Here is a 139,827-nt window from a genome sequence, read left to right on the forward strand (position 1 = left end):
GCAGACCTTTGTTCTGCTCCTGGCATTTCTCCTGGAGTTGTCAGATTGTCAGGTAACATATTGACCATTTCTGGACCCTTTCAGAAGCCACACTTCGAGGTGCCAAAAGAGGATAAACTTCAACTATTACTTCTGTGCTGATGATTCTCAGATCTGTACCTTTAGTCCTAATTCCTCTTCTAAATTCCAGCAGAATATATAATCTTCACCAGGATGTCCTACTTCTTTTTAAACTCATATTCAACATTCCTAAAAACTAAGCCATCTTTTCCTTTTAATGTTTCCCCTAGCCTCTGGGGCTGCTTTCTAAACTCCTCTTGGAATTTAAAGAATAGGTTTCTAAAGAGAGTGCTATAGGGAAATTTAAGGATTGTATTTCTTATACTAGTGTGGATGAGACCCATGTTCATCATAATGATAATCAGTCAGATGTAATTAGTTGTGAGTTTGGATTTACTTTTTGTAAAGAATAGTTTAATTAGTAAGGTAGTTTAATAAAAACATTTGGTACATAAAAACCTGTGCTATACTCTTACAAGCACACAGAATCCAGAGGAAGAGTAGACTGGTTGTAAGGGAAATAGATAAGATATATATGGGGCAAAGGTGTAAATTCACACCACCTGGCTATTGGGTTACATAGCCACCATTATTTTTTGATACAAGGGGTCTAGTTCCCTTTAGTTGCTTCCTTCCTTGAGTGGTTATCTTTCTGTACCTATGTCCATTTTTATTCTTAGCCTGTTTCTTTCTGTTCTTGGCTAGATGCCTTGTCTCTTCTCTCCAGTGACATGATCAATGGGGATGGGAGCGGGGGGGGGGGGGGGGGGGGCGGTGGTGAGTAGGAGGGGAAAGGAAGAAATTCTCTCCTTATTCAAGAGAGTTATTCCCTCTGAACCTGGAATGACTCCTTGAGAGATGGCTAGCCTTGGTCTACCACTGGAAATCCTTTATTATATAAATTCTCCAAGGATGTAGTTAAGCTTGTTTGATTACCCTGTTGGCTGTTTCCTTCTTGATCCAATTTGCACTTTGTAGAGAAATCACAATACTAAACTATCTTGTTCAGACATTTATCACTGTGACCCTTACACTGAACATCTTGTAATTAACTGGAATAATTGGAGTAGAGATGCAACGATAGCCCTACATTCTTCTGACTTTTCTGATTTATGGCACAACTATTCATTCACTGTCCCCTGTTCAAAACCCTGATATTATCTTTGACCGTACTCTTACTTCACCTTCCATATATAGTTGCCAATTTTGCCAATTTTATTTCTGCATTTATTTCCAGATCCTGTCTTTTCTATTTGGTTCTCTTCTAGTGCAGGTCCTTATATCTTACTTACCGTTATTGAAATAAGCATCTAAACAGACTTTTCACATCCAGTTCAACCTCTCCCTTTCTCTAATCCTTCACATTACTTTCAGACTAATCTTTATGCATATAAAAGAGTGGTTGTGAATTGATTTAGTCAATCAAATCATTTCTACCTAAATTAAAATATGCTATGGTCTGTCCAAAAATTATTAATAATGCATTCTTATGTTTTAAATATAACCCTATCAGAAATGTAACATTGTTTTCCTCTTCCTTTTGATGTTGATTATAATGCTAGTAATAATATAAGACTTGGATATGTAAAGTGAATCCCTTTGTTCCCTGAACTGCCTCAAGAGATACAACTTCTCAATTCCAATCCTAAATTCCCTAAACCTCAAACCAAAGTCATTACTCATCTGAGTATTTTCATCAGCAAATATAGGAGTAAAACCTAGAAAATAGGTGTGGGAGGGGAAAGGGATGAAAGAAGGAGGGAAAATTACTAACTCTTCACTCCACTAAGTGGACTTCCAAGAGTAAAGACATTGAGAGTAAACATTTAGACACATAGGTGTCCATGGATAAATTGCAACTTCACCAGTCCCAGGTGTGCAAATTGAACCACAATGATGGAAGTGAATTAATCCTAACTTTCACTTCAACCCCATTATGATATATGATCCAGAATTCCAATCCTAATTCTAATCCACATCCTAGACAAGTAGATCCAGTGGCTAAAGATTTAGTAAATTTGAGAAGAGAACCCAGACTTACTCAATTTACATTAAAGTAAAGAGGATATTTTTATCTATTAAGTCATTGAGTAAAGTAAAATCAGGAAACTTGTTGGGGTAATGGGAACAATTTAGGGTCAATTTCAGGGGGAGATGATTTTTGCTGTGACAGCCATTATCCAGATTGGGTCAACACCTCTAACCTTACTTCCTTCCCTACAGGTTTTGTTTAACTTCACAGAGCTTCAAGGATTTGTTCTATCTGTTCCTATCTGTCATGTTGGGTCTTGGACACTATCTTGAGAATCCATTCAAATTCCTTTCTTTGATGCTCTTAAGTGCCAAAAGCTAATCCCAGTCGGAGCTCTCACCTTCCTTTCTACTAACCCACAACACATCCTCCGAAGAGCCAGCCGCCCTAGATAGGGAGGATAACAAGACTCCAGTCCCCCTTTGCCCAGGCCCTTTCCCCGCCCAAAGAGGCCCCTTTCCCTCCCCTTCTCTCGAGTTAGACTGGGCTGACATCAGAGGGTGTTCCCCTGGAAAAGAAATTCTGAGTTACCCGGCCCAAGGCCCAGCTCCAGGCAGCCCCTAGCTAGCTCCCGGTCCCTGTTCCCCACCCCAGTCTGCTCAAGTTCCCAGATCTATATATTAGTTTGCTGAGACTAGCGGCCTTAGCCTGAGCCCCCCAAACTCCGGGCTCAACTAAACCAAATTCCCTGTTCTCAGACCCACTAAGGCAGCTCCAGATCCCCCACTTTCAAAGAGGAAACGGGGTGACGAGGGACAGAGGAACGAGGAGTCCGGGAACCTGCGAGGCAACGGATAGATAGTACAAGGGTCCAGGGCCGCTGAGACTGGGAAACTGATTACAATTTCCAGGCTTCCAGGGGGAGCTGTCCAGCGAGTCGGGGTGCCTCGCCTTGAAGGGGGTCAAAGTTTTGGCGGGGCAGGAAGAGAAGAAGAGGCCACGGGGTGGGGAGGGGAAGCTGACTCCCTCTCTAGCCGTCCGGTCCAGGGCGTCCCCCGCCCCCCACGTGTCCGCAGCTGCCCCAGCCCCTCGGAGGAAACGGCGCCGCTTCCTGCGGCTCGGGCCGGGGATATAGGCGTCCAGCTCCCCCCGCCCTGGTCCCGGCTCTGGGTCCGCCAGCTGCCTCCCTGCTTCGGCTGCACCATGGCCTCAATCAGGACCGGCCGCTCTGCTTCTCATCTCCCTGCGACCCCAGCCAAACTTCGAAGCCCCTTCTGGCTCCTCCTCCTGCTCTATTGTGAGTGAGATGCTTCTCGGGACCAGGGGAAAGGGAGCCAGAAAGAAAGGCTAGGGAGAGAGGCAGGGGGAAGGACGGGTGTGAGGGACCGGGATGGGGGAGATAGCACAACTGAGGGAGAAATGACTCTGGGTTTGGAGAACCATGTGTCTTGAATCCCTCCATCCAAGCCCCTCTCGAGCAAAGTCCAAGCACGGTACTGAAAAGTATAAGCAAGATGTGAGGGCTGGGATGCCTAGCAAAGGATGAATTTTGTGGGGGAGAAGTGGAGGTTCAAGGAAGCCACTGTGGCCTGACTTTTCGATAGGGGCCTGTCCCAACCGATTCTTTCCTGGAGCTTGGAGAAACCATGAAAAAATCAGTACTCTCCCCTACCCTAGTAAACTAGTCCCAAGCCAGATTAACGTAGTCTTTCCAGAAGCTAAATAATGATAGCTTACATTTCTATAACAGTTTGCAGAGTACTTGCTTTGAAGCAGCCCTTTTCAGGAAGGTAGTTTAATATTGCCCCCATTTTCTGGAGAAAAAAAAAGGGGGGGGTGTAAATGGAGGCTTTGAGAGTTTCAGTAACTTGGCCATTGCCAATTAAGTGTTTGACCTAAGTATCCATATTCTCCTTACTGTGGAACTTCAACTTCTGAAGTCAAGTCTACATCATATCACCTTTACTAACCATGCAACCTTGTCATCCTTTCTCCTTTCCCTTCACTCATTAATCCTTGTCCCCACCCTTTCTGCAGTCTCCTTGCGGGACTTAACTGAGGTTGCTCCCCATGGTTTGCTCTCTCACTTCAGTTCATAGCTTCCTCTTCCCCCAGCTACTCTAAATACCCAAGGCTCTGATGCTCAGACAGTTCCTGATGTCAACAACATGGAAACCTCTAACTGGCAGAACGGTGAGTTGTCCAATGACTAAAGAAAAGTAGCATTACAGTAAAGAGATCAATCCCAATCTATGCTTTCTGGGGGTATTCCTTTTAGACTCTAAATTGTTCTCTCTTTCTAACTGCCCCCTGTTCCCTTCCCCAGTAAACATAATTATTGCTCTTCTACTTCATTTCCCTTTTTCTCTGTGCTTTTTGTTATTTTAAGCTTTCTATCTTCCCAGCCAGAATTGACTTAAGGAGTTCCTAAATTGACTTAAGGATTTTGAAAGTATCCTGGGCTTCCATAGCATTTTAGTGTTTGAAAAGAAGGAGAAGAGATAACCTTGGTGGGGAAAATGTTCATGCTTGCAAGAAAGGAAAGGCACAAGGGTACACAGGTGTAAGGGACCTTTTGCATTTGTGCTTATAGAGGTGACCTCAGAGCAGTCATATGCAGTAACAGCCAGACAGTGCTGGGTTTTCTATGAGGAATACATGGGAAACATCAGCAGAGAGGACTGGTGTGAATGGGACATGATCAGCAGGTAGGAGGCGGAGGCTGGGCTGGGAACTAGGCCATGGGCCTGGGTTAATGGACCAGAACCTAAGGGGTGGGACCTACTCCTAAGGGCTGAAAATTATTGTCTTAAGGAATATAAATGAGGGCAGGGCCCTGGGTTTGGGGTGGGACTGTGGCACAGGAGATGGCCTTTCCCCAACCCTTCCTCTTTCTGATTCTTTTTTTATTAACCCATTTCCCACCCCTACAGGCCATACAGCAACTTACAACACTGCCTGGAGAAATTGGCAGAAATTTTCAAACAGGGTTTCCCCAATCCCTGGGCTGAGCAGATCATCTTCCAGAGCCACCAGATGTACTTTGCCAACTGCTCATTAGAGCGCCGGCCCCTCTTCTTTGACCCCCCAGAAGAGGTGCTGCTTGCACTGATCATTGCTCCCATCTGTCTCATCCCTTTCCTTGTCACTCTGGTGGTATGGCGGAGTAAGGACAGTGAGGTCCAAACATAAAATATCCCCATTCCTCATCAAAATATCTCTTCCAATTGACAGTTCCTTCCCTTCCCTGGGACTCTATTCCATCACCCCCACTCCACCCTGCCCTCAACCACCCCCTGGGGAAGCTCAATCTGAACTTCTGGTGGGAATGGGAGCAGAAAGGGAAAGACAAGTGGGGAAATGGGCTCTAGAATTACCATAATAAATAAATCAATTGTTGGGGGGGTTTCCCTCTCGAAGTTCTCCATAAAGCTACGTGTCTTCTCTCTCAGAGTCTCGCTGGCATGGTCCCTGGGCTTGGGGTAGCAAGGATGAAAGGAACTAGACGACATCCACAGCTTTCTCATAAAGGTTTTCCTGATTCTCTCCTCCATTCCTGCTCCTTCCTCTGAGGGTAGGGCCTTTCCTGACACTGCTCCTAACCCAGCTCCAGGAAACATTCAGGAAACAACTCCCATCCGCCCTGGATTGGGAGATATGGTGGGGAGGGGGAAGGGAGAGTATAACATCCTTGCTTTCCTGGTCTTAGTTTCCTTTTTAGGACCTAAAGAGCCAGCCATCCTGAGATGACTCCAAGGAGATTCATCCGAAGAGGTCTCAGGACAGAGGGAAGCATGTAACCGAGGCTCTCTCCCAGTTACACTGAACTCCCTCCTGGTCCCTGTTCTCCTGTCCCCCTCTAAGCTAGAGGTGTTGTCTACAATTCTGCACACCAAACTGCAGCCTGGCAACATGCTGCCCTCTGGTGTCCACATAAATCAAGGACACACAAAGGTGGAAGGGACCAATGAAATGGCCCAAAGATGGTAGATCAGACTCTCCTGTGCCTCGCTTGGTAGTTTTCTCAGAATGGAATTACTGACTTTTTATGACCTGGCATCCGTCCCACGAAGACACCTGCCCACTTCTTTGGACATGGGGCCTCCTTCAGGTATACATCTGACCTTGGACACTCCTATTTGACACCCTGGGAGTCATCCAGTCCCTTCAAAATACACACTTTTCCTCTTTATGAGCAATATCTGTGTGCCCCAGGTATATTCCCTGGGACACACCTATTTGTACTATAGGGCATACCTGTCCTTCCCATATTTGTCTTTGTTCTCATGGATATATATCTCCTAAGACACACCCTTTCTTTTCCATAAACATGCCTTTCTGATATTTGAGATACATTAGACTCTTTCAAACATTCTCCTTTCTTCTTCATTAACATACATGTATTCAACAGGTTCATGGTCTCACTCAAATAATCCTTAAGAGTTATGAGGTGGAATCTTACCAAAAAAAAAAAAGACTCCTGGTAAGAAGAAAGCAGTGGCCCAGGCTTCAAGACGCCTGGGGAAGGAAACAGAGCACACTCTCCCCTCTTAGTCTCTTTGCCAATCAGTGCTCAAGGGAAAAAACACAAAGATACAAGCACTGGAGACATCCCAGGGACCTTTTAGACAATGCAGCCTTTCCCGAGCTCTAGAGGCTTACCTAAATTTGACTTTTTCTTTGCAAACCATACATGCAGCAGAGATGCACCCAAACAAGATTGAGGGCAGGGCAGCCCAGTTATCTGCAAGTAATCCAATATTCCTTTTTAAATTTCCTCTATACACTATTGCTAGGGCAGCACTATTACTTTCAATTTCATCTACCCTCTTGGACTTCTTGGTTACTAGAGGTAGCTTGGTGGCTCAGTGTATAAAGTGCTGAGCCTGGAATGAGGAAAACCTGAGGTTAATACCGCCTATTTATGTGACCCTGAGAAAATCACTTAACTGCTGCCTGAACTCAATTTCCTTAACTGTAGAATAGGGACAAGTAATTGGATTATGATGGAAAACAAGGTTGTTGTGAGGATAGAATGAAATAATATTTGTAAAGAGTTTTGCAAACCTTAAAGAGCTATATAAGTGCTTGCTATTATTAGTACAGTACTGGAAATGTCTGTGATTCAAAATCCCACCTCTTTTACCTTCTTCATAAAAGATATGTTTGGTCTCCTCTGGATGGGGGAAGAGTGGAGTGTGTGTGTGTGTGGGGGGGGGGGGGGGGGGAACTAGTTCACACTAACAAGGACATGAACATCCTTTATCTCTATTTAGTTGCCACATTATATCTATCTGTTGTCAATGGGCTATCTTTTCTCATATTACTCTGTCTCTATTTTTCATGTCTCAGTGTTCCATAATCTCTTTTTCTTCTTCCCAGAAAGGCTGGCTGGTTGGTTAGTCATCATGCTCAGTCCCATTATTCCCTCAGCTCCTTTTTGTACTTTTAGTACCAGGAGGTGGTACTTTGGGATCTGACCTTTTTTGCTTATATCTTTCCCACCCGTGTACAGGCTTGACTTTTAAGAGTCTTACTTGCCAAGGGTTTCTCCTACTCCTTAGAAACAAGGTTCCTTGAATTGCTGTGTACTCTTAGTGAGAAGGCTGTTGTTAGTTGGCCCTTCCCCAATCCAGTCCAGTCCAATTCAATCCAACAAACTTTTTTTAAAAAGATTTTTAAGGATACATTTTGTTTTTGCAGCAATTTCATTTCCAAATATATCCCTTTCCCCTCCCAGCAACTCATCACAAGGAATCTTTTATTAAAGAGAAAAAGAAAAAAAAATTAGTGAAATAAACTAAACAACATATCAACAGAACCTGACATTATATGCAGTGTTCCAAATACATCATCTCTCATCTTTGCAAAGAAGTAGAGAAGGTAGATTTTCACATCTTTTCTCCAATGCCAGCCACATTTCGTTAGTAAAATCTTGCAATGTCAAATTTTTTTGGATTTATATAGTTTTATTCTTTCCATTTCCATTGGTGTTGCTGGGGTTCTGCTAATGTCATTCTTTTCAAAGATCTCTTCATGCTTCTCTGAATTCTTCATCTTCTCAAAACAATGTAATATTCTGTCATCTTCTCATGACATAATATTTTATTATATTCATAGACCATCCTTTGTTTAGACATTCCCAATGAATGGATATCTACATTGTTTCCAGTTCTCTGCTAAAACAAAAATCCTTCTATGAAAATATGGTTATATATGAAACTTCTCTATTTTAGACTTGAGGGCAGGGACATATGTCAGCAGTGGGATCTCTGCATCAAAGGATATGAACATTGTGGTCAATTTTAACATAATTCTAAATTCCTTTCCAGAAAGAATTCATCACTCCATCAACAATATACCTCTTTTTCTGACATCTCTTCAGAATTGTTTCCATCTTTTTCACCTTTTTAATAAAGAGTATGAATGAAACCTTCCGAAAGTTTTGATTACAATTCTCTTAAATGATTTAGGGCTATCTTTCATATGATTACTAATATTTTGCAATTCTTCTTATGAGAATTGTTTGTTCATATCCTTTTGACAATTTATCCACTGGAATCAGGATTACGGTTTTAGATCTGGAAAACAATCTTAGAGAATATTAAGTACAGTTTGACAAAAATTGCTGGGAAAATTGGAAACTAATATGGCAAAAACTAGGCATTGATCCACACTTAACACTGTACACCAAGATAAGGTCAAAATGGGTTCATGACCTAGGCATAAAGAATGAGATTATAAATAAATTAGAGGAACACAGGATAGTTTACCTCTCAGACCTGTGGAAGGGGAAGGAATTTATGACCAAAGAAGAACTAGAGATCATTACTAATCACAAAATAGAAAATTTCGACTATATCAAACTGAAAAGTTTTTGTACAAACAAAACTAATGCAGACAAGATTAGAAGGGAAGCAATAAACTGGGAAAACATTTTTACAGTCAAAGGTTCTGATAAAGGCCTCATTTCCAAAATATATAGAGAATTGACTCTAATTTATAAAAACAAGCCATTCTCCAATTGATAAATGGTCAAAGGATATGAACAGACAATTCTCAGATGAAGAAATTGAAACTATTTCTAACCATATGAAAAGATGCTCCAAGTCATTATTAATTAGAGAAATGAAAATTAAGACAACTTTGAGATCCCACTACACACCTGTCAGATTGGCTAGAATAACAGGGAAAGATAATGCGGAATGTTGGAGGGGATGTGGGAAAACAGGGACACTGATACATTGTTGATGGAACTGTGAATACATCCAACCATTCTGGAGAGCAATTTGGAACTATGCTCAAAAAGTTATCAAACTGTGCATACCCTTTGATCCAGCAGTGTTACTACTGGGCTTATATCCCAAAGAGATACTAAAGAAGAGAAAGAGACCTGTATGTGCACGAATGTTTGTGGCAGCCCTTTTTGTAGTGGCTAAAAACTGGAAACTGAGTGGATGCCCATCAGTTGGAGAATGGCTGAATATATTGTGGTATATGAATATTATGGAATATTATTGTTCTGTTAGAAATGACCAACAGGATGATTTCAGAAAGGCCTGGAGAGACTTACACGAACTGATGCTGAGTGAAATGAGCAGGGCCAAGAGATCATTATATACTTCAACAACAATACTATATGATGACCAGTTCTGATGGACCTGGCCATCCTCAGCAATGAAATCAACCAAATCATTTCCAATGGAGCAGTAATGAACTGAACCAGCTACGCCTAGCGAAAAAACTCTGGGAGATGACTAAAAACCATTACATTAAATTCCCAATCCCTATATTTTTGCCCACTTGCATTTTTTATTTCCTTCACAAGCTAACTATACAATATTTCAGAGTCTGATTCTTTTTGTACAGCAAAATAACGGTTTGGTCATGAATACTTATTGTGTATCTAATTTATATTTTAATATATTTAACATCTACTGGTCATCCTGCCATCTGGGGGAGGGGGTGGGTGGTAAGAGGGGAAAAATTGGAACAAGAGGTTTGGCAATTGTCAATGCTGTAAAGTTACCCATACATATAACCTGTAAATAAAAGGCTATTAAATTAAAAAAAAAAAAGAGAGAGAGAATATTAAGTACAAACCTATTATTTTATAGATGAGGAAAGTAGGTGCCAGAAATGTAAAGTAACTTTGCCCAAGGTAAGTGGCATGGTCAGGATTCAAACAGAAATGCAATTCCTCTTAATCCAAATCCTGTGACATTTGCACTGTACTATGTTGTCTGCATACTAGTGAATGCCTCTTAGTCTTATATATCTATTGTCTGCACATATTAGCTACTTTTCTACTTTATATGTTGAATATTAGACCCTTATAAGAGATATTTGAGGCAAAGTTTTTTCCCCAATTAGCCATATTTTATTCTAGTTGCATTGATTTTGTTCATGCAAAAGCTTTTCAAATTCTTTTTTAATGTTTTATTATCATCTCCATCCTTTTTTGATTAAAAATCCTCCACTCTTCTGTCTCCTAGCCATTATTGTGAAGGTTTCTGATATCATCTCTTCTAAATTTGTTATATGATATTTAATATCAGGCCACATATCTTTTTTGAGTTTATTGTGGTTTCTTCTTTGAGTGTGGTTAAACTTCTTTCTAATTTCCCTGGAAGTTCTTATCAAATATGGAACTCTTTTCCAAGTTATTTATGTTCTAGATTTATTGAACAAACTAAATTATAGAGTTGATTTTTTTCTGTCTCTTTTAAAATAAAATTTACATTCCTATTTTCTAATCAGTACCAACTAATTGTGATGATTACTGCTTTGTAAAATGTAATTTCAGTTCTGGAAATCCTATTCGCCTTTCATTACAATTTTATCACTTTCTATAGGAAGTCTTTCTTGATTCCCTCAACTCAAGAGTCTGACTTTCCTAAATTTTATTGTTTAATCTGCTCAGTCAGTCATGTCCAACTCTGTTGAACACCATTTATGGTTTCCTTGGCACAGTTACCAGAGTGCCTTACCATTTTCTTCTCCAGTTGATTTTACAGACGAGAAAACTTAAGTAAAGAGGGTTCAGTGACTTGCCTAGGTCAAATAGCTTTGTGTCCGAGGCCAGATTTAAACTCAGGAAGGTGAGTTTTCCTGACTCCAGACATTCTATCCACTGGGCCAGCTAGCTACCTGTATTTATTCTGAATAAATTTATTCTATGATGTACAGGTCTTATACAATGTTTCTTCATAATGTTTTTGCCACTTACTGCTTGTGTCTCCTTGGGTAAATTGCTTTACCTCTATGGGTCTCATTTTCTTTATAAAATAAGATTATTTGACTTGATAACTTCCAGTGACTTCTGAGGTAACTCCCAGTGTTAAGTCGATGATCCTATAATTTCAAAGGATAAGTGGAAGAACAAAAGATCCAAAAATCTGAAAAGAAGAATTACAAACTATCAGAAGCTCCTTGAGAGCTTAAATAGTTTCATTTTTTTAAAATTCACATTCCCAGCACTGTGTTGGCACAGGAGAAGCTCTTAAATGCCTGTTGGATTGATTTGACTGATTGATTTTTTCATTATTCTCTATCATTTTGGATCTTTTGTTCTTCCAAACAAACTCTGTTGTATTTTGGCTAGCTCTGTGAAGCTCCACCTTCGTGGTTTGATTGGTATAGTATTAAATTTGTAAATTCATTAGGTAGTATGGTCATACCTAACCAAGGCAATGAGTATTCTTCTAGTTATTTAAGTCATTCTTTATTTCTTTTCATTTTTTTTTAACTGAGGCAATTGGGGTTAAGTGACTTCCCCAGGGTCACACAGCCAGGAGATGTTAAGTGTCTGAGGCCAGATTTGAACTCAGGTCCTCCTGACTTCAGGGCTGGTGCTCTATCCACTGAGCCAACTAGTTGCTCCCATTCTTTATTTCTTAAAGACTATTTCCAACAAATAATTATTAAGCATCTACTAAATACTAGGCCCAAGTCTGAGTTATGGGAATCCAAAAGCAAAAACAAAATATTCCTTTAACTTTAAGAGTCTACTGGCAGGGTGCTAGGTGGCCCAATGGATAGAGCACCATCCCTGAAGTCAGGAGGACCTGAGTTCAAATCTTATCTCAGTGTGAAGACTACTAATCTATGACAACAATAATATTGGCTGACATTTAAGTAGCACTTTCTATGTACTAGGCATTGTCCTAAGCATTTTATAATTATCTTATTTGATCCTTACAACCACCTAGGAGGTTAGTGCTAATGTTATCCCCATTTTCCAGATGGGGGAAACTGAGGCAAATGGAGGTCAGATGACTTGCCCAGGATCACACAGGTAGTAAGGCCATCCTGCATTCATCCTATGTACCCAAGTAACAAATCTAGAAAGGAAGGTTATGACTTATATATGTTAAGCTTAGTTTATATTTTTCCTAGAAATAATAGGAGCAACAAGTCTAGAAAAGAAGCTTATGGCTTAAGTATGCTAAACTCAGTTTATAAAAAATAGGAAGTTATTGAAGCTCCTTGAGTAGAGCAGTGACATATATATGTATTTTAGGAATATTAATTTGGAAGTATAAACCACTCTCAAAACCACCTGATCTAACCTGTCAATTCAATTTAATATGCAGGGATAAAAGATCTACTATGTGCTAGTACCAGAGAAACAAAAACAAAAATGAAACCATCCCTGACTTCAAAAAGTTTCTCCTTTACCAAGAAACACAAAGTAAAAACAAGTAAATATAAGGTGATTTGAGGAAGCAAAAACATTAAACAAGTGGAGAAGATAGGAGCACAATGTGTGGGAAAGAAGGCCTCAGGTAAAAGGTGGCATCTAACATGAACCTTGAAAGAAGGCTAAGATTCTGAGAAGGGGTGATGAGCATTGTGGAGTTTGTAGAATGCCTTCTAGTCTGGTTTGGTTGGGATGTGGCATTCCTGAAGGAGAGTGTCATGAAATAAGAACAGAAAGCTAAGTGGGAGCCATTGTGTGGAGGCTTTTTCATGCCCAGTAATATCTTACCTTCCTATTTGAATCAATATGAGAAACCATTGAACCATAGGAAACAATAATACTGAACCTCCTCCTAAGGCTAGGGCCCAGAAAAGGCAATAATAATGTCCCCAGGTCAGTAAACTGGCTTCCTGCCATAGGAATAATTATGAAGCACAGCAAAGGCCACAAGACACTTGGGGAAGAGATATGGTCAGCATATCACAAGTCCTCCATCCTAGGTAACCTTTGATTTCTATTCTAATTTATAAATCTATGTTCCTTTGACATCCTGCCCCCCAAAAGTGACCCCAGATAGAAATACAAACTGCTTTACCTCTGAGATTGCATCTCATTTTAGTGTGTGTATGGTATGTATGTAGCTGTTTGCATGTTGTCTCCTTTGTTTTCACCTTCTTTTTAATCTCTACCCTTAGCATAGTGCCTGGCATGTAGTAGAATATATTTTGTTTATTGATTGACTAGCTGATAAACATATCAAGGAAATATATTCCAGGCTCTCAGACAACACAACTGTGTCTCTCTTGAATTCTGGATCTGACTTTTGCTCTGTGAAAAATTCAGCCCACCTAATGCACCAAGATTGCAGCTATATTAATAATCCACCAACAACTGATGCTATCTCTTCTGCCCCTTAAATGTCTCCTCTAATAACAATGTAGAATAATTGTTTAAAATACATTTCACCTGACCTCTGTTCAACTTTTCTAATTATAGCATTAATAGCACATTCCCTGGGATGTACCTGCCCTTACTATGAACCTGTCTCTTCTACCCATGGACACAGTCATCTTTTATTAATAGATATAACACTTGGCTGCTCATGCTCCCAGTATTCTCTTCCAAGGATTTAACTTTTCTTTCCATTAACACACATGCTCTTTTCAGGTACTTTCCAGAGAGCAATATTTGACCGCTCTATCCTATGTATCTATTCCTTCCATGAACGTGACATATATACAACATCACACCCATTTTCTCCCATAAATATTCCTGGGATATGCTCAGTCTTAATCATTTCAATGAAATTTTATTAAGTATTCAAAAATGTAGGTCAGTGTACTTATACTGGGGAGGTACAAAACTTGGTATTTATAGTATGTTACCCCCTACATCTACATGAATTTTAACTCCTGTACAATTCAGTGGAGAGTCTTTGAGGTTATTGCCAAAAACTTCATCACTCTTTAGCAAACCTAGATATGAGCCTTTCTAAAATTAGCTGGGCTGGTCCTCAACTGGCAGACATAAAGTATGTCATTAATCCCATTCTCCAGTTTGGTGGGTCTTCCCAGAACTAAGTAAAAGCACTACTCTCAGGATCTTTGAAGACATCAAGGTCTTGGATGTGAAAAACAGGTTAAGTATTGTTGTATTTGCAAAAAAGAATAAAGCCAGGAAGGGCTGATTTGGGGATAAAGAGGATGGATTTAGTTTCAGACACAATGAGCTTGAGGTGTCTTCTAGATGGAGATATTTTGTGGGTGATAGGAAATAATCAGATGAAAGTTCAAGAGATCAGAGATAGGGATTTGAGCATAAACTACAAAGGGAAAAGAGAAAAGGACATTAGAGGATCTAAACAAATAGGTATAATTAAAAAAAGGTGTTTCCTTATTCAAATTATTTGCAAGGTACCGGCCTAGGCTCTGAGATTCAAAGATAAATAGAGCACAATTCACTCTTTTAATCATAATCTAGTAGTAGAGAAGACAAAATTGAAAACAATAAGGACCTAAAAAAAAGTATTAAGTGCCATGAATGCTCTTTCTAGGGAAAGAAAGTCAATTTCTGTTAAAGGGGGGGGAAGGGGTAAAATTTCAACTATTCACAGAGGTTCAGCAAGTGGGGCTGGAGGTGAGATCACAGATCACAGAGCAGGAAGAGACCTCAGAAGCCATCTAGCACAGCATAAAACACAGCATAAAAGCCAAGGGAGACTTTGTCCAGATTTCACAAGTAGTAAGCCCTGGAGGTAGGATTTGAACCTTGGTCTTTTGTCACCAGACCAATGAGTATTCTTTCAGTGGGATGTTCTTCTTGAGAAGGCATCATTACTTTGCCCTTTAAGGGCATTTGAGACATAGAAAAAATAATGCTAACACAGTCACCAAATGGGGGAAAGTGTTATAAGGACACAAAACACTCAGTTTGGTTGGAGTGAAAAGTATGTGAAAGAGGAGAGGAGATGCTTAGGAGGATGTGGAGCTCAGAGTGAGAGTCTGATACCAAATAAAAGAAAGCTTTGCTCAGTGTTGCTGATTAGAGGCAATGGAAAGGTTTTGAGCAGAGAAGCGACGTTGCCAGGAATGAGGAGAAAGATTAGCTTGACCCGAGTGTGAAGAATACAGGAAGGGGAGCAGAGGAGGGAAGGGCGGAGGCCCGCGTTTCTTTGAGGAGGCCCTTGTGATACAGCAGCTGGCAGCGCCAGCCTGGTGGGGGGCTAGGATGGGGGAGATGGCAGAGCCAACAAGGTGCCTTGGATATGAGAAAGAAAGGAGGGAAAGGGCCTGAGATAATCACCCAAGTCCGGAATGTGGAAGGCAGAGTAACTGTTGTTGCACTTGCAAAAAATAAAATGAGGAGGGGCGGGGGGGGGGAGGGAGAGGGGGAATTTGGTTTCAAAAAGCGCCCGGCGGAGATGGCATCCAGATGGAGAGAGCGGGGGAGAGCTCGGGAGAGGGGGCCACTGCGGGGAGACTGCCGGGGTCAGGGAGTGCCCACGATCGCCGGGGAGATATCGGGCTCCGGGGGAGGGCATCCCGCGCAGCCGCGGGGAGGCCACTCCGCGAGACGAGGAGCCGGAGCTGCCGCCCAAGCCCGGCAGCGATCGGGGGAAAGGGAAACAGCCTGGGGAATCGCTCCTCTGCCCAGGCCGGGCCCAGGGCAGGAACTTGACAAAGGCGGCTTGAAGGGCCTCAGTTTTCTCCGTTTAGAGGACTGTTCTCAGCTCTCGGGGGTTTGGCGACTCCGGCCGGCCCCCAGCTTCACGCTCCTGGGGTACACAGTCAGCTCCCCGAGAGTTCCAGGGCTCACCCCTCTCCCGCACCCCAACACATGACGGGCCCCGCCCCGCTCTCTCCCTCATGCTCCGGCCCCGCCCAGCTCGCGGGTTTCTCCCTGTGCCCGGAACCCCTCGCCCGAGTCCGGTTCCGGAAGTGCTGCGCCGGGCCCCGGAAGTCCGTTCAAAGCGATTCCGGTTTCCCTGGGTGACGATGGCGACTAGTTTCGAGTGGCCGTGGCAATACCGCTTCCCTCCCTTCTTCACGTGAGCCTCGCACCCGCTTAGGGACCCCCCCCCGCCTTTTTGAGGGGCTTCTCCCCACTTTCTCCTAAAGCTCTCCCTCCATCCCGCCATCCCTCCGACTCAGCAGCCAGAATTCGGTGCCCCTCCCCGCGGGTGGGGGCGCGAGGGCCCTGCCGGCCCCCCACGCTTTCGTCCCTCCCCCACTCCCCTTGCCTTTCCATCCCCCGCTCTCTTCCCGGGGCCCCCTCCCTCGCGCCGGGCACGCCTGCCCCGCCCCCGCCGCCGATCCCCCCCACCCGCCTCGGACGCCCGGGCTCTCCCCTCTGTAGGCTGCAGCCCAACGTGGACACCCGGCAGAAGCAGCTGGCGGCCTGGTGCTCTCTGGTCTTGTCCTTTTGCCGCCTGCACCGGCAGTCCAGCATGACGGTAATGGAGGCACAAGAAAGCCCTCTCTTCAACAACAACAAGCTGCAGAGTATCCTCCCCTCAGGAGCCCCGCCCCCTTCCTTTAGGGCCCCGGCTGACCCCCCCCCCCCCCCCCCCCCCCCCGACTTTAGACTCAGATATTAGCGCGGAGTTCTTAGCGAGCGAGGGGGGGGAGTCCCCGTCCGTGACACCCCGATGACATGTTGTGAAGGAGACTCGTGCAGCTGCGCTCAGGTTGCGCTTCCCAGGGAATTCCTGCTTGGGAGGGCCCGGTAGTGACGGGCAGGGTGGGGTTCTTCCCGTCCTCCCCAACTGTTTTATGTTGGGGAAGTGGCGGCCCCGGTAATACAGGACAGGCAGGTTCGCAGCCGAGGGTCCCACCATCAGCAAAAAAACTTCTGTCTCAGTCAGCGCGCCACGGCGCTCCGGGTCCGCTGTGCCCGGACCCTGGGTTCTCCGGCTCCTCCATAGAACATCCGGGAAAACAGTTAGGATGACAAAGGCAGCCGCCAAGACATTTATGTTCCTTCTTGTTCTGCATGGCACAACAAGTGTAAATGCTTACACATATACTCAGGGTCTGCCTCAAACTTACAGAATGCCCCTGAATTCCTTTGAGCCGTCGTAGAGACAGAACTGGTGCATGGCACCAGGCTGGATGCTGGAGAAAGAGAGACAGAAAATCACCCTGCCCTTAGGAACTTGGGTTCCATTGCTGAAAATAGCGCGGACATATATAGGTAAATGTTAGACCATGTACAGAGTAACTATGAGCCCTCCTCCAAACTCTGGAGACATCTAACCTGATTCCATTTGGATATTCAAAGCACTGTGTGTGGTGGTTTAGCGGGGAACTGCCTCCTTGTTAGGAATAAAATCACCTCTCGTGTCTTTGTCATTCCCTTAACCCTGAGTCAGGGAAACTCCCCATGGAATCTATCCAGATTGTGTTGGAGGAACTGAGGAAGAAAGGTGGGTCTCACTTCTTACACTCTCCTCCATGATAGTTTTACCTTCAAGTAGATTCTCTTGTGCCTTCCCTCTTTTTCTTTGTCTTTATCACTTTTAAACTTTCTTTTCCTCCTCTTCTGTGGCAGTAGAGGCCAGGGTGACTGACATATTAATAGCTGTTTCCTTGATTCATAGCCTTCCATCCGCCTCTAAAAGTGGAATTTTCCTACCCATCTTTGTTATGCCTGGTGTATTTAAATGGGAAGAAATGAACTGTAGCATATCAGAAGGCTGTAATATTCTTTGATGAAGGCAACAGTGGACTTGGGGAAGGGGGGGAGGGGCTGGGTGTGGGAAGGAGTTAATCTTTCAGTATCCTGAAAGTAGAACCTCCTCCTATGTTTTCCACCTCATTAACCTCATAGCAACTCCCATGCATGATTGCTTTCTAGGGAACCTGGAGTGGCTGGATAAGAACAAGTCCAGCTTCTTGATCATGTGGCGGAGACCAGAAGAATGGGGGAAACTTATCTACCAGTGGGTGAGACACAGAGCAGTAGTACAGAGAAAGCACCTCATCTTGGGAGTAGAAAGGAATTGGGGTTCAACACTGAGTGTGCACATATACTCCACTATGCAGACCTCCATACCAAACACATTGGGGATGGATTATAGAAGAAAGCTACATCTTGGGCAAGGCTTTCCCAATGCCTCAGTTTCTCTGGCCAAATAATGCCTCCCTCTCTTTCCCTTCTCACCACCAGGAGCCAAGGGATTAGGCAAGGCCATATTTTCAGAGCATAGTGGGAGAAACCACAGGCTGCTTTGTTGACCAGAGACTCTGACCACAGGAGATAAATGAGGAAAGGGCAAAAAAATAACTTGAGTCCTCCTCCTTACACATATACTCATAGGGTCTGCCTCAAACTTACAGAATGCCAGTGAATTTCTTTGAGCCATTGTAGAGACAGGACAGGCTCTCCTGAAACTTCCAGCCACAAACCCCAACCCCCACCAAAAAGGGAAGCATCCTTGGTAGCAATACAACATGTACAAGACATTCAGCTCCCACCTTCATTCCTGAATAGAGACCTCACCAGGACAAGAGGTCCCTCATTAGACACGTGAGACTTTGTGGTTTGAATGCTGTGTGTGGATGTAAATATAGCTTCCCTTAGGGAATGTGGCTATTCAGCCACTCTTCCTTGGAGGCTAAAATCAGCTCTGGCACCTGATTCCTTGATTAGAGGGGTGGGGTCAATGAGTCAATGAGGTGACAACCCCAAAGACTTCATGGGCCTTACTTAATCCTCCTTTCCTGTGTCCACAGGTTTCAAAGAGTGGCCAGAATAACTCTGTATTTACTTTTTATGAACTAACCAATGGAGATGACACAGAGGATGAGGGTAATACCTTTGAGTTCTCCCCCAGTTAGAATTTTACATTTCCTATTATCCATCTCATTCTTGACCTCTGGGCTGTAAATACTATGGAAAAGTGGAGTGAATATCGGGGAGAGGAGACTCAGCAGGGAGGTTATTGGGGAACAGTAGATAATAATGATTTTTCATCATCTGACTTGTGTCAACTGAAGTGAGTTGGGGGGAATGGACAACCTAGCTGTTTCAGGTATTTGGGCTTTTGTGTAGTCAAGAATTGGGGTTCATTTTGATTTCTGAATTATCTCATCTTTTTTCCTATAAGCCCATTGGAGTTCACCCTTTGCCCCTCCTCTTCCAGATACTGAAATGTCAGGTGGGGTCTTATGCCCAGCTTACCAGGCATTTTGAGTTCAGAAGCCTGTACCAGTCATTAACTAGCAATGACCCTATTCATTTTCCCTCCAGCCTTTTAGAGCATCAGGTTTTGTGTGTGTATTAGGGTCCCTTGTACAGCGAGGCTCCCTTACAACTCTGCTTTCCCCACAGAGTTCCATGGGCTGGACGAGGCCACTCTTCTTCGAGCTCTGCAAGCCCTACAGCTGGAGCACAAGGCTGAGATCATCACAGTCAGCGATGGCCGAGGGGTCAAGTTTTTTTAGTGGACCCCTTCCTTCTCTTCCCCCCCCTTCCTCAGTTCTCTGAAGGAGATAGGCTCTGTTCCCACAGATTGGAGCTTAAACCCAAATGTAACTTAAAGGAATTTTTCAGCTTCCTCCCAATTGTGGGCTGGGAGAACCATGGGAGAATTTGGAAAAGATAATTCCTCTGTTACCCCACTGTTCTGCTCCATGAGTGGGTTGAGGTAATAACGCCAGAGAGAAAATATGTGCCTAGTTTCTCCTTATCTTTCTACTCCCTCATTCCAGACTTTGGCTGATCCAGGGTCAGTATACCCATAAAACATAGTCACACATATCTACAAGTACACAATACCTACACACCTCTCCCTTCAGGTTTAGCCTGGATCCTCTAGTAGAGGGGTAGAGGTTACATGGAGGACCTGGCTGCAGGCAGCCCACCGGGCATCATAGGAATAGGAGATCAGAGAGGGAGAGCTGGCCATGAAGTGCCAAGTGTGGCTCTGATCTATGTTATTAAAGCTGGATTGTTCAGCTCTCAGTGCTTTTGTCTGGGTGACTTGTGTGTGTGGGAGAAGGGGATGAACTGAAGATGGGGAAAGCGGAATGTGAACGAATGAATCTTAGCATAGAGATTGGAGGGGAGGAGTATGGAGGTTTTCCAATGTGAAAAAGAGAGAAAGGTCCCGTGATCTTTAAAGTGTCCACAGAGAATTTCTGGAAACAGTTTTCACCAAATTCTAGTCCGTTCTACTGGGGTTTAGCTATTAATGCTTGCTTGGCCAGCATTGAAAAGAGGACTTTGCAATTTGAAGAAATACAGATTCAAGCCAAAATGCAGTGAGAGCCAGTCCTTCTTAAACCCCTACAGGTCCTAGATTGGGTGGGGCTGTCTCGGGTAGGCAGAAGCTAAAGGGTTAAGGCGGATTTGGACTTTGCTTCTTTGAAGAGGTGGTCAAACAGGAAAGCGCAGATGGCTGCAGGGTGGCCAACTGCTCCAGGTTGTGGTCCCTTGGTAGGGAGGAGGGCGGGAGAGGGTTGGACGTGGAGACGGAGCTCTCAGCTTTGGAATGGGTGATGGAGAGAGGCGTGTCCTGACAGGATGGCTCCTCAGCTGGAGCAAACAGCTGAGTGACCAAGGTGGGCGGGGTCCTGGAAAAGAAACCCAAGCTTTCTGTAGTCTTTGTGCCCTCTGCCTTTGCTTTCGCCTCTGGAACTACTCGGGCCAGTTAGTGGACGGGGGTGGGGCTGCCTTATCAAGGGTGAGCAGGCGGGTGGCGGCGTTAGCCCGACCCTGGAACACAAGCTACTCACATTTGCTCCCCTTCTTAAGGCTGGTGCGTTAGCTCCTTGTGTTGGGGAGAAGAACCTCTCTATTCAGAAGAGTTTATTTCTCGGGGGAAACGGGGAGAGGTTGTCCGCGGTGAGGGGGAGGGCGAATAGCTGTGGGAGATGAGACGGAGCGGGTCTTAGGGGGTGGAGCCTGAAAGGAAGCAGGTTTAGCTGCAGCAATAACCAATCCCTTCTTGGCTTGCGCTGGGGGAACGTGAGAGCACAGAAACCCCGAAGGGGCGGCCTGGGGTGGGTGGGAGAGGGGTGGAGAATAGGCGGAGGTTAAGGAGGGAGCCCCCCAACTGAGGGGCCTGTGGGAAGGGCCAGAGTGGAGAAGGCGGAGCTCCGGAGCAGGATTGCTGGGGGCCGGGGCTGAAACCCGTTGCAGGAGCTCGAGCCCAAACCCGAGTGAGGCTCTCTGAGCTAGCGCAGTTCTCTAGACATAGAGCCAAAGCAGAGAGTCCTGCCACCCTTGGCTCCTGGCCTCCGGTGCCATCAAACCCTTTCCTTCCTCATGCTGGCCTCTCCTGCTCCGGAGCCCCCTGTTCCTATGTCTCAGACCGAGGCGGACCTGGCGCTGAGGTCCCCGCCGCCTCCAGCTCCTGCCGGGGCTCCCCGCCTCGGCCCGGCACCCCGGCGGATGCGTCGCTTCTCCGGAAAAGGGGAGCTCCGACCACGCTCCACGCGTTTCAGCCGCCGCAGTTCAGTGGACCTGGGGCTCCTAAGCACTTGGTCGGAGCCCGCCCCGCCCCTCCCTGATCTCCCGGGCCCTCCGGATTTAAGCTGCCCGGGCTCCCCCAAGTCTTTACAGCCTAACTCCGGGGAGCAGGCGGAGGGCGCACCGAGCGAGGGTCCTGCAGGGAAGCCGGGAGATCTGGGGCGTCCGGAACTCTCAGGGTCGGGGGGAGGCCTGGGTTTCGGGGAGATGCTGCAGAGCCCCAGTGGGGTGGCGCCTGAAAGGCTACGGGAACAGGAGGAGAAGGAAGATACGGAAACGCAGGCTGTGGCCACGTCCCCGGACGGCCGCTATCTTAAGTTCGACATCGAGATCGGACGTGGCTCCTTTAAGACTGTCTACAGGGGTTTGGACACGGATACTACGGTGGAGGTTGCATGGTGTGAGCTGCAGGTGAGAGTGGGGAGGCGAGAGAGATGGGACTTGAGTTGTGGCAGAGTTCAGAGGACGGTAGCAAATCGCTTACAATCCGGGGACACCGGCACTCCCCCTCCCCTCAGCCCCCGTGGGAGCTTCATGGGCCAGTTTCTGCATCTAGGGAATGCAGCAGCAGAATCTTAAGTTTGTCTTCCTGCCTCTATGCTACCCATGGTCTGCTTGGGGGTACCGCTGGTCCGATCGTTCTAGCCAGAGCTACTGAGAAAAAAAAGACGGGTAACGTGCAATGGGAATTACTTGTCCCTTAGCGGGATTCCCCCTGATTTCCACTTATGCTTTAAGTCAAGAGAAAGGATCAGAGGAGAGTTTGTCCCCCAATCCCCGTTGCTGGCCAGACCAGTCCGGACACAGTGGGTTAGGACTGATCCCAGGAATTATTTGCTTACTCTCTCACCCCAGTCAAAGATCCCTTTTCCTCAGCGCCCTCCTTAGAGGTCACTGGAGGTCATGGATGTGGAGTTGGAAAAGCTCGAGACCCTGAACAATCTTCTCAGCGCAGGGAATTTAGTTGGACTTCGAAACGATATATCTTTCTGGGAGTTTTTAGGGGTAGTAAAGAGAGGGACTATATGGGAACTTGTAGAACCCATCACCTCTAGATTGCTTCTCTGGCAGCATGGACCCAGGGAAATCCCCCTCCCCCCCAAAAAAGATCCTTGAAGCCTTAAGCGAGAAAGCAAGAACAGGGATCCTATGTCTTGGGCTGGGTGTCGGAACACCTGATTCCTTAATTCTTTCTTCGCCCCACTGCCAGCCCCAACCCTCAGGTGTGGGTCTGGGCTGCAGAGTGTGAGTTGTTGGAAGGGGTGTGAAGTCGCTCATGTCTCCTCCCCCGGTCCACTTTCAGACTTCACTACAGGCTTGAAGAAGAGAATGCTGTAGTTCCCAGCTCCCGGTCCTGAGAGAGGCTGCCTAGCCCCCGATACCTCAATGAGACTGTGGGGGAAGAAGCCGGGGAGGGGTGGGCACCTTGAGGGAAGGGTCCCTCCCCTCGGGTCCTGGCACCAGGATGGTCTCTCACTCCTGCCAACGCCGCGCCCTGGGACTGGGGCCAGGAGGAGAGAGACGGCCAAAACGAGGGGGGTGGAGATGAGGGAGGAGAGACGTGGGGCTGGGGCGAATAGTGGAGGGTAGGTCAGGGGGAGAGGCAGAGAGGCTCAGGCTCCAAGGAGCCTAGCCCAGCAATTTCGCACTCCTCTCTATAACCCTACCTTGACTCTGGTCTACCCAGTTCCTCTCGTTCTCCTACCTTTCCTCTTCTATCCTCTCCTAGCCCACTTTTCCTCCAACGTGCTTCCCCTCCAGTTCCCCCTCTGGCCCCAGGTCGCCCCCTCCCACTCCCACCTCCGGAGTCGGGCACAAAGACAGCATTGAACTCTAGGCCCCTGGACCGTACCACATAAAGGCGCTTGTGTTAGTCTGTGGGGGTCCGAGTACCGCGTCGGGTGCTTCTCCGGAGCCGGAGCGGGAGAGGGCGGGCCGGGTGGGACCGGGACTCGGGAGCCTATTGGGCAAGAGCCCCACCCGCCCCCAACCCAGCCCCTTCCCCACCCTAAGGCCCAGACCTCCGCGAACGTCCAGACCTGCCCCCCTAAAGTCCCATCCCCTACAGCCTCCCCATCCGTTCCTCTTAGACTCTGTTGGCCTGCCCCCTCCCTCTTGCCCCGAAAAGGACTCCACAGTTAGCTGCTCCTCCTTATCCATGCCTTCTCGGAATCTGAGGGGCACCCCTGGGGTGTTGGGTTTCCAACGCCGTTCATTGCCTCCTCCCCCGCCCCCAGACTCGGAAACTGTCTCGGGCGGAGAGGCAGCGATTCTCCGAAGAGGTGGAGATGCTGAAAGGGCTGCAACACCCCAATATCGTCCGCTTCTACGACTCGTGGAAATCCGTGCTGAAGGGTCAAGTCTGCATCGTTCTAGTCACGGAACTTATGACTTCGGGCACGCTCAAGACGTGAGTTCTGGGACCCTGGGCCCGCAGGGCGCGAGGAAGAGGGGGGAGGTGAAAACCCACGGGAAACGGTGGTGGGGAGAGGGAAGGCAAGATGCGGTGAGAGTATGCTCAGGAGCAGCCGAAGGAGGAGATGGGGGGCTCCAGAAAGACCTCCCCCAAAGTCTAGTACGCCGGCTGAATTCTTAGGTGACCCTGAAGTATCCTCCCCTCGCCATGCTCATGCCCTCTTTTCTCCTCCCAGATACCTGAGGCGATTCCGTGAAATGAAGCCTCGGGTGCTTCAGCGCTGGAGCCGACAGATCCTGCGGGGGCTGCACTTCCTGCACTCCCGGGACCCCCCTATCTTGCACCGGGATCTTAAGTGCGATAACGTCTTTATTACGGGTCCCACTGGTTCGGTCAAGATCGGGGACCTTGGCCTGGCCACATTGAAGCGCACCTCCTTTGCCAAGAGCGTCATCGGTGTGCTCCCACCCTCCCCTTTACGCTGACTCTACCCGACCTCACTCCCTCCTCCTCTTCTCCACTCGACCTAGTCTAGACTTAGAGAAGACTGGAATGGTCCCAGAATGCCCCAGCCCGGGAACCGATTTCAGATCTGGGGGGTTGAAAGGCACCTTGGAACTCCTTGGAAGTGTGGCTGGCTGCAGAGAGGTCTAAATCCCGATAAGACCAGAGGAAGGAGGCAAAAGCCAGCCCAGCCCTGATACAGATATGGGGATAAGTCTTAAACTCCTAACCCCCCAGACCCCCTACCCCAGCCCACCCAATCTAATTCCTGCCCTGGTTGGAACTCCTCTATTAGAGGACCGTGGAAAGAATAGGAACTCCCTGTTGATGTCCAGTTTGTCCGCTCCTAGGAACCCCGGAGTTCATGGCACCCGAGATGTACGAGGAGAAATACGACGAGGCGGTGGATGTGTACGCATTTGGCATGTGCATGCTGGAGATGGCCACTTCTGAGTACCCCTATTCTGAGTGCCAGAACGCTGCCCAAATCTACCGCAAGGTCACTTCGGTGAGGAAATGGGAAGAAAGGACCCTCCGGTGTTGCTCATTTCTTACTGCCTCGGTTTTAATACATATTCCTGGACAAAGAAATACTTCTCCCCTCCCCCCCCCACTTCCCCTCGAGAAGAAAAGGGATCTGATCTGTGTCGCTGTCCTCCGTTCTGAAACTTGTGAGACAATTTAGGAGATGGCGGGTGGGTAGCGAGGGGCGGAAGTAGACAGGGTATTGCCCTCGGAGTCAGGAGGATCTGAGTTCAAAAGCCACATCAGATACTTCGCTATGTGACCCTGGGCGAGTCACTTACAGTCTGCTTGAGTTTCCTCATCTGTCAAATGAACTGGAGAAGAAAATACCAGAATCTTTGTCAAGAAAACCCCCATATGTTTGTCTTTAAGTTCGGTCATGACATTGTCTCCATCCCTTTTCTTCTTCTGCCCAGGGCACGAAGCCTAATAGTTTTCACAAAGTGAAGATACCAGAGCTGAAGGAAATAATCGAAGGTTGTATCCGTACGGACAAGAACGAGAGGTGGGAGCTGGGAATGAAATTATGGGAGATGCTGAGGGTGGGACAGGGAAAGGACAAAGAAAGGGATAGTGGGGGTGGGGAGATAAAGAAGAAGGTCTCAGCCTCAGCTAACCTGTCCCACTGCATTTCTAGGTTCACCATTCAGGATCTCCTTGCCCATGCCTTCTTCCGAGAAGAGCGAGGTGTGCATGTGGAGCTGGCAGAGGAGGACGACGGAGAAAAGCAAGGGCTGAAGTTGTGGTTGCGAATGGAAGATGCCAGGAGGGCTGGTCGTCCTCGAGACAACCAGGCCATTGAGTTTCTCTTCCAGCTGGGAAGGGATGCGGCTGAGGAGGTGGCCCAGGAAATGGTGAGAGGACTGGACCTGAGAGAGAGGGAGGATGGGGGGTGGGGGGCTGTAGCATTACTGTATGGAAGGAAGGGCAAGGTGGGGGAAAGAAGAAAATGCGGATGAGAAATAGGGAGGGGAACAAGAGAGTGGAAGCTAGTTCCAGTCAGTACAGAAGAGGAAGCTGGGCGGAGGTGGCTGACACTAATTTAGGAAAAGTCCAGGTTAAAGGGAGAATCCAAACATATTCTTTGGTTTGAGTAATATCCCTTCCTCACACTCAATTAGGGTTGAATAATCCTTTGGTAAAATTGATGGGAAATTAAAGTTGAGAGTTCTGGATTTTCTCATCCATTTTTTTTTCTTTTTATGCTATTAAATATACAATAGTAACATTCATTTCAATACTTGTATGTAAAAGATGTCTCTCTGAGCCAGATGATTTGATATAAAAATCAAACCTATCACACCCTCCCATTTCCACCCCCAAAAGTCCTTTCTACATCAAGCGAAATCAGACAATATCTTCTTCTGAGAAATAATGGCTATGTAAACTTAGTCTTTGTCTACGCAGGCACTGTTATTTTCCTTCCCTTATCAGGTGGCCCTGGGACTAGTCTGTGAAGCTGATTACCAGCCTGTAGCTAGAGCTGTTCGAGAAAGGGTCGCTGCTATTCAACGGAAAAGGGAGAAGCTTCGAAGAGCTCGAGAGACAGAGCCAGCCCCTCCACCCCCAGGACCCCCTCCAGTGGCTGCCACTACAGCTCCTGGCCCTGAAGCTCCCTTCCCTCCTGAACCTGAGGAACCAGAGGCAGATCAGCACCAGCCATTCCTTTTCCGTCACGCCAGCTACTCCTCTACCACTTGTACGTCACTCATGATCCCTGGCACTGCGGTAGTCCCCTCTTCCCAATCTTTGATCCCTCCTGAAAGGAAGAAATGGAACTGCATTTGGAGACTTTTGCCACTCATACTCTTTCCCTGTCCAGCACCCTTTCACTTGGCACTTTTGGGGGGTGTGTGTGTGAGAGAGAGAATTGGGTTGTGACTTGCCTAGAGGCACACAGCTAATGAGAGCTAAGTGTCTGAAATCAGATTTGAACTTCAGGACCAATATTCTATCCACTGCGCTATCTGGCTGCCCCATTCTTGGCCCTCTCTAATTCCCTTCCCCTTTACCTCTCTCCTGCAGCGGATTGTGAGACTGATGGTTATGTTAGCTCCTCTGGCTTCATAGAAACTTCAGACCCAGTGCTCCAGCCCCCTGGAAGGGAACCATCCAGTCCTGCTGATCCCCACATCAGCCTGCCTTCGGTGAGGGAGGCTAAGATGGGGAAAGGGGATGGTAGTGGTTTAAATCTCTGACTCATCTGTGACTCATAACCCCATGAGCCTAAATATTCACTCTTACCTGATGCTTCCTTGGAACTTCACCATCCTGGACTTCATCTGTTTCTGATCCAATTCCCTAAGATGTCAGGATCCTTGACTATGATTCTCCAAACCCAGAATCATAGAATGTCAGAATGGGAAGGGTCTATCCAATTTCTTTTGACCCCAAGTACCTGCATCCTTTCAGGCCTTTGCCTTGTCCATTCCCCGATCTGGTCCAGCCAGTGACTTCTCTCCTGGGGATAGGTAAGTTCTGGGCTAGGATGGATGGAGGGGACAGGAGGGAATTGGGATCAGGGTGCCCATAACTTTCCTATTCCTTCTGTTTCCTCTGCTCTCTCCAGTTATACTTCAGATGCAGCGTCAGGACTCAGTGATGTAGGAGAAGGAGCAGGAAGAATGAAGAGACCTCCTGGGAGAAGCCCAAAGCGCAGACCTCGATCCCGCCTCCGTGTGACCAGTGTGAGAAAGGGATGATGGGGCAGCTGGACCATGGGAAGGACCAGGAGGAAACAATGGGAGGGATGGTGGGAAGGGACTGGGTGCCCAGATTATAGATGGAAATGCTTGTTTCTCTCATCTGGCTGTATGGTGTGAGCTGTCACTTTTTCCTCAAATTTCCCAACTATCACTTAGGGGGTGGGACAGTGAGCTCCATCCCACACTGATTCTGTACCCAAAGGTGTCGGACCAAAACGATCGAGTCGTTGAGTGTCAGTTGCAAACGCACAACAGCAAGATGGTGACCTTCCGATTCGACCTGGATGGAGATAGTCCTGAGGAGATCGCAGCTGCCATGGTTAGGAAGAAGGGAAAGAGGCTTTCATAAATGGACCCAGGATGGGTCTCGGTCTCATTCTCTCTCTCTCTCTCTCTCTCTCTCTCTCTCTCTCTCTCTCTCTCTCTCTCTCTCTCTCATGGTTTCCAGCACTATTCTGGGTATGGTGGTAGAGAATACTAAGGAATTAGGACGCAAGATCTCTGGTCCCTTGGAGGCCAATTGGGGGTGCGGGGGGAGATCCTGAAAACCACAAAATAAAGGAAAAACATTAGGTAAAATCTAGTGAAGTCGTTAGAATGGTAGGGACATAATGACAATTTAAAGACATGGAAAGGTAGCATGAAAGAGTGGAAAGAGCTCTTGTTCTGGAGTCAATAAGTCAATGAACATTTATTATTACCTGCCATGTACCACACATTGTGCTAAGTGCTGGGAGTCAGAGGACCCAGTTCAAGTCTCCCCTGAGATCCTGTGTGTCTTCAATCACTTGTTCTCCTTGGGCCTCATAAACTGATCTAATGAATGATGACTTTTATAGCAAAGGCTGGATTTTTATTTGATCTAATCAGCATTTATTAAGTACTTTCTGCAGGCAGAACATTAAGTTAAGTCCTGAGATAGTTTCTCTTGCAAGCTGAGTTTCTAAGCTACATATGATAGCTGCCTAATAAGGACTGAATTGCTGAATTGAATTTATTGCTATGATACACAGAGAAAATGATATGCATAAGTATGTTAGAGAATTAAACATAAAGTCTTTATGAAGTCTGAGAAATAGACATTTTTTTGTGGTTAAAGGAGGTGAAGAGATATTCAGGGAAGGCTCAGAGGAAGTACAAAATCTGGGCTGAGTAGGAGGAAGGAGGAATAATATTTCAGGTAGGAGGAAGAACATTAATAAAGGTAGAAATGAAGAATGGTAAAGACGGGGGCTTAACTGTAGCAGAAAGCATAATATCGGCCAACAGTGGAGATAAGGTTGGGGCCGGCTGATTTAGGACTTGGGGTGCCAGGTTCAGGACTTGAGCTGATCAGTCAGTAATATTTTTTCCATGAATCACAGCACCCAGCATTCAATCTCACTTCATCCTGTGGGGCGTGCAAAAGAAATATGGGTCATAATCTCTGTCCTAAAGATCTTACATTCTAATTTGGAAAAATGGGATGAACACATAAGGGAAAAGGGAATAAGCATTTATATAGCTCTCACTGTGTGCCAAGCAGTATCATTTCTTTTGATCCTTATAATAATCCTATTTAGGTAAGTGCTGTTATTACCCCCATTTTACAGTTGAGAAAGCTGAGGCAAACATAGGTTAAATGGGTTGATTGAAATCACATAGTTAAGTATAGGCCATAATCTCTGTCCCAGAGACTTTAAATTCTAGTTTGAAGAAAAAGAAATGGGACTAACATATATGGGGAGAGGGGAATACGTAATTATATAGCTACTGCTGTGTGCCAAACAATATCATTTCTTTTGATACTTATAACCTATTTAGGTAAATGCTGTTATTTTCCCCATTTTACAGATGAGAAAGCAGAGGCAAACAAAATTAAGTGGATTGAGGTCACACAGTTAGTGTCTGAGACCAAATTTGAATTCAGGAATTCTTGACTCCAGGTCCAGTCCCCCTAACAATTACACTACATCGATACCTCAAATGTAAGCCACCAAGAAAAGAGAATTAGTCCGAATCGATTTAGAATGAGCAGACCTAAGTTTTTGGTAGATTGTGGTGTGGTCGTTCAGAAAAGGAAGAAAGATGGAAAAAGAGAAGAAGCTTCACAAAGAAGGGGAGAGATTAAAGCTCAAAATAGCTTTCTGGATTTGTTTAGGTGAAGGAGAGTGGGAGGCAAGGAGAGAGCAATCCATCTAGAACTGACATGAAACAAAGGCACATAGAAATTAAATATGGGGTGTGTTCATGTGTTAAGGGACAGGAAGAAACTAGGACTAGAGGAAAGAGTTGCTGTTAGAATGTATTGGGAAATGGTATTTAAGTAAATCAGGGCCAACTTATGGCAGGTTTTAAAAGCCAGGCAGAGAACTCTGGAGTTTTTGTATTGATATGATCAGCAATAGGGAGCTAATACAGATTCTTGAATAGGAAAATAGTGTGATAGAAGCAATGTTTTAGGGGATTTAATCAGATATGTGTGGAATATATTAGGGGGGAAAAAAAAGACCAGTACCAGAGAGCTTAACTAAAAAGCTATTGCAGTATCTAGGCATGAAATGAGGAGTTGAATTTCAGGGACGTTTTAAAAGAACTGACAGAACTCAGTGACAATTTGGATATAGTTCTTTGTACATAGGGCCAGGGAGAGTTGAAAGAAGGAAGGGAAGGAAGAAGAAAAGGGAAGAGGAAAAGAGAGAGATGGATAGATGGGTGGATGGTTAGACACACACATAAACATACCTATATAATGTGTATGCATATATATGTTGAATATTGGGCACACAATAGGGGGAAGAATCAAGGATTAGTCTAGAATTTCTACCCTAGGAGATTGGAATAAGAAAACTGCCATTAAAGGAATAGAAATGGATCCCTACGGAGAAATTTGAGAGGCTTGTGGTTTACAGAGATTGAGGTTATATAGTGGAAAGAGGATTAAGACTGGACCTATAATTTCATTGATAAAAGGAATTCCCAGAAGGGAAAAATTCCTCTACCAATAAAGATCAGCACCTTTGCAGATACTGAAAATCTTAGAGAATTGCCTAGGGTACTGAGAGGTCAAGCGACTTGTTTAGGGACATAAAGTCAATACCAGAGGCAGAGATTTGGGTTTCCCTGACAGCAAAGCACTCTGTTGTATAGTGGAAAGACCACTGAATCTGGAGCTTAGCACAGTGCCTAGCATACAGTAAACGCTTAATAAGTGTTCTATTTATCCATCTACCTATCTATATTCATCTATCTTTCGACCCACCTATCTACCTATCTATATCCACCTAGATATTAATCAGTCTATTTATTCATCTATTTATATTCATCTATTAATTCATCATCTATATTCATCTATCTATCTACCTATTTATATTCATCTATTAATCCAGCTATTTTATGTATCTATCTATTTATCTCTACTTTCATCCAAGCTCCTTACTGCCTCTGTGACTTTGTCCAAGTCACTTCAGTTCTTCGGCCTCAGTTTCCTCAACTGTAAAATGAAGGGGTTGGATTAGATGAATGCCAAGTTTTCTTCCAACTCTATGATGAGCTCATTCAATTAAGAATGCATTACCTTTGAGGTAATATTTTTGAATAGAGAGAATCTGGGGATGGGAATTTGGTGGGAGTAGTTAAAAGAAGAGATAAAAAGTAGATAAAGAGAATAGTTAAAGCTTTGCAAATGGACAAGAGAAGGAGCATAGAGGAAGAGGAGCAGAGAGCCAAAACTTGGGTTTTGGAAGACGCCAGTGGTCTGGGAATGGGAAGAAGAATTATTGAAGGAAACAGACCAGGAGTAGCTCAAGAGGCAGGAGATCTAGAAGCCAGTCCTATAGAACCTAAAGGAGAAAGTGTCCAGGAAAATTAAGCCGCAGTGGATCATGCTGAGTAGAATCAGCCTGGAGGAAAGATCATTTGTATTTGGCTTCAAGGTTGCTGACTGTGGATTCAGGAGTGTTGGGGATGGTAATGGAGTGAAAGTCAGATTGCTAGGAGCTAAAGAGGAAATTTGTGGCAGAGGGGCTAGAGTTTGCTTTCGAGGAGCTTGGCGGTGAAAATACTTCCTGAATTGGGTCACTATCCATCCACCCCCCAGTCCCTTTCCTCTTAAAACTCTCTAGTAGCCCCTGACTGCTTGCATGATAAAAGACAACTCCCTCACCTAGACTTTCCGGACTCTGCACCGCCTGGCCCTAACTTTCCTTCCCACTCTTCTCTTTTATTATTTCCTCCCTTCCACGTATCCTGTACTCCAGCCAGACTGGGCCATTTCCCCGAACTGACCGAGTGAGTTCCCAACTGCATTCATGATGTCAGCCCCAAGTAGAAAGCCCTCCTTTCTCCTTTCCACCTATCCAGAGGAATGAATGGATGAATTCATCCATCCTCATCTGACCCATGCTTACAGACAGATTTAAAACGCCACTAGTTCTAATCTCAAACTTGCCTCTTCAGGGACCATTCATTCCTGCGCGTCATTTCTGAAGCATTTTCTGCCTTCCCATCTTTTTGTGCCGGTGTCTTTCTTGTAATCTTGTGTATCTCTGTCTTCCCCCCTCATCTGGCACTGGTATCTTATATAGAGTAAGACTGGCTGAAATGAGAGTAATACTATGCTTGGAAGGAATATTAGAGTGACGCCCAATGCAGGAAGTGTGGGTGGTGGATGGAATTGTGGATGCAAACTGTGAATGCACTGTGTGACCACAGGCAAGTCATTTCAATCTATCAAATTTGTTGTTGCTGATCAGTCTTTTCAATCATATTAACTCTCAGTGATCCCTTTTGGCGTTTTCTTGGCAAAGATACTGGAGTAGTTTTCCATTTCCTCCTTCAGTTCATTTTACAGATGAGGAAACCGAGGCAAGTAGGGTGAAGTGATTCGCCCAGGGTCATATCTCTAGTGTCTGAGGTTGGATTTGAACTCAGATTTTCCTGACTCTAGGTCCAAAGCTCTATCCACTTCCCCACCTACCTGCCCATCAGTCAATTAACCATCCTTTGTTAAGTACCCACTACAGTGCCAGGCACTGGGAATTTGATGACAAAAAGCTAATGGGCAACAACTGGCGTTTATTGGATAGAAGTGAGGGGATCAGATCTGCGATTTAGGAATATCTCTATCAGCCTTGTGGAAGATGGATCAGAAAAGGGAAAGACTTCAGCCAGGGAGCCCAATTAGGAAGCTATTGCAGTAGTAGTACAGTGGAAAGCTGAAGTGAAAGCTTCAAATAAAGTGGTGGCTGTGTGAATAGACAAACTTAAATTTCCTCATCTGTAGGGCATATCTCAAAATGAGAATCTAGGAGATTATGAATGTAAAAAGTTTTGCAAACCTTAAGAAACCATTTGAATAATATCACAGCTATTTGTGATATTATGACGATTACTTATCATAGACTTTGTAACAGAAAGGTCATTTAGTCCAACTATATCAGAAACAGAGGTTTCTTTCTGCTCAGATAATAACTGAGCAAATATTTGAATCTGTAATCCCTGATTTCATCATTCTTTCTCGTGTACTATTATTAAGATATTGAAGGATTTTGGAAGTGATATAAGAGGGAGAAGGGATGTGTATTGGGAGCTCAGGAACAGGGAATGGTATTTGTTGGGAGAGATCAGAGCAAGAGTTAGTTATCGAGAGCATGAGAAATAATGTCCCATTCCTGCTAGGCCCTCCCAATTGCAGCAAGATGCTTATCACTCAGAGATTTGGAGAAATTTGAACATTGAGTATTTTTGGTGAGGGGGAGAGGAAGGAACCCATTTCTCACTCTAATCTATGTTGAATCTCCCCAGGTATATAACGAATTCATTCTACCATCAGAGCAGAATGGATTTCTAGGTCGAATTCGGGAAATTATTCAGCGTGTGGAGACCTTGCTAAGGAGAGAAGGGGGCCCTGTGGGGGCCACTGGAGATGCCCCAGCTTCCCAGGTCAGAATTCTTGCTACATCCATAACAGACACCTCATTACTCCCTTCCCTTGCCCCACTCAAGACCCTTTACAACCCTTTACTCCACAACCCCTTGACTTCTTGAGCCCCCTATTCCAAAGACTGGAGACCTTCCACTTTGTGACTGAACTCCCTGTTTCCAGCAGGAGGAGCCCATGATACCGGCTCTCCCTGGCCCCCTCTCACTCCCAGTCAGTGGTATGTACTGAGTCTTCCCTCTGCCCTTGCTGATCCCTATCGAAGGAAGGGGTGTCTCAAGGGATTGTTTTGGGAAGGTGATCTAACAGCAGTCTGTGGTGGAAGGGAGGCCAGGGATTGAAGGCTGCGTCTCAACACTCCCCTTCTCCCTCGCAGAGACCAAGAATAGTACCTCTCTGGAACAGAGAAACTGGACATCCTTTCCTTCCTCCCCCTTGTCACCAGGGTACCCTCTGTCTCCTGGGACCCCCTTTACTCCAGGCCCTTCCTTCCCCATCCCGCCCCCTCATTTACCTCTTACTTCCTCTCCATATCCCCTCCCTTCCTCCCAGTTTGCTTCCAGTCCTTCCCAGTTTCCTATCACATCTTCCCAACTCCCAGGTCTCTCTCCTTTTCCTCTTAGTTCTCCATCCCCATTTCCCTCTAGCCTCTCTCAATTCCCTATCCCATCCTCTCCATTTCCAAGTCCCTCTTCCTTTTCTTCTGCTTCCTCACCTTCATTCTCCCCTATTTCCTCCCAATCCCCCATCATTTCCTCCCAGTTTCCCCCAAACAATTCGTTTTTGCCCAGTTCTCCACCTCCATTTCTGCCTAGCTGCTCCCAGTTCACTCTCAGCACTTCTCCCTTTCCTCCAAGTCCATCCTCTCCTCTTCCTCCACCCCCTTCAACTCCCCTCCTTTCTCTGGCTGGTGCCTTCTCTCTGGCTGTGATGACCGTGGCTCAGTCCCTGCTAACTCCCCAACCTGAGCTCCTTCCTCGCCCTTCAAGTCCTCCTGCCTCTCCACCAAGTCCCCCAGACCCCATTGTACCGTGTGCCTTGGAGAGTCCACTATCCAAAGCTGAGGAGCAAAGTGAGGTGAGTGTGAAAGGGAGAACCCAGGGAGGCTTGGTGACCCTAATCAAAACCTGCCTTTTAACTGTCCCAATCTCTTTAGGCCCCCTCTAGTTCTCAGTCACTCCAGGGGGAAACCAGGCTGTCACCCATCACAGAAGGTGAGACCTCTAATCTCTAACAACTTTGCCCCGTTCAGTCTCTTGGTCAACATCTAATTAATTCCTGCTCTTTTCCTCTCCACACCTTCCCATCCACAACAGAAGGGAAGCCACAGCTTGTTGGGCGTTTCCAAGTGACTTCATCAAAGGAGCCAACTGAACCTCTTCTCCAACAGCCCATAGTTCTACCTCCGGATTCCCCAGAACCTTCTACCCCTCTGTTGGCCCCTGAGAGTTCAGACACCGAGGACAGTGCCGGAGGAGGGCCAGAGACAGGGGAGGCTCTAGCTGAAAGTGACCGGGCAGCAGAGGGACTGGGGCCTGGAGCTGAGGGAGAGGACGGGGAGGAGAGGGAGCCATGGATGGGCACCAGCCCTACTCCTCCGAGCCAGCCCAGCCCAGTGTGGCTGAACTACACCTACAACAGTAGCCACTGTCTGAGCAGCGGGGACTCGGAGAGCAGTGGGGAGGATGAAGAGATCTGGGCAGAGCTGCAGAATCTCCGTCAGAAGTGAGGGGAAATGACAGAAAGGGAAGGACTAATGGGGGGGGGGGGGGGGAGAAGGGGGTTGAGGGATGGGAATGGGCCTGCTCTCATCATCAACCCTCTTGCCCTGTTGTAGACACCTCTCTGAGGTGGAGACCTTGCAGATGATGCAGAAGAAAGAGATTGAAGACCTCTACAGCAGGCTAGGGAAGCAGCCCCCACCCGGCATAGTGGCCCCTGCTACCATGCTCTCTAGTCGTCAGCGTCGTATCTCCAAGGGCAGTTTCCCCGCCTCTCGTAGAAACAGCTTGCAGCGGCCCGAGCCCCCGCCCCCTGGTAAGGCACCCCAGCTCCTGCTTCGTCAACAAGAGTCTCTTCCCCAGTTTCTTTCAGGCCCTGAGCGTCCACCTTGGTTTGAATGGCATTCCCCATCTCCTCTCTCCTGGTTCCTCTCACTCAGTATCCATCCTTTCTCCAGGCATTATGAGAAGGAACTCTTTAAGTGGCAGCAGCACTGGCTCTCAAGAACAGCGACCAAGCAAGGGGGTGACATTCGCTGGGGATTTTGGCAGGATGGTGAGGGGGAGCTAGGGACTGAGGGCAGAAGGGAGGAAGATACTGGGGGAAACTTCTACCCGAAGATTTTTCCTCTCCCAAGTCTCTTCAGTCCTTTCTCTTTTCCCTTTAGTGAGTCCGGAACCGAAGCAATGTGGGACCAGGGTAGAGCTGATGCCCTCAGGACCTGATTCTTGATCACTCTAACTCAGAATGCTACTCCAAGGTGGACTGGTGCAGTTTTGGCAGACTTCAGCATTTGTTATCCCAAGTTACCTGGATTTGAATCCTCCCTCTAATACTATGTGACCACCTGCAAGTCACTTTTAATTCTCTGTGCCTGTTTTTTTCATCCGCAATAATAAGGGTTATAATGGCTGTCCCTACCTCACAGGGTTGTTGTGAGGACCAAATGAAATGCCTGCATAATGCTTTGCAAATCTTAAAAGTGCTATATAAATATATAATTGTCAGCTATTATAATTATCACATCCCAGGAATAGGGAGAGAAAACCAGGGGAAGAATTTCTTTACCCTATCAAAAGAAGCAAAATTTGTAAAGCATTTTGCAAGCCTTAAAGCACTATATAAATGCTAATTATTACTATTAAAAAAAAAAAAAGGCAGAGGAAGAGGAAAAAAAGGCAGCAGTATAGAGTGTGAGCCCTAGGACTTTCAAGCACCAACCACTAAAACTACACAAGGTTGCTTGTGGAGAACTTCCCTAGCCAATCCCCCCACCCCCATCCCCCCAAGCTGAGGGCTAGGCACACTCATGTCAGACTTGTAAAGAAGCCAATAAAAATATTGGAAATGAGTCTATTGGTCTGTCAGCCCCGCAGGGGATAGAGGGTGGGTGGAAGGGCCCAGCCTCACCAGTGAGGCAGGGGGGAATTAAAAAATCTTCTCACAATGGGGAGCATAGGTGGACACCCAGCCTCCTGGCATTATGCCATCTGCAGCTTAATTTCAAGGTCAACCATCAACTCCACCAATCTAACCTCTCCTCCAGACCCCACCCTGGGCCTGCACAGGCAAGCTCAGAAAACTCGAGGGCTGGATGACCCCCATTCACCCTTCCATCCGGGGGGGGGGGGGGGGGGGGGGGGGGGGGGGGGGGGAAAGGCTATTGTGAGGGCCCCAGGCAATGGAGGGAAAATGGAGCCGAGAATAGGAGTGTGTTAGTGCATGAAGGATAGTTTAGCCACACACAGCCCAATGATTTCCATGATTTTTACCTACTAATCCGGTAGAAAGATCGCAGGAAAAGCCATTCTAGTTAAACATTCACATTTCCTTAGGGCAACACAATTGCCACAATTGGTAAACCTTTCTGTTCTTCCCCCCCTATAAATTCACAGAGCTCTAGAACAAGAAGGATGATTCACTTTATTGTGAATCAGTCCTTGATCATCATTGCCAGGTTTCAACAAAGAAAAGAGGTATTTTTCTTATCTTCCCCTCTTCCCCCAACAATAGCTTTAAATCTTAGGCAGAAAGAAACTATGAAGACATGAAAAAGCTGGAGGTGACTTAAGCCGCGCCTCCTTTCTATTTTAACAATAGCTCAATTTGGAAAGAAGGGGAGAGAGAAGGAATAGGTGTTCCTATCAAACTGGCTGGATACACAATTCCCAAAGCAGGGTGGAACTCCATAACCAAAGCACATCCCAAAGTCAGGCTGGCCCAAACACTCCTTATCCCAAGTGGGAGTCTTTTTCTTGTAGGGGAGAGAAAGGAGAGGAGGTGGAAACATCCCATTCTCATTTTGAAGACCTTCCATCCAGAGTGGAGAGTCTGAGCACTCATTGGGTTTAGGGGCTATTGGTCCCAGGAGCTTTCACTCTAGCAGCTTTGGCCTGGTCTTCCAAGTCATCCAGGAACCGCTCCTGGGACACTGAGTAGAATGTATAGCCATCTGGGAGTCATGGGCTCAGGAAAACCATGAAGAAATCGGAGCATGTCCCTCAATTTTCTTTTCCCAGCTTGTCCCAACCCCTCCTCCCAGTAGCCTATGCTTTTTTTTTTTTTTTTTTTTTGTCTCCTTCAAGTGGTTCCCACACCATCCTGGAATTCAAACCACACCCCCACCCTGATCCCCAACACTCATACATGTTCAGTGTATTTGTTCTCTACCTGCAACTCTGATCCTACCTCTTTTCCAGTTATTCTCCCCTGGACAGTAGTGGAAAAGAATAGCTTCTAACTCAGGAAAAGCTGGGTTCAAACCTGGTAACAAACACACACTGGCTCGTTAGGACAAGAACAGTGTCCAGGGGCAGTACTGCATAATGGAGAGCAAGCCAACCTCGGAGCCAGGAAGATATGGGTTCAAGATTTGCTTCTGCAAGTCACAGCCTCTCTCTGCACCCTAAAGCTCTAAGTGCGGACCTGCACTAAGAGTCTCCCCATCAGGGAATTCCCTAGACTCCAGCTGCTTTTTTTTCCCTCCTGAATTCAGTACTGTTTTATTTTTTTAATTATATGTAAAAATAGTTTTCAATATTCATTTTTTAAGATTTTGAGTTCCAATTTCTTTCTCCCTGCTTAAGACAGCGATTTGATGTTATACATGTATAATCATTTAAAACATTTCTATAGCAGTCATTTTGTGGGGAAAAAAAATCTGAACAAAAGGGAAAAACCAGAAAAAAAAAAAGCAAACAAAAAAGGTGAAAATAATACGCTTCAATTCACATTCTGTCTCCAAAGTTGTTTCTCTGGATGCTGATTAGACCCCAGCTTCTTATGCAGTGGATCATAATCCCATATAGGGTCTCAACTGAATATATGGATCAGCAAAAATTATGACTTATCAATAGATATTTGATTTGTTCACCTATTTATTATACCAACACACTCATACAAACCAAAGATCCAGTGCTGTAGCTTCCTGTTGTCCATGTATTCCTGGAGAGCACAAAGCTTTATCTGTGGACTGAAGAATTAGGATAGACCTGGAAGGTCTTCAAATTTTCGGATACTGGTTGTGTGACATTAGGCAATCAAACCTGTTGGCCAATAGATTTGCCTCAGTTTCCTCATCTGTAAAAAGGGGATAATACTAGCATCTACTGCTCCCGAGGATCCAAAAGAGATATTTGGGGGAAAGTTTTTAGCATCGTGTCAAGGCCTACCTAGTGGTAGGCGCTATAAAAATGTTAAGTGACTGCTATTAACAAATTAGGTAATGATTGTTCATTATTATTGGGCCGTCTCGCACTGTGACCTTGGACAAATCACTGGCTCCCATCAGGAAGTTAAATGTGTCTTTTCGAATTCTAAGGCCCACCCCCGCTCTCGCGCCCCCTCTCTCTCCCTCCCCTTACTCCCTTCCCCTCCCCCCACCTCCGTGACCAGCGGATACAAATGGCCAACACGAGGGCCCCGATGCTCAGTCCGGTCAGAATGTTGCGACCTCGCCGCTGCGGAAGCGTTTTCTGCCACTGGGAGAGCTCCACCTGCCTCATAAAGTGCAGCTGGGCCGGGCTCAGTTTGTCTCGCGCCGGGTCAATGCGCTGCGCTACGGGGGCTTTCCCCGCCTCTGATCCCGCTGCTCCGCCAGCACCGGTATCAGCCATCTCGTTCCTCACCTACTCCAGAGCGGGTCAGAACCACGGCGCACGCCGGAAAGGACGGTAGCCCCTTGGTCGTCGTCGCCGCTGAGGATTCTGGTACTTGTAGTCTGGCTGATCTTTTCTTGGGAAGAATCGGAGACGAGGCGGAGTGTCCTGGGCGCGCCCTCTGATTGGCTGAAGCTCCCGTGGAGCCCGCGAGTTCGGCAGTTGAGACCTAGAAAAGCGGTTGGGAGCACGAGGCCCCGCATAAGCTGCGAAGTTTCTGAGAGTCTGGGGGGAGGGGGGAAGGAGGTCGTTGTTGTCTGGAGGGTCTGCAGGGCAGCTGACTATGGCTGGGGCCGCGGGGCCCAGAGCGTCGGCTTCCCTCAGTGACTTTAAGTTTGGCGCGGTGGACACGCAGACGATTGAAGACGCCCTGCTCCACCTAGCCCAAGAGAATGAGAGGGCGGTGCGGGAAGCCCGGGGGCAGGCGGGCAGCTTCAGGGAGACCCGGATCGTGGGTGTGGGCCCAGGACTGGGGGGAATGGGGTCTATTCCGCACCCGAGGCACCAAAATCCCCAACCTTGCCTCCAAGGCCTCAGCTCCTCCTTTTCCTTCTCTTACCCTCCTTTCCTCTCCCCCTCTTCTTCTGTAAGTCCCGAGAAAACCGAAGCCATTGCTCAGATCCTTAAGATCCCCGAACAAACTAGAAAACACTGTAGGCGTTTTATTTTGGTTAAAGTCTAGACATAATGTGTGAATTTTCAAGGTCCATCAAGTCAAGATACATTTGTTAAGTAATTACATATGCCAGGCAATAGAGATACAGGAGATAATTGAATTAACCTAGTTTTCCACTGTCGGTACCGATACCTGTGTGTTGAAGGTGGGATTTTGTGTGCCTACCAGGATATTTTATGCAGGTGTGTTTTTATGTGCTAGAGGGTTGTGGGCATGTCTTGAATTTACCGCTGCACATTAGTCAAGAGAGACGGGTTTCAGTGAAGAGAGAGATTTGGCTGCCGTACAGTTCTCTCTGCATGTATCTGACCATCTGCAGTCCCATGCTGATGGGTCTTTTATGGATAACCCAGGGGTCTTGGAAAGCTCCTCTGTTGAGAACTGAGATTTTTCCTGGTTCCCACCCTATAATGGAATCGCAAGTTAAACAATTCCAACTGGGACTTTTCAATCAAAGTGAAATATTGGAGGTTGTTAGGACTAGTCTTTACCAATTAGGGAAGTTTTCAAAATCTGCCTATTTAACAACAACCCTACAATGAAAAACACACAATAAAACTTGGTGGGAGAGGGTAATGAAGGAGGGAGGCAAGGAATTCAGTCACCTTAGTTCCACTTAACAGATTAGAGGAATCATGCTCACTATAAAGTGGGTGGAGTTATGCTATGCATGCATGGGAAATCTCCAGAAGAAGGTAGCTAAACAAAATTGTCATCAGCAAGATTAAAATTCAAGAAAGCCATTTTGGTTTTATATTAAACTATAGGAATTAGGATTTTGTAGCTATTCCAGAAATTTCCCAGCAGTCAGGAATATGAGCAGATAGTTAGAGGGTGGGAAAGGGGTTAATGTATATTGGTACCAGGCAAGAGTTCTTATCTGCTGAACCCTTGTCACTGAGGAGCTTTGGCTCTTGGCACTCAAATCAGATTTCCCTTTTGTGCCTCTGATCAGCTTGTTGGCAGCCAAAGAAATTAGGCTCTGCTTTAGTTATTCTGGTCTCATCTTTCTCACCTTCTGACCCTCTAACTTGAGTCACATCATGGTTTTTACACAACACTGATAGTTCAGAGTGGTTAGGGTTGCATCTTGTGATTCAGGCTTTTCTTTTCTGTTTTGGCAGAGTTCATTTTTCTCCTGTCTGAACAATGGTGCCTGGAAAAATCCGTGAGCTACCAGGCAGTAGAAATCCTAGAAAGGTAAAGTCCTGGGCATGAGGGCTTTGCAACTAAGTAGCTCTCAGATTAATTAATGTGCTCACTACTGTTGAAATGGTACCTTGGCATTGCTGTTGATTTCCTTTACTTGCAAGTGTTAACTAAGTCTTAAATTGATATTGGTGAGACTAAGATGCAGCAATCTAAGGAACAAATGCTCCCTCTGGAATGTGTGGAAGGCTAGATTGTTTACTCCTGTTCTCCCCCCACTCCTGTAGGTTCATGGTTAAGCAAGCAGAAAGCATTTGCAGCCAAGCAGCACCTGTGGTGAGAGGGAGTGAGAAAGCAGAGCCCTGGAGCTGGAGGGCCCAGAAAGAACAGCTCTGTAATACATTTGTACTTCGACTTGTGTCATGTGTTCAGCTGGCAAGCAAACTTTCCTTTCACTACAAAGTAAGGAATTGGTCTTATTCTTTCCATCTTCACAGCACTGTGCTCAAAAGCTGACCTGTGGGCAACTAGATACGAATAAATTTAAATTTTCTACCAGGCAGCTCTAAGACACCTACCCCTAGCCTGGGTGATTCTATTCATGTGGAAATTCCAGAGTGCAATTACACTTCCTAAGCACTTCTACTAAACACAGCTGTTATAACTGGCAATCTTGTTCTCAGAGTATAATAGCTGGATTAATGCCATCATATAAGTATACAGACAGGTCACCTTTCTTCCCCTTTGGACTCAAGGACAGTTTGCATAAGGTGCCTGAATAGTCAACATACTTAAATTATCATTAAAGGTGAGATTTATAAAAGGGAAACTAACTCTGGGCATTAGATTTGGAATTGGAAAGAGTTCAGATTCCATCTCAGTTGCTATCTCTGAATTCTAAACCGGTTTCCTCATATTTTTCTAGCTCTAAATCTATGATCTTATGCTGGTATTACTCTCCCTACCTTCAATGTTTGTAACAAAATCCCCAACTTACTGGAAAATCCTTTTTCTGTCCCCTCTCTCTCTTCTTTTTATTCAGATAGTCAGCAATGTTACAGTCCTTAATTTCCTCCAGGCTCTGGGGTATCTTTATACTAAAGAAGAACTACTGGAATCAGAACTTGCCATTCTGAAGTCTTTAAACTTCCAAATCAATCTACCTACTCCTTTGGCGTATGTGGAGATGCTCCTAGAAGTTTTAGGTATATCATTCAAGAGATATCTTGGTGAAAATTAGGCAAACGCAAGTAGCCATGAAAGGCCAAGTATAACTGGAAACTTCTCTACTAGAAGCATTCGTGCCTTCCAGGGCTCTGGATTAACTGAACAAAGGAGAGAGCGGCAACATCCTGAATGCTCTGCTTAGTAGTTTGGCAGCCAGGAATGGGAGGGGGCAGTTAGTTGGCTTGGTGGGTTTTGGCTTGTTTTTTTTGGTGTGTGTGTAATTCTACTGCTGGAAGGACATAGAGAAGTCCCTATAGCTAACTTGTTAGAACCACTAAAAATCTTCCTCAGCATGTTTTGTTTTTTGCTTTAGATAGCAAAGAAATAGTTTACATGGGTTTTTTTTTTTTTTTCCAACATTTGTAATAGACTGTGCATGGAGGTTTTGTGCCCTTTTCTCCAATTTTACCTTTGACAATCAAATAACCAATCCACTGAAACAAGTCTAAAGAAAAACTTAGTTACTAGGAAGAGTGGTAGCCTTATAACTTAAATGTACTACCTTGACTTATTAGGGATATGATCATATCCCTGGTAAAGTATTTCCTTTGATGGAGGGACAAAGGTAGAGACTTGACTCTCTCCATGTCCCATCCAGGGTATAATGGCTGTTTGGTCTCAGCCAAACAGCTGCATGGAACCTGCCTGACATTACTTGACTTGGTCTATCTCCTGCATGAGCCTATCTATGAAAGCCTGCTGAGGGCATCAATTGAGAACTCTACTCCCATGGAGCAGAGGTAAGGTTATCTCTTAAAGATTTACAAATACTGTGAGCAATGTTCTGACAAGGATTTGAGTGGGTGAGACTCAGTAAAGCCAACTAATTTGTCCCCTCACTTTGGTATAGAGACAATTTTCATAATGAATTTGTTCACATAAACTTGTAATTTATGATCTTGCAACTTAAATGTTTTGGTGTAGCAAGTTTAACCCAATCAAAACCCAAAACACTTTGAAGATTTTAAAATATTTAAATGAACTTGTCATTAACATCTATTATTGATTCTTAATCATGTTGTGGAGCTTGGGCTATTTTCAAAAAAGAGAAAACATACAAAACAAACCAGTCATAAGGTTGCGGATTTGACATAAGTGCCTGATTACTGTAAAGGCAGATGAGAGAAGCCCCACAAACATGTTGTTATAATAGATTGGAACACAAAAGGCCAGTAAAATCAAATAACACGTGAAGTTCATGTTTCATCCTGGTTGGGAGGAAGCTACCTATGGGGATAACCAGCTAGCTAGTTTCATCATTTTCTTTCCACGAGATTAATCATATCGAATAACAAATTTCAATGATCAAAGAATTTGGGCAACTCTCACCTTCATTATAAAACTGAACTGTGATTTTAATTTTTCAGGGGAAAATGTTTATCAGTGAAAGAAGACTTCATGCTTTTGGCAGTTGGGATCATTGCAGCCAGTGCTTTCATCCAAAACCAGGAGTGGTGGGGACAGGTATGCACTCTTAAGTGGCGGGGCCAGGTATGCACTCTTAAGTGGCATCATTATCAAAATTCAACTAATAAAAAACATTCCGCAATCAATTAAAGGAAAGGCAGATTTAACTTCATCAGAATTAAGTTTCAAAGCCTAGCACAAGACAGATCAGCGTGCCAAGACAAATGGGCAGTAGAGAACTACAGCTGGGGTTAGGTGCTGATTAAAGCCATTTTTAACTTTTTAACAAAGCAAAGTTGAAAATGCTTTGAAAAGGTATGTACTCTGGTCAAATATTCTTGAGAGTATTCCTCTAAAAATAGGGGAAATTTCAAGTAGGCAACTAATAACTTTAAAAGTCAATTATATGCCAAATTTTAGGTACTAAGTGTTAAGAACTATCTCAAAGTTTTTAGCTCTGGTAAACATAATTTGGATCCAAACTTCTAAAAAATCAGAGGAACAGAAAGATTTAATTTACACTTGTATAATTTGTCAAGATGATTTAGAAAAACTAGCTGCTTGTCTGTCTCTTTCCCTGAGGTTGTGGAGTACTTACACAGCATCACTGGCATAGCTACCGAAAGTATTGCTGAGTTTTCATATGCAATCCTGACTCACTCTGTAGGAGCCAGCACCCCAGTTCGACAGCAACCTGGCCTGCACCACCTGGCAGTCAGACCACTGAGAGCTGCTGCCACCTGCAACATGTGAGCCTGACTGTGAGTTTCTAGAATATTATCAGACTCTCAGTTCAAGACCACTTCCACTCCCAATTTATTTAATCTCATAACCTAGTACAGAAAAAAAGCTCAGAAATCTTAGGTCTTGCAAGTTTGACTTTACCATTTCTGTTTGCTAATCTTCAGGAAAAGGGTTAATGTGAATATATTTTATTACTTGCAGCAGCCTTGGTAAAAATAAATGGGGAAGGAGGGAGAAGAATGGTAGGCTGAAATGTTTGGTTTTACAGTACAGATATAATTTCCTCTTTAGATGTGATTTCTTGGTAAAAATAAAACGAATATGACTAGGAAGAAAAAAGAATCCAAACTCAGGTGACCTTGACTTATAGGCCATTAACATTTCTTTGTCCTAAATATCCCAGTCCAAATACATTCTCATTTGAAGATGGGACCTTTGCCCACTCCTCTGAAATAAACAGCTCTCTAGAATTGGCTATTTTCAGTCTACTTTAAATGACTAAAAATACAAAATTTTCGACATGTCCCAACTTTTTTTACATAGCTACATGCATTTGGTTTTTCTAGAATACCAAGTATTTTATTATAGGATAGTATGTTTTTATTTTAAACAACCAGTGCGCCTCAGCACAGTAACAGACTGCAGCAAATCTTTTATTAATAATAATTATATATCTTCATAATGCCCCAAACATTATTAAAGTCTGTTCCATGTCTCTCTCTTCTGCCTTGTGTTTATTGGCACAGAGCAGATAGACAATAAGCACTAAACTTTGAAAAAGAATTAAGTTTCAAGCTTTCAATCACATCATGTGGCCTCTGGGCAAAAGCTTATGTGACATTTTCCCATGTTACTTAACGTTACAGACATTTCACTCCTCTTAATAGATGTTCATATTTAAAAAACTATGCTGAATATGAATATAATTAAGAGAAAGAAAATCCACTGATAATCACTCAACTTAGGCTTTTTATCCATCTTTTAATTTTAAGCAAGCTTATTTTGTTTTGAAGACCATTAGAAAGTTGTGAAATGGACTAATGGAGAGTTCTACTTATTGTTACTGCTCTGGACACTACTGCAATAGAACGTTATTCTTTTAAAATAAAGTGGCTTTGTGGATTTTCCTTTTTGGAAATGTAAACATGTTGTACTGTTTAATATTAAATGAGTTTATAACATTTCTGCCAATAAAACATTCCAAAGCCATTAAGGCAGAAGACTCCCTCACTCTCATGGAGGAAAAAAAGAAAAAGTCATTTGTTATAAAATTGTGAAGAGACCCAAGCAAGACCCCACTTCAAATTTGTCAACATAAACTTGAGTGCCTTTGTCCACTGTTCCTCAGAGTTGAACTGGGTTTTGATGGAATAGGAGCCGCCACTGCCTCCTGTGTCTTCAATCTTACCTTTCTCCACATCCATCCTACAGAGGAGACACATCAGAGCTCATTAGTAACTGAGAATCAAGTCAGCTCAGGCAAACGGGCAGGGACACGGTCATGGGACCATTCACGTCATTTTCTCCATTAAAGCACTCTTGTCAGGGAAGGGTGGTGTACTTTGGATTTGCTTCAAAAGCCAAATATCATGCTGGCTGTCACAAGAGCCCCATTGTCACAGCTGAGTGCAGAGAGCATAGAAGCAAATGAAAGGATGGGAGCAAAGAGTGGGTTGTAGTGGGAGGTGAGGGTTAGAGTATCCCTCACTAATGAAAAGGTGAGAGGAAAAGGAAATGCTTTGTTTTCATGGCCAGGAAAGAGAATTCTGCTCCATTGATGGAGAAATCTCCTGCCTGTTAACTAAGGGTGATGCCAACATCTGATCAAAATGCTTATTTCCAGGAGCTTCTGGAAAAACCCTCTTGAAACTAGAGAAGACAGAGCTCCTTGCCAAGATAATCCCCAAACTCATTTAGTATAACATTCTCTCTCTCTCTCTCTCCAGGGACTGGGGATCGCATCCTGCTTCATTCATAAGATCAAGGGACCTGAGCAAGATTCAGAGAGAGCAATACTCACTCAAGTCCCTAACAATCAAAGCTGAGAGACCTAGCACTTTTTTTCCAGCTCTTTTCAGGCCTCACAAGTCCTTGACACTATTCTGACTAACTAGACTGTGAATTCTTTCCAAGTTGGCTCGGTCTGGTGTCACTGTACACTAACCTGTAAGGTAGACAGAAGCGTGTCTCGCCTTTCTCCACCTCTTCTTTGAACTGCTGCACACAATCCAGGAAAGCTACCATTGCGTGATCAAACTTGTTGTCCCAGAAAAACCGCAAACCTCCAGAACAGTATAATGGCAGCTCCTGCTCAAGAAGAGAGACATATTAGTACATGTGACTCCAAAGCATACAGAATGGTCTCAGTCCTGCTGATTTTTTCAATCCATGCTCTTATCTGAATTCCACTGAAAACAGGCAAGTCCTGGTGATCTTCTCCCCTGTAGTAGAGCAGCTATATTACTTTGGGCACAGACTGACTTCTTTGGGTCTGGTTTTTTGTGTAGAAAATAGAAGCAAGAAAAATCTCCCTCATACTATTCTTTTCCCATGCCAAGTTATACAACCTTCTCTAGCCACCCCAAATAGATAAAACCTTAGGGACCTCTCATTCAGAATTTTCTAGCTGATTTTGAAAAACGTTTAGTTTTAACTGCATCTTAGATATTCATGTTTTAGAGACCATCTGAGGCTGGGACAGAAGCTGAAGTGCAATATTAGAACGAAATTCAGCTGTCTCATTAGAAAATACCAGGATTATTCTATAATGCAGTTGAACTGGAGATACCCCAGAGCACCTTGGATTTGTCTGTAAGGGACTCCAGATATGAGTGATTTCCATAAGGAACAAGGCGATACCTAAAAAAAAGGAAAAAAAAATTAAGGAAGTGGATAACAAGGCTGCTTAAGAGGATACTCTTTTCTAATAAAAATGACGCCATGTAATTTGTCAATTATCCATGGATTTCAGTAGCTTCTTCTCTCCTATAGACAAGATGCTTTACAGAGTGAAAATGTCCAGAAAAGATTATATATATATATAATTCCTCATCCAGAAAATATTTACCAAATAGAGTGGGGTACTATTGAAAATGTGTTAATTTATGGAGACAAAACAAAAAAATTGATTATCCTACCTCTGAAATTTCAGGCCCATTTTGTTGGCTAGGGCATGGAGCAACAACACTGTCTGTCCCCATGCAGCATTGATCTCATTCCACTCCACAGGGACACTAGGGAGCCGCCCAAGCCTAAAGTTATTAATTGTGCCAAACTGTCCACTATGCCTGTGGAAGAAAGCAGGAAAGAAGGGAAAAAAATTTGTAATCTAGTGAACCTTTCCCATAACCACAGGAAGAAAATATTGACGCAGGAGCAGGGGGGCAAGAATCAGTACCCTGTGACAGGACAAATAAGTCTTATGTGCCTAGAAAATTTTGCCTAATGATTCTTTCCCCTTTCAGTGTTGGGTAATTTTATGTCCTAGAATTAGATGAATTCATACTCACCCCATTAACACTGAATTAAAACAAAACATCATGATACAATACTTAGTTCCTGTTTTGTTGGGGAGAGTGTCTTTGGTGCTCTGTAATTAAAATCCAGATGTGTCTTGTTCCCCCCCCCACCCTCTCTTCTCATACCACAGTCCATATTACCAGATGTGAAATGTTGCATTAAAAACATTTGTTTTCTTCAGTTTGTCCAGTTGAATCTGAGCATAACGCATCTGGTTGTCCACACTCTTTAGCTCATCATCTAGCTCCAACTGTTGTCGTTTAAATTCACTATATTCCTTCTGGTATCTGTTGAGTAAGGCAAACAAGCCGATGTCACTTGTGGACAAAGATCTCAATTTTATCATTCCAATCAATGAATTATTTTGGCTTTGAAGCTGTTGGGGCCTTCTGAATTTGGTATAGGATCACCAAGTAGGACACAACACTGAGCGTCATTCCTTTTTCCCAGTGAGAGAAGGAAAAGCATGTTAAGTTCCACCTGTTCGGGGCTGGGCATGCCCTTCACAAAGGACAAAACACAATTCTTTTCAAAAGGACAATTATGGGAGATTGACTCCCTAAGACCATATTAGACATATACACTACCTGCCCTGAGTATTTACATTAGTATGAATTTATTTTATAAAATCCCTGGCTCAATTTCTATGGGCTGTGACAGTTAAACACCCTATCTGTACTTTCCTTCATGGAACATAATTGTAAATTCCTTGAGGGTATGGAATTTTTTTCTTTGTTTTAACATTCCCAAAGCCTAGCCCACAGTTAATGGTAAAACTTAAAATGGCTTACTTTACACATCTCCCCAACAATAAGTGCCAAAAGGATAGATCAATTTTCCCCACCAGATGGAAACCTCTTCCAGCTTCATATAACAGGAACCTAACAAGAATGGGTTTTTCCTTCACTATTATGTAATTACAAAATTCTAAGCCAGGAAAGGACTTTTAGGGATCTTAGCAGTACTGAGTAATAGTGAAATCATTGGATTTGAAATCAGAAGATGTGGCTGTGAGAAGATGACTAGCAACATCATTATAGGTAAACAATTTTATTCCCTAAGCCTCAGTTTCCTCATTTGTAAAATATCTGCATATTCTAGGGTTGTTATGAGGACTAAAGGAGAATGTATATAACCTATCTTAAAACAAGTAAATACCATTATTTTACAGATAAAACTGAGGCTCAGTGAGTTTAAATATTCAGTGGTTCCTTATTGTCTCTTAAGATAAAATGCAAGCCTTCTTCCATTCCTGGTATTTAAAGCCCTTCATAATCTGGCTCCAACCAATATAACCAGACTTATGTTAGTCCCTTTTTTGTTCTCTATGTTCTAGCCAAACTAATCCATTAGTTATTTCTTGAACTTAGAATTCTACCTCCTGATTTTCTTCCTAAGCATAGGCTAAACTCTTATCTTTTACCAGCTTCCTTCAAGATTCGGCTCAAGCTCCAATCTCCAGTTTTTTTTTTTTTTGTTTGTTTTGTTTTTAATGACATATTTGTGACATATTAGCAAAAACTGAACTTTAAAGCAGGGCCTGTTTGGGTTTTGTCTTTGTACTCTCAGTGCCACAGAAGGCATAGTAGAGAAAATACATAGTTGAAATTGGGCAGACAAGGATTCAAATTTTGATGGTGACTAATTCCTAGACAGTCATTTAATCTGTGCCATAGAACTGTCCAAGGTACATTCAGGCTTTATTTGTTCTCCTTAGCCTTGAAGGAAGAGGGTATGCACCGAGATAGGAATCACTTACTGAGCTTCCTCCTGATCTAGCCGCTCAGTCTCTGCCTGGACTTTCTCAAGATTTTCTGCCACAATTTTTCGGTTCTTTTCTACATCTTCCAGTTCTTGGATCAGCCTCTCTTCCTCGAGTGCCAACTCTTTCAACTCCAACTTCAACTTCTCCTCATCATCTTCATTCATTTGCTCCAAGATCTCCAAACATCGCCTGTTGAAGACACCATATTTAATCTGAGGGAACCTGTCATTTATACGATAGTACAGCTAGAAGGAAAACCTGTAAGAAATTAATCTAGGATTCCTTCATCCAAGCCGCACATCAGCAGCAAGCACCGAGTTGTTTGGCTCTGATCTAGAGTGTTATTTATCAGACTCTGACAAGAACTCACTTGTAGTTCTGACATTCATTTTCTGTAATGTTGAGCTGGGTGTCCAACTGATCCAACAGGGTATCTGTACATTCCTCACACAAAGGGTGATCCACATCTGTCTGGCCTGACATGATATCAAAAAGGTCTCCAGTGACCTGAGGAATAATTAGAAATGAGTGATCTATGAAGTTCATTGTGAGGAGTCAGTGAGAGTCATCCTCGCACCGACTGATCACATACTCCTCCACCAGTTCAGACCATACCCCCTTGATGGGCAGACTTGCCTTTAGTCTTCGGCTGAGGTTCTCCATGGTACCTCCATCGGATGCCTCCCCAATCAGAGTGAAGCTGTTGGCACTTTCTGTGGACATCATCCTATAGACAGTCCCCCACCCACCAGCCACATGAGGGAGCAGAGAGGTTCCCCCTCCACCTCCTAACGTGCCAGAGGCAAGACTCTTAGATAGCAAAGCGATAGAAACTCTTAAAGAGTCAAATCTATTCCCCCAACTCTGGGTTTCTTTAAAGTCATTCTGATCTTTTCTCTTGGTGATACATAAGGTAGTCTTATTGGCTTGAGAGAACAACCATGTCATCACAGAAATGTCAGTGGGTAGGGTGGCCAAGGAAGAGCACTTCCTATATATAGCCCCTAATAAAAAACCCAATTTCATAAATATCAATTAAAGGATAATTTTCAGATTTTCTGTTCCCTCTACTCCAGGGAATTAGATTAATTTTTCCCAGCTAAGTACTACTTAATTTACCCTCTCTACCCTAATAGTTGCCAGAGGGAAATTATGGATTCACTCCACAACCGTGAAGAACTATGGGGGAAGGGAGACAGGAGACCTTGATTGTTCGAGGGATTATATGGTTGTCCGTTGGCATCTGATCCTAAGATCTTACACAGAGAAAGCCATCCTAATTCTATGTGCCTCTAGTATGGAATAGGGGCTGAGGCATAACAAGTACCTGGCTGGAGGGATGTATCTTCGGGAGACACCATCCTGACGAGTTTCAGCAAATGGCTCCTAAAAATAAGAGAGGACAATATCTTACTACCAGTTGACTATGGTGTACCAGTTAGTGTCCCAAACAATAACACTGCTCCCCGGAGTATAACTGCCTGTCCTGGACAAGTATTTTCAATAAAGCTCTAATCACTATGCTAATCTTTATTCTCCTCCTCCTCTGGCCAAATCCTTCACAACATCAGCAAGACTAATTGCCACTGTGCTAGTACCCTTTCCTTAAGGTCCTCCAATTCTGGAACCAAGAACCATAAGTCAACAGTTATTTTTCCTAGATTGGGTGATCAGCTCCCCAACAGCCCAATCTTCTCATTCTAGTAACTTTCCAAACCAAAGTGTTCCCTACCCCATACCCAACTAGTCTCTTAAATGTAAAGTCAGCTCCATTAGAATATAAATTCCTAGAGGGCAGGGACTGGTTTTGCTTTAGTAATTAAATCACCAGCACTTAACAGAACTAAAGCTGGTATATGGTTATATAGGCAACCTCTGATTAACAGCACTAATGGCTCAGATAATTTAAAAAATCCTATTTTAAATGTTTTAAATATCCTTATTTGAAAGGTGGAATGTTTATGTTTTCCCCCAAGGGAAGGAGAGCAAATTTACCCAATTATTTATTATAGGTCGGATCTAGATATGTTTCCATAATACATAATACACGTTTATATAAGTTGTAATATAGTAAAAAGCTGGTTTTCAAGACCTCACTTTTAAATCTTGCCACTGAGATATTGGCTGCATGAACCTAAGAAAGTCACTTAACCTACTGACTTGTAAGGAAGGTGGCCCAACTTCCCTGTATCTCCCCAACCCCCAGTCCTCATGTGGCAGTTCCCTATACCAATGAAACCATAGTAGCTAGAAAAGTTTGCCTAGAATTGGGCGGCAGGGGAACAGCTAGTCGGTATAGGGGTTGGAGTGCCAGTCCTGAAGTCAGGAGGACCCAACTTCAAATCTGATCTCAAGACATTTAACACTTCCCGGCTGTGTGACTCTGGGCAAGTCACTTATCCCCAACTGCCTCAGCAAAAAAGGGCTGGCAAGATCAAGCCAGCCTATGATTAACAATAATATAGTAAACCGTAAAACAAATAAATTATGTGTTTATGACAAAAACATATTCATGCATTACTGATTTTTATATTAAAAGAATGCTACCAGTGCCATTCACCATTTATGTTAGGAAAACATCAGTGATCAAGAAACAATCTTCTCTAAAGTGTTATTGTTGCTTCATGAACTCCCCCACCATAGGCTAATACTTATGGACCCTCAAATTGTCTTCTACTTCTCTGTAACTATAGAGATAAAAATGCATTTGTTTCACAGACACCTTAAGTAGAATATTTCTAACCTATAAATGGAGCCTGAGACCACTATAGTTGAGCAGAAGCTCTGAATGTTTTTCTTAAGCAGGATTCTACCCTTGAGAAAAAGTACAAACCCTATTCTATTACCTCTCCTGAGTTAGTTTCTTCCTCCTGGGTCTCTCCAGGCTTTGTCTGAGCTGTGGTGAGTAGTGGAGCTAGAGGGAGAAGAAATTACTCCAGTCAGTGAAAGTTTCCTGCTCCAGCTGTGAAGATAGCCTTGAGCCCCTCCCCCCTTTTTAGAATTTGCTATTTACATTAGTTGGAACTGTTTTGTCTCGCTTTACATACTTTTACAATACAAAACAAGCATCAATTTTAGGTCATTTTAAATTTTTTTCTCATTACTCTCACTCCACTCCTCTCCTACTTTTACCCCCTCTCTCCATCACACTCGAAGCTCTCGACCTCCACTTTATATTCAACACGAATGAAAATGAGGTGGGAAAACTCAAATACAATTCCAGAACTTACAGAGCATTAAAACTGCAAGGAGCCTTAGCCATCTCAACCTCCTCTTTTACTCAAAACGAAAATAACAATCCTTAGGCAAAGCCCTGAGGCTTGTAATCAGTCACGGGTCCACTCCTAAGGGCAGCGGCCCTCCCCCTAACCCTCAGAACGGAGCAGACCTGTGAGCTCCCGGATGGTGACTTGGTCTAGGATCTTGAAGGACGTGTCCAGTTTCAGGGGCTGGCTGCAGCGCTGGCACACGAAGCTCACCTGCATGGTGCTGCTCGATGACTTCGACCCCTCCATCCCTGAGGGGACCCGGCTGTAGATCAGCGTGGGGTAGGGGTTCCCGGGGGCGCTTCTCTGGCCTAGGATTCTCACTCCAGCCCTCTACCCCAGGGTTCCAAGGAATTTCCAGTCCCACGGCCCGGGAGCCCACTCTTGGCCGAGGTGCAGAAACACGAACTAGGCGACGGCGGGGTCGAGGGCGGTCTCGCCGCAGGGTCAGGGCCCCAGTCCAGGACCACCGCCGCCGCCTCCTCACCTCTACGCTCCAGAATCCGCTGCCCAGGCCAGGCCGAGTAAGGCCTACCGCGGTGGCACCCTCACACCTCCGGCTCGCTCCAGGATTCCCGTCTCCCCGAGCCCCATCGCCCACAGCCCAGATCTCGGCCCTCTCCTACTTCCCGGTTCACTGGGCGGGACTTCCGCCCTCTAAAGGATGTGACGGAGGAGGACCCAAAGACGCGAACCCCACCCACCAACCTCAAGCTTCGGCTCTTCGTTCCCAGAGTACGAGGAGCGCGATAGCGGCCTCCCCAGCTAGATTTAAGAACTGCAGTTAAGTCCACTGAACAGCCCAAGAGTTGCGGGCAAGTACAAGAGGAGGGTAGGAAAATGGAGCAATTGAAAATTTCTGAATTCTCCAGCTCTTCCCAGCATCTTCAACCTTAACTGAACCAGATTCCTTCAGACTTTCCTGAGATGTCAGGGTTGAAGTCAGAGGATATTTTTGAGAGTCGCAGAATCTGAGTTGGAATACTGCCTCTGCTATTCATGACCTGTGTGACCTTGGGTAAATCACACCCTTGGACCTTTTCATCAATTATAAAATGAGAGATTTTGGCTTGGATAGTCTCTGAGGACTTAAATTCATGATTCTGAGAGAGCAGAAAAACATAAAGTTTAACTTTTCAACAATGTGTGCTTGAAAAAACAAACAAACAAAAACTACAAGCTATTTAAAAAGATAGAAACTGAGTCTAGGTCTGAGTATGACCAGTTGTATTTTTGAAAGGATTATTAGATATGGATTGGACTAGATGCAGCCCATTCCAATTTAGATTCTATGATCTGAAACTTCCTGGCAGAGGAGATGAGCATAAAACAGATCCAGAAATTTCAAACTATTCCAACCATTCTGTAAAGCAATTTAGAACTATAGCTATAGAACTGTGCTGTACCCTTTGATCCAACAGTGTCACTGATGGGTTTGTAACCCAAAGAGATCATAAAAAGGAGAAAAAGGACCCACATATGCAAATGTTTGTAGCAGTTCTTTCTGTAGTGGCAAAGAATTGGAAATTGAGGAATGGGGAATGGCTGAAGAAGTTGTGGTATGTGATTGTGATGAAATACTGTAAGAAATTTCTGTGAACTGATGGTGACTGAGGCAAGCAGAACCAGGAGAACACAATAACAGCAACATTGTGCAATGATCAACTACATGTGGACTTAGCTCTTCTCAACAATACAATGATCCAAGACAATTCCAAAAGACTCGTGATGGAAAATTTCCAGAGAAAGAACTATGGAATCTGAATGCAGATCAAAGCATATTTTCCACTTTTTTTCTTTCTTATAGTTTTCCCCTTTTGTGCTGATTCTTCCTTCACAACATGATTAATGTGGAAATGTTTAACTATATCAGACTGCTTTCTCTCTTAAGGAGAGTAGAAGGGAAAGAGGGAAGGAGAAAGATTTTGAATTCAAAATCTCATAAAGATGAATGTTGAGACTTATTTTTACATGTAATTGGGAAAAAATACTATTAAGCAGGGGAAAAAAAGATCTTGGCATTGGTACTTTTGGCACAATGGTCTGTCTTCTATGAGACACCCTTAATGAAAGTAGTACTATATCTTTACTCCCAGTGACATACTCTTTTATCCAGTGACTTTGGCCTCTGTCATCCAACAAAAAAGACACTATCTCTCAGTTTCAGGTTTTTTTGTTTTTTTTTGGCTCCCTTCCCTACAGCTCAAACGCTCTCTCTCCTTATTTCTGCCCACTAGTTTCCTATAAGTACAACTAAAATCCTATTTTCTACAGGGAGCCTTTCCCAACTTTTCTTAATACTAGTGCCTTCTTTCTCAATTATTTCCTATTCTTCCTGTATATAACTTGTTTGTACATATTTACCTGTTATCTTGTGTTAAATTGTGAACACGAGGGCAGGGACTGTTTTTTGTTTCTTTTTTGATCCCTAATATTTAGAACAATGCTTGACACATGGTAGGAGTTTAATAAATACTTACTGACCAATTGACTAGAGCACTCAAGAATGAGTAGTTTATGAGGTATAATGGAGGGCTGAATTTGACTGGAGGAGGGGGAGGGGGAACCGCCAACAACCACCCTGGGTTCACATCCAGCTGATGACCCTGAACAATTAACTTTTTTCTAAACCCGTACCTTCACTCTTAAAAGAGGATAATCATAGGGGTTGTGTTCAAGCGGCTATAAAATAAAGCTACTCTTTACACCTTTCTTTCTGCTATGTATAAGTAAGAATAATCGTTAACATCAGCTGCTGAATTTGAACTCATTTCCCTCACTCCAAATCCAGCACAAGGAAAGGACAACATGGGTTGTAGTAGAGTCAAACAGGGCAACTTCTCTGTCCCCCTAACTCAAAGAACCGTGAAGATCCTTTGCATATACACTCATTAATCATTCCAATTCCCTTCTGACACAAGGTCCAGCTCAAAAAACCTTAAGAGGTTTCTCCAGGGCAAAGCATCTGCTTCTAGGTGCTTGAGATTAAAAAAAAAAAAAAGAAGAGAGAGAAGACCCTTGACCCTTATAGAGATTAGTCAAGCGGTCTGTAAGGCCCAAATATCTGTAACCGTACTAAGCAGTACATAAGGAAGTGTATTTCAGAGTCACAAATAAAGAGCTGGGGGGAGGAATCCACAGAGAACGACCTGTGACTTCGATGGCATTGGCCCTAAACTAGTCAGAGAAGGGTGTGGTCCCTTGTGTCTGGCTATGGTTCCTAGGCCTGGCTCTACCACTTAGATCGACCCACTTTCCACCCGCAGGCGTCAGTTTCTTTATCTGTGAAAGCCCGGCGTTGGCACTGGACGCGATCATCCCCCAAGTCCCCTTGGCAAAGCAACTTTTTCAATCTACTGATGATGATCGCAGCCTGCTCCCAGATTAAGGAAAATGAAATGGGCCGAGACCGGCGCGGCGGCGCCTGGGCGCGTATCCCAGGGCCCCGAGGTAGCCCGCCCCGGCCCGAGGCGTGCACCTGCCGGGTTCCACTGACAGCCCAGGACCCGGCCCGCAGTATTGACGTCATTGGCACACGACGGCGCGCCGGCGCCCCGGAGAGGTGAAGACGGCCCAAGATGCCCGAGGCCCTTCTGGCCTCTCTCATTAGCCACGTAACGTTCTGAGGCCCGAAGGAGGAAGGCCCTGGCTCTTGCTGGCCTCCTAGGTGGCCCCTGACTCCGATTCTCTACTCGGAGCTGGTCCTGTGACCACAGACGAGAGAAAGCACAGCCCCTTGGCCTCCGGCCCGAGCGAGCGCCGCGCGTTAGGGCGCGCGTGCGTAAGAGCGCGCGCCAGGCACGTGCCGCCCGAGAGCCTGCCGGCGATTGGCTGTGACGCGACTTCCGCTGTAAGCGGCGGAAGCCGGGCGGGCAAGCGAGTGAGCGAGCAGGGAGGCAGGCAGGCAGGCAGGCAGGCGCCCAGGAGGCAGGCGGCGAGGAAGCGAGGGAGCCAGACAGGCCGGCCGAGGCCCGAAGGAAGCCGAAGCCTGCCCCCGTGCCCAGGTCCTCCGGTTTCCCGTCCCGGAGCCCCCAGCGGAGCGGACGCGGCCCGCCCCGGCCATGGCCTCGCTGCTGAAGGTGGATCAGGAAGTGAAGCTCAAGGTAGCAGCCCCCGCCTCCTCCCCGCGACCCCGCCGGGCCGGTTCCTGACCCCGCGGCGGCCGCCTTTGTCTCCCGGGGGGACTTCCGATCCCGTCGCCCCCTCCCCCTGCCCCGGGCCCGCCCCATCCTGCTACCAGCCCGGCCTGGCCGTCGGCTCTTCCTGGAGGCGGGCGGAGCGTCGCTTCACCCGGGGATGCTATTATTCTGGGGCCGCTGCAGTTGCTGCTACCGGCGCTGGGCTCAGGGAGGAGAGGGGGAAGGCGGTGACGGACACGTGTTGGGCCGGGTTCCGTAGGCAAGCCGCGGCGAAAACCAACCTTCCCTTTATCGCTTGTGCGGCGCCAACCCCTTCCCCCCTGCGGAGGCCAACATCCCACAGGGGCTTGGGGTTGCCCTCGCATCGTCACTGAGGGTTGGGGGGTGCGTTTGTGAGATCACAGCCCCCAAGTCTCCACTCTCCTACAACCCCCCTACCCCTGGGAGCAAGCTGACATAGGGAGGGAGGAAAAACCGACGAGTGTTGGCCCCTATTCCGTGGGTACCACCCCCAAGATGGAAAAATGGATCCTCAAAAAAATAAAATACTTAGAATCTGGGGGTCTCTCGTCTTCTCATTACAACTACAAGGTGAGCAGAGGCACCAGCAACAGTTTTCTGGTGTGTATTTGTGGAGTTTGGGGGGTTTTGTTTGTTTTGCTTTGCTTCTGAGAACACCTGTTCCTTCCGCTACCGGACCCTGGAAGAAAGTTCTGATGTGTGTTCTTGCCCTTTGCAGGTTGATTCTTTCAGGGAGCGGATCACAAGTGAGGTGAGTGATGCAGCGATGCTTCTTGCTGGGTGGGAAGAGAAGACTGATTTAGTTGGGAATACCCAAAAGAGATCACCTGGGGAGTGTGTAGATTGGATGCTAAGAGCCCTCCAGCAAGCAGTAAGTCAACTTCACTGTGTCCCTTTCAGGCAGAAGACTTGGTGGCAAATTTTTTCCCAAAGAAGTTGTTAGAACTTGATAGTTTTTTGAAGGTGAGAGATACTTCCTTTCCCTCCCTTCCCTTCTGTAGCTACCTTTATCCCCAGTTCCCTCAGGATGCTGGACTCCATAGCAAATTGGAATTGTCTGCTTTGTGTTTGATTCTAACACATACATTCTCCTTCCTTGCACCTCAAAAAAGAATTCTTATTCCTTTTCTTTTAACATTGAAGTCATTTCCAGATATAATTGTATCTCTATTCCCCCAAGTCCTTCCTTATAACGAAGAAAAATAGTTAAGCACAAGCAGCTAGCAGTGACCACGTCTGACAGTGACATTCCATACCCATAGCCCCTCATCTTAACACTTAAATCATCTTTACACTTCTATTTAACTTAGAAACATATTTTTTCCTCCTTCCAGGAGCCTATCTTAAACATCCATGATTTAACCCAGATCCACTCAGACATGAATCTCCCTGTCCCTGATCCTATCCTTCTTACCAATAGCCACGACGGATTGGATGGTGTAAGTTTCTCTTTACTACTCTCTGTTGTTGATCTATAGATGCACCTAAACCAGAGTTCTGTTTGTATTAAAGACCTGTTTCAGGGACTAGGAGCCACTTTCTGAGAGTTTAGCATAATCCATCTTGTTTTTGTATTTGTAACATGAGAAGAGACTTAACTATCCCGTTCCTAAAGCTGTTGTGACATCCAACAGTACTGAAATGAACATACGCATTCTCTAGAGGTTATAAGATATCTGGTCCTGGGTAAGACTTTTTTTTTTTTTTTTTTTAACCAGTTGGTATCTCATTCTGTCAAAGATTAGGAAGTTGTTGGCTGTATAAGCTCACCCTTCCTTCTGACTTGTATTTTTGAATATAAAAATTTGATAATATATGTAATGCACTTTGCAAATCTGAAAAGAGGTACTATGTAACTATCAGCTATTTACAGAACTAGTATAGGTCTAAAGCAAGAATTCCCAAATAAATTCAACACCTCCCATTGATCATTTCTTTGTTTAGTATTTATTTAAACAAGGTCAATACCAAATCATCTCTATCATTTGCTTAATGAGCCTAGTCTTTTCAATTAAATTATTTCTTGAGAACAGATTGTTTACTGTCTTTTTATAAGGTATTTTAACACAGTGCCATTGACATAGGCACGTAAATGTTTATTGAATTGAATGGAATCAACAATGAGGGACTTTCAATTTAGGTTTCAGGACTCTATGGGAAGAATATAGGGTAAAGTAATTTAAAAATTGATGTCTTTGAGGAGGATAACACTTAACCTCTGCATGTCCTTAGCCCACTTTGAAGAAGAGGAAGTTGGATGAATGTGAGGAGGCCTTCCAGGGTGAGCACTATCTTTTTCCCCAAACCTATTCCCGTAAGCCTCATCTTGGTTGATTTGGTGTCCAGAGTGCTACAGTCTGATTGCATTTTTCTAGAATTAAATGTATCTGAATTTAGAATTCTGAGTTGCACAAAAACTGCTTTTCATTGAGGCAAGGGAAGTCCTGACCTGACTTTAGGGACATGTGTTGGGGGAAGTGCAAGGGTTGTGTGGGTGAGAGTGCTGAGGAGGAGAAGGGTGGCTTATGAGGCTTTGGGAAGAAGAGAGAAAAATGTCTATACTTCTTCTAGACCGGGGGAAAAAATTTTTTTTGTTGTTTTCTTTCCTACCAGGTACCAAGGTGTTTGTGATGCCTAATGGGATGTTAAAAAGCAACCAGCAGCTGGTGGACATTATTGAAAAGGTGAAACCTGAAATCCGGCTATTGATCGAGAAATGCAATACGGTAAGGCCAGAGTGGAAATGAAAATCATGGTGGATGGGGAAAAGTCTTAATGGGAAGAGGAAAGTGGTTTTGTATTTTACTTATTTTTATTTTTGAGGTGGAAGGGCATTTTCTTGCTTCGCTGCCAAGTTTGTGTTTAATGGTTCTTTTCCTTTCTTCCTTCACACAGTAGTATTTTTCACATAAGTAATCTCATGTTGCTCTGTTTTCTTTCCAGGTCAAAATGTGGGTTCAGCTCCTTATCCCCAGGATAGAAGATGGGAATAACTTTGGTGTATCCATCCAGGTAATGCCTTCTGATTAGATGATAAACTAGATCATATGCTCTCAAGGAGTTTATTTCATTTAGCGCAGAAATGTGGTGATCTTTACATTTGTATCCAACATGACTTTTGCACTTTTGCAAAATACAGGCTCTTGGTTGATTGTCTAATAAAATCCTTAAATGAAAGTCTACTTATGTAGTCGAGCATTTTCTCATCTGCCTTTTTTGGGCCTTACTAGTTGGTGACCTTTGGTGTGTCAGTAGGAATGGATTTGCTTTCACACATCCACCCTTTAATCCCACATAGGAGGAGACTGTTGCAGAACTAAGGACTGTAGAGAGTGAAGCTGCATCTTATCTGGACCAGATTTCTAGGTAAGACTGTTGGGGACTGGCCCAGAGATTGAGGAATAGGGTCAATCTTTGACGACTCCTACTACTTGCTTCCTCCATTTTTTTTTTTTTTTTTTTTTTTTTTTTTATTCCAGATATTACATTACAAGAGCCAAATTGGTTTCTAAAATAGCCAAATATCCCCATGTGGTAAGTGAAAAAATTTTGTTGGCTGGGGGGGATGAAAAGTGTGAAATTGGGAGAAAAATCTTGAATAAGCCCACCCTCCTCCTGGCCCTGAAAAACAGCCACTCCTTTTTCCTTTCCCTTTTCTTTCTTTTCTTCCTATTCTTCAGGAAGACTATCGACGCACAGTGACAGAGATTGATGAGAAAGAATATATCAGCCTTCGGCTCATCATATCAGAACTGAGGAACCAATACGTGAGTGACCCCTTTACTACATAACTCTCCAGTTGCCCTGGCTTCTCTCAGCATTCATCTCCAGGGGGTGGGGGTAAGGGCAGGGGCAGGGGCAGGGGCAGGGGCAGGGTTAGATTCTGATTCTCATCTGAGAGCTCAGGGCCATAAAGTTGGTGATTGATATCCAGTGATCCCATCTCTTGACCTGAAAGCTGTTTGAAGTCCCTATGCCTAGGCTGGATGAGAGCCAGGTGGGTGATTTTCCTTCCCCCTCCCCCAACCTCTCTCTCAGGTCACTTTACATGACATGATCCTGAAAAACATTGAGAAGATCAAGCGGCCCCGGAGCAGCAATGCAGAGACGCTGTACTGAGGCCAGGGCCAGAGCCAGGGGACTCTGTGAGTCTGGCTCAAGACCGACATTGCCTTGGTTTGTTACATGACTATCGAGATGGGGAAACTGGCTGGAAATAGTAATCACACCTCTCTTCTGTTTTTAGTTAGAGTCTAATGAAGCTCTCATGTAGTTCTGTGACGTGTTTACCTCTTATTTCAGGCCTCAGGAACTCTCCTACCCTAGTGCCCATTTCCAACTTGCCCTGTCAAGACTCGTTTCTGGAGTGTTTGCATATGTGTGTTCATGCACACATGCACTTTCTCTTGAACTCTTTTCCCCACCCCACCCCATCTCTGGTATCTTGGTGTGTTTGTCTCCTTTTCAGTTAGTTGGTTAGATATTGGGGGAGTCAGAAGTGAAAGAATTTAGTTTTTCTTTGAGGGAATGGGGGGGGGGGTGTGATACCGTTGCCTCTCTGGTGTAGAGGATCTTTGATTATGGGAATGGGGAGAGAAAGAGGAAGAGGTTGTATTTCCTAAATTGTATCTCCTTACCATGGGACCTTGGGAAATATACCTTTTACTGTCTCTTTCTCATTTTTAAAAAATGTCTTTATTGTGAGGTTTTCAGTTTTTCATATATAGCTTTGCCACCACACATACTCCTGATCTTATTACCAGATCTCCCATCTTTAAGATTTCATCCTAGGTCCAAGAGTCAGGTGTCCAGACTAAAGTGGAAGAGGCTTCAGCTGAGAGGCACAATCTGTTCACCTGAACAGAGAGATGGGAAGGAGGAGGTGAGGGCAGCCACCAATCCTGTGACTCGTTTTGTTGGGAATTGTAACAAAGATTGCTGCCCCAACTGTTTGGTTCTTCTTAAATCAGTTAAAAATTATGGGAGGGGGGTGGTGTTTTCTGAAGCTTAGATCCAGATGCTACTTTTGGGCTTCTTCCTTTTGGAATATTTTTATTTATATTTTTTCCCAAGAAGGATAGGGCATGTGTGTGTGTGTGTGTGTGTGTGTGTGTGTGTGTGTGTGTGCGCGCGTGCGTGTATGTATGTGTGTGTGCGCGTGTGCAACTCTGGGATGGAGCAGAAACATGGAAGAGTCGCTGTCTTTCTCTTGAGAATTCTGGATATATTCCATTATTACAGGTTCTTCAGCCTCTCCCCTCCTCCCTCAGTTCTGTTACCTCTCAGAGAGAGTCTGCTTTTTTTCAGCCAATCAACCCTTTTCCTATGTGTGTTTCCATGTTCCCTTCTGTTTTTCTCTCTCCTCACTTTCCTGCTGGTTTCCACCTGGGATGCATCACTGTCTGTTCCATTATGTTATAGTGAAGGAGTCAGGACATTGTCTTCCCATGAATAATATTCAGTAACAAACCAACTGTGTTTTAGTTGGGCCTCTCCTAGAGCCTGTCCCCTTCCCAGCCTACCTTCTCCCTCTCCACCATGTGTTTCTTGGTGTTGTTTGCTTTTTTGTTTGTTGGATTGTTCTGATGTCCCCAACCCTGCTTCCCCAATCCTTATCCTTTCCCAGCTTCCCTGGATCGTAATGTAAAATCCTTTTACCATGTCAAGAAATTATTAAAAATACAGGTACTTTGACCTTTTTTTAAAGTCACAGACCCCAGTGCGATCCTCAGACAACTGAGGCCAATCTCCATACACACACCTCCTTTTAGGCTGACTACAAATGAGGTGAGCAACCTCTACTCCCCCTTCAGTGATAAAAAGATTGACCTAACAACTGTCTTCCAGTATTAGGGGGAAAGGTGGACCCTTTCTCTGATGGCCCCACCGTCTGTCTTGGTTTATGTTAAAAATGGCACTTCCAGGAGACTTGAGGGTCTCCTACCAATCCCCCACTCCTCTTTTGGCATCTGTGTTCACTCTCCCGATGATTCTCAGAAGCTGCCAGTAGGGGCTGCTGTGCTCTCGTGGAGTTGGTGCAGAGCTTCCTCAGCATTGAACTTCAGAGGCCTACAGTGTTTGAGCTGGAAGGTCATCTGAACCCACACTCCTGTTTTATGGAGGAGCTAATTGACACCCCAAGAAGCAGAACGACTTGTCCAAGGCCTCATTAGTTGGTTAGTGCCAAACCAAGACTTAGACAGCAGCAGTCCCAACTGGCTTGATTGATGCTCTATCTGATGCACCACCATGCCCTTTGCTGTCCTTTTTTCCCCTTGTGCAAAGGAAGGGTCGTAAGAAAGCCAACCTAGTAGCATTCTGTGCCTGTGATTTCATTGATGTGGGAGCGCCCAGCCAGGACCTTCATTTACCATTGTAGATCTTGAATTTCTCTGTCAACTCTAGTATTAGAGAGTTAATGAGAACACCAAGAAGATATTAAGTGACTGGCTCAGGGATATGTTGCCAGGATATGATCTCTGATTTTCAGAAGGGTATTCTCAATTCCTTAAAAACTTTGCATATTGGTACTTAGTCTATGCTCACTTCTAGGAGTGGTGGGGGTTTTTTGTTTTTGGTATATTGGCTGGAATTCCTCGATTTACATCTTTCAAGTATACCTTTCATTTTCCAGTCATACGCTGCTAAGAGCCTGACCTTACTGCCACTCAAAAAAACAACGAAAACTGCTTTTAGTTAAGATTTGTTGTCTTCTACTTATCAGAATCCATTAAAAAAAAAAAAAAAATATATATATATCTATATATATATATATATATATATATATATATAGTGTGGGAAATGGAGATTACACGAAAGGGAGGGCGTCCTAGGATTGTGAGGCAGAGGCACATGTGGGGAAGAATACCTGTCTTTTGCACAGAATGGTCATGTTCTCTAGACCTGGAGCTCAGGAGTTCCCTTTTCTTTGAAAGGCTTGCCAAGGACCTAACTTACTTGTACTAAGGGAAATAGAAACGGGGATAGGAAAGGGGTGGTACAGATGCTGGCTCCCCTTAAGACTAAAATAGAAGAGATGAGAGGTGTAGTGTGTGTATGTATACACACCTGTATGTATACAGCATCAGAATTAAGGAAACTTTGGAGATGTAACTATTCCAATTCTTATGGACTCTAGGGAACTGAGACAACTTCCCCACCTTAGCCCCACAAAGGTAGAGTGACTTGCCCTGTGACTTGAGAATATTATTTCCTGCAGATGCATCCTTTAGGTTCTCTGACTTGCAGTCCAGTGCTCTTTAGTTCTGCACGAGGATGCCTTGTAAGGAGACTTAAAGCAGGAATTTTATTTCCAGCACCTGTTTGGTTGTACTTCAAGATTCTAAAAATTTCTTTACCCTTGATCTATGCTATACTTCAACTAAAGGAAACCCCTAAATTAAAAGTTTTTAACCAACAACATTGGCAGTGATGAAAAGTACCTACATTTTTTATTGTTGTTGGAGCCTGACTCACGGGTGTACTGGGGCTGGGGGTGGGGAGAATAGGGGAGCGGGGGATGGCAATTGGAAAAGCCAAACCACAGAAGAGGAAAATGGAGAGGGCAGGACCAAAGTATGGAGAAAATTACATATCTAGACCAGGGGGTGGAGAGCTTCAGTCCCGTCCCAGGGAGTAGCTTTCTCCCCAGAGTTGGTTCCTGGAGCTGGGAGAAGCAACTGGGACAGCTCTTCCCAGGACTTGATCTGTTTGGTATTCACTATGAATACAAGGGTGGTTCTGGTCCTCCTGGCTCTCTCCGTTGTCACCATTTTTGCTCTGGTTTGTGTTCTGTTGACTGGTAGGGGTGCTTCCGGCCAAACTCCTTACTGCCCCTCACGGACCCCTGTCAGTCAGTCTGGGCTGCATTCTAATAGGAGCCGGCTGTTCTCAGATCTGACCCGGGAGGAGTTGGCCGCAGTGATGCGTTTCCTGGCCCAGCAGCTGGGGACAGGGTTGGTAGATGCAAGCCATGCCAGCCCTTCAGACAACTGTGTCTACTCAGTGGAGTTGCAGCTGCCCCCCAAAGCCGCAGCACTGGCCCACCTGGATGGGGGAAAAGCACCACCCCCCCGCGAAGCTCTAGTTGTGGTCTTCTTTGGCCGTCAGGCCCAGCCCAACGTGAGTGAGTTGGTGGTGGGGCCACTACCAAGCCTTTCCTACCTTCGGGATGTGACCATAGAACGCAGGGGGGGTCCTCTCCCATATTATCGGCGCCCCATGCTGAAGACTGAGTTTGCCCAAATGTGGAAGCACTTGAAGGAGGTAGAGCTGCCTAAGGCGCCTGTCTTCCTGACTTCAGTCTTCAATTATGATGGCTCTTCTTTGGCACCTGTGCCCTCACCTTCTCATGGCTTTGGATCAGGGGAGCGTACCACCTGGCTTGCCCTCCACCAGAATGTCTCAGGTGCTGGCTTTTTTCTGCATCCTGTGGGGCTAGAACTGCTGCTGGATCACGGGGACCTGGATCCAGCTCAGTGGTCCCTCCAGAAGGTCTACTATCAAGGCTACTACTATGAGGACTTGGGCCAATTGGAGCAAAAGTTCAAGGCTGGCCAAGTGGATGTGGTTAGGATTGCTCCACCCTTGCCAGATGGGGCATCCTCTTTGAGGCCTAAGGTACCTCCAGGTCCTTCTCCTCCTCTGCAGTTCTCGCCCCAGGGTCCCCGCTATATTGTCCAAGGGAGTCAAGTAGCCTCTCAATTTTGGACATTTACCTTTGGCCTTGGGGTTTTCAGTGGCATGAGGATTTTTGATGTATGGTTCCAGGGGGAGCGGGTGGCTTATGAGATCAGTGTCCAGGAATGTCTCTCCATCTATGGTGCTCACTCACCAAAGACAATGATGACCCACTACCTGGATAGCACTTATGGGATTGGTCGGCACAGTCGAGGGCTTGTACGGGGAGTGGATTGTCCCTATTTGGCCACTATGGTGGATGCCTATGTGCTGGTGGGGCAAGGGACAGCCCAGTTGCTCCCTGGAGCCTTGTGTGTATTTGAAGAGGCCCAGGGAATGCCTCTTCGAAGACACCATAACCAGGCACAGGGTCGTTACTTTGGTGCCGTGACTGGTTCGGCTCTTGTTATCCGGTCAGTGTCATCTGTGGGCAACTATGACTACATCTGGGACTTTGTATTACACCCTCATGGAGCACTTGAGGGTCGGGTCCATGCCACAGGCTATATCAACACAGCCTTTCTAGGTGGGGGAGAGGATACTCTTCGCTTTGGGAACCGTATAGGGGGACAAGTCCTGGGGACACTGCACACTCATGCCTTTCACTTCAAGTTGGACCTGGATGTAGCAGGTAATTTGGGGTTGGATAACAAGGAATATATGAGGAAAAAGATCCAAAATAACAATCTTTGGAAGGAGGTTGAGGGGATAAAGTTGGAACACCACACAAGTATTATAATGCACTTGGTGAGAGTGACCTGAGCAATTATATTGTCCACTATATGAAGTATCAGGCACAGAGAATCCATGAAAGTTTATCAGATGTCTGGACAGGGTGATGACCTTTGCTTCACATTCTCACGTTAGTTGGAATTATTGTTTTAGGTTTTGTGTTTCTGCATAAACTGATCTCTATTTGCAGCATGCTCTGTGATCAGTGATGCAACATAGGAGATATAGGCAGCTACATAAACTTACAGGGGTCATGGTGGTTTGGGTGAGTTGGGTGGTTACCTGCAGCTGGCTGTTGTGACCAAAGAAGCCTGTGTCACCTAATAGCTAATGTAGAGACCTCAAAGGCTATTGTTTCATTTGAACCTTTCAACCCTGTGAGATAGGAAAATGGACAGTATTCCCCATTACACAGATGAAGAAACTTGAGGAGATTGACTTTCCCATGTGTCCATGATTTGAACCAGTTTTCCCAATTCCTAAGATCAACACTTAAGAGCATGCATTTATGTAGCACCTTAAGATTTTGTCACTTTGACAAAATGAAGTGTACTATCTCAAGTGATGTCCACCTGAGCCTAACTATAAAGGCTACCAGTATATAGCAGGGTTGAATGAAGATGGGAATTTGGGGAACATACTTAGCACAGTATTTCTGTGGATCCAGGGACTTCCTTTAAGGGATCCTCTCAACAGTGTGTGAGAGAAAGGGCATCTCGTTTTTTAATAGAGATGAAATGACTTGCTTAGCGCCACATAGCTAAAAGTGTGTGGGGAAGGGTTTTTGGATGGGTATTCTAGACTCAGTCCGGGGTTCTGTACACTGAGCTATCTAGCTGCTTCCATGTATATTACACTATAGAAGGGACTGGACCTGTGATTTCATTGAACTAGAGAATTCCCGATGAGGAAACTGCCTTTACTGATCCAGGTTGGCACCTTCTCTGTAATTTTTAGTTTTAAAGAATTGCCTATAACTAAGAAATTCACTGACTTGCCATAGCCAAAGTGTATCAAAGGTAGAACTTGAACCCGAGTATTCCAAGGGTAGATTCCATAACATTTTCAGCCATTTAATTATTGAATATATAGATGGGTTTCCTTTTTTTCTATTGCAAATAAAGTAATTATGAATATTTTAAACATGAGCATCCTTTTATAATATCTTAGGGCAAGGGTTCTATAAGAATTGTTAGAACAAAAATAGCCAGTTTTTTTCAGTTTCATTATGTGTTGACATATATATTACTCTGCAAAATGTTTGCACCAGTCTTCAGCTCTATCAACAATTCATTAAAAGTTCCTGTTTTCCTTGCAGTTGCACCAATTTTGATTTTGATTTTTTTTTTTTTTTTTTTTTTTTGCTATTTTTCTCATTCAAGTTGGGTGTGAAGGTAGTAGCTTAATGTTTCTTGGTTTGCACTTTTTATGGTTATTATTATTAGCAGTTTGTAATTCTTTTGATTTGTTTATGTCTCTTGGTCATTGTTCCATTGGTCATGTGTGTGTATGTATGTATAAAATATATATGACAATATATACGTAAGACCTTTATAGATTTTATATCAGACATATAATTGCACTAAAAGCTTTTCCTCCAATTTCACTAACAGTCATTCACATAGTAAGCAGTCTCAAGATTATTGCCCACATTCTTTGACTCAAAACACTGTGGCTGGGTAGAATCCTTCAGAAAGGTTTCTTGAATGAGGTGATATTTGAAATGAATTTTTTAAGAGATGACTAAGGATTCAGTAGGAAAACTCAAGAAGTGAGGGCATTTCCACAGAAAGTATTGCATTTAAGGGCAAATGTATAACAGCATGAGCTGTGTGTGTGTGTGTGTGTGTGTGTGTGTTTAGAGGATATAGAATACTTCAATTTGATTATAAGAGTTCAAGGTGGGGGGGGGGGGGAAGGAAGGGAAGTAACAAGATAAGGCTGGGAAGGTATAATGGTTACAGAGAGTTGGAGAGTCAAGCAGACAAGTCAACTTGGAAGACAAGGGGAGCCAATGATTATTCTTTGAACAGAGGAATGATAGGACTAGAGTTGCTAATAAAATAATGCTGGCAGTAGTATACAGGGTGAGTTTGAGAGCTATAGGGCAGGGAGAATAGAGATTGGAGACCTATGAAGAAGTTATTACAGTTGTCCAGGTAAGTGGTCCTCAGGACCAGTACTAAGGTGGTGATCGTGGAATAGAGAGGGGAGCATAAATTAGTAGAGTATGGCTATGTAAACATTAAGTCTATGTAACTGGCTATGAGAGGGAAAAGAGAAGGGAATGGTCAAAGGTAGCCTTAAGGTTATTATAAATGTGGGAAACTGGTGGAGGGGAAATAGTGGGTACCACAAAGAGTGGTCAGAAGGGAGGAGCAGGTTAAGGGAGAAAAGTGATAAGCTTAATTTGGACATACTACATTTGAGAGTAAAAGAAGAAAGCCAAGAAGACAATAGCTTGATAGGTAGTAAGGAAAGGGAAGATTTGGTTAGGGTAAGGGAAACCTAAGCATGTCTATAAGCAAATGGGAAGGAGTCAAAGATGGATATAAGGAACAAGTTCTGTGACTGAAAGACTGGGACAGAAGTGGAGGGATTTAGCCTTGACAAGAGTTGTAAAGGAAATATTACTCTGAAAACAAGGAAGGAAGGAGTGGATGAATGATGAAAATGTGACATTTTGGAGTGTGGAAGTGAGATGAGAGGATTAGTTCACAAAGGAAGAGTCAGGGTTACACTTTAAGAAAGGAGATATGGAAGGGGTGGAGTTGTGAGTTTAATAGTAAGCTATGAAATAGCCTTGTGGGGAATTTGATAGGGAGTCAATCAGAGACGAGTTGTTCATTATATGGGGAGTCAATCAGATGAATTGTTTATTTTTTTCTAGTTACATGTAAACATTTTCAATGTTCATCTTTCTAAGATTTTGAATCATTCACTTTTTCATCACTCATGTGTGCATGTATGTATGTGTGTGCGTGTGTGTGTGTGTATTATACAATTTGTCTGAATTGATCTCAAATGATGTGTAATCCCATCCCCTACCCTGCCTCACCCCTGCAGGGCTAGAAAATTGGGTGGTGGCAGAGGATGTGGTGTTTGAACCCATAGCTGTGCCTTGGAGTCCTGAACACCAGCTGCAGCGTCCACAGCTGACAAGGCAGATATTGGACAGAGAGAATAAGGCAGCCTTCCTCCTGGGAGATGACCTTCCCAGATACCTGTACCTTGCCAGCAATCACACCAATAACTGGGGTCACCGCCGTGGATATCGGCTGCAGATCCATAGTCCTGCTGGAGTACATCTACCCCAGGAGACCAGCATGGAAAAGGCATTCAGCTGGGGAAGGTGAGGAAGGGAGGAAGGGTTCTGGGTGGGAAGAATCAGGAAGAAAGGGTACAATTCGTTAGCTCCATCCTTTCCTCCAGATCAAAGGGCGAAATATCTCCCAGCATCTAGAGAGAAGACTAATTATATAAAGATTCCACCCCAATCCCTAACTAAGGCCTCAGGCTTATCTGGAGCCCCCAACCTCATGGTTAGGTATCAGCTGGCAGTGACTCGCCGGAAAGAGGAGGAGCCACAGAGCAGCAGCATCTACAACCAGAATGATCCCTGGACACCAACTGTGGTTTTTGCCAACTTCATTGACAATGAGCTGCTCTCTGGGGAGGTCAGTTGCCCTAGAGATGGATGGGGGCAGGGGGGGGGGGGGGATGGAGAGGAATTACCAAGTCTCCAAGTTTGTTCAGTCTTTTTGACTAACTTGCCAGTCCTTAGACTTTGACTTTGGGTGTCTGAGCCATTTGGAAGGATGGGGACTTGTTTGATATTCAACACCAGAAACAATGATTAGCATTAAGTGTCTGCTATATGCAAGGTCCTGGGGCACGGAAAGTAAGTGGTAAAGCTGGATTCAAACCTACATGTCCTGAAACAAAATCCAGTTCTGTTTCTATTATTTAGATAATCACAGGTCAAAGTAATGCACAAGTATAAAAAATGCGCAAGAAATCATCATGGAAATTGTTGGTGTGAATAGAGGAATCAGAAGGTTTTATGGTAAAAGTGGCATTTGAACTGGGTTTTAAAGGCTACATTTATCAAGGTGCAGATTGAAAACAGAGTGTCCAGAATACCATAAACAAAGGTATGCAGGTAAGAGAGTACAGATATATTCAGGAGAGAAGTCTAAGTTGACTGGAGTGTAGTCTGTAGAGGAGAGCAGTATGTGATAAGGTTGGAAAGATAGTATTGCTATAAATAAAGACCATGAATATCAAGGGAAGGATTAGAATGAGTTTTACTTAGTAAACAATAAATAGCCTAAAAGACATTTGAATAGTGAAATTGATGACTGAATCAATGCATAGAGTTTAATGTTGGCAGCAATGAAAAATAAACTTGAGAGTAGTAAAGGGTGAAGGCTGAAACTATGGGAAACTTTTAATATTCCAGGTGGATGGTAATGAAGGTTGATATTAAAATGGTGAAAGTAGGATAAAAGAGATAATGATGATAGATGTGTGAAAGGTTTCAAACATACAAACAACAGAATTTGGTAAGCTGATTGGATATGAGCAATAAGGGAACTTTAATCAAGGAAATTGGATGAGTCAGTGACAGAAACGTTGAGGAAAAGTGTTGAGTAAAATTCTATTTTGGATGTGCTGAGCTTGAGAGGTTTGTCCAGGTAGAGATAAACAGTAGATGTTTGTAGACGCAGATGTGGAGCTTAGGTCAGGGCTGGAGACTTAGATGTGTGAATCCCTTGAATAGAGGGAGGGAAGGGAAGAGAGAAGGGAATAAGTATTTTTATGTGCCAAGACACTGTGCTAAGTGCCTTACACATATTATTTGAAGGTGTTAGAGGATAAAGGAAAAATATAGAGGAAGAAAACCAAGGACCGATGTGGAACCTTGATGTTGAAGTAGCAGCAAAAAAGACTGGAGCTATTGGACTGGAGGGAGGAGAACCAGGGAGAAGGTGATGCCTCAGAAGTCAAGGAATGAGAGAACAAACCGGGAGCATGTTGTTGTCAATAATGTTAAAAAATAATGCAGAGTTTAAGGAAGAAGATTGGGGGTGGGGGGTGGGGGGGGTGGGGGAAGACCCTTGAATTCAGCAATTGAGAGTAGTTACTGGTAGCCTCTGAGAGCAATTTCAGCAAAATTGGTGGGGACAGATGCCACATAGCCTGGGATAGAAAGGAAACGGAGGCCCCTCCTACCTCCTGGGGTGATTGCTCAGACCAGAGGACAAATCATCCCGCAGCTGGCTTCACCGGGAGCAGCTAGGACAATGGATCTTGTGGGAGATGGGGAAGTATGGTTGATACACCCTGACTTGTACTGTTGAGCTGAGTGTTGGGCACTGACAATATTGGGGGGACTCCTCCTCCCTGCCAGGTTGGGGGAGGGTGGGCAAAGTCCATCCTCACCAGCGAGGCCCTCATTCTTTCCTCTTTTTCCCAGGACCTGGTTGCCTGGGTTACAGCAAGCTTTCTGCATATCCCCCATGCAGAGGACGTCCCCAACACAGTGACTTCGGGAAATGGCGTTGGTTTCTTCCTCAGGCCCTACAACTTCTTTGATGAGGACCCTTCTGCCTTTTCCCCTGATGCTATTTACTTTCGGGATGATCAGAATGCTGGGATCTGCGACATTAACCCCATTGCCTGCCTCCCGGATTTGGCTGCCTGTGTGCCTGACCTGCCTCCCTTTTCCTACTATGGCTTCTAATTCTGCTTAAAACCCTGACATCTGGGTCGTGTCTTTTGTAACTCCCCTGTCTCCAGTCATTCTTTCCCATCCTTTTCCTTACTTGGTCCACTTACCTGGCACATTCTTCAAGTCAGCTGGGAATCATTCCATGCATCCCCTCTGAACTCAGCCCCACCCTGTTCCCTAGTCCTGTCATGTTCTTTATTCTTTCTCATTTCCTTTCTTGGTTCTTTAAGAACTTAACCTTTCTCTGCCCTCTCCCCAGAATTTTCATGGGGGAGGAAGTGGGGGGCTTCAGAAGGAAGAAAGCTGGGGAGGGGAAGAGTCAGAATTTTGATTTAGGAAAGAGGGAAACTGGGAGGATGGGAGTGTATGAGGAATAAATTTCCCTTGGAGGCTGAACAATATTTTGCAACTAAAGGAAAGGCCACATCTGGAAGTGGGAGGGAGGGAGAGAATAGGGTGGAAGAGAAGGAGGGAGGCTGGAAAAGGGGGATGGGGGTAGGACAGAGGACATAGCACTCAGCCCCTTCTTTCTCCTGTGTTCCTCTCATTTTCTTTCCCCATGCATGACCCCCAGCTCTGCCTCTGGAAGCAGGACCCCATATGAAAGACAGATCCTTATATGGTTCAGCTCAGGCTCCAGTGGCCCCTGTTTCAGTTTCGCCTCCACCCCCAGCCGGCCCGCCCTTGGTCCTCCCATCCCTCCGACCCTCCCCCCTGCTGTCTGGGCCCTACACTTTCTCTCATATCTCAGCAGTCTGGCAGCTTTGCCCCGTGGCCAGGCACATAACCCCAAGCACTGCCCTTGCCTGGAGATACCCCCCTCCCCATCCCCCTTTCTATTTAGGTCTGACTGTCCATGTTGCCATGAACCTGAGGACAGCCCTGGTGCTTCTGGTCATCTCCATCATCACCATCTTTGCTCTGGTTTGTGTCCTGCTGACCGGCAGGGGTGGGGGACGGCCCAGCTCACCTCCCCAGTGCCCCACCCTGACGACCCAGAAGAACCTGTTCAGGCCGCACCCGGACCCTAGTCGGCTGTTCTCAGACCTGAGCCGGGAGGAGCTGGCCTCCGTCATGGGCTTCCTGACCCAGAGGCTGGGGTCAGGGCTGGTGGATGCAAGCCTGGCCAAACCGTCTGATAACTCTGTCTACTCAGTGCAGCTGCAGCTGCCCCCAAAGGCCGCAGCCTTGGCCCACCTGGACAGGGGGGCCCCTCCACCCCCCCGGGAGGCTCTAGCCATCGTCTTCTTTGGCCAGCAGGCCCAGCCCAATGTGAGCGAGCTGGTGGTGGGGCCGCTGCCCAACCCTGCCTACCTTCGGGATGTGACTGTAGAACGTCACGGGGGCCCCCTCCCCTATTACAAGCGCCCACTGTCCTCAAAGGAGTTCGAAGAAGTGAGCAGGATGATCTCCGAGCATGCGCTGCCTCGTGTCAGTGGGCTCCTCCATCGCTGCTGCTACTACAAGGAGAACCTGGTGTCCATGACCACTGCCCCCCGGGGCCTGCGCTCGGGGGACCGGGCCACCTGGTTTGGGATCTACTACAATGTCTCAGGGGCTGGCTTCTACCTCCACCCCGTGGGGCTGGAGCTGCTAGTAGACCACGGGGCCCTGGACCCTGCTCAGTGGAGAGTTCAGCGGGCCTTCTACAATGGTCGGTACTACGAGAGCCTGGAGGTCCTTGAAAGAGCGTTTGAGGGAGGCCGGGTGGAGGTTGTAGAGATAGCACCCCCCAGCTCCAAGGCGCCTTCATCCCTCAGGCCCAGGGTCTCCCCAGGTGCTCTTCCCCCACTGCAATTCTCTCCCCAGGGCCCCAGATACCACGTCCAAGGCAGCCAGGTAGCCTCCCCTCTCTGGACCTTCACCTTCAGCCTGGAGTTGTTCAGCGGCCTGAGGATTTTTGACATCCGGTTCCAAGGCGAGCGCGTGGCCTACGAGGTGAGCCTCCAGGAGGCTTTGACCATCTATGGCGGCAACTCCCCGGCAGCCATGATGACTCGCTATTTAGACGGAAATTTTGGCATGGGCCTGTTCTCCACACCGCTGACGCGAGGAGTGGACTGTCCATACTTGGCCACCTACGTGGACTGGGACTTCCTTGCAGATTCTGGGGCTCCAAGAACCGTCCGCGATGCTCTGTGCATATTCGAACAGAACCAGGGCATCCCCTTGCGGCGGCACTACTCTGATATTTTCTCCTACTACTACGGGGGTCTCCCAGGGACAGTGTTGGTTGTCAGGTCTGTGTCCACTCTACTCAACTATGATTACGTGTGGGACATGGCCTTCCACCCCAACGGAGCCATAGAAGTCAAGTTTCATGCTACCGGCTACATCAGCTCAGCCTTTTTATTTGGTGCTGGCCGAAGATATGGGAACCGGGTTGGCGAGCACACCTTAGGGACCATCCATACCCATGCTGCTAACTTCAAGGTTGATCTGGATGTGGCAGGTAAGGGGGTCTTGTAGGCTCCTGGGGGAGAGGCCCTGAGGGAAAAGGGCATAGGTTTGAATTCTCATCTTTTGCTTTATGTTTGATATCTTGAAGTAATCAATCCATCCATTCTTTCATCAAATGTTGGTCAAGCATTTACTATGTGCAAAGAACAAAAACCAGGTAAGATGTCAGATAAATAGAAACCCTCTGGAAGCTTACAGTCTAATGGGGAGATAAGATGGAGATATAAACATATCCGTGATTGAAAGTAGAGGGTCACATATGCTGTTGTGTAGAATGTTGCATAAGTTCACTGAAGAGAGAGATCACTTCTAGCTGGAGAAATGAGAAGGTTTCATGGAGGTCAAGAGAATTTAAACTGGGTTTTAAAGGATGGGGAATCAGGTGAAGAAGGGAAAAAGGGCATTCCAAGAGACAACAGTGAGCAAAGCACAGAGTTAGGGAACACAGGGTGTGCAAGAAGAGTCGGGAACAGGGCAAAATCTCGTTTGATTGGAAGCATAGGATACAAGTAGGGGAACTGTAGGAGATTAAGTTGGGAAAAGTTGGTGTCAGTTAGACTATAAAGAGCTTGAATGTCAGCATGAGAATGTTATTTTGCTAGTTGCTCAAAGCTATATATTAGGAAAACTTTTTAAAAAAAAACTATTTGAACTATTATTTTAAGTATATTCTCTTGTTTCCCATGATCTTGGGGATCAAAGTTAGCTAGTGATTTTCTACCTGGTTTCTTGTTCTTCAATCTTAGAGCACCTGAAGAATCCTTATATAAGAAGACATTTACATGACAGAGTCATGGGAACTATTATGGTTTAGGGAACAGTCTAACCTGTGATCTCATTTTTCTTTCCTGGCTTCTCTGGAGGATTGTGAGTGTTTCCCAAGTCTAACTTAAGCCCCAAAACTCATGGTTTTTGCTCCCGTTGGCCCTGATTTCTGCAACCAGAGCAGAGTAGGGCTTTGGATTTTGCTGGGTATTACATTCCAACAGCAATCTCCCAAGAGATTTGGCAGAGAGGCATATGTGGAGAAAAACTGGCCAGAGAAAAAAGAGTCAATTTCTGTTACCAAGAAATATCTACCTTTCTCACATTTATTCTGTCCCCTCTAATACAGTATATTTAGCTAACAGAGGGTAATGTGCACATTTGCACTCTGGAGAATCATAAATTTCAAGTAGGGAGAGATTTCAGGGGCCATCATGTACACCTTCTCATTTTACACAGGAAGAGACTGAAGCCCAGAGAAGTTAAATGACTTGCCCATGAGTCTTAATTTGAACTCCACACAGTCTTCAAGGAAGTCTCTGGTAGTTGTCATCAATCTTTCCAAGACTTTTCTAATGTACCTTGATTTCCCTAATTCTCTGACCTTGGCAAAGGCTGAAAATGCTTCTGTATGTATAGTATATATGAATAACTGTGTAAAAATGTCATTTTCTCATGAAGAATAGTCTTTTTTTTAATGTCTTTGATCTGTCATTTCTTGACTTTCCTTGTAGACAAATGGCTTCTAGTGCTTAGCACAGTATATGGCACATAGTAGGCACTTAATAAATGCTTATGGACTGACAGACTGAACATTCCATTAGTCACTACTTATTAAAAACATCTTTTAAAATGGTCTTTGTGATTCAGCTGTGTGTATTGTCTCCACTTTACATGGGCAAGTTCTTGCAAGTACCAGATGAAGAGTAGTATTGGAGCATCTGGGATTATTACTGGGGTTGAGAATTACTGAGGAAAGAACACCTCCAAATTTTGGTGTAATTTTGTCATTTTAGCCAAAGGATAGGGGAGATTATAGGAAGGTATGAGATTTTGTTGTTGTTGGGTCATTTCAGTTGTATCTACCTCTTCATGACCCTATTTGGGATTTACTTGGCAAAGATATTGGAGTGCTTTATTTACCATTTCCTTTTCTAGCTCATTCTTACAGATGAGGAACTGAGGCAAATAGGGTTAAGTGATTTGCCTAGGCTCACACAGCTAGTAAGTGTCTCAGGCTAGATTTGAACTCACAAAGAAGAATCTGCGTGAATTTAGGTCTAGCATATTGTCTCTTGTATCACCTAGCTGCCAAAGAAGGCATGAGGTATTTGTAATTTAATCCTGTATTAGTCTTTGATTCTACCCCAATTTTCTCCCCCAGCCCCGGGGTTATTGGACTAGGTAGTCCAGAAAATAACTATGTAGATGATTAACTACCATCCTTCTCCTTAACTTTGTAGGACAGGAGAACTGGCTGGTGGCAGAGGACATGGCATTTGAGCCTAGGCCTGTACCCTGGAGCCCAGAGCATGAGATGCAGCTGATGCAGCTGACTCAAAAAACACTGGAAAGAGAAGACCAGGCCGCTTTCCCCTTCGGGAGCACCACTCCTCGATACCTCTACCTGGCTAGCAATCAGACCAACGCCTGGGGTCACCGTCGGGGATACCGGATCCAGCCCATCAACTTCGCAGGGCAGCCATTGCCCCAGGAAAGCGACATAGAAAGAGCCTGCAGCTGGGGGAGGTCAGGGACTGGGGCTAGCCTGTGGGGGGAAGGGCACAGGTACTCTGTCTATACTATGCAGAAACTGGCTGCAGAAGCAGTACAGAATATGAGGATTGTAGATCTTAGGAAGACACTAAAATGGGGTGAGTCAAGAGCTCAGCTCATCAATTTTTCTAGAGATCTTTGTTGTATATGAGAGAGATTTCCACCTGCCTGGGATGGGACGGGGCCATCCTACCCAGAGACAGGGAAACAATCCAGCAGAGCCTAGGAAAGCACTGTAAATCCCAGGATAAGGTGAACAATTCTAGAGTAATAATGGAAAAGGGGGAGGAAGAGGGAACAACCTGAAGATTCTTGTTCCTTTTTTATACTCCCTTCTGGTGGGATCATAGCATCTTCCACCTGGGAGTTCTGACCATAGTCCCTGATATTAGGTACCAACTGGCAGTGACACAGAGGAAGGACGAAGAACCTTCGAGTACCAGTCTCTATAATCAGAATGATCCCTGGACTCCTACTCTGAACTTCACTGATTTCATCAACAATGAAACCATAGCAGGCAAGGTAGGCAACCTATGGGGCAAGAGGAGAGGGTGGGAGAGCAAGGGTGGATGAATCTTCTTCCCTATGGTTTGCTCTCTGTCAAACCAAATTCTCATAGAGGATGCCCCCAAAGTTTTAATTATAATAAGTATAATACTTAAAAGAACAGTAAGACTTGGGATACTCTGATTAAATTTGGATAAAGTGGTGGGTTCCCTAGAACAGAAGTGTCAAATCTACCTACCTGCCTGGGCCACATGTGACTTACAGCATCCACTAGTCTGCTTCAATCTGATTAAAATGTCATTGAGAAATATTTAACAAAACAAAACAAAAAAAAAATAGTACAGAAATAATGTTAATATGTAGTTTTCTAAGTCAATATGCTGCCTATAGGGTTCCTTATATTGGGGCCTTCTATTTGAGTTTTTCAGAGAGCCCTTTCTAACTTCAGAATATAGCTGATTTTTGCCTTCCTTAGACTTCAGAGAAGCTCTTCATTAGCCCTTTACCAAGGTCTTCCCATACCATCTTGAGCCAGTGTTTGGTAACAACATGACCTTACTTATGAGACTGTGTGCTGAGGTTGGGGGTAGAATATATTTCCTTTCTTGGAAGCTCCCATTGGCTCTGCCATGATCTGGTGTACGCTTTCCTCCTAATGGGCGCCTCTTTCCAGATACCCCCACTATACACAACACCCTCTCTGACTTCTTTTGTCTTCCCTCAAATAGAAATGATTCTTAAGACAGAAATGCAGATGAGACCAAGCTCAGAGGTCCAGATCTAGGATCACCAAGCAGGATTCTCTGGATCCGTGTAGTAGTGGGGTGGGGGAGGGGGAGGAGACGAGTTCCTGTGATTTTCCATAGACCATTTGTTAACCCACTCCCCAATTCCCTCCTCCCCATGTCTGAAATGTACTCTCCACTCCTCCCCTCCACCTCCAAGAATTCCTCCCTCCCTTCCAAATATCTGCAGGGACCATCTCCTAAAGGCTTATTCACATATTCCCACATATCAACACGCATTTCCTTTACTTTACATTTACTTTGTATACTTTATTTTTACTGTATATGCCGTTTCCTCCCCTAGAATGTAAACTCTTTGGGGGCACGGATAGGTCATTTTTGTCTTTATCTCCAACATCTAGGCTGTTGTAAGTACTTACCTTTGCGCTGGATGTGTATCAGATGAGTAAGTGGAAGTCCTGCTTTGGAGGCAGCTAAGGGATAAAGCATTGGGACTGGAGGACCTAAATCTCACTCTGGCCTCAGGCACTCGCTAGCTGTGTGACCCCTGGCAAATCACTGGAGCTGTTTGTCTTTATCCTCTGGAGAAGGAAATGGCAAACCCCATATGGAAGGAGTAGTTGGACACGACTGGACAACAGCTGGGGGAGAGGGACACAGGAAGCACTACCAGCTGATGAGAAGGGGACATCTGGGTCCCCCCATGCCCATCAGCACTGTCTTGCCATCTCTTTAGGACAGAAGCAGAGTGAGAGGCCGTTTGTAAATACTGTTTACATATATATATATATATACACACACACATACACATATGTAAATACAGTTTCATGGGGCTTCTTTCGGTTCATTGGCAAGGGGTGTTTAGCAGGATTGAGGTTCCTTTTTCCGCGGGGCTGGAAGGGGAAGTTATTTTGCCAGACTGGGTCCTCCCTTCCAGGGAGCGCGTTTCATCCCTGAGCCCTTTCTCTTGTCTTCTCCTCCAGGATCTGGTCGCTTGGGTGACCGTTGGCTTTTTGCACATTCCTCATGCAGAGGACATCCCTAACACACTGACCGTGGGAAATGGCGTCGGCTTCTTCCTTCGACCCTATAACTTTTTTAACGAGGATCCATCTGTCCAGTCTCCTGATGCCGTCTACTTTCAGAGTGACCAGGATGCCAGGCTCTGTGAGGTCAACCCTGTTTCATGCCTTCCAGAGATGGCTGCCTGTGCTCCTGACCTCCCTGATTTCACCCACGGTGGCTTCAGAAGAGAGCCTTAGAGCCTGGCTACGAACCTCGGCATCCAGCTAGGGAGGAGAGCCGGAGCCTGGGATGCCGTGCAGCGATAGATACCAGGCCCCCAGCTCTGTAGCTACCCTCTCCACTGTTGCCAGGCCGCCTTTTTCTTCCCTGAATGTACCACTGCACTTTTGCAAATCAGTGAAGACTCCCTCAGTCTCGCTTTTTCTAAAACATGTTGAATTCCTGATTCAGAGAGGAAAGAGAGTATCCTCCCTGACCCTGAAGGGATGGCCAAACTGTGACCTAAAACGTTTAATCTTTTCCCTCCTTTGACTTCTCCAGATTTGCTGCAATCACAAGACTGTCCTGCTTCCTTCCTTATTCTGGGACATGAGGGATAAAGTTGTTCAGGAGCTGGGGGAGGGAGTGGGGGGAAGGGGAGCTTAAGGCTATGCTGTGGTGGGGGATATGTAGGGTAGAAGGAGTCTTCCCAGAACATGCCAGAACCAGATATTCCTGTGGACTCCAGGGCAGTCTCATCTAAGCCTGTATTTACAGAGCTGTTGGAAATATCATTTGTCTCTTCTCCAGCCATAACTCTCTTTTTACTTTTCCAACTTCTTGGGATTTATATTCATTCAATCACCTTCCAGTATTTATTAAGCAGCTGCTATGTGTCAGACACTATGCTAGACAAAGAATGAAACAATCCCTACTCTCAAGGACTTCAGACTCTGACATTCCATAAGATATAAGATCCTTGAGGGCAGGGATCATTTTTCCCCCCTTTTTAGTCTGTATCACTAGGGCCTAGCATAGTACCTGGCTTTTAGTAAATGTGCTTACAAATGCTTTCAGATTTTTCTGCCAGTGCCAGGAGGATGAAATTCTGTGCCAGGGGTGCCCTTGCCATTTGCACTCTCATTCCCACCCCACCCCATCTCTCATCACCTTAAAGTCTGTCCTCTTCTTCCTGTGGTTCTAAGAATGCAATGAGCGGTGATGTTTTTGGTGAGAAGATAATAATTCTTATTTAGCCCACTATAAAGATCTCCCCATCATGCCTTTGTTCATATGTGTCAGTATGAGGGGTGGAGGTTATGTAGAGATCTTTGTCACTCTCAGATGTAATAAAAATTCCCTAATGAATCTTATATTGTTTATACCATCCCAATAAATTTCTTCTGGGTCCTTAACTTTTCTAGGAATAGTGTGAATTTATTGATATTTGTTTGTGAAATGATAAAACAAAGTTCAGAGCAATAGTAGCAGCTTAAATCAGAAAATTTTGGATGGAGGGAAGAGGGTGGTAGGAAGACGAAGGGTTTATTTGCTCTTAGTGCTGTGGAGAATTGGATGCTTACTAGATCAACTGACATGAACAAAACTCTATAATAAATAATTACTCTGACCTCAATACCTTGCTGTCCAATCTAGTGAAGGGATGCAAATGAGCTCGAGTTTTACAATGTTGGGATTGGTTTAGCCTCATTTAAGCTAACTCCCATCCTCCCCTTCCTCCCTGATTCTCCCCAGTGACCTCACATCACCTATAACTTCTTGGAATGAGTGCACATTTAAATGGGTAATAAACAGGAACTGAGATATTTATTCTTGAGGAGGAGGCAGATGGGCAAGAACCAAGAAAAAATAATTTGTCCACATTTCTTAGGAAACTCGTGAGGCTTCTGGCACCTGCTACATGTACCTTCCTTTGGTTTCTATCTTGGAAAAAAATTTAATTTTTGTTAGCACATTTGTCCTGGGAATATAAGCATGGGGTGCATGCATAGATGGGTGCCTTTCTCCATCCTAAAGTCTTAAGCTCTCACATACAGTAACATAGTCCCATGTGCTGTTTGTGTTGTGGGAGAGGGTACATCAATCAAAGTAGCAGATCAGGCCCATGGAGCAGAGAAGCTCCAGTGTATGAGCAGAGACCATGCTGATCACCACACAGCATCCATAGCTGTCCTGTTTTTATTTCCAGTTCCCTTTTCTTAGAAAGAGGGTGTAAATAGAGAGCTGACCCAGGAATCAGAAGGACCAGAGTTCAAATCCAGCTTCAGATACTAGCTATGTGATCCTAAGCAAGTCACATAATCCTGCTTGCCTCAGTTTCCCCATTCGTAAAATGAGCTGGAGAAGGAAATGGCAATTCATTCCAGTATCTCTGCCAAGAAAATCCTAAATAGGGCCATTGAGAGTTGGACAAGACTAAATAACTACAACTTCTGTTGAAATTTTACTACATTCTTATTTCTATCCTCAGTCCTAAAAAAGTGAAAGGAGACGAGGGCAAGCCACTGAGTTAGAGAGAGAAATTGGGGTTAAGGTGACAAGATTTCAGGGAGAAAATGAAAACAGGGGAAGCTCACCTATCATATATGTTTCTTAAAAACAACAACAAAGAGCCAGGAGGGTTTTCTGTGGCAGGTTTTCCACTTAAAGCTTTTTTCCTGGGTTTTTAGCTTTCTATGCTATAGATAGATGGCCTAGAAAGACATAGATACATACATACACATATACAGATGTGTAATTTTTAACTTCCTATGCCTCCTTTGCATGTCTTTATCTTTTGTTACAAACACAGATTTGTTACCACATTCATTCTCGTCATCCTAAGTTCTAAGGTAACATAAGTATGTTTGGAAATGATAAATTGAAACCTTTCTCATTTATTTTTCAATTAGATCTGAATGTGATTCCTCCTACCACCTATTTAAAAGGATAGATCTTTTTTATTCCTATAAGCAGTCTCTCTCATTTCTATATATAAATACCAAACTTTTAACCAAATACTAAAATTGCAACTTATACAATTTATTAATAATGTAACAACTATTAACACATAGACCTAAATAATTATTTACAATGTTTTAACTGAGAAAGATTACTGTTACTGCCAAACATCATTAGAGCCACTGATAACTTCTTACTTCTGAAACAATAGTCCTATCATTCTATTCACTCTGGATACAAATTAAAATCATCCTCTTCTCAACAGAAATGTTCTTTTTATTTTCATTTCTTTCAAGCCATCACTTTTAATAGCCTCTCTAGAATAAGTAAGCTTGTAATTCAAGATTCTTCTCTCTTAAAGATACAATAATAGTATCTCAAAGCTACAGTAGCAACATAATCTCTGTGGGAAAAGCTATTGGACCTGACATCTCTCCAGACTCAGCTCAGGTGCCACTTCATACATAGTTTTCCTTGCTCTCCATATTCCAATAATTTTATATTTATTTTATTTGTTATAATAAATACATTAAAATGCTGTCAGGTTTCTGTTCTTTTAGATAATTCATATTTCTTTTATTCTCATATCGTATCCCCTAATAGAATGTAGGCCTCTTGAGGGCACGAACTATTTTTTGGTATCCTACAAAAATCTAGCATAGTATCTTGCAAATACTAAGTAGACACTTGATTAATTTCTGGTGATTTGCCTGAGAAAACCTCCTCTTAGAGAGTTTTAGACATAGTACTTATCTAAATCCACTGAAAAAAGCAGATTCAGAAGAATCCATAATAGAAAGAGGGAAAGTAGTTTGGCTAAAAGAACTATACAGAGGAATCTGTAAACCATATTCCTATAGAGATGGGTGTCTATCATTGCACATGAGTATACAAAGGGATCTGCACTTTGCTCATATATACACATGAAGTACACACAAACACAATGATTTCCCTCAATACTATGGAGTCATCATTCTATCCTGCTACCTAAAACTACTCCCAAATCACCCTTTTTCCTATTTGTCCCTTCCACATTTTAATGCTTGGTTAGTGGACAAAATTTTAAGATGGTTATTTCTTTTTTTTCTCCATTTTTTTATTTAAGCTTTTTATTTACAAAACATATGCATGGGTAATTTTTCAACATTGACCCTTATAAAACTTTCTGTTCCACCTCCTCCCCTAGATGGCAGATAATCCAATACATATTAAATATATTAAAATATATGTTAAATCCAATATATGTATACATATTTATGCAGTTATCTTGCTATATCCGAAAAATCAGATCTAGAGAGAAAAAAAAACCTGAGAAGGAAAACAAAATGCAAACAAACATCAACAGAGTGCGAAAATGCTATGTTGTGTTCCACACTCAGTTCCCTCAGTCCTCTATCTGAGTGTAGATGGCTCTCTTCCTCACAAAACCATTGGAACTGGACTGAATCATCCCAATGTTGAAGAGAGTCACATCCATCAGAATTGATCGCTGTACAGTCTTGTTGTTGCCATATACAATGATCTCCTTTCTTCTCCTGGTTTTGAAATCAGGATACTGAAAGCATTTTCCTAAAAAAAAGTGTTCAGGTATATTTTTGGAAAAATAGGGTATTTTTCAAAATACATATAAAAGATACTTTTCAACATACCTTTTTGTAAAACTTTGTATTCCAATTTTTTCTTCCTCCCTTTCTTATCTATCCTCTCCCCAAGATAGCAAGCAATCTTGATAGGTTAAATATATGTAATTCTTTCCTCCCACCTTTATAATGAGATTTTTTATTTTCAGTCTCATTTTTTATTTTTTTATTGAAGTTATGCGGTTTCTTTCCCTCTGAAGCAATTAGGATTAAGTGACTTATCCAGGGTCACACAGCTAGGAAGTGTTAACTGTCTGAGACCAGATTTGAACTCGGTTCGTCCTGACTTCAGGGCTGGTGCTCTATCCACTGCACCACTTAGCTGTCCCTATTGAAGTTTTTTTATTTTCAAAGCATATGCAAGAATAATTTTTCAACATTGACCCTTGCAAAAGCTTGTGTTCTAATTTCCCCCCTTTCCCCCACCCTCTCCTCTAGATGGCAAGTAATCCAATATACGTTAAACATGGCAAAAAATATATATTAAATCCAATATAAACATACATATTTATACAATTATCTTGCTGCACAAGAAAAATCAGATCAAAAAAGAAAAAAATGAGAAAGAATAAAATTCAAGCAAATAACAAAAAAAGTGAAAATACTATGTTGTGATCCACCCTCAGTTCCCATAGTCCTCAGTCTAGGTGTAGAGGCTCTCTTCATCACTGAACAATTGGAACTGGTCTGAATCATCTGTTGAAAAGAGCCATGTCCATCAAAATTGATCATCACATAATCTTGATGTTATTGTGTACAATGATCTCCTGGTTCTGCTCAGTTCACTTACCCATCAGTTCATGTAAGTCTCTCCAGGCCTTTCTGAAATCATCCTTCTGATCATTTCTTATAGAACAATAATTTTCCATAACATTCATATATCATAACTTATTCAGCCATTCTCCAACTGATGGTCATCCACTCAATTTCCAGTTTCTTGCCACTGCAAAAAGGACTGCCACAAACATTTTGAGCAATCCTTTTTTAACATATTTCCATATTTGTCATGTTGTGCAAGAAAAATCAGAGCAAAAGGAAAAAAAATATGAGAAAGGAAAAAACAAAAGGTGAAAATACTATGCTTTGATCCATATTCAGTCTCCATAATTCCTTAACACTACAAAAAAGCCGCTATAAATATTTTTGTACATGAGGCCTTTTCCCTTTTTTATTACCTCTTTAGGAAAGATCCTAAAAAGATACAAACTCAGTAGTAAGACTGCTAGATGAAAGGGTAAATACAGTTTTATAGCTCTTTGGGATAGGGTTCCAAATTGTTCTCCAGAATGGTTGGATAATTTTACAAGCCCACCAATGATGTATTTAGTGTTCCAGTTTTCCCACATCTCCAACATTTATCATTTTTTCCTGTCATTTCAGCTAATCTGAGTGTTAGTTTAATTAATCTTATTTAATTAATTAAATAAATAATAAAATTAATCTTATTAATTAAAATCTTAATTAATCTAATCAATAGTGATTTAGAGGATTTTTAAATGGAGCTTTGTGTGTATGGAACAGAAAAGCCCGGTTTGACTACATTGCAGAGTGCTAAATGGGGAGTAATATACATGAAAATGAGAAAATCAGTTAGGAATTGTTTGGGAAGGATTTTAAAAGCTACACAGATAGGTTATTATATTTGATTATAAGGTCAATGAGAAGCCACTGAAGTAGATTAAGAAAATCACCTGATCAGGGTTTCAATTGACCTGGTTAGGTCAATTAAGGAAAATCACTTTGGTTACAGGATGAAAGACAGATTGTAATGAAACTATAATTGAGGCAGAGAGAACAATTTGAAAGTTATTGCAATAATCCAAATAGGTAATAGGGGTCTGAACTAAGGTGGTAGAGTAGAGAGAAAGGGGTGTATGTAAGAGGTGTTATAGAATTAGAAATGGGAAAATTTGAAAATTATTGGATACATAGGGTGAAGGAGAGTAAGGAATTAAGAATAATGACAAGATTATGAACCTGGGAGATTGGAAGAATGATGGTGCCTTTAACAAGATTTAGGCTTGAGGGAAAGGTAAAGGACTAATTTTGCATGCATTGTTTGGGATCTCTCCAGCATATTCAGTTGCAAATATTCATCAGGTAATTTCTGGTATGGATTGGCGCTCAGGGGAGAGACTGGAACTGGATATATAAATTTGTGAGTCATCTGCATGGGAAAAATAAACCCCGAAGAGCTGATGGTGATCACCAAAGAAGAGTGCAGAAAAAGAAGGGGAGAATCCAAGGCCAGAACCTTGGGGATTGGTGGTTAAGGATTATGATATGAACCAGGAAAAGAGCAATTGACAGGTAGGAGGAGAATTGAGTGTATTATTATTACATTTTTACATTCATTTACATACATTTTACATCATTTCCTAAGTTTAAACAATCAAAATAACCATAAATGAACCCCAGATTCATTGTTGTCACAAGTCACTTTAAAACAAGTAGGGGTGATAGGGGTGATTTAAAAGGGATAATAAGATTGAGAAGGGAACAGCCACAAGAAAAATTAACTCCCTGATCCTGAAGAGAAAATTAAAAAGGGAGGGGAGAAGAAAAGGAGAACTAGAATCTAAACCTAAATTCTTCTAAACAATTGTAAAATGGCTGAACAGATCGAGGTATATGAATGTAATGGAATATTATTGTTCCATAAGAACTGAAGAAAGAAATAATTTCAGAGAAAACTGAGAAGTATGAACTGATTTAGAGTGAAGGGAGTAGAAACGGGAGGACAATTTATACAAAGACAGCAACATTGTAAAGAAAACTTTGAAAGATTAAAGAACTCTGATTGTTGTACAGTGAAATGATGTTAATGACCTCCTTGCAGTAGTAGAATCTTTGGGTAAAAGATATGGACATTTTAATTTATTTGCTGATTTCAAATTGTTTTTCAGAATGATCATACTGTTTCATAGTTTCACCAACAATATACTAGTTTGCCTGCAATTCTTTCACCTTTGACTATTATATTAGAGCTGAAGATAGAACATTAATGCTTCTTGCAGATAACATGAACTACCCAGAAAACCTAGTGCTTCAGTTTAAAACCATAATTTCAACAAAATTGTAGTAATTTAAAATAAACCTATATAATATATATATATATATATTATATATTAATATATATATATTATATATGTAATATAAAATAAACCTATATAATAAAGGCTAGTAGAAAGAGATTAAAAAAGAAATAGCTACAGTGTTGTAAAGAAAAACAACTTTTGTGAACGAATCCAACCATTTTGGAGAGTAGTTTGGAACTATGCTCAAAAAGTTATCAAACTGTGCATACCCTTTGATCCAGCAGTGTTGCTACTGGGATTATATCCCAAAGAGATTATAAAGAAGGGAAAGGGACCTGTATGTGCACGGATGTTTGTGGCAGCCCTTTTTGTAGTGGCTAGAAACTGGAACCTGAATGGATGTCCATCAGTTGGAGAATGGCTGAATAAATTGTGATATATGAAAATTATGGAATATTACTGTTCTGTAAGAAATGACCAACAGGATGATTTCAGAAAGGCCTGGAGAGACTTACACGAACTGATGCTGAGTGAAATGAGCAGGACCAGGAGATCATTATATACTTCAACAACAATACTAGATGATGACCAGTTCTGATGGATCAGGCCATCCTCAGCAACAAGATCAACCAAATCATTTCTAATGGAGCAGTAATGAACTGAACTAGCTATACCCAGAAAAAGAACTCTGGGAGATGACTAAAAACCATTGCATTGAATTCCCAATCCCTATATTTATGCACACCTGCATATTTGATTTCCTTCACAAGCTAATTGTACAATAATTCGGAGTCTGATTCTTTTTGTACAGCAAGATAATGTTTTGGTCATGTATACTTATTGTGTATCTAAGTTATATTTTAGTATATTTAACATCTACTGGTCATCCTACCATTTGGGGGAGGGGGTGGGGGGGGTAAGAGGTGAAAAATTGGAACAAGAGGTTTGGCAATTGTTAATGCTGTGAAGTTACCCATGTATATATCCTGTAAATAAAAGGCTATTAAATAAAAAAAAAAAAAAAAGAAAAACAACTTTGAAAGAGTTCAGAACTTTGACCAAGGCAATTACCAACCTCAATTCAAGAGGACCAACTATGAAGTGTATTTCACAGTTATTCATATTGGACTAATCACTCTGCAAACTATTGCTCAAGGGTCAAGTGATGCTGTCTAGAACAAGAGAAAGAATGAGACATTTTCAGATATAGCTTATATACAAACTTAGTTTTTGTTTTTTGGGTTTTTTTTTTGATTACTTGTTAAAAATGGAAGATTTAATGAAGTGATAATCTAGCTGGGGTAGCAGGGAACATTAATGATGCATTGGTCCTAGTCCACTAAAAAAAACTGGAAAAGAAATAAAAGAATATCAGTGAAGTATTTAAAAGAATGCCTAGCACAAGAAGGGGAAAATTTCAGAAGGAGACAACAGAGAGATAGTTTTTAAACTAATATGCTGAATTTATTACATATTTTTTTAAAAAGCTGGATGAACTAGATTTATGGTTTCATATGCAATCATCTTTTATAGAGAAGGTAGTAGTATTCAGGGTAATAGAAAAAATATATATTTTTTTTAAAGAAAGTACTTCAGAGAATGGTTTGTAATGTGTGACATCACTTCTACCCATCCCCCTTCCCCTGGGAATTTGTGATTTATTTCCCAACTTTGCAGCCTAAGCTCATGGGTTTTGTTAGATCTCCAACAATGACTACCAAGGGATCTGGGAAGGGAAGAGTTTTGGGGAAAGATTGGGCAGGCACTGAAGGGAGTCCCCATGTAAAGGGGGAAAAAAATCTTAGTTTCCATTCCACTCTTTCTTCCACCCCCAGTTACTATCTTTACCCTCTAGCATAATGCTTTAAACTGGAGTACAATTAATGACTATTGACACATCTGTACTCCAGATTTTTCTCTGGGAGATTTTCTTATTTTCCAACAAATCCAAATTCCCTATAGCCATCAGGGAATTTCTTTAGTAGTCATCATTTAAGCTTTCATGGTATATTGCAATTCTCCCTGGCTGTGTGTTAAAGGTACAAAAAGCAGATGGTGTTTTGCTGAAAATTTTGATTTAATCTTGTTCATATACCCGACAATTGACACCACACATTTCACAATTCCCTGTTTTCCCACATCTCCAACATTCAGCATTATCTTTTCCTGTCATCCTAGAAAATCTGAGGAAACTGAGGCAAACAGGGTAAAGTATCTTGCCCAGGATCACCCAATTAGTAGTGCCTGAGGTCAGATCTAAACTCATGACAATGAGTCTTCCTGACTCCAGACCCACCATAGAGTGGGTCTATGTAGTGTACTACCAAATTAAAATCAGAATACTAACCAGGTAGCAAAACCCCTGTCTCTTGTAAAAGGCAGGGAATTCTTCTTCTTCTTTTTAAAAAATTATTATTTAGTTTTCCAAATACACATAAAGATAGTTTTCAACATTCATTTTTGTAACACTTTGTCTTCTAAATTTTTCTTCCTCCCCAATCTGCAAGCAATCTGATATAGATTAAATATGTGTAATCCTTTTAAATATATTTCCATGTTTGTAATATTGAACAAGAAAAATCAGACCAAAAGGGGGGAAAAACACACACACACATACACAAAGGTGAAAATCCTGTGTTTCAATTTACATTCAATCTCCATAGTTCTCTCTCTGGATATGATAGGCACTTTCCATCTCAATCTATTAGAATTGCCTTGAATCACCACATTAGTGAAAAGAGCCAAGTCCATAACAGTTGATCATCACATAACCTTGTTGTTATTGTGCACAGTGTCCTAGTTCTGCTCACTTCACTCAGCATCAGTTCATGTAGATCTTTCCAGGCTTTTCTGTAATCAGCCCGAAACCAGGAATTCTAAAGGCAGAGTGAGCTGTGTGTCATCAAAGGAAGCCAGGGCATTGATTTATTTGTCTTGGCTGTATTGTGATCCTGAGATGAACATTTTTACCTTTGGGAACAATATCATGAAACTGAGAAGTTAGGGGCTCCAGTTCTCCTAACCTCAGCCAATTGGCAACAGCATGAGTTTGCTGTAACCAAACTCTTCTCAGAGAAGACGACCACCAGCAGAAAGATGCCCCTAACTTGCCAAGAGATAATGATCCTCAAGGGATTGAGTTTTCCAGACAGTGTAGAACTAAGGTGAGAGTGAAATGGCTGTTACAACAAAAGAGGATAGTCATTCTAAAGATTGAATCCAGTCCCTGACTGAAACTGGAATTCAGGACTCTGGCAGGGGAAAGGAAATCTCCCTTAGGCCAGTGCAAGTCTATTATTTTTTCTCTCAACCACCTTACAAGAGAGGAAGTAAGAGTGTTAAAAGAAGTAACATTTATACTTTACAGATGAATCAAATGAATCTCATAGAGATTAAATTACTACATGTTACTTAGAAGTGTCTGGAGATGACAATTGTTTTCAGGTCTTTTGGAATCTTCCAGGGATTCTGTAGAGGACTGAAACTCTGAAAAGGTGTACTTGAATCTGAGACAGCAGAGCACTTAAGGCTAATTACCTGTTTGTTGTGAGAGAATGGTTCTATATACATATATTTAGATGAGATGGTGATGTGATGGCTCTCCTCACCACTGGTGCTTGCTGAATGAGTGGTGGCAAGGATTGGAGGGCTGAGGAGAAAGGTCAGGGTCACTCAGCTGAAGGACGAGGAGGAGAGAGACTTTAGGCTCCGGACTCCAGAGTCCAGAATTGATCTTTGGTAAGCCTCATAGCAGCTTGCCTGCCTCCTTCACTTCTCCCCCTAAAGACCAAGGACTTTGATTGATCCTGACTCTGACTGATCCTGAGGCCCTCCAGAGAGCTAGCCCAGACATTATAGGATTCCAAGCTCATCTTTTGAGCTTGTCTATCACTAGCTTCTGACCCTTGCTAGTGGGAACTTTTTTTTTTTTTTCCTAACTAAGCATCTCTCAATAATAGTTCTATAACTCACTGGTAGCTGTTTGCTCTTTATTAGAGGACTAAATCCCATCATTTATTTTGCTGTACTCTGATACTAATTACTCCACTTCCAAATCATTGCTTCCATAACTGATATTCTGCTCCTAGCATGCATTACTCTTTCTCCTTTCTATAACACTCAAGAGTACAAATGCATTTTATAAAGATTAATAAGAAAAGACTTCATCCAGAAAAAATATGAATAATTAGAAAACTCTTTGAATCTCTAAAATGTAATCTGTCTAGAGCAATAGCAAAATAGTTCTTGTGACATTTTACAACCTTTTTAGTTCAGCTGAAAATATTAATAAATACTTCTCTAATTACAATCTTTTCCCCTTAGGGAAGAATGTAAGAAGGGAAAAAAAAGCTAAACTTAAGGCCCTCAAAAAATGGATTGGCCAAACTTAAAACTAAAGATACTTCCTAGAGATCTTGTTAAGATCAGGGCCTTCCCCATTCCTTGAGGGGACTAGATTTATGATTCACTCTTTCCCAGTTCTGAAGGTATTAGGATATCGATCTTGGTCAAAGAAAGAATTGAGTGATTTTAGAAAACATGATGTTGTTATTGTTGTTGAGTCTCATGTGGTGCTTTTTAAAAGTGGTTTTCTATTTCCTTCTCTGGCTCATTTTACAGATGAGGAAACTGAAACAAGCAGGGTTAAGTGACTTGCCCAGGATCATATTTGAATTCAGATCTTTCTGATTCCAGTCAAGGGCTCCATCCCCTGAGTCTAGTAGCTGCTTCAGAAAAAATTAAGTGACTATTGTTCAGTTAGATAGATTTGAAAGTTATTCCAATACTGTCTTTTATCTGATTATGACTTCCTCTAAATGTTGCTTCAGGCCTGAGGGGACTCTGCCAATTTGGACATTTCTTTCTAAGCAGATTAATGCTTGAATTTAGAATAATAATAAGTTAATTAAAAATGTTTCTGGCAGACTTAAGCCTATTATATTCCCTTCTTCTCCAGAGGACATGTCATATAGGCAAGTGAACAATTTTTATAGGGTGATCTCTGCTCTTCTCCACCAAAGCCTTAGTCCTATCCCTCATTTTGATATAGATCACCTTGAGTTCCTCCAAATGTTATTTCAGTGGAACCCAAATTCTGGCAGGTTTTACCAAGTGGGAAAGATTTTGATTATGTTTCTAATTAAATAAGTTCAAAGAGAGTAATTACCAGAAGGTTCATCTCTAAATAATGACTTTTTTTGATCCCAATAAAGTCATTTCCCAAGTGCATTTCCAAGACATGTAAGGGTTATGGTCTTCATTATTTGAAGGAATAAAAACACTGATGAAATCATAAAGCTTTCAAAGTACTGAAGTATTTTTTATTGATTATAGTTATATATTATATATCAGAATATATATAATATATAAGTACAATCATACTTCTATATAGCACTCAAAATCTGCAAAGTACTTTTCTCATAAGTAGAAAGTATATGAAGTAGAAAGAATAAGAATTTTAATGTCCATTTTATAGATAAGGAAACTAAAACTATAAGAAGTTAAGTGAATTTGACTATCATCATGATGCTGTTCTAGTGGCAGGACAGAAAGTTGTGGGAATCCCCTTCTGGTCATAGATGCAGGTCCTTCAAGAAAGAATTCATGAACCCAAAATATTAGTGGCAAAAAAGGAAGTTTTATTGGTACTGAGACTGACTTCCGTGTGGCAAAGTCCTGTTAGGAAAATGGAGGCTGGCACTGAGAAGAGAATGTCTTCACAGCGGGCAGGTGTCCTTGTAGGCAGCTGTACCAAGAGGCAAAGCATACTACTTTGGACTGCTGCAAAAATATGGAATTTAAAATTGTCTTTTATAGAAGTATGAGGCTAAAACTTCCAGTTAAAAAGAAGGCCAATGAATGTCCCCAGGCCTAGATACTTATCAATATCAGGCCCAGATCTCCAATTGAATGAAAATCACTTTGAAGGCTTCCTGAATGAGGATCCAGCTACCAAAGGTGGAGACTGTGATTTGCCTTAGAAAAGCCCAATTGAATGACTCCACTTAACTTGTCTGGGGAGATATGCTTTCCCAGGAAAGCCTGAGATGCTGAATCTCCCTTTTTTACAGATCAAGAGGGACCCAGCTTCCAGAGTGATTATTTTACAGATTAAAGGGGATACAGTTTTCAGAGTTCACCGCCCTCAATCACACACAGTTAATGTATTTAAGAAAAGATTTGAACAAAAGTTCAACACTCTGATACAATCCATCTCCTCCTACTACCATGGGGATCTAAAAACCCAAGATATTATTTCTTCATCTTCCCAAAGTAAAAATTCTTAAGCAGTGAGGCAGAGTATGTTACCAAAAATGATCAGAGGAATTCAGCTACACTCTAAAAGTTGTTCTCTAGCCAGATCAGATTGGGGGAGGAGAGAGGTTCCAGATTAATCCTTTTACATTATTATGCAACTTAAACTGTAACTCCAAGAGGCCTCCTGAGAGCTGAGTCTTACATTAAAAAGGGCATTCAGATTAGATACAGAGAAAAAATGTCACCAAAGGGAGAAGATGATATGATTTGGGGGAAGACAAGTAATACTTTGGAATATTCCATTGTCTTAGATTTCTAATTCTCTGTTGGATATCTGAGACAACAATGCAGCTCAATGGATAGATAGAGAGCTGGTATGGGACTGAAGAAAATTCATCTTCCCAAGTTCAAATCTGGCCTCAGTCACTCACTAGCTATATGAGCCTGGAGAAGTCACTCTACCTTGTTTGCCTCAGTTTCCTCATCTGTAAAATGAACTGGAGAAAGAAATGACTAAGCATTCCAGTATCTCTGTCAAGAAAACCACAAATAGGGTCACAAAGAGTCAGATACAAAGGTTTGTTTGTTTTTTCTCTTTTGCACCTCTGAAACCTCTCAAGATCTCTTGGGTTTTCTGAGTAGATTTTTCTTAAGGACCAAACCAAAGCCAATCTGCTTCTCATTGGCCACCAATAGGTTCCAGGCAAAACTCCATTTGGTCATTGTTTGAGTCCTGATCGAGTTAGATTGAATGTAAATAACAGTCTTTGCTTCTTTGGCTAGAAAGCTTAAGAGTCTTCCCCTTGCAGATTCATTCCTTCCTCCCTGTCTGCATGAAGGCTTGCCTCCATAGAAATCCCATCCATCACTTCCTTCCCTTAATAAGGGAGAAGAAAAGGCAACCTTTGGCAGTATCTTTTCGGGAGGTTAGGTATTGCCACAGTGCACAGAACGCCAGGTCTGGGGTCAAATCTGACCTCAGGCACTTACTAGTGTGTGATCTTGTGCCAGTCCCCTACCTCTGTTTGCCCCAGTTCCTCATCTTTGCAAGAAAAACCTAAATGGAGTCCTAAAGTCAAACATGATTGAACAACCTCCTTCCCTTAATTAAATCCTTCCCAACTATCAAGGCCCTCAATCAGTCCCATTGTTTCAGATTCTCTCTGATTCTATTTGGGATTTTCTTGGCAAAGATACTGGAGTTTTGCCATTTCTTTCTCTAGCTCATTTTACAGATGAGGAAACTGAGGCAAATAGGGTTAAGTGACTTGGCCAGGCTCACAAAATAGTGAGGCCAGATTTGAACTCAGGAAGATGAGTTGGCTGACTCCAGGCCCAGTACTCTATGCATTGAGCCACCCAGCTGCCTCTGAGGCTTCTGCCCAGTACTCTATGCATTGAGCCACCCAGCTGCCTCTGAGGCTTCTGCGTAAATCACCTTAACCCTTTAATGCCCCTCTAAGACTACAAGTTACAGATGAGCCATTTATCTCCATGGGTGGAAGGACTGTCTATATTTGGTGTTTTTATATATATTATATTTGGTATTATTTACATATTATATAATATATAGATATATATTTCTGTATTTGCTATTTATATATTTATATAACATATTTATACATTTAACACAATGTCTCTTACGTTAGGACATTGACTAGGTGGCACAGTGGATACAGAGCCAGACCTGGAGTCAGGAAGAACTTTATTCAAATCCAGCCTCAGATACTTCCTAACTAAGTGACTCTGGGAAAGTCACTTCACCACGTTTGCCTCAGTTAACTCATCTGTAAAATGAACTGGAGAAGAAATAGCAAACTGCTAGCTGTGTGATTGCAAAAATCACTTCCCCCTGTTTGCCTCAATTTCCTCATCTGTAAAATGAGCTGGAGGAGGAAATGACAAACAACCAACTGTATGACCCTGGCCAAGTCATTTCCCTCTCATTTGTCCAATGAGCTGGTCCTCAAATGATCTCTAGTGCAACCATAGGTGAGTAAGAGCCCCGCCCCCCCTTTTTTTTTTATAATATTCCTGATAGACAAATGGCCATCCATCTGTTGTCTGAAAATCTCCAGCGAAGAACACACTAACCTCCCATCCTGCTTTTGAATAGTTTTGATTGTAAGAAGTTTTTTCTCACATCAAGCTAAAATTTCCTCTCTTGCAGCTTCCAGCTATTGTTCTTACTTTTGACCTCTGGGACTAAAGAAAACAAGGGTAATCCCTTTTCTACGTGACTGTTCTTTATATACTTTACAACAGCTATTATTATGTTCCCTTGTCTTCTCTTTTTAGGCTAAATCTCCATGGCATGAACTTGACATGCTTCCCATCCTGATTGTGCACTGCCCTCTGAGACCCTTATCTACCACCCCATTCCTCATCTATTATTTCTAATGGACTTTTTTTTTCTGGAGCAGGTGGATAGGTAGTCTGGTCAAGTAGTAAAAAGAAACAGTGGAGAAACCAATTCTCTGCTGTACCAACCTAATGTGTTACTTATTTATTAACCTTTTCCCTAAATCCAAACGCCCAGTTTTGAGTGCCCCACTTGTCTTGCTTCACCAACCCCCTGCAGTGATGGCACAGGACTCAAGGGTCAGTGGTAATAACAGGATCAGCTTTTCCTAATGGATAGTGCTGATATTTTCTAATCCTCTTGAAGATGAATTAGTCCTTGAGACTTTGGCAAATTTTGCTGACTGGAAAATGCTTCAACTGTCTTTTTTTTTTTTCTTAATATTTTATTTTTTCAAATACACGTAAAGATACTTTTCAACATTCATTTTTGTAAAATTTTGCGGTTCAATTTTTTTCTCCCTTCTTCATTTACCTCTCCCTTCTTCATTTACCTCTCCCTTATCCAAAACAGCAAGCATTCTGATATGTTATACATATAACAATCCTTTTATTTATTTTTTTTATTATAGCTTTTTATTTACAAGATATATGCATGGGTAAATTTTCAGTATTGACAATTTCAAAATCTTTTGTTCCAGTTTTTCCCCTCCTTCCCCCCACTTCCTCCCCCAGATGGCAGGTAGACTAATAATATAATAATCCTTTTAAACATTTGTCATGTTGTGCAAGAAAAATCAGATCAAAAGGAAAAAAAAAAAAACCATGAGAAAGAAAAAGCAAGTAAATAAACAAAAAGGTGAAAAAAGCATGCTTTATCTGTATTCAGTTCTACCTCTAGATGAGGATAGCATTTTCCATCACAAGTCTACTAGAAATGTCTTGGATCACTGTATTGCTGGGAAGAGTTAATTCTATCATAGTTAATCATCACATAATCTTGTTTCAACAACTTCTTAACACAACAAAGAGACTACTGCCTTGAGCTCTCAGAAAATGAGTGAAGTTAGTGGACATTTTTATCACTATGATGAGGAAGAAAAAAATATTGATGATAGTGGTAAATTCATTAAGAATGGAACAAAGGGAGGAAATTAGATTAGACATAAAGGAGGATTTCCTTAAGTGACAGGTTATATAAGACACCTTCTTTGAAAGTTGCTTTTTTTTTTATAATGTTATTATAGGATGTGGAAATGTGTTTAACAAGGATAAACATGCATAACCTATATCAGATTACTTGCTGTTTTGGGAGGGGAGAGGAAAAAAATTTGAAACTCAAAATTTTATAAAAAATGAATGTTAAAAAATATTATTATAGGTTAGTGTGGTAGAAAGAGCAGTCTATCTCTGGGAACCCTAGACATTCCAGTGTGAGGGCAGTTAGTCAGTAAGCATTTATTATATGCTGACTATGTACCAAGCATTAATCTCTGAGAATACGAAGAAAAAAAAAAAGGCAAAACCCAGTGTACCCCTCAAGGAATTCACAATATAATTGGGGAGAGAACATGCAAAGAACCGTAAACATACAACTATATACAGAGTGCATGAAAGGTACCTCAGAGACAAGCCCTAGCATCTGGCAGAGCTGGGGAAGTCTTCCTACTCTGTAGGATTTGAGCTGAGTCTAAGGGAAGCTAGACAGACTGAGGCAGAGAGGAGGAGAGAGCAATGTTATGCATAAGGAATAGTAGACCACGGTCATTGAATCATAAGAGTTATGATGCTTCATTTTTTTAGCTCTTCAAACTTCAGCTTGTTTATACGATCATAAATTTAGAGTTAGAAGGAATCTTGTTGGACAATAAGTCCATTTTACAGATGAAAAAACGGACACAAAAGGATATTCAATTACTGGCCCAGAATCATACAGCTTATAAGTGCTTGAGATGAGTCTTCCTGACCAAATCCAGGTCTGCTTCCAATACAGCATGAAATGAGGGCAATACATAGCTGGTTAGTTTTAAAACAAACTGTCGCATTTAAAAAATTTGAGAGACAGAATTTCTGGATAATTTAATCATCTGTAAAATAATGCCAGAATTTTAAATAAAAGGCCAGTGGTATTCTTGAATAACAAACACTCTCATGATGATGGGCTTGTGGCTTTTATGCCATTGGAAGAGGGGTGTGCTTGAGGGTAGTTCCACTCTGGTTAACAAGTAATGAGAGATGGGGGGCTGCTAGATGGTTAGAGTAGCAGCCCTGAAGTCAGGAGGACCTGAGTTCAAATCTATCCTCAGACACTTAACTTCCTGGCTGTGTGACCCTGGGCAAGTCACTTAACCCCAATTGCCTCAGCAAAAACAAACAAACAAAAAAAACCATCAATTAATGGGAGACAGAATTTACTTACAAAGACAAGGGGACACTCCAGTGAGGGACTGAGAGTGACATCATGTTACTCCTGGCCAGACTATCCCTAAGACTACAGATCACTCCCCCAGCACTGGGTAATCTAGACATAGAATCTATAAATACCCCACACAAGCCTGAGCTAGTTGGATGGAGTAGCAATATCCAGGGTGAGAAGAATGTGAATCCTATCTTTCATCAGCCCTGTTCTTGAGAAATCAGAAAAATAAGACAGGGAAAAAGAGCTGGGGATTCCCCAGTTTTATAATGAACTGTTAACATGACTTCTCTCAAAACAAAGCCCTATCTAGTCCATTTCTGACTTCCTGAAATCTTTACTGTTAAAGCTGGTGAACTTCAGAACCTATGCAAAGCCTTGCTGAATATAGGATCCAGAGACTCATAATGGACAAGGATCTCAAAGGACTGTGGGAAGAGGTCCTATGAAAACCCCTTATGCTAATGTGTGTGTGTGTGTCTGATGTAACTAATATCCTAATATCACCTCCAGCACAGTCGCCTCTCTTTATTCAGCAAATATGTTCTGAAAATGTAACTGTAAATAAATTTTGGGGTTTTTTGTGAGCCAAATTCTATTTCTGAACATCTTAAAGAAGCATCTCTGAAGAAAATTTGCATTGAATTGTTTCAATTCTTAACTTCCTTCAAGCTTTAATTCATTTGTCACATCCCTCAGAAAGTCTTACTGAACTCTCCAGTTATAAGTGGTTTTTCCTGCATTTATCTGTACATGTTGTAACCTTCCCTCTTCTCCCAGTATAATCTTCTTAAGGTCAGAGACTGTTGTTCATTTTATCATTTCATATCCAACAATTGACATAGTGGCTTGCTCCTGTTGAATTACAGATAAATGCTTTTTGAATTGAATTTTCTGCAGTGCCAGGACTAGAACGAGGGTCTCTTAACACCATTGCTCATTTTCATTTTTTCCTTGTTTTGGACTTTCTTTGTAGGCTAAGAGAGAAACAGTGTTTACTGAAGAAAACAAAAACAAAAAGCAGACACAGGAAAACTGCTGATTCACCAAGATGCTTGGAATGAGTTATTGAGACTGCAAGATGGTGGGGGAAGTTTGGGGTTTCCTAGGATAAATCCATGTATCACTGCTAATGCATCCCCTTGTGTATTTCCTCTTGGAGAAGCAGCTTGTTTCCCAGCCAGGGTAGTGTCTGTATTGACTGATTCCAGTCTGTGGAGCTATTCTTTTTTTTTATTTTTTATTTTTTTATTTAATAGCCTTTTATTTACAGGATTTATACATGGGTAACTTTACAGCATTAACAATTGCCAAACCTCTTGTTCCAATTTTTCACCTCTTACCCCCCCCCCTCCCCTAGATGGCAGGATGACCAGTAGATGTTAAATATATTAAAATATAACTTAGATACACAATAAGTATACATGACCAAAACATTATTTTGCTATACAAAAAGAATCAGACTCTGAATTATTGTACAATTAGCTTGTGAAGGAAATCAAAAATGCATGTGTGCATAAATATAGGGATTGGGAATTTAATGTAATGGTTTTTAGTCATCTCCCAGAGTTCTTTTTCTGGGCGTAGCTAGCTCAGTTCATTACTGCTCCATTAGAAATGATTTGGTTGATCTCGTTGCTGAGGATGGCCTGATCCATCAGAACTGGTCATCATCTAGTATTGTTGTTGAAGTATATAATGATCTCCTGGTCCTGCTCATTTCACTCAGCATCAGTTCGTGTAAGTCTCTCCAGGCCTTTCTGAAATCATCCTGTTGGTCATTTCTTACAGAACAGTAATATTCCATAATTTTCATATACCACAATTTATTCAGCCTTTCTCCAACTGATGGACATCCATTCAGTTTCCAGTTTCTAGCCACTACAAAAAGGGCTGCTGTGGAGCTATTCTTACAAGAACAAAACTTTTCTGCTGGAATCTGGGGTCTGGAAGGGGAGATATTCGCCTCATACCTGTTCCTTATTTTTCTTCTTTAAAAGCCTCTTCTTCCTCATTATCCAAGCTGTCTGATCCCAACCTGTCTTCTTTAGTGACTTCCAATACCTCAGCCCAGAAAATAAGTTTTCTTAACTAGACATTTGTTTTGCTTGATATTTGATTCCTTCTTCCTTTCCCTTTTTTCTCCTCTCCTCATTCCTCTCCTTCTTCCCCACTCTACTTTATTTTACAGACTGAATCCTCAGGCCTTTCCGGGGTTTATTCTATATAGGTTTCTGCCTTTGTTCTGGCCCACTAAATAGGGGTATATCCTATAACCTCCCTACCTGCTATTATTACCTCATTTTCTTATTTTATATGCCTCATCCCTTCCCAAAATCTAACCTAAACCATCTTCTAGCTTAGGTCTACTGTATTCTGTCTTTTTCAGAAAAGAAAGTTGAAACTAGAAAATCTGAGACCATTCCCTGGAGGCCTGGACTCAGTCATATGTCCTGCTTTTAGGAGAAGGGCAATATGTGAAGAAGCAAGCTGGACCAAAAGCTAAACTTCCATTAGAGAATCCTCTCTAATTTAATTCATGGTGGAAACACTTCTGGCCTTGAAACTCTTTCCCTAGTGATTATATCTCCATTTTTTGAATCTATCAGTGATTCAAAACAATGTAATTTTTTTTCTTTTTGCACATAATAGTATTTTAATTTTTTCCATTTATATGTAAAGATGATTCTCAACATTCATTTTTGTAAGATTTTTGAGTTCCAGATTTTTCTCTCTTTCTTTCCCCCTCCCCAAGACAGTAAGCAATCTGATATAGGTTATACATGTATAATCATGTTAAACATTTTTCTACCTTAGTCATGTTGTGAAAGAAGAGTCAGAACAAAGAGAAAAACCACCAGAAAGGAAAAATCAACAACAAAAAAATGAAAATAAAAATAGTGTGTGTTGATCTGCATTCAGATTCCATAGTTCTTTATCTGAATGTGGATAATCTTTTCCATCATGAGTCTTTCAGAATTGTCCTGGTTACGGTTGGATCAATTCACAACTTCACCAATAATACGTTAGTATTTTAATTTTCCCAATCCTCTCCAACATTTATTATTTTCCTTTTCTGTCATATTAGCCAATTGAATTAATTTGCATTTCTCTCATCAATAATGATTTAGAGCATTTTTTCATATAACCACAGATAGCTTTAATTTTTTCATCTGAAAACTGACTCTTCATATCCTTTGACAATTTATTAATTAGGAAATGATTTGTATTCTTATGAATTTGATTCCATTTTCTTTCCACATATATATTTCCATATATCTTTATAAAAAAACACTGGCTATAAAAATTGTTTCCCACCTTTCTGCCTTCCTTCTAATTTTGGCTGTATTGGTTTTGTTTGTACAAAAGCTTTTTAATTAAATGTAATCAAAATTATCTACTTTGCATTATAATGTTCTCTATTTCTTGTTTGGTCATAAATTCTTCCCTTCTCCATAGATTTGACATGCAAATTGTTCCTTACTCTCCAAATTAAATCAATGTGATTGTTTTATATGATGACATAAAACATCAAATTCATTATATGACAAGTCTTTATCTTTTTTGAACTTATGTCTATCTTAGTAAAGTGAAGGGATTAGTGTAGATATTCTCTAAGGATCCTTTCTGGCTCTGATACATTTAGCTGAGTTAAAATAAAAACTGGAGATGCCCAGATGAATTCCAAACCTGCTATTCTATTCTTCATTCTCCAAAATTCTGGATTCTCTACCTACTCTCTTGCTTAGTTCTGATTTCCACTTTAATACCCATACTTAGTTTTTTCAATATACATTTTAAACAATTATTCTATAAGTCCTTGCTATTGATCTATTATTTAGGAGAGTCTAGTAGACTATCTTGCTTTCCCTTTTATCTAGGATTTTTTTTAGTCATTTATCCTTTTCCTCATGTTATTTATTTACCATATCATGTCCTTTTCTAGTCTGTTTACTCACTTTTTTTTTTTTTATCAGTTTTCACTGTTGGTTTATTTGAGTGGGAACTGGGCTTACATTAAGTCTTTTTTTCAGCCTTTTTTATGGGGGCCCCTTCCCTTTTGTTCCAGATAACATGTATCAGGTCCTGTACAGCTGAACTACTCTCATCCACTGTTCCATTTTCCCCTTCTGTTCCAGATAACATGTTTCAGGCCTTGTACAGTTGAACTTCTCTCTCACTCCACTGTCCCATTTCACTCTGCTAAAACTAAAAAAATTCAATGATCTTTTTCTAATAAAGGATAAGAAAATATGGTTCAGATGGATTCCTGATTCATTGATGTCTAAGGGGAGATGAACACATATGGTTTTATATCCCTGTCTTTTATTTTAAATTATATTTTATTTTTTATTTTTCATGAAAAAAATTTGCTTTTCTTTCTCCTATCCTATCATTGAAAAAGAAATACAAAAATTTTCATAGTATTCATAGTTAAGCAAAATTCCCACAGATTTCTATATTAGCCATGTTCAAAAATGGTAGGTCTCATTCTGCTTTTAGTCAGCTTCATTTTTAGTCTTCTGGGATTAAAGTTGGTCATTGCACTGGTTTTTATAGTGGTTTATTTTGACACTGGCTGTTGTATAAATTGTTTTCCTTGCTCCATTCACTTCTCATCAGTTTATGCACATCTCTCCAGCTTTCACTGAAACTGTCCCTTTCAGCACTTCTTACAGCTCCATAATATTCCTTTATAACCCTATGCCAAAGACTGTTCAGTCATTGCTCAGTGCTTCAGTCTTTGCTACTATGAAAAGAAGCATACTTTTGTACATAGGGGTTCTTTTCCTCTTTCTCTGACCTCTTTGGGATATGTCTATCCCTCTCCTTTCTGTCTGCTTTCTTATAGAAGTGCCTTCCCCTATGGAAGAGCCCTTCCCTCTACAATCAGCTCTGACCTGCCAGAACTCTATCCCCATCTACAATTGACAACTTTCTCTGAAACTCAGACTAGCCAGGTTTCATTGATCAGCTCCTATTGAGGTGTGGAGATTGACCTCAGATTGGGTTATTGACCAGATGAAATTTTTGAAGGGACGAGGGACAGATCAAACACTGGTTTAGCCAAAGCTCAAAACAGGGGGCCAATAAGTACAGGGTATATAGAAAGAGGATGAGTAATAAAACGTTATAGGAAATAAGTGCAGAGGAGGGATCTGTAGGTGAGATCAGCAGAGACCAATTAATTCTTTGTCCAGGGCTTTTGTGTGCATTTGAAGTGGGGTAGATTTTCAAAGAATTCCATGTGAATAGGATGCATTTTTCTTTATACTCACCAGCTCAAATATTTTTTGGTGATGAGGCTTTTGTAACGGGGTTTAGCTTGAAATACTCCGAGGAAAGAAAGTGGCCACTTTAGCCAGGAGACCAAGGAGGAAAGCGGATATCTTGCCATTTGAGGGCCCCACTTGAACAATTACTCTACGTTTTTTCTCACAACCATCCCAATGCCCCCACTCCTTTCATCTGCCTCCAAATTTGCAAAAGCAAAAAGGCAATTAAAAAAGCAAATCGGTTCTCTCTGCTTTTTATTTTGAAAAGTGAGGGGAAAAAAGGGGGAGGTGAAGCATTTCTTTCTCCTTCTCTGGGCCTCTCCTCGTCTCCCTGGCTTTGCTGGCAAGAGATCAGAATTGGAAACAGGCCTCCTGTGTCCAGGGAGACGTGGAAACAGCAGGACACAGACAGCTGTTTATTCCCAAGCTAACATTCTTTGAGTTTCCTGCTGTTTTTGTAGCTCAGAATAGTTCTTACATCCTCCCCCCAATCACCTTCATGTCCATTTTATTAAGAGGTCTCCTTTTCTTTGTCGGGTCATATAATTCTTATGGGTTTTTGGTAACTCTCCAGGAGGACAGGGTATGAGCTGAGATCCTCAGGCATCTGGTTTCCTAATTATCACCCTCCTGCACCTACACACACACACACACACACACACACACACACACACACACACAGAGTTTCCATCCATTGGGCCCAGCTGTATACCTTTTTTTTTGTTTAAATTAAACCTTCTAAGATTTCTACTTCTAGCTAGAAGAGGGAAATATGAGTTGAAGAAGAAGAAGATAATGAGAGAGAAGGTGAAGAGGGTGATCTTCCAGCTCCTGAACGAACCTTAGTCTTTTAGGGAGAGGAATGAGCTTTTACCATGAAGGGACACTTCTCAAAGCATGGGTCCTGGAAATGATGCTCCAGTATGGGATTTTTGCTGATCAACAAGCTGATTCATTTGATGCTGATGTTTAGAATATGACGATTTACCTCTGTCAGTTATTAGGAAAAATGGGCATCATCTCATTGCTAAAAACAGGACTCAAATAGGAATGTGTGAGCCAGGTGGTCCACTGCTAGAGAGTCTAAAAATTGAGGGGAAAACTTGAAAATCACTAAGAAGCAAATATTAAAGGCAAAAGATAATGATGTAACAACGGAGCCATAACTTGGGAAAGATGAGCTGGACTTTGTCCCTTCTCCTCCCACACTAATCCTGTGCCTTTCCAAGCCCTCAACCTTCCACTGAGGTTTAGGAAGTTGGAAGTGAGGTGGCTGTTCATTGACCATGCCCTGAGGCAAGGGACAGCCTCTCTAGGAGAACAGAACACTCCACCCAATTGGAGCAGACTGCTCTCTGCCTACCACTCTCCTGTACTGAATTTGCAATGGACAAAACTTCCTAGTTAAAACTCTGGGTTCTGGGCCAAATGGACTTTTGCAGTTTTGTGAAGCTACTGAAGCAGATGGATAGAATATCTCTTAAAGGAAGATTCATCTTTTTCCCCTTGCCCCCAGTCCCTTAAGGGACAGAGGACCTGGATTCATATCCCACTTCTGCTTCTTATTACATGCATGGCCTTATATGGTCAGGTCACTTCACTTTTCTGTGCCTCAGTTTCTCCATATATAAAAGTTGAGTTTCTCTTTATCCTGCAATAACTTAGTCTTCTTACTTTATAGTTTAGTTTTTGTTATAAGGAGGGAACCTTTTTTTTTTTTCATTTTATTTTTTGTTTTACTTGGATCTATGCACATGTAAGAGCTAAATCATAGGGTGCTGAAAGGAACTACCCAAAGTCCAAACAATGGAGGGAATTCTTAAATGACATACTGAATAAGGACCATGATGAACGGTAACTGGACTAAATAGTTTAGGTAATCAGACACAAAGGGATGGGGACAACAGAAAGAGACCACCAAGCACCAGTAAGGACTGATCATTATCCAGGTGTAACCAGAAAGGGGGATATGCCTGGTAGGGGATTTTCTTTCTTGTTCATCCTGGATTTGGAACTGGGACAGACACCTCCTTCCCAGAAGTGAGCATCTGGATGGAAAAGGATGGAAAGCAGGAGCTTGGGAGACCCTGGAGGGTTTTAGAGTCTCTTAGTAAGAGGTCAGAGATTGTAAAAAACATCTATAATAGTCAGAGGAGGGCTGCTGGTAAAGCCTTTATCTATAAGAGGACGAAGAAATTGGAAGGAATGAGGGAGATTTCCTTATTGTTGACTCCTGAGAATGATGGATCCTTCAGAAAAGTGAAGGTTGTGCTACTCTTTGGGAATACTACTTGAAAAAAATAAATGTGTGAACTCAGTTATTCACTGAATCAGCAACTGCTGCCAGCCACATTGATGACTGATCATATTTTATTTTGGGCAGCTTTTGGTAGTCTCAGTACTGGGTTCTTTTATCTTTCAGTTAAATATACTTCCCCATAATTTGAGTATATTTTTTGGGTTACATGAAGCTAATAAAGAGATAAGACTTTTAATGGGGAATTATATTTTTGGAAATCTCCCCAGATCTTAATCCCTGGTACAAAGTGATTTCTAATAGATACACGGATTTGGAGTTGAAAAGACTTGAATTCATAGCCAGCCTTAGACACTCCCTAGCTGAGTAACTCTGGGTAAATCATTTACTCTCTGTCTGCCCCTCATCTGCAGAATGGGGATAATAGTAGCACCTGTTTCTATAGAGTCATCGTGAGAATTAAATGAGAGAATAATTGTAAAGCACTTAGCACAGTGACTGGCACCTAGGTAGGCACTACATAAGTGTTAACTGTTACTATTAACACATGCAAAGTGCTTTGCAAACTTTAAAATGCTATATAAATTCTAGCTGTTGTTATAACTACTACATATATACATATATAGTGTATACTATTATATGCTATTTATAGAATAGAATATCATGTAGAATATAATATATATGTACTGTATATAATATGATATATGGCCTATGTAATTATCATATATGTACTATATATAATTATTATAACTACTTTATGCAAATAATTCTTTTACATTTTAAAACCCTAGACCAAGCTTTAGAGGTAGCTCAGACAAAATAAGAGAGGGAAATGTGTTTGATAAAATTAGGCCAATTTTCTAAGAAGTCTTTTAAATGACTAGGGTAAAATCTTTTATTTCCCTAGCTGTCTTTAATAATGTGTTTAAATCCTTCATCTTATGAGAGTCCAGTCTCATCACTATACACATGGATGGTTCAGTTCCCTCACACCACCTTGTATTTGCATTTAGATCAGCATCGATCCAGTAAGTTATGCTTCAAAAAAGTCAGTTGAGTTAAATGAAGGAAAGGTTTAAGCAGCTAGAGTTTCAGTCTCAGTCACACTCTCCTTCAGAAATAGCTCTTGTTTTCCACAAGGAAGGATAAATCAGGCCAAATGAAAACAAAAAAAAAAAGTTTCCATGAGAGTTGAACCTTTTCCAAATTATCCCAACCAGTACCTTTAAGGTTTTCAGATGACTAAAGGATATCTTCTGTCTCGCTTAATTAAGAGAATCAAGAAAGTTTTAGCCCAAGGGGGTAGAGATTTAAGCTGGATATCCGGTAAACTCTCTCCCAAACTCCTGAGAGTAGTGTAGTTCTGCCAAAGGAGACTAAAAAAATCATGACTTTCACAATTCACTCAATATCTTTCATTCAAAATCTACTTCTGCTTCTGACTGCTACTTTTATCTGTGCCATCATACTCCAAAGTTTAAAACCTCTGGTTATCTTTGCTTCCTCCCTTATCTTTTTTTTTGGGTGGGGAGAAGCAATTGGGGTTAAATGACTTGCCCAGGGTCACATAGCTAGTAAGTGTTAAGTCTGAGGTCACATCATTCAGCCTCCAAAGTTTAAAATCTTTGTTATCTCTGCTTCCTCCCTTATCTTTACTTTTTGTGTGTGAAGCAATTGGGGTTAAGTGACTTGCCTAGGGTCACACAGTATGTCTGAGATCACATTTGAACTCAGATTCTCCTGACTTCAGGGCCCAGTGCTCTAATCACTTCACCATCTAGCTGTCCCTTTTTCTCTAGCCTTCAGTAAGCTAGCAAATAGTGTCAATTCTATTTGGAATTTAGTTCTCATCCTCCTTTCCTTTGGTCCCATTGTCATCACTCTTGCACAAGTCTTTATTACCACCCGACTGAACTAATGTTCTTTCCCATCTCTACTTTTTCTACTCAACAATTCATCATCATTCAAACCTTCCCTGGCATCGGACCAGATGGCATTGGGGGAGAAAGTGAGACTGGTGATTCTGCACAGCCCACCCTCGCTTATCATGTCACAGCATCACCTCGCTGACAACATGTTCCCCTGTACTCCAATAACGCTCCCACTTTGGATCTCTATGATTCTCTATAATGGAATGTGCTTTTATGTGCACAAATTCCAAGTACTTTTTGCAAAATGCAACTAATTCAATTCAACTCAACAATAATTATAATTATCTGTTTATATGTCAAATGTCCTTATTAGACTCCAAATTCCATGAGGTAGAAATCTTTTCCATATTCCCATCCCCCATCCCTAGCTTGTTCCCAGGAAATAGCACAATGTTTGAACCATAGTAAATACTTAAGCATTTACTGAATTGGATTGAACATCTTTTTTTTTTTTTTGGAGATAAGGAACCAAATAGTCTGTTGTCCCATCAAAGAAGAAGATTTCTGGAGTGCTGAACCAGACTATTTTTCCTCAAGGAAGAGGATTTCTTTGTGATTCCAATGGAGATCACAAGGGTTTATGAACTTAGACCTGGAAGAAATCTTAAGGCTCTTGATGATTCTGAAGCTAGGGGCTTTGTCTTATGTAATCTTATATTTCCATGGCTTCCTAACAATGCTTAGCACTTAGTGGGTCCATAACACATGCTTTTTGAATCCATCGATTCATTTAGCTTTTGTAGAAAAAAGTCAATACCCGCCTTGAGATTGAAAAGTGGAGGGTTGAGAAAGAAGCAAGAGCTTTGACTATACAATTTTTTTAAAAGACCACAACTGACTTCAGTATGTACGGGTTTTTTCTAAATGAACAGAGTGTTCAACCTATCTGTCTAGAATGACTAGGACACAAACCATGCTCCCTTCACCTGGTTAACAGATGAACAGTTCAAGGTCCTGGAGCTGAACTTTCTCACTGAGCCCTGAGATAAGTCAGTCATTTTCACTGTCTAACAATAATTAATCCATCTCCTTCCTCAACCTGTTTTTCCCAAAGTGTTTTTGTAGAAATGAGTAGGGCTATTTCAAAGATAATAGTGGCTTGTCTTATCAATTTCCATCTCCTCCTCTTAAATACTACACTTACCCATTCCCCACCGAGAAAATCCTCTGAAAGAGGTTAGACTTTTTTTTTTAAGCTGCTCTGCTTGGAATAGGAAAACTCAGATTCTGAATATGAATCTGCAGAGAAACCCACTTTTCTGCTACTCAGAGGGAGGTCGTCATTGATAATAAGGACTTCATCCTTGTATTATTCTGGAAAGGCACTTGCTAATACCATGGCAACAAGGAAACAAGGACAAAGCAGTTTCTTTCCTCCTTAGAGTTCTGGTCTCCAGCCCAGTGGATGCTGCTTAAATGAAAACAAAAGTCCTAGAATCCTTTTAATCATGTCAGTCCAAAATGTACTTTCTGGAAGACAGTTTCTCTCCCTCTCTTCCCCCACATAGAAACTGCAGCCATGTAAAAGCTGTGTGTGTTTTTTTTTTTTTTTTTTTTTTTTTTTACTGTGTTTTAACAGTGACCAACTGGCTCAAAGAGAGAGCTAGCCAAAGAGAGCTTCACAAACTTTTCCATTTTAACTGCCTCTGGTCTCTGAGCAGACATTTCCCCAAAGGGCAGTTTACCAACTCTGAACAAAAGGGAATGGAGTCAAAACTCCATTCAAAGGGAGAGATTGAAGTTAAATTCAAGCAAGAAATTCTTGAAAGAGAGAATTGTCATTTGCTGGGAAAGGTGACTAAGGAAAGGTGGAATGAAATCTTTGAAGGCAGTAAAATAAATTTCCAAATTCTCAAGTGCCTCTTGCAAAATACAACCAATTCAATAAGTATTGATTTATTATTTATTTTGCTAAGGCATTTGGAGTTAAGTGACTTTGCCCAGGGTCACCTAGCTAGGAAATGTTAAGTGACTGGTAAGATTTGAACTCAGGTCCTCCTGACTTTAGGACTGGTGCTCTATCCACTGAGCCACCTAAATAAGTGTTTATTAAAATGAAATTATGTGCAAGAGAAAAAAAAGACTGGAAAGAGACAGATCTGGTCTTTTAGGGGCTGATTTTCTAACACAATGTTGGAAGACATACTGGAAGTCACCTAAGTAAATTCTTATTTTACAGGGGAGGAAACTGAAAGCTAGAAAAAAGTGACATCCAAAATCACAAAGGGAATAAATGGTACAGCTCAGATTCAAAACTAACAAAACTGGAAGGAATCTCAGAGCTATCTAATCCCAATCTCCTTCCTTCCTTCCTTCCTTCCTTCCTTCCTTCCTTCCTTCCTTCCTTCCTTCCTTCCTTCCTTCCCTCCCTTCCTCCCTTCCTCCCTTCCTCCCTTCCTCCCTCTTTTCCTCCCTCCCTTCCTCTCTTTACTCTCTTTGATCATGTGATAAAATTTTGCAGGAAGCAGCAGAAAAAGATTACTACTGAGGCTAAGAGGAGAATGGGAAGTGTTGGTAGGTGAGAGGCCTTTGGAAACCAGACCCTTCCTCCCTTCCTCCCTTCCTCCCTTCCTCCCTCTTTTCCTCCCTCCCTTCCTCTCTTTACTCTCTTTGATCATGTGATAAAATTTTGCAGGAAGCAGCAGAAAAAGATTACTACTGAGGCTAAGAGGAGAATGGGAAGTGTTGGTAGGTGAGAGGCCGTTGGAAACCAATAATAGCTTCATGATGTAATCCATGATTGTTCCAGCCAAGCTTATCATCAAATCTGGCAGACTGCCCCAAATCCCTGCTCTGCTTTTGCAGAAGGCAAATATCAGCCCCATAATGACTCCTTATCAAGAAGAGTTGAGCTCCCTGTTGTTCCCACCAGGAGATAGTGCCCTCCTCTTGCTCCCCACATGTTGGGCACATGACCAAAACTTGTGAGACTCAGAGAGAGACTCTGGCCCCTGGAAAGTTTAACTCTACGAGGGCCCCTGCTCTATTGTTGGGTAGTACGTAGACAGGGACTGCTTCATTTATACATAGATTCCCTTCATGCAATTGAAACCAGGGCAAGAGATAATTACTCAGTACTTGAAGAAGGCTTATTTAGGAGAAAGGGAGAGCTTCTTCCCAGAGGAGGATATTTATCAATAAGCCATTAAGATGAGCCTCCCCATATGCAGGATTGTTTAGCTGATACATTTCATTAGGAAATTCATCCTACTACTTGTAGAAAAAAAAACTTTCCAGGGAGGATCTGATCTGATACACTGAGAAAATTTGACAAATCCAGACCTCTCATCCCAGCCCCCTCTGTGATCATTTCCAACATGGACCATCATTTGCATTGGCTCCAAACCCTTTCATTTTGGGTCTCTTCTCCACCCCTACATCAGCCCACTTGCTTCTTTCTGCTCCATATATGTTAGACTATGCTTACTGAAGAGAAAGTTGCATTGATTTGGAAAAAAAGAAAATATGGCTGTTTTAAAATTTTACTACCTTTGTACACTATCATGACAAATACCTTTTTTTTTTTTTTTTTTTTTAGGACAGTGTTAATTCATATTCTTTTTCAGGTATGTACTACCTGTAACAAGGGTCTTTTTTCCAAAATTTCAAAACTGGTGCAAGGTTTTTATGTTCTACTCAATGTTATTGTTCATCCTGGAATTAAGGATTATAAGCATTTTATGCTTGTGGCCATTTGTTTTTTCATAGATGGTATTCATTCGGGTAAATTGCAAATAACAGTTTTAATTTTTTAAAATCTTTTTTTCTCATTTCACACTGAATGGTTTTAAAAATTTATTCCAATTACATGTAAAGATAGCTTTCAACATCATTTCTGTAAGATTTTGAACATCAAATTTTTCTCCCTCCTTCTCTTTCTATCTTCACTTGCCAAGACAGCAAGTAATCTGATATGGGTTACACATGTATAATCATGTTAAACATATTTCAATATTAGTCATGTTATGAAAGAAAGATTAGCACAAAAGTGAAAAACCATGAGAAAGAAAAAAAACAAATTTTTAAAAAAGTGAAAACTGTGCTTTGATCTACATCCAGACTCCATAGTTCTTTCTCTGGATGTGGATGGCATTTTCCATCACAAGTCTGTTGGATTTGTCTTGGATCCAAAGTAATGGTTTTTAAAGATCTGGAAATTTTTTTAAAAAGATTTGGAAGTTGCCAAATTAACTAATTAGTCCATTTTACAATAATCTTGTTTCTCTCCAATGCTGAAAAAGGGAGTTGCCAAACCATCAATATTTCTAAAGACTGGATGCAGCTGAAGACGTAGACATTAAGCCAACAATTTTTCAAGAAATAGAACTGCCTGACTCCTTTTAATTAACAACTAAAAATGCAAATCACTAGAGGATGCAAAAAGGTGGCTGAAAGGGATTTAAACTAAGGCAATTTAACTTTATTACATCCCCCAAACAAGCTGGTGAGTATACCACAGAGGGTACAAACTCCATATACAGCTTTCCTGTACATTTCCAAATGTAGCAAAAAGTAGTAAATGGTTTAAACTTGATCCTGTCTTTGTCCTAGTTTGAAAGGACAGGAGGGCAGTTATATGTAATACTAAAGGTTAATAATTGTCCCTGCTGAGTCTCTGGCAGATCAGGTTGTTTTTGTGTGTCTGTTTTCTTATTTTACGTAAATCATCCCACATGTGTTTGCATCAACCTTCTGGTGATGCACCTTTGATCAATAGATTTTAGACAAAAGTGGTTTTTGAGTCCAAAGATCAGGGTTGAAATGACCTACAGCTGGAAGCAAGGGAGTATAAAACAGAGGCAAGGATCAATTTAAGAGCAGAACAATCACAGTGGAGCCTGAAATAACTTCACATGCTTTGCTGAGGGCCAGAAGTGCCAAGAGGAAGTGAGGATGGAGGCAGGGATGAATGTCCTCCATGACTTTGGGATCCAATCGACTCACTACCTCCAAGTAAATTATAAGGACTTTAAGGACTGGTTCCTCTTGGTCTCAGTGCTTGCAGATCTTAGGAATGCCTTCTATGTCCTATTTCCCATTTGGTTCCATGTTCGAGAGGCTGTGGGCATCAAACTACTTTGGGTAGCTGTGATTGGAGACTGGCTGAATTTGGTTTTTAAGTGGTAAGTAAGAACCTGGACAAGGAAGGAAAGTAATGGGAAATCAGGAAGGGGCAGAATTCTGTCTCCCATCGATCCTCCAAAGGGAACCTGTTTTCCAATCCTGATCTGGATTTTTGGGGAGAACATCAATTGCTCTCCTTTTGCTTTTAATGTTTAACACAAGTATTGGAGGCAGAACTTTTCACTGAGTTAGAGTATGGAATTAACTAACTCATTATGGAATGAAAAAAGGATAATCTAATTTAGGAAAAAGTCTGAATTTTGACAATTTTGAAAAAGAAATGAAACTTTAAAAAAATTTTGAAATATAGTACAAAATACAATGACTGGTAGAAAGAGATAGAAACAAGTAAAATGAGGTAAGCCAATTAAAATAGAATAGTAACACAAACCCTTTAATGTTAATTATTAAGTACAGAAATTGAAAGAATATTGAAGAAATGTTTGAGTTCTTTATTAGAAAAGGCTGCTAATTCTAAATGCTTATTTTTTCTACTCAATTGTAAGACTCCAGAAATTCATAGATGAAATTCTTTCAAATTTTGTACCTAATAAAGCCATGTAATAGATTATGTCTAATTGACTACTAGATTAGAGGGATCTGAATTAATGATGTTTTATTTTATTCAAGGCCTGGATTTTTGTCTATCAGCAGGAAAGAAAATGATTGTCCTTAAATCCAAAAGGAATCTATCATCTTATAACCTTAGAGTGACAAAGGACCCTTGACATGTCTTTAACTAAAATGAAAATTTTATTTTTTCTAGTCCATCTTTAAAAATGAAAGGACAAACAAACATTTGTTCAGTTCTTTTATTCCAAAGTGGAAAGGATAAAGATATAAGTGCAAGATAGGCAATGTTCTTCAGTTCTTGGAAGATAGGAATTCTGGTGGGAATGGAAGGGTCATGTATCTGTAGAAACTTGTGATTAGAAATTCAGGGCTCTCCTTAACTGAAGAGAAGAGAGAAAGGAAGATGCAATGGTTGATCACTTACAGGTCTAAGTTTTTAACTTCAGTTCTTCAATTTTAAATTATCTTTTTGGGATGGTTAAGGAGAGCATGGAATTATGATGAGAATTTAAGAGCCCTGAGCTGGGAGTCAGGAGCCCTGGGTTGAGACTAACTTGATTCATTAACTCTGCAAGTTATTTCATTTACTGGATCCAAGGTTCCTCATCTGTAAAATTTTAGGATTGGATAGATTCCCACTCTCATATTCTGTGATTCTAGAATGATAGTTAAACAAAGCTGCCATCTTTAGATGGCCATTTAGAGATAGGATAGTAAATGTGTGAATTTTTTTCCTTATATACTCTGTCATTCTCTGGGAAAGAAGACTCTGTAACCTCTAAGAGCTTTCTTCTTGCTCCCTGACAGGATTCTTTTTGGACAGCGTCCATACTGGTGGGTACTAGACACTGACTACTACATAAACACTTCTGCTCCTGTGATAAAGCAATTCCCCATCACCTGTGAAACTGGACCAGGTGAGATTTCATTTAACATATCATTATTGATTAACTTTGTATAGACATGAAATTCAAATAAAGCACTTGGTATATGTAGAGCTATTATTATGGTTGTTAATGTTGATATATTATGGAGAAGGTAGGTGGCGTGGTTGATAGCAGGGTTTGGAGTAAGGAAAACTTGAGTTCAAATTCAACCTCATACACTTCATAGGTGGTTGAGCTCAGGAAAATTACTTTATCCTGTTTCAGTTTCCTCATCTGTAAAATGAGCTGGAGAAGGAATGACAAATCAATCCAGTATATTTGCCAAGAAAATCCCAAATGCATCATGAAGAGTCATATACAACTAAATAACAAATGGCAAAGAAGGGAAAAGGAACATTCATTCTGGCCTGTAATATAATAAAGCAATGAGAGGAAGTGGAAGATATGTAGATTTAGGCTTTATGTAAGGAAAAGCTTCTTTATAATCGGAACTGTCCAGAAATGTGATGGACTTTCTCAAGGGATAGAAGGTTTTTCTTTATTGGAACTCTTCAGATAGAGACTGGATGGCCCCTTGAGGAGGACATCAAGGATGGGTACAGATTATATAAATAGCTTCTGAGGTGCCTTTGAATTATTGGATTCTGTGATTTTTCAAGAACTCCCATTTATTTCAGCTACAAATTGGTTCAGAGATTATTTACAGGTTAATGTATGTTTGCCCATGTCATTTTGGAAGTCCACTGAGTATAAAGCACATCACAGACCTTTTTGGAATAATATTTTGAAATAATTGGGGGAAATTAATGATGGAGAAACTTGTATGTTGACTGAGTATATAGAAAAATATAGAAAAGTTTACCATAGTTGTGTTGTCACCTAGCTGCTTTAGATTGGAGTCAAGTTGGGACTTCCCCATAGAGGAAGGATCTAGAAAGGGTAGCCTAAATCCGTTTCCTCCAGGGAAAGAGAAGTAACAATGGCCAGAGATTTTGGAAATTCTCTTCTCAGAAACCTGGCTTTGAAGATGAAGCTACCTAAGTCAATCACACCTTTGGTGGAACTTTATTCATTAAAATCATATTAGTATTTTTCAGTCAGATGATAGGACATTCCTAGAATGAGCCTTTGTGAGGGATGATAGTAGAAGGGGTACATGGGATCTTTCCAAAGCTAGGGAAAGCCAGAAGCACTTTTTCTTTTTCTTGGTTTTTTTCATCTCTCTCTCTCTCTCTCTCTCTCTCTTTCTCTCTCTCTCCTCTCTCTCTGTCTCTTTCTTTCTCACTCTCTCCCTCTCTCTCTCTTTTTCTCTCCTCTCTCTGTCTCTTCCTTCCTTTCTTTCCCTCCCCCCTCCAATTTCTGAGGTACTGTGTTTCCTTCTGGTCCTCCAGGTAGTCCTTCAGGCCATGCCATGGGTGCAGCAGGTGTATACTATGTAATTGTTACATCCATCCTCTCCCTTACTCGTGGAAAGAAGAAGCCAACTCTTAAGTTTCGGTAAGGAAGCTCTCAATGATTGGTTGAGAGACTAAGGGAATGAGAAAAGGATCAGTTAGCTCTCTGGCTGAATAAATTATTTTCTCTCACTCTTTCTACCATAGTCTCATATATTAGAATGGGAATAATAAATCTGAGTGGCTCCTATTAAACAGGAATCCTTTTCTGGTCATTATCCTCAGGCAGCCAAGTAACCACACATTGGATAGAACGCGGGACCCCACAATCAAATCTGGCCTTAGACATTTCCTAGCTTTGTGATTCTGAGCAAGTAACACTTAATCTCTGCTTGCCTCAGTTTCCTAACTCTGAAATAATAGCATCTTTTTCACAGGATTAATATTTATTTGTAAAGCACTAGTATAATAATTGGCTCATAGTAGGGGCTATAAATTTATTATCTCCTTTTAATATTTCTATCAATGACCTGTATGGAAACATAGATGGGATTTATATCAAATTTACAAATGACACAAAGCTGGGATGGAAGACTAATGTATTGGATGACTGGATCTAATTAAATAAATGTTTATTTTTTTTTTAATCTGACAAGAAACTTCTAGGGACTGAGGGACTTCATCCATTAATACAAGTCATCACTGTCTCTGCAACTTATAGTCTTAGAAAATTTCCTGAGGACACTGATATGTTGAGATTTGCTTAGAATCCTCTAGAAAGTATGTGTTCCAGGAGGGACTTGAACTCAAGTTTTCTTGACCCTAAGGCCAGCTTTTCATCCACTAAGTCATCCTATCTCTTAAGATGAAATTTAAGACAGAAAACTGTAAAATCTGTTACTTAAATTTAAAAAGTTAGTCACCCATATCCAGGATGTGGGAGATGTAACTGGACAATGACCTTAGGGCCTTAACAGATTGCAAGCTCAATTTGCAGCAAGGGTGATGTGGTCATTGAAAAAGCTAATGGTCTCTTAAGTTGCATTAATCCACAATGAAAGAAAGTAGCCTTATTAACACTCTGTCCTGGTCAGACTCCATCTTTGGAGGATTATATTCAGTTCTGGACACCACTGGCAATCCAGAGTATATCCAGAAGGTAATGGTGAGGAATGGTGAGGGAACTATAATCTTTTGATAAAATGATAACAAAGTGATGATGATTACTGGAAGGAACTTGACAGCGTAGGCTAGAGAAATAAGACAGTGGGGATATGATCACTGCTTGCAACTGTATACATAATTAATTACTTTATTACCCCTCAGTGTCCCCAGGTAATTTTCTATAAGTTGCAAAGACAGTGATTACTTGAATTAGTAGAGAAGTTTCATAGACCTAGAAATCATAGGTCAGATTTAAAAAAATAATGTATTAATATACACTCTGCTCAGAACCCAGAGGACAATAACCTGGACCAATGGGTGGGAGGAACAAGAGTTTGATTTCAACTCAACATACTAAAAGTATCTGAAAATGGAATGCACTACTTTTAAAGTATCAGTAAACTCTGTTCCTCAAAGTGTTTGTATAGAGGCTGTATGCTATTATTGAATGGCATCTCTGCTCTGTACCTCAGTCCTGCTGTGTTTGGGTTTCCTTTTGCAGGTTCCTGTATGTCCTTCTGTGGTTGGGGTTCTGGGCTGTGCAGCTCAATGTCTGTCTGTCCCGAATCTATCTCGCAGCCCATTTTCCTCATCAGGTTATTGCTGGGGTCCTCTCAGGTCAGTAATAATTGCGCCATGTTCTTCTGTCTCCTTAATCATAATAATGCAACATACCACCCTTATTGTAAATGTAATTTTATGATTTCAAGGGATTGTAAATCAAAGGAAAAGAGTTTAGAGAATTGCTATTTTTTCCTCTTCCTCTTTTTTCAGTTTTGTGGTTTACAATTTTTATTTTCCCCAATTACATGTAAAACAAATCTTTACACTTATTTTTAAAATTTTGAGTTCCAGATTCTCTCCCTTCATCCTCATCTCCCACCCCTATTGAAATGGCACACGTGAAATTAAGCTAAACATTTCCATAAAAGTCATATTTCAAAAGAAAACAAATATCTCCTCCCCCCCCAAAAAAAAAATCAAGAAAAAAAGTTTTTTAGACATTGTATTGCTGAGAATAGCAAAGCCATTCACAGCTGATCATCCCACTACATTGCTATTACTTTATATATAGTACATTTCACTTTGCTTGTGTCCATGGTCAACTTCCAAATTTTTCTGAAAACATCATGCTCATTATTTCCTATAGAATAATAATATTCCATTATAATCATATATCACAATTTATTCAGCCATTCTCCAACTGATGAGCATCCACTCAATTTCAAAATCCTATAAATATTTTTGTATATATTGGTCCTTTTCCTTTTTAAAAAAAAATTTTTTTTTTTTTTGGATTCATACCTAGTAGTGGTTTTGTTAGGTCAAAATATATGTGTGATTTTATAACCCTTTGGGTATAGTTCATATCTTTTGATCATTTATCACTTGGGGAATGGCTCTTATTTTTTATAAATTTGACTCAGTTTCCTATACATTTGAGAAATGAGACTTCAAAATTCTTTTCATAATTATTATTGCTAACTGTATTACCTCCTTGTTTATTCTATTGTCTTTCCTTTTATCCTATCCCTCCTCAAAAGTGTTTTGGAGAGCTGCTATTTTTGATAGCAAGGTACGCTTTATTTTACATAATATGTAGGTTTCTGAAAAGTGGTTTGGAAACCATAATTTTGTGAATGGAGCCATGGTCTCCATTATACTCTTAAGAGTTTCTTAGGCTTAAGTTCAAGTTAATTTACCAAATCATAATAATCACAACAACAAAAACTCTAAGGAAGCTCCATATATAAAGAAATCCTTTTCTAACACATATAGCTGCCTTGTTAGTTCAAATTTTTGTTATTTTTTGTTATTTCAGGTTTTCCTGAATTTTGGTTTTCTTAAAATGAGGTAGACTTCAGGGCAAACATAAAAAAGAATGTTGACTTTGGGAGAAGACTTAGAATAGAAGACCTTGGAATCTGTGACAAGAGGGAGATTGTGGAATCTCCATTTGTTATTTCATTCCACTAATATTTATTAAGCAAGTTATCTTCTGTATTCCAAAAACTGTCCTCAGTACTAGGGCAGTTAAGTTTAGATAAGACAGAATCCTTGTTTTCAGGATGCTTACAGATTTTCCCTTCCTTAGAGATCTTTAAGAACTGACTGTAGCACAAGGGAAGGTTAATTTTTTTCCCCTTGTCAAAATCCATGTTATTTTTATTTTTAAAATTCTTTTGGTTCTAAAAATATTTTATGGATATCCTTTCTTTTTTCATTACTTTCATTTCCAAATATATTTGTTTCTCTTTCCTTACCCAGTATGTTATCCCCTGTACAATACATTTTTTAAAGATAAGGAAAAAGAGTTAACCAATTTAGTCCATGTTTAATACCCTTAGTCCCCTACATCTTCAAAGGAATGGTTTAATTTAATTTACTGGGGGTAGGAGGGAGAGGAAGAAATAATACTTCTGAAAATTCCAATAATGTAAACAAGCTGTATCCAAAAAACAAACAAACCCACTTTGATTTTTTTGGGGGGGAAAGGCAGGATCTGTGACTTGTTATAAACATCTAAAATAAATTAAAAGGAGAGACAATATACAATTAAGAGTGAAGAACAAAGGCAGCAAAACAAGCTAGTTAAGAGTTTCCTCAATCTAAATAATACTATTGTTGTTGTTCAGTCATGTCTGACTCTTCATGATCCCATTTGGGGTTTCCTTTGCAGAGATACTGGAATAGTTTGCCATTTCCTTCTCCAGCTCATTTTACAGATGAGGAAACTGAGGCAAACAGGGTGAAGTGACTTGCCCAGGGTCACCCAGCTAGGAAATATCTGAGGCTGGATTTGAACTCACTCCAGACCCAGTGCTTTATCCACTGTACCACTTAAATATTTTACTTCAGTATAATATCTAAGTAACCTCCATGGCAGCCTCAGTTATTCTAGGTGGTTCAAAGGCCCAAGACCTTTGGTCCAGGTGCTAGGGATAAGAGAGACCAGCACCAAAAGATTAGGTTGGAGAAAGTAGAAAAGGAAGAACTGTCATTTGGGGGATTTTTTTGCATTTTATTTTGTAGATTTTAAAAAGGACCTTAATAATTGCTTAATTATTTAGTGCAAGATACTGTACAAGATAGTTATTCAGATCAAGCTGATGTCTCTTATGTTACCCTCTAAATCTGATGTATATAATATAATGTCATATATATAATATAATGTATATATATTATATAATGCATACATTATATGTAATATAATATCATCTATAATATAATATGTTAATGTCATTTTTGGCTAACAATTATTCAGGTATTGCTGTTGCTGAAACTTTCCAACACATCCAGAGTATCTACAATGCCAGTCTCAAGAAATATTTTGTGGTCACCATCTTCCTTTTTAGTTTTGCTATTGGATTTTACCTGATGTTGAAAGGGATGGGAATTGACCTTCTATGGACCGTAGAGAAAGCCAAGAGGTGGTGTGAGCAGCCAGAATGGGTCCATATTGACACTACCCCCTTTGCCAGTCTACTCAAGAACCTTGGGACCCTCTTTGGCCTGGGCCTGGCCCTCAACTCCAGTATGTATAAGGAAAGTTGCAAGGGGAAGCAGAACAAGAGGCTTTCCTTCCGCCTGTGTTGTATCGTGGTCTCTCTGGTCATCTTGCATCTTTTTGATGGTTTCAAACCCCCATCCCAGATAGAGATGCTTTTCTATGCCCTGTCTTTTTGCAAGAGTGCAGCAGTACCACTGACATCAGTTAGCCTTATCCCTTACTGCTTCTCCCGGATCCTGGGGCAATCCGAGAAGAAATTTTTATAGTGTACTTGGAGACTTAAATATTCACTACAAATGAATTGTGCTACTTGGGGGTAAGTGGTGCTCTGACAGCCTATGGTTTGGCCAGTAGGTTCAGGAGTTGGACTACTGGCTCTCATGAAGGCATGTTACTTTTATTCTGTCCAATCCACAGTAGCAGAACTTCCAGATGGGACAGGTCTTAGAAGTCCCTAGTACCATAGTTCAGGTTGGGGATCACTTGTGAATTTTTCCAGGCCGTGTCTACTCATGCTGAGAAAAGGAGGAAGGAGCAGGAGAGTGGGGAAAGAAGTAGAGATGGAGGAGAATTTTTGAGGATTCTGCATATCATTTACAAAAAAAGAAATCATTTTATGATGAACATTATCTGAATAACACCAATTAGTTTGAATTTTCTAGGTGAAGGCATTTTCCCTAATGGGCACCAGCCTACAAGAATGATGCATAAGTACTAAGATAAGTAATTGTTCTTATCTTTTTTCCTGAATGATTGTATGGGTTAACATGCAACTACCAGTATTTTTTAAATGGCTGAGATGAGCTAGATACCCTACCTGGGTCAGAATATCCAGCCACATTTTGTTTGCCCTTGATTATACCTGTTAATATTTTTTTTTTTTTTTAATAAATGTTCCATTGATGCTCTTTTTAAAAACAAATCTAGGTCACCTTTTAATGACTTCCTTCCTTCTTCCTCCAGCTTCTACCTCCCCCCCCCCCCCAACTCCTCCTTATTACAAAGAAGTGTAATTAAAGAAAACAAACCAACATATTGATGACAGATAACACAGATCTCATTCAATCTCTATAGTCCATCCTAAAGAGGAGGAAAAGTATGTTTCACAGTCTTCTGAAATGGAACTGCTCCTAATATTGATTAATGGTGAAGTCTTTCAATATTGTGCTTAAAAACAAACAAACATTATAAGGGTCATCATATAAATTATCTCATACCCATTCTTTCTCTACATCACATCAGCTCGCTTTTCCCACTGGTCCCATCTTTAGTCCATTATCTTATTCCCAGCTCTCTAAAAAAGCAAATCTATTCTGGTGCTTCTACGTTTTTATGCTAAGCTCTAGGATAGTGGGGAAAAATGGCAAGGGAAGGGCAGCTTTCTAACTTCCCAGAAGGTCACTCCAATGTTACTTTTGATTCCTAGAGTACAAATGTGACTCCTTCCTCTGGATGAAGAGGAAAAGGAAAAAAAAATGGGAGAAAAGACCAAACTCCTCTTTTCCTGTTTTACAAAAGGACTTCTCAGATGAATTTGCTTACAAAAGAGAGTTTCAAAAAAAAAAAAAATGTTGATAACTATTTATTTGATAGTCCTTGTGTTTGCTATAATTACATATACAGTTCTATGATCCATATCAATGATCCTGGACATAATATCTGTATAAGAAAATATATAATATATGTGTAATATTTTATTAAAACATTTTTAAGAAAAATAAGTTTATCTGATTATTTTATTTCAGGTATAACAAGACTCTGGAGTTTTATTCATGGTTTGGGTGATTCTTTCTTTCTCTGAGCAAGTAATTTAACCTTTGTAACTAAATTTCCCTTTCAAAAAATGGAAATACTGGTGTCCTGGGCAGGTAGTAAACCCTGGTAGGAATGGCATATGTTTGAAGTAATGGCTTAGGCAGGGCTATCATTTTAACATGGATCAAGAAAAAGATAAACTTACTGGAAACAGAATCCATTAGGATAGTCATCAATTTAGTGATGGTAGCTGTAAGCCACCAAGGTAAGCAGAGCTGTCATTCACACCTTTCATCCCCTTTTTGTAGGCTCAGCTATTCCTCCTCTTCAGGTATAATTTTTTTCATAGCCACTGCTAACATTCTTTTCCCACTAAAGGAGTTGTTTTCCCTTCATACCAGATGAAAGATAATGATAGATGTCTGCCACAGTGCTAGCCCAGTTAATTTTTTTTTTTCAAAAGAAATCTCAGTGAACTTCTCCCTGATCTGAGACATTGTTTAAAAACAAAACAAAATATGATAACTTCATCAGCTGTGAACCTTCAACCAGGAATCTTTTTTGGAGGGAGGGGAATGAGGCAATTGAAGTTAAGTGACTTGCCCAGGAAGCATTAAATATTTTGAGACCAAATTTGAACTCTCAGACCCTCTTGACTTGAGGGTCAATGCTCTATCCATTGTGCCATCTAGTTGCATCCAGAATATCCTGGGATCTTATTCTGACAAAATGCAGCAGTTTTAAATTTATCTCCCCTCCCCAGCAATGCCCAATCACCTCACTGATCACTACATTCAAGCAACAACCCATAGTTTATCAATTATATTTATCAAATTTATCAAATTTGCAAATCAATATTTATCAAGTTTATCAAATATATTATCTTTTTATTTTATTCATAGTTGTTATTAGTTTTTATTAATATTATTTATTCATTCACAATATTTTATGATTTATTATATTATTTATATTTTATATATTATTTTATTTTAATATTATATATTTATATTGTATTGTATTTTCCTAAAGAGAATACAATGAACTTCTAAGTACACAAGAGTAAGCATTTTTTTAAAGAATTAGAATAAGAAACCCTATCCCTAGGGAAATATCAGGATCACAATTGTACCCTTACCCTCTCCAGAGAGAGGGAATTTATCCCTTTTATATGATTTTTCCAAATTACCTCAGCTCCATACTATTTGTGTTAATGACCTCATGGGAGGAAATCTTCTACTACTTCTGCCTTTCACAAATTCTTTGCTTCTTTTTCCACTAAGTCCAAAAATAGGCATAGGAAAGTCTTCAAGACTGAGTCAGGGCTTCCAAGAGTCCCACGGTAAGGTCAAAACTGTTGGAGGATTAAGAAGAGAAATCCTGAGAAACTTCTGATTAGTATGCATTGTCTCTAGTATTTCCTTTGTGGATATCTTCAATATGCATAACCAAGTTAACGCTATATTAGAATAGAGATATCAATTTGGGTTTATAGATAATAAAAGTTGTACAGGTCAGGGTTCAAAAAAGATTTTATGTTCTGGTAAAGATTGCCATGGTTATAGGCTACAAGTCAACATAGACCACTCTAGCAAAACAAGAATAGGAAAGATTCCAGGTGTGATAATATCATGCACCAAGGGGTGATTAAAGGGTTAAGGAATAACCCCAAGGCAGCTACTGCTTCTGTAGGTTCTCTTGCTGAATAAGGTCTATCATCCTGGGTATCTAGAATTACCTGATACACTCTTCCCTTTCCTTGCAATAGAAACTTTTAAATCTTAAAAAGTGTTTAATAGAGAAAATCTAGATCTCTTGAGAAGAATTGAGAGTTTCTATCTTAGATATTGTTTCACTTTCTTCATTTTACAAATGTGGACATTGAGGAACCTTTTGTATTTGTATCCAGAGAGTTTTGATTTCTTAACAGATTTAGAAATCTTCTGAGAGGTCCAATTCCTAGTAGGTAGGATTGAGATAGAAGTAAAAGGGGAAGAAGTGGACTCTGTTGAAGGGCTACCAACGCTTCTTTATACTAGATTTCTTTGTCAAGATCAAACAAGATAATATGTATATATAACACTTTGCAACTTTAAAATATTATAAAACTTTGTTACTATATACTATTTTTTTTTTTTAATGACTTGGTAATCTAAGTCAGTGATATCAAACTCAAATCCAACGTAAGGTTCTCCCTGTGGACTACATATTGATTTAGAGAAATCACATAATAGCATTATCTCTGCTCTGCTGTATTTTTATTTATTTTGTTAAATTATATTTTAATTTAGTTCAGTTGGAATATTGGCACCATATGTTTAACACTTTGGATCTAAGGCCAGGGCAAGAAACTCTAGCAAAAGGGTTTTGAGAAGTAAATCGTATCCCTCACACTGAAATGAAACAGACATAATAATGTGATTTATAGTTGTTTTTTAATAGCACAATCTTTAGTGATTGAGTATCATAGATACAAAGTTTATTTCACATTAGTAAATCGAATTTTATTGCTTTTGTTCAAAGGCCATTATAGGATATAGAAAACAAAGAACATATACAGTGTCTTCAGAGTTATAAATTGCAGGCAAGTTTCTAAGATTAGCACTTCTATTAGTGGGTACATGTGATTCTAGCAGTGTAGGGGATAGACAGTAATAGCCTTTTGCTGACTCCCTCCTTTATATGGGCACTACCACTCACTCCAACAAGACCTTTCTCTTTAAATATATATTTTCAGCCCTATTGCATTTGGGGGAGAAGAAAACTCTTTTAAACTTGTGTCTGAAGGTGTATGAATTAAAAGGCTTCAGAAAGGTTAATTCTAGCCCTTCCCTCAAAAGGACAGCTAAAGGTTGCATTGTGCTTACAATTCTTTTGGCTCTTTTCTGGTTTTGGCAAGTTATAAAAATATGAATTGATAAAATCTCTTTTGCATCTAGTTGAAAGCCTTTAGCCCAACATAAGCCTTACTGATTAATCCTAAATTCATTATCACCATAGCATAATCCTCTTCCTTTTTTACAATCCCTGGGGAAGAGAAGAAGATTAGCTTCATAGTTTAGCTCTGTTCTTATAGAGCATAATCTTGATTCAAAACCAAAACACCCCTCAAGCTTGAGGGTCAAGTACCTTGGCTTCTCAGGGATTCAGCTGAAAATGGCTGATTATACCTTCTACCAAGGTCACTACAGCCCAAACTGCTAAACCCCATGAAGATGACATAAAGATGGACCCCATTTTGCCTGAAGAAATTTCAATGTGGCTTCCATGGTCTAAATGACTATGTTTTTTTATCACTGTAGTATGTATTTTCCAAGAGAGTGTTTCATTAAAATAACTGCCTAGAGCTAGATATTTAATTCTTAACACTATTGTCGGTGATTTTGTAACCCATGGCAACTTGCTAGGTTTCTTTCCCCAAAGCATCACTGTAGCTGTAAAATAATTAATATTTAATGATTTTTCTTGCAGCAATTGCTCAATTTAGATGATAGCTTTTAAAAGCTCTATCTAAATAAATAATGGCAGAATATTGTCCTTATCTAGGAGAATAGAAATTTTTTAAGAACTAGGTGATGGAGGAAAAAACTCTGGGTCTGATAATCTTTTGATTTTTATATGTTGTTAAGACAAAAATTGAATGGTAGTTTGCTCAACAGAAATCACCTTAAAGAAACCAGAGATTTTTATTTTTATAATGGCTGCATATCTTCCTCCCTAAATAATGGTTAACAGCAGGAATGGCTGTTCTTTCTGGTTTCTGGCTCTTCTCTCCTAGACTCCTCCAAAATCACCATCCCAGAATGTAAATTCAGGCATAGCACCAATTTATAATATTGATTTAGCATGAGTCTCAGGTGCCATAATTTGCATTTGATTTATTAATTTTCTAACATGAAGTCTAAAGATTTTCTAACTCATGCTATATTTATTTCTTGCATCTCATTCTCTTTACTGAACTGCAAACTCCTTGGGGCAAGGAATATTATTTTTCATATTTGCTTTCCTAACACTCAGGCACTAAGTACATATATGCTGAATTAAATTACTAAAGTTTTTAATCTTCTTTCTAGCCTCTATAGAATAGAATCACTTGAGGGTCAGCAGAGCGCCTTTACTGACACCTGTCACAAAACCGTAGACTTTATTCATTTATTGACTTTTATTCTCTGAAGCAGGTAAAGTGAAGATTTCCTCTGTTAACTATTTTTGATTGCTTAAAGAAAAGTTTATGTTATCATAAAAACAATTTAGTACCAGAAAAATATAGAGAGCTCCATCACTGAAACAGATTAGGTACAAAACATGCTGAAGCAAACAAACATAATAATCTAGTGTTTAATAAATCCAAATATCTGAGCTACTAGATTTAAGGTCCCACTATTTAACAAACACTTCTGGGAAAACTGGAAATGAGTCTCTTAGAAATTAGGTTTAGAATAACATCTTATGTCATCAACTAATTAGTTTCTCTGACAAAAGTCTCCTAAGATATATAAATAATTGATTCATATTTATAATAAGAGCCATTTTTCAATAGATAAATGTTTAAAGGATATAAACAAACAGTTTTCAAAGAAGTCTAAGCTATCAGCAACTATATATACATACGTATGTGTGTGTATGAAGTGTGTGTGTGTGTACTCCAAATCACTAGTAATTATTGGAATATTAATTAAAACAACTCTGAGGTTTTGCCTCATACCCATCAGATTAGCATAGATGACAAAAAAAGAAAATTGCAAACATTGAAGGAACAGTAGGAAAACTGGTACATGAATGTACTGTGGGTGGAACTGTGAACTGGTCCAGTCATTCTAGAAGGTAATTTCAAACTATGTCCAAGAGTCACTAGGCCTACACCCAGAGATGAAAGAAAAGGACCTATATAAACAAAATTATGTGTGTAAAAGCTTTTTGTAGTGGCAAAGAAGTGGAAATGAGGTATGGCTATATTTGGGATACGAATATAATGGAATATTATTGCACTTTAAGAAATGACAAAGGATGTGATTTTAGTAAAATTTGAGAAGACTTATATAAACTGATACAGAATGAAGTGATACAGAACCAGAAGAACAATTTACACAATAATAACATTTTAAAATTAATTAATTAGCTTTTTATTATTACAAGATATATGCATGGGTAATTTTTCAGTATTGACAGTTGCAAAACCTTCTGTTTCACTTTTTCCCCTCCTTCTCTCCACTCCCTCCCTTAGATGGAGGTAGACCAATACATATTAAATATGTAATGTATATGTTAAACACAATATATGTGTGTATATATATATGTATATATATATAACCATACAGTTATTTTGCTGCATAAGAAAAATCGGACTTTGAAATAATGTAAAACTAACTTGAGAAGAAAAACAAAAATGCAAACGGACAAAAACAGGAGTGAAAATGTTATGTAGTGGTTGATACTCATTTCTCACAGTTCTTTCACTGAGTGTAGCTGGTTCTCTTCATTATTGAACAAATAGAACTGATTTGGTTCATCTCATTGTTGAAGAAGGCCACATCCATCAGAATTGATCATCATATAATATTGTTGTTGAAGTATATAATGACCTCCTGGTTCTGTGCACAATAATAATATTATAAGAAAAAACAATTTGGAAAATTTTTAGAAATCTCATCAATGAAATAACAAATTGTACAATGAAATAATTCCAGAGTGCTCATGATGAAGCCTGTCACCCACTTCCTGAAACAGAGAGGTAACTGACTCAAAGTGCAGAATGAAATACATATTTTTGGACATGTTCAAATGCAGAAATTGGGTTTTTGTGACTATGCATGTTTGTTATGAGAATTTTCCTTCTTTGGTCATATAATTGAGGGAGGAGATGGAAGGGAGAAGAAAAAAATGTTATTGAAAAAACAATAAAATTAAATCTTAAAAAAAGGAATTTCTTCAGATTCTCCCATCTTTTCCCTACCCCCTCACCTTCAATCCTGTCTAGAAGCAAACAAATGGCTGTCCCCACTTTGTTAAATGTTCTCAGCATTAGTAGAATAATGTTTAATTGCTCAGGTAGTCCAAGTGGAATAAATCATTCAATGACAAGTACTTAGTAATAATCTGTTACTCTCAGCATTGATTTTTTTTTTAATTTGAATTTTTGTTTTCCAAGACTTATCAACTTGTTTTTAGCAAACAAAACCAATTGTTCTAGATGTAGTATGTGGTGAATACATGTTTAATTAATTAATATGATATCTTCAAAAAAGTACTTATTAAGCACTAACTACATGCAAAGCACAGTGTTAAATTTAAAGCCTTTGTGGAGTATTGTTCTTTTACATGAGTCTAATAATTGGACGATAATTATATTTTCTGTCCTTGAAGAGAGGAGAAGCTGGATGGCACCATGGATATATTATCGACTCTGGAGTCAACAGCATCTGAGTTCAAATCTAGTCTCAGATACTTACTAGCTGGGTGATCCTAGGGAAGTCACTTAATCCCGTTTGTCTCATTTTCCTCATCTATAAAATGAACTGGAGAAGGAAATGGCAAACCATTCTAGTATCTTTGCCAAGAAAACCCAAATGGGATCACAAGAAGTTGAACATAACTGAAATGACAGTAACAATCCCTGAAGAGTATCATTAAATAAATATTACAAAAGCTCAAGAAAAAATCCTAGGTAAGCTCTATTTCTTTAGGTGCTTTGGATAAATAAGGCACATTACCACTGACCTTGTCTCTGGATGGACCCGGGAAAAGCTAATTCAGCACTGCTAAGTCTCTGATGTTAGTCTTTATGCTTTGTCAGCAGTCAGGACTAGTTACTCAAGCTGCTGAGCTGTTATCTTCAGAAGCATGCCCCTTTTCATACTTACCCCACAGCACCTGCATGACTATAAGATATGCTTCTAAGAGCTTCCAAAGGGCAACTTACTCCAAGCAAAATAGACTCTGCCCAACAATTACACTTTATCAATCAACAAGTATTAAGTGCATACTGTGTATGTGCCAAACACTGCTTTGACTTTGGGATTCTTGCATGATTTTCCACTAAAGTTTCCACTCTTGATACCAGCAACAAAAAAAAATCACAAGATCTTAGAATCAGAAGGTACATCAAATATGACTTAGTCCATATTATTATTTCTTGCATCTCATTCTCTTTACTGAACTGCAAATTTACTGAACGGACAAAGAATATTATTTTTCATATTTGCTTTCTTAACCCTAGGCACTAAGTACATGTATATTGAATTAAATTACTAAAGGTTTTGTTTGATGGTTGAATAAGTTATGGTATATGAATGTTATGGAATTTAAGAAATGATCAGCAGGATGATTTCAAAGAGGTATGGAGAGACTGACATGATCTGATGTTAAGTGAAGTGAGAAAAACCAGGAGATCATTGTATACAGCAACAAGGTTATACGATGATCAATTCTGACGGATGTGGCTCTTTTCAACAATGAGAGGATCTGGGCCAGTTCCAATGATCTTGTGATGAAGAGAGCCTCAAAGAGAGGACTGTGGGAACTGAGTGTGGATCATAACATAGCATTTTCACTTCTTTTATTGTTGTTTGCTTGAATTTTATTTTCTCTCATTTTTTTCCCTTTTGATTTGACTTTTCTTGTGCAGCAAGATAATTGTATAAATATGTCTGCCTATATTGGGTTTATGTATATTTTTACCATGTTTAACATATATTGGATTACTTGCCATCTAGGGGAAGGGGTGAAGAGAAAAGGGAGGGAAATTGGAACGCAAGATTTTACAAGGGTCAATGGTGAAAAATTATCCTTGTGTATGTTTTGAAAATTAAAAGCTTCAACTAAAAATGTATATCAAGTTTTTGTTTGGAACATACTGGAATCCCCTCTGTAACATTCTCAAATACTATTTAAAATTTTTCAGTGGTGATCTCCTATTTGGCTTTTAAAGACTTTCACAATCTGACTCCAGCTCCCTTCTGAGTTTTATTACACATATTCACTTACTTTATAGTCTAGACTATCTTGGACTATCTGTCCTGAGGCAAACAAGGCTGAGTGACTTACCTGGGCTCACAACTGCTAGTAAGTGTCTGAGTCTGGCTTTGAGGTCAGATCTTTCTTGACCTAGCACTACATCACTTAGCTGATCAAAGAAGGTGCTGTGCTGGTTGAGTAAAGCAAAATTGCAATAACTCAAATGAAATGTGAGACGCACAAATTTAGATTCCAAATGTACATATGAACTATTTGTGCCCGACCTGTGTTTGAAGCTTCTGAGCTCGTATTGATCTGATCAGTCCCAGTAGGACACACTGTACCTTGATCCTGACATAATGATGTTATTTTGGTTCCCTTCAAGCACGGACAACACACCCCACTTACCATTTATTTACTAAGTAGATGCTTTATATTTATATGTCTACAATGTTGCTTATTATGATAGAATGTGTCTTGAGGGCAGGAATTAATGTCCAACACAGACCCTGGCACATAGTAGGCATTTAATCAATACCAGATTTGTGAAGAACTCATTATTTCATAGACAGTGTTTTTTTATTTTGGGATAGCTAGATTACAATGTCTAAATTGAGAGACCTATTTTAATAAACTTTATAGATGAGAAAACTGCAGCACATGAAGTATACTGATTTATCCAAATTCATTCAGTTAATATGAGCAAAAATTAAATCCTAGAATCCTGGATATCTAACTTAAGGGAAGGGAACAAGTATTTATATGTGTACAAGGCACTGTGGACATAATTGTATAAATGTACATAAATATTATCCTATTTGGTCCTCATAACTACCTTGTAAGGTATTAATCTTATTTTATCATTGAGGAAATGGACGCAGACAGTGGTTAAATGATTTGCCCAATGGTCACACAACTAATAAGTTCCTGAGGTCAAATCTCCAACCGCAAGCCCAGAGCTCTATCTACTGAACCAGCTGTCTTAGTATCTTCCTGAGTTCACATTCCATTTCAGACACTTATAAGCAGTGTGACCCTGGGCAAGTCACTTCTGCTTACCTAAGTTTCCTCATCTGTAAAATGAGCTGGAGAAGGAAATGGTGAACTACTCTAGTATCTTTGCCAAGAAAATCACACATGGTTTTACAAAGAGTCAGACACAACCAAAAAGACTAAACAACAAAGGACTAAACAAAGAACAATTATAGTCACCCAGTTATGGAGTGTCTGAACTGAAATACAATTCAGACCTTTTCTGACTTGGATATCCAAGTCAGTGCTTCCATATTCCAGTTATGCTACTCCTAGACTATATATATATATATATACACGACCCATTTTGATTCCAAGATATCATCAATTGAGGTTTATAGATATGAAAACTTTTTTTAATCTAATGAATTAGCCAGAGGTCTAATCATCTGCTTGTGATAAATCTTTTGAATTTCTGTGTGCTACCAAACCATCATGCTAGTATTCCTAGATAAATAATATAGGAAGCACAGGAAAGAACATTGGCTCTCATGTCAGAGGAACTGGATTAAAATTTAACTTCTATACCTTTTGTTCTGGTGTATTCCTCTTCTCTCTTCCCAATCTTAAACTCATTAAGACATAATAGGGACAGCTAGGTGGTGCAGTGGATAGAGCACTAGCCCTGAAGTCAAGAGGACCTGAGTTCAAATGTGATCTCAGATACTTAACACTTCAAAGCTGTGTGACCCTGGGCAAGTCACTTAATCTCAATTGCCTCAGGGGGGAAAAAAGACATAAATGAACCATTCCCAGGCCTTGTCTAATTGGATTCTCTCTAAGAGCCCTGATAATGTTAATGGGACATGCAATATCTCTCCATGTTTGAATATATTTAGTCCTTTATAATCTTTATATTTGTCTTTACTTCTGTGTTTAAACATCATTGTTTCTACATAGCTCTAGTCTTTTGATCAGGAATGCCAAAAATTTTCTATTTCATTAAAGATCCATTTTCCCCCTATAGTATTATAATCCGTTTTGCTGGGTGAGTTTTTCTTGACTATAATACAATATTTTTTGCCTTCTGGAATATCATATTCCAAGCTTTCTGCTTCTTTTTGGTGGTGTGTAATAAATCATGTGTGATTCCAACTGTGGCTTTTTGGTACTTGAATTCTTTCTTTGGCAGCTTACACTATTTTTTTCTTTGACCTGAAAACCTGAAATTTGTCTATGATGTTTCTGTTTTCATTTAGGGTTTTCTTTTAGGACATTACTTTTGAATTTTTCCTAATTCTATTTTGCTCTCTGAGTCTGGGAATATCAGGCAATATTCTCTTAAGATTTTTTAAAAATAGGATGTATAAATTATTGTTATTTTTTGGTCAATGTTCAGATAGTCCAATAATTCTTATTTTTTTCCTCTTTTGATCAGTTTTCCAGATTTGTTTTTGCTATGAGATACATTAGACTTTCTTCTGTTTTTTTCAGTCTTTTGATTATGTTTTAATATTTTTTCTTGTTTTATAGAGTCATTGACTTCTATTTGGTCCATTCTACTTTTGAGTGTTGGTTGTTTGGGCAAGATTTTATTTGTCTTGTGTTAACCTAGTAATTTCCTTACCAATTCTTTCTTCCATAGCTCTCATTTCCTTTCCAATTTCTTTTTCAAATACTTTCATTCTATTTATAAAATTGTATATGCTGTAAAAATACTTAAAAAAAAAACCAAAAAAAAACCTCTTTATCTCTTCCAAAAATTCTCTTTGAGCTTATGCCTGACCTATGTTTTCTTCTGAGGTTTTGCTTGTGGCTGTTTTGTCATTCTCTTCTCTTGGGTTTGCAATTTGCACCCCTATAATAGTTCTTTATGGTGAGATCCTGTTTTTGTTTGCTCATTCTTCTTTCCTCCTTCCTGATATAAAACTTGGGGTTAGGGCTGGGTTCTGTGGAACTTTTGTAAAGAGTCTGGGTTGATCCTGTAAGCTTTTAATGCTCCTAAAATAATCTGATGCAGGCCAAAGTCTGACTGCTGACACATACCCCCACCCCACCCCCAAGCTATGTAAATTTCCAATTTAGATTTGGGTCTATGTAAAAATATACTGCTATTGGACTCCATCTCTGTCAACTAGCTGGAAAACTATTGATTCACAGTAGCACAAGTGGAGGCTTCCTTTTGGTCTTCAATTTCTGCCCTGATAATAATTCCTCTGTAGGCTGGGCTGGATGCCAGAAATGATGCACTATAATATGCTTATATTCTGGGTCACATGGCTGCAGTTATTGCTTCTGAATTTCTTCCTTTCTCTATATCCAACCTAGGTCCCTCCCTAATCCAAGAATGCTATTTCTGTTCACAGATCCTCTTCATATTTTATACTGAATCGGTGACCCAGATCTGGGGTAATGAGTGACAGAGCTGACAAAGTTGCCAAGGGTGACAAAGCACTTCTTTGCATATTAGTTTGGGTCTGGTACTTCAGCAGAGATCTTTCCCTGGACATAGTTTCTTCCTTGTGTGTTCGAGTATTTACCATACAGCAAACTCCTGTTTGATCTATCTCTAAAGCTTATGGACCTTCCTCCCTATCTGTTTCTTTGTGATAAACTGGGCTGGATAGTATGACTTTTTCTAAATTTCCCCATTAGAAATCAACTTGACTTATTTTCTAGATCTGCTTAAGAGGAGCACTGCTTTTCATTACTCTGACACCTTGATTCTGCTTCCCTTTTCAAAACTAATGCTTACTACCTTTGATCCTAGAAAAATCATTTAATCTTCGTGGACCTGAGTTTCCTGGTCTGTAAAATGAGGGAACTGACTATCAAATTGGCAAAGATGACAGCAAAGGAAAATGACAATTGTTGGAGGGTGTGGGGAGAAACACATAAAGTTTTGGATTTATGAATTAATCCAGTCATTCTAAAGCAATCTGGAACTTTGCCCCAAAAGTCACTAAACTATATATACTCTTTGGACCCAGTAATATTACTATTAGGCTAAACCCTAAAGATATCAAAGAAAGGTGAATCAGCTTCCATCAATAAATCAATAGGCATTTATTAAGTGCCTATGTGTAAGGCATGCCAGTCTCGAGGGATTTAAGTACAAAGAACTAAATAATCTCTCCTTGCAACAAGCTTATATTCTAGTGATGAGGACAACAAATACATATTTAAATGTGTATTTAATAGATATAAATACAAATTTAGTCAAATTAAAAATTCCTAAAATCTACATAGTTATGGCACCTTTTGTTGTTGTAGCAAAGAATACACAAAGGGAAGTATTCATCAATTGAAGAATGGTTGAACAAATTATGATATCTGAATGCATTATTAAGTTGTTAAAAATGCTAAAAGAGAGGGTTTTAGAGAAACCTGAAAAGATTTTTATCAACTGATGCAGATGGATGTGAGAACCAAGAAAACCATTTATATAGTAATGACATTATAAAGAAAAACAAGTTTAAAAGACTTAAGAATTTTATCAATATAATGATCAATCATAAGTTCAGATATAGAACAAGTGAATTCTTAATGTAAAATATATATTTTCACCTGGATTGTCTAATCCCACCTTTTGATTGGTATAGATAGATCTCTCTGGAATTTGGTCCAATTCTTTCTAAAGAAGGTTAATCTTGAGAGGAACAGAAGGATGGTGGCCGAGTGCTTGCTCCTTCCTTTATCTGTTTCCAAAAGTAACATCAGACTAGAATTATTTTTATCTGCTTCTTAAAATATTTCTGATTCAAGAGTACAAGTCTAATTAGAAACAAAAGCTGTCTCATAATCCAATTCTCCCTGTGCAACAAGAGAACTGTTCGACTCTGCACACATATATTGTATCTAAGATATACTGTAACCTGTTTAACATGTATAAAACTGCTTGACATCTAGGAAGGAGGTGGAGGGAGGGAGGGGAAAAATCGGAACAGAAGTGAGTGCAAGGGATAACATTGTAAAAAATTACCCTGGCATGGGTTCTGTCAATAAAAAGTTATTAAAATAAAAATAAAAAAAATTTTTTTTTAAAAGCTGTCTCATAGATTTTAAGGCAAAAGATAGGCCTAAATTTGTGCCCTTTGGCCTGTTCCTTTTCACCAAAAGCTGGTTATATATAGATGGTCATCCAAATTGTTAATTAACAAGTAAATCCATTTACTTTTTTTTACTTAATTTTTTTTAACAAACAGAAAATTTTCTATTTCATTGAACATTCCACTGAAAAAGAAAATCTTTCAACAAATATGTATAACCAAGGAAAACAAATTCCTTTATTAGCCATGCCCCAAAACTCTAAAGCTCATTCTATACCCTAAGTCTGTTCCCTCACTGTCAGGCATCATCATGTTTCTAGATTCATAGTATTTATCTTTATTTCATTTATCTTAGGGCTTTCAAAACTGTTGTTGTTTTTTACAGTATGTTAATAAATAAATCTCTGACTCTATTCACTTTACTCTTTATTATTTTATACAAGTCTTCCCAGGTTTTATTGAAATATCTCATTTCTTATGGCACAACAGTATTCTATCACATGAATAAACCCAATTGATAGAACTGGCTTAGTTTCTACTTCTTTTCTATTAATAAATTTCTTTAAGATAATTTCTATTAATAATTTTATTATTAATGTTTTAAATAACATTATTATTCTATAACATTTACATTATAACATAATGTAATATTTATAGCAAAATATGTAATGATTATTAATTTCTATTAGTAAATTTAATAAAATTCATTTATCTAATAAAAGTATAAACAGAAATCAGAAAAGATATAAGAATCAAATGATTTAACTTATATAAAGTACTTTGAAAGCCTTAAAGCATTATGTAAATGCTAGTTATCATTAATATTATTAGAATATACCAGAAAATATACAAGAGCAAATACTCTTGTATTCAGCTCTCAGCTGAAATCAAGAGAAAACTCCTGACCTCACTCAAGAAAAAGTTTTCCCTCTAAAGTCCCTGAGAGGCAAGCTGGAAATTAGGGATATACTGGGGAGTTGGCTTCCATTAAATGCCTATAGTTTCCAAAGTCTTTCTTTTTCCCTAGTTCTTTTCCAAAGTATCTTTTCCCTCCATCTGCTCTGGCATCAGCCCCTCCTCCCCTCCCCTACACAGGTATGCAGCATCACTTTCACATTCTCCCCACTAATTAGGAGTCACATTTCCCTCCATAAACATCATGCAGCATAAGGCTTCCCCTCTTCCACTCTCTTAGATGTGACTGGGTTGCAAAATGAAATGTGTTTTTAGACATGACAGAAGTATGGCTCTATTTTGCTTGACTATACTTTGTTACAAGAATTCTATTTTTCTTTTTCAATAGACAGAAGCTGTTAAATGTTGCCAGGAAAGAAAAAAAGAAGAGGATCACTGAAGCATTTTTTAAAAATTCACATACATGATCAAAAGGAAATGAAAATAAGGTCAGCTTTAAAGTAATAGTCTGAATTTAGCATATCCTCTTCTTTTTAAAAAGCAAGCAATAAATAAAATAAAATGAGAAATTTAGGTGGCCTCTTCCAGTTCTAGATTTGACATCATAAATTTGTTATTGAAGCTGAATTTAATTCATTACAGAATAAAATTCAGTTCCTCTTCACATAGATTTTTAATCAGAGGGTTGGCTATTGGGAAATTTGGATGAATGTGCCCAGTCCTGATTTAAAGCTGGGTTCCATAAACCTGGTACATATATGTGCATGTGTATATTTAGATAGATATAAGCTCAACTGAATATCAATATAATTGATTTCCACTATCATACTATATTTTATTGTACATATTTAAAAATATTATTCTGAGAAGAGATATTATAGGCTTCACTGTAATGCCGAGGAAACTGAGCAAGTCAGAGATTAGAGACCAATTCAATAATTTATTAAATGGAGAGAAAGACTGGGACCAATATATCCATGTTGATCCCAGGGCTAGACGAGACTATCATCTCAAAGAGTCTAGCCCCGAGTATTGGGGCAGCAAGCTTTTTGTGGAATAACAAGAACAATGACATTACTGATATTCTAATGACATCTGAAAAGGATAAACCTTTATCTTGTCAAACATTAAGGAATGTCTATAAAACCTTTATCTCAAACATTAAGAGGGGACAGTTATAAGCAGAATTATGAAATTGACAATTGGAAATCTGACAATTGGAGGAACTGGTCACCCCATTAAAAGGGAACTTTGGCATAACATCACCAGACTGCTAAAGAGGTTTATAACACACACACACACAAAATACTTTAACCTCTGGGTTTAGAGACTTTATCATAATCCTAATCTTGATTTCCAGCTTTGTTCTCAACCACCTAAAACAAAGTCAAATTCTTCCTTCTCCTGAAAAATAATTTTTTTGGATTCGCAATAAGTTGTTTATTTGAGTCTTGTGAGTTTTTTAATCTTTACTGAGCAAGATAAAAAAAAATTACACATCTGTCTTCGGGAATGAAAAGGTTTAATTATCCAGTTTTTATCACAAAACTAAAACTCTTGAAGATGTCTCCAGAGTTAGGTCTTCTATTTTTTTCTCTCTCTTTTTACAATTTTTCTCTTTAAATCTGTAGTCTAACGCGGATTGTGGAAGGCAATAGTTGAGTATTTCTAACAAAGCAGAAAAATTAAAAATATAAAGGAAGCGTTACAGCGCCTTCTGCGATCTAAGGTCATTTCTAGCTCTAAATCCCAGGACGGAAATCTCAAATCCCTTCCAGCGAGCACCTTCCCTTCTCTAGGACCAATTTCTTTCCTTTCCTTCCCACCTTTTTGGTTTTCCTTTGAGCAGCCTCCAACGCTATTCCCCGAAAGGGACACCCCCCCCCCTCCCCGAAATGGGGGAGGGGCTGCTGCTGCAGCAAACGTACCCACCCCCTCCTCTAGAGACCTCAAATCCCGCGGCCTCGGGAACTGAGGGAGAAAGGGGGGTGGGTGGGTAATGGAGCGAGCCGGAAGGAAGCCAACAGCACGATGGAACATTCCATTATGCCCGCATGTGGGGGGGATTCTTCCTTCCTTCCAAAATCATTCCGAGAGGATTCTATTTCTATCCCCAACCGCTGAAAGCAGAAATTATAGGCTGAGGCTAGGGATAAATAGCCAAAAGAACCGAGAGGTGGCTTCTTTAATTGTAGCTCGTTCTCTCTCCCCCCCCCCTCGTCTAGGGCCTATGGTTCAACGAGTCCTCGGCTGTTCCCTGCATCTCTCCTCCCCCCCCCCCTCCCCACTCAGCGGGGAGGTTCCGCCCCGGACCCAGAGCATCTGAACCAGACCATCAGACCCCTGGCTGCGGCATAAAGCCTTCCATTCAGTCCGGGCTTTTGGAAGAGACGCTGAATGGGAGTCGGTGACTGGGGCCTTGGGTGATTCACAGCTCCCGGGCATCCTGGGGCCCAGAGAGGCCAAATAAAACATCATTTAACAAGAGCCTAAAATGATGGGAGGGTTTTGGGGAAGGTCCGTGTAGCCTAAACAAGCCCGACGAGACAGGCGGGCAGGTTGGCGCTGCCCGACCAGGGACAGACTGTTCCCTTTTCTCTGCCCCTCCCCCACCTCCCGGCGGCCCCCGGGTTTATTTAAAGTTGTTTTTGAAATAGGAATCACTAGGGAGTGGAATAGAACAAGCAAACAACACGTTTCTTGGGGCTGGCGAAGAAAGACGGCCATTAAAAAGAGTGCGGCAGCAAAGGGACTTTTTGGGAGGCTGACTGGATCCTCTGGCCCACCGTCAATCTGAACGGAAGCTAATTGAATTTTTAGTTAAAATCCATCCAGTTTGGATTCCCCAGAAGTAAATAAACAAAAAAAACAGGGCCCCAAAAAAGGTTAAATAACTTCTACCAGGGTGACTTAGTCTTCAGTTTTTACTGGGCTTCTCTGGCAAATAGGGAGCTTCAAACAATACTTTATTCATACCATTCTACTCTTTTTTTTTGGGGGGGGGGGAAGGGAACAAAAATATTATATTAATCTACACCCCTAATTTATGTTTTGTTGCTCAGTGTTTGAATTTACTAATTGATTTATAACGGAAAATAATAGGTGTTAATGGCTTCCTATCCAATTAATTTTTTGACTACCTCTAAAAATCCACCAATATTCTCAGTAAAGAAAATTAAGAAATGTTGATGAAAATGACTTGTATAATACTAAATAATAACATTCAACCCCATCAGGGCAATAAAAACTTCCCTTGCCTAATTTATACTTAATACTTACTCTAGAGTACTTATTAGTTATGTGACACTGGGCAAGTCCCTTAACCTGTTTACCTCAGTTTTCTCATCTGTAAAATGAGATGAAGAAGGAAATGGCAAAACATTCCATTATTAACAGGGTTACCAAGAGTCGAATAGGACTAAAACAACTGAACAATTTTCTCTCTCCTTAAATTTGCTACTCTGAGCTATATTTTCTATTCT

At 41.4% G+C, this 139,827-nt stretch overlaps 10 protein-coding genes across 25 annotated transcripts; 8 read left to right on the forward strand and 2 right to left on the reverse strand.

Moving 5' to 3' along the window:
• Positions 1–2,668: 2,668 nt before the first annotated feature.
• On the forward strand, positions 2,669–5,462 carry RAMP2 (receptor activity modifying protein 2). The gene is made up of 4 exons (XM_012548241.3): positions 2,669–3,329; positions 4,148–4,225; positions 4,626–4,740; positions 4,966–5,462. Exons 1-4 carry the CDS (start codon positions 3,236–3,238, stop codon positions 5,222–5,224), a joined length of 546 nt encoding a protein of 181 aa, XP_012403695.1. The 5' UTR covers positions 2,669–3,235; the 3' UTR covers positions 5,225–5,462.
• A 10,707-nt stretch (positions 5,463–16,169) lies between these two features.
• VPS25 (vacuolar protein sorting 25 homolog) lies at positions 16,170–20,493 on the forward strand. Its single transcript, XM_031966334.1, has 6 exons — positions 16,170–16,281; positions 16,590–16,735; positions 17,605–17,658; positions 18,090–18,178; positions 18,968–19,043; positions 19,566–20,493. The coding sequence occupies exons 1-6, from the start codon at positions 16,229–16,231 to the stop codon at positions 19,676–19,678; spliced, it is 531 nt and encodes a 176-aa protein (XP_031822194.1). The 5' UTR covers positions 16,170–16,228; the 3' UTR covers positions 19,679–20,493.
• Positions 20,494–20,958: 465 nt separating this feature from the next.
• WNK4 (WNK lysine deficient protein kinase 4) lies at positions 20,959–36,366 on the forward strand. 3 transcript variants are annotated; one of them, XM_012548260.3, is made up of 19 exons: positions 20,959–22,118; positions 23,945–24,117; positions 24,359–24,579; positions 24,978–25,135; positions 25,569–25,657; positions 25,790–26,006; positions 26,587–26,851; positions 27,178–27,299; positions 27,565–27,623; positions 27,722–27,839; positions 28,060–28,176; positions 33,642–33,779; positions 33,943–33,997; positions 34,154–34,854; positions 34,934–34,991; positions 35,094–35,502; positions 35,615–35,814; positions 35,957–36,054; positions 36,167–36,366. In XM_012548260.3, exons 1-19 carry the CDS (start codon positions 21,504–21,506, stop codon positions 36,167–36,169), a joined length of 3,816 nt encoding a protein of 1,271 aa, XP_012403714.2. In that variant the 5' UTR covers positions 20,959–21,503; the 3' UTR covers positions 36,170–36,366. The 3 variants fall into 3 exon arrangements, with proteins under 3 accessions (XP_012403714.2, XP_012403715.2, XP_023358094.2); XM_012548261.3 differs by having other exon boundaries at positions 20,960–22,118; positions 33,946–33,997; XM_023502326.2 differs by lacking the exon at positions 35,957–36,054 and having other exon boundaries at positions 20,969–22,118.
• An 886-nt stretch (positions 36,367–37,252) lies between these two features.
• On the reverse strand, positions 37,253–39,701 carry LOC100932276 (cytochrome c oxidase assembly factor 3 homolog, mitochondrial). Of its 2 annotated transcripts, none has more exons than XM_003768160.4 (2): positions 39,401–39,701; positions 37,253–37,951 (listed from the first exon to the last, which is right to left on the reverse strand). In XM_003768160.4, exons 1-2 carry the CDS (start codon positions 39,612–39,614, stop codon positions 37,848–37,850), a joined length of 318 nt encoding a protein of 105 aa, XP_003768208.4. In that variant the 5' UTR covers positions 39,615–39,701; the 3' UTR covers positions 37,253–37,847. The 2 variants fall into 2 exon arrangements, with proteins under 2 accessions (XP_003768208.4, XP_031822195.1); XM_031966335.1 differs by lacking the exon at positions 37,253–37,951 and adding an exon at positions 38,538–39,044 and having other exon boundaries at positions 39,382–39,701.
• Positions 39,702–39,844: 143 nt separating this feature from the next.
• Positions 39,845–46,966, forward strand: CNTD1 (cyclin N-terminal domain containing 1). Of its 4 annotated transcripts, none has more exons than XM_023502325.2 (8): positions 39,845–40,111; positions 41,457–41,532; positions 41,769–41,943; positions 42,524–42,686; positions 43,307–43,448; positions 44,076–44,172; positions 44,698–44,876; positions 46,806–46,966. In XM_023502325.2, exons 1-7 carry the CDS (start codon positions 39,940–39,942, stop codon positions 44,866–44,868), a joined length of 996 nt encoding a protein of 331 aa, XP_023358093.1. In that variant the 5' UTR covers positions 39,845–39,939; the 3' UTR covers positions 44,869–44,876; positions 46,806–46,966. The 4 variants fall into 4 exon arrangements, with proteins under 4 accessions (XP_023358093.1, XP_031822185.1, XP_031822187.1 ...); XM_031966325.1 differs by having other exon boundaries at positions 42,560–42,686; XM_031966327.1 differs by having other exon boundaries at positions 39,845–40,059.
• Positions 44,907–54,057, reverse strand: BECN1 (beclin 1). Of its 2 annotated transcripts, XM_003768158.4 has the most exons (12): positions 53,897–54,057; positions 53,532–53,660; positions 52,990–53,057; positions 51,471–51,529; positions 50,780–50,870; positions 50,514–50,650; positions 50,138–50,332; positions 48,519–48,665; positions 47,997–48,146; positions 47,658–47,718; positions 47,024–47,166; positions 44,907–46,284 (listed from the first exon to the last, which is right to left on the reverse strand). In XM_003768158.4, the coding sequence occupies exons 2-12, from the start codon at positions 53,656–53,658 to the stop codon at positions 46,116–46,118; spliced, it is 1,347 nt and encodes a 448-aa protein (XP_003768206.1). In that variant the 5' UTR covers positions 53,659–53,660; positions 53,897–54,057; the 3' UTR covers positions 44,907–46,115. The 2 variants fall into 2 exon arrangements, with proteins under 2 accessions (XP_003768206.1, XP_031822184.1); XM_031966324.1 differs by lacking the exon at positions 53,532–53,660 and having other exon boundaries at positions 53,897–53,987.
• Positions 54,058–57,238: 3,181 nt separating this feature from the next.
• Positions 57,239–63,269, forward strand: PSME3 (proteasome activator subunit 3). Of its 6 annotated transcripts, none has more exons than XM_031966330.1 (11): positions 57,242–57,512; positions 58,288–58,320; positions 58,470–58,532; positions 58,904–59,008; positions 59,802–59,850; positions 60,183–60,295; positions 60,513–60,581; positions 60,868–60,935; positions 61,049–61,103; positions 61,250–61,336; positions 61,608–63,269. In XM_031966330.1, exons 1-11 carry the CDS (start codon positions 57,471–57,473, stop codon positions 61,686–61,688), a joined length of 765 nt encoding a protein of 254 aa, XP_031822190.1. In that variant the 5' UTR covers positions 57,242–57,470; the 3' UTR covers positions 61,689–63,269. The 6 variants fall into 6 exon arrangements, with proteins under 6 accessions (XP_031822193.1, XP_031822190.1, XP_031822191.1 ...); XM_031966328.1 differs by lacking the exon at positions 57,242–57,512 and adding an exon at positions 57,967–58,169; XM_031966329.1 differs by lacking the exon at positions 57,242–57,512 and adding an exon at positions 57,971–58,139.
• A 1,812-nt stretch (positions 63,270–65,081) lies between these two features.
• Positions 65,082–73,144, forward strand: LOC100931056 (amine oxidase copper containing 2). Of its 4 annotated transcripts, XR_004233868.1 has the most exons (5): positions 65,151–66,879; positions 70,047–70,332; positions 70,528–70,657; positions 71,848–71,971; positions 72,460–72,544. XR_004233868.1 is itself a non-coding variant. In XM_003768155.3 (4 exons), exons 1-4 carry the CDS (start codon positions 65,292–65,294, stop codon positions 72,724–72,726), a joined length of 2,271 nt encoding a protein of 756 aa, XP_003768203.1. In that variant the 5' UTR covers positions 65,082–65,291; the 3' UTR covers positions 72,727–73,144. The 4 variants fall into 4 exon arrangements, 3 of the variants coding, with proteins under 3 accessions (XP_003768203.1, XP_031822181.1, XP_031822183.1); XM_003768155.3 differs by lacking the exon at positions 71,848–71,971 and having other exon boundaries at positions 65,082–66,879; positions 72,460–73,144; XM_031966321.1 differs by lacking the exons at positions 71,848–71,971; positions 72,460–72,544 and adding an exon at positions 70,951–71,841.
• A 52-nt stretch (positions 73,145–73,196) lies between these two features.
• On the forward strand, positions 73,197–81,388 carry LOC100916389 (membrane primary amine oxidase). The gene is made up of 4 exons (XM_031966320.1): positions 73,197–75,166; positions 77,403–77,688; positions 78,108–78,237; positions 79,952–81,388. Exons 1-4 carry the CDS (start codon positions 73,315–73,317, stop codon positions 80,228–80,230), a joined length of 2,547 nt encoding a protein of 848 aa, XP_031822180.1. The 5' UTR covers positions 73,197–73,314; the 3' UTR covers positions 80,231–81,388.
• A 31,468-nt stretch (positions 81,389–112,856) lies between these two features.
• On the forward strand, positions 112,857–121,639 carry G6PC (glucose-6-phosphatase catalytic subunit). Its single transcript, XM_003768183.3, has 5 exons — positions 112,857–113,174; positions 114,556–114,665; positions 116,027–116,132; positions 117,696–117,811; positions 120,459–121,639. The coding sequence occupies exons 1-5, from the start codon at positions 112,945–112,947 to the stop codon at positions 120,968–120,970; spliced, it is 1,074 nt and encodes a 357-aa protein (XP_003768231.1). The 5' UTR covers positions 112,857–112,944; the 3' UTR covers positions 120,971–121,639.
• The last annotated feature ends 18,188 nt before the right edge of the window (positions 121,640–139,827 follow it).

This window comes from Sarcophilus harrisii, chromosome 4 (genome assembly GCF_902635505.1).
Source record: "Sarcophilus harrisii chromosome 4, mSarHar1.11, whole genome shotgun sequence".
NCBI lineage: Eukaryota > Metazoa > Chordata > Mammalia > Dasyuromorphia > Dasyuridae > Sarcophilus > Sarcophilus harrisii.

Excerpts from the sequence above, each read along its gene's own strand:
- RAMP2 (XM_012548241.3), top strand. The coding sequence starts at position 3,236 with ATGGCCTCAATCAGGACCGGCCGCTCTGCTTCTCATCTCCCTGCGACC. Across the intron at positions 4,226-4,625 it reads AACCTCTAACTGGCAGAACG|AGGTGACCTCAGAGCAGTCA; the intron begins GTGAGTTGTCCA and ends TTGTGCTTATAG. Across the intron at positions 4,741-4,965 it reads GAATGGGACATGATCAGCAG|GCCATACAGCAACTTACAAC; the intron begins GTAGGAGGCGGA and ends CCACCCCTACAG.
- VPS25 (XM_031966334.1), top strand. The coding sequence starts at position 16,229 with ATGGCGACTAGTTTCGAGTGGCCGTGGCAATACCGCTTCCCTCCCTTC. Across the intron at positions 16,736-17,604 it reads CAACAACAACAAGCTGCAGA|GGAAACTCCCCATGGAATCT; the intron begins GTATCCTCCCCT and ends ACCCTGAGTCAG. Across the intron at positions 17,659-18,089 it reads GGAGGAACTGAGGAAGAAAG|GGAACCTGGAGTGGCTGGAT; the intron begins GTGGGTCTCACT and ends ATTGCTTTCTAG.
- WNK4 (XM_012548260.3), top strand. The coding sequence starts at position 21,504 with ATGCTGGCCTCTCCTGCTCCGGAGCCCCCTGTTCCTATGTCTCAGACC. Across the intron at positions 25,136-25,568 it reads TCTACCGCAAGGTCACTTCG|GGCACGAAGCCTAATAGTTT; the intron begins GTGAGGAAATGG and ends TCTTCTGCCCAG. Across the intron at positions 28,177-33,641 it reads AGGAGATCGCAGCTGCCATG|GTATATAACGAATTCATTCT; the intron begins GTTAGGAAGAAG and ends GAATCTCCCCAG.
- LOC100932276 (XM_003768160.4), bottom strand. The coding sequence starts at position 39,614 with ATGGCTGATACCGGTGCTGGCGGAGCAGCGGGATCAGAGGCGGGGAAA. Across the intron at positions 37,952-39,400 it reads GGCCCTCGTGTTGGCCATTT|ATGGCTATACATTCTACTCA; the intron begins GTATCCGCTGGT and ends CATGACTCCCAG.
- CNTD1 (XM_023502325.2), top strand. The coding sequence starts at position 39,940 with ATGGCTGGGGCCGCGGGGCCCAGAGCGTCGGCTTCCCTCAGTGACTTT. Across the intron at positions 40,112-41,456 it reads CAGGGAGACCCGGATCGTGG|AGTTCATTTTTCTCCTGTCT; the intron begins GTGTGGGCCCAG and ends CTGTTTTGGCAG. Across the intron at positions 42,687-43,306 it reads GATGCTCCTAGAAGTTTTAG|GGTATAATGGCTGTTTGGTC; the intron begins GTATATCATTCA and ends TGTCCCATCCAG.
- BECN1 (XM_003768158.4), bottom strand. The coding sequence starts at position 53,658 with ATGGAGGGGTCGAAGTCATCGAGCAGCACCATGCAGGTGAGCTTCGTG. Across the intron at positions 53,058-53,531 it reads CACCATCCGGGAGCTCACAG|CTCCACTACTCACCACAGCT; the intron begins GTCTGCTCCGTT and ends TTCTCCCTCTAG. Across the intron at positions 50,333-50,513 it reads AATGAATGTCAGAACTACAA|GCGATGTTTGGAGATCTTGG; the intron begins GTGAGTTCTTGT and ends TGTCTTCAACAG.
- PSME3 (XM_031966328.1), top strand. The coding sequence starts at position 58,065 with ATGGAAAAATGGATCCTCAAAAAAATAAAATACTTAGAATCTGGGGGT. Across the intron at positions 58,321-58,469 it reads GGGAGCGGATCACAAGTGAG|GCAGAAGACTTGGTGGCAAA; the intron begins GTGAGTGATGCA and ends TGTCCCTTTCAG. Across the intron at positions 60,936-61,048 it reads TATCTGGACCAGATTTCTAG|ATATTACATTACAAGAGCCA; the intron begins GTAAGACTGTTG and ends TTTTTATTCCAG.
- LOC100931056 (XM_003768155.3), top strand. The coding sequence starts at position 65,292 with ATGAATACAAGGGTGGTTCTGGTCCTCCTGGCTCTCTCCGTTGTCACC. Across the intron at positions 70,333-70,527 it reads AAGGCATTCAGCTGGGGAAG|GTATCAGCTGGCAGTGACTC; the intron begins GTGAGGAAGGGA and ends CCTCATGGTTAG. Across the intron at positions 70,658-72,459 it reads ATGAGCTGCTCTCTGGGGAG|GACCTGGTTGCCTGGGTTAC; the intron begins GTCAGTTGCCCT and ends TCTTTTTCCCAG.
- LOC100916389 (XM_031966320.1), top strand. The coding sequence starts at position 73,315 with ATGAAAGACAGATCCTTATATGGTTCAGCTCAGGCTCCAGTGGCCCCT. Across the intron at positions 75,167-77,402 it reads GGTTGATCTGGATGTGGCAG|GACAGGAGAACTGGCTGGTG; the intron begins GTAAGGGGGTCT and ends TTAACTTTGTAG. Across the intron at positions 78,238-79,951 it reads ATGAAACCATAGCAGGCAAG|GATCTGGTCGCTTGGGTGAC; the intron begins GTAGGCAACCTA and ends CTTCTCCTCCAG.
- G6PC (XM_003768183.3), top strand. The coding sequence starts at position 112,945 with ATGGAGGCAGGGATGAATGTCCTCCATGACTTTGGGATCCAATCGACT. Across the intron at positions 113,175-114,555 it reads CTGAATTTGGTTTTTAAGTG|GATTCTTTTTGGACAGCGTC; the intron begins GTAAGTAAGAAC and ends GCTCCCTGACAG. Across the intron at positions 116,133-117,695 it reads AAGCCAACTCTTAAGTTTCG|GTTCCTGTATGTCCTTCTGT; the intron begins GTAAGGAAGCTC and ends TTCCTTTTGCAG.